This window comes from Aythya fuligula, chromosome 4 (genome assembly GCF_009819795.1).
Source record: "Aythya fuligula isolate bAytFul2 chromosome 4, bAytFul2.pri, whole genome shotgun sequence".
NCBI lineage: Eukaryota > Metazoa > Chordata > Aves > Anseriformes > Anatidae > Aythya > Aythya fuligula.
Window position 1 is genome coordinate 48,228,724 of NC_045562.1, and position 144,179 is coordinate 48,372,902.

At 37.7% G+C, this 144,179-nt stretch overlaps 3 protein-coding genes across 11 annotated transcripts; all 3 read right to left on the bottom strand.

The window, feature by feature from the left end:
* Positions 1 to 7,915: 7,915 nt before the first annotated feature.
* CEP135 (centrosomal protein 135) lies at positions 7,916 to 38,121 on the bottom strand. Of its 2 annotated transcripts, XM_032187532.1 has the most exons (26): positions 38,010 to 38,121; positions 36,656 to 36,820; positions 35,887 to 36,077; positions 35,228 to 35,395; positions 34,576 to 34,717; positions 32,938 to 33,022; positions 32,653 to 32,781; positions 30,623 to 30,838; positions 30,043 to 30,108; positions 28,903 to 29,053; positions 27,759 to 27,952; positions 27,128 to 27,271; positions 26,421 to 26,564; positions 25,686 to 25,763; positions 25,378 to 25,529; positions 23,605 to 23,720; positions 23,380 to 23,534; positions 22,860 to 22,915; positions 21,579 to 21,747; positions 17,670 to 17,780; positions 15,693 to 15,878; positions 14,608 to 14,817; positions 13,407 to 13,609; positions 10,675 to 10,779; positions 10,143 to 10,289; positions 7,916 to 8,483 (listed from the first exon to the last, which is right to left on the bottom strand). In XM_032187532.1, exons 2-26 carry the CDS (start codon positions 36,766 to 36,768, stop codon positions 8,462 to 8,464), a joined length of 3,453 nt encoding a protein of 1,150 aa, XP_032043423.1. In that variant the 5' UTR covers positions 36,769 to 36,820; positions 38,010 to 38,121; the 3' UTR covers positions 7,916 to 8,461. The 2 variants fall into 2 exon arrangements, with proteins under 2 accessions (XP_032043423.1, XP_032043424.1); XM_032187533.1 differs by lacking the exon at positions 30,623 to 30,838.
* A 1,367-nt stretch (positions 38,122 to 39,488) lies between these two features.
* On the bottom strand, positions 39,489 to 63,779 carry EXOC1 (exocyst complex component 1). Of its 8 annotated transcripts, none has more exons than XM_032187474.1 (21): positions 63,683 to 63,779; positions 60,840 to 60,973; positions 59,843 to 59,973; positions 58,947 to 59,106; positions 58,048 to 58,068; positions 57,116 to 57,303; positions 55,963 to 56,190; positions 55,586 to 55,718; positions 55,288 to 55,397; positions 54,714 to 54,767; positions 51,953 to 52,102; positions 50,478 to 50,583; positions 47,361 to 47,405; positions 45,993 to 46,156; positions 45,400 to 45,510; positions 44,841 to 44,917; positions 44,060 to 44,288; positions 42,700 to 42,883; positions 41,518 to 41,717; positions 41,005 to 41,199; positions 39,489 to 40,138 (listed from the first exon to the last, which is right to left on the bottom strand). In XM_032187474.1, exons 2-21 carry the CDS (start codon positions 60,961 to 60,963, stop codon positions 39,986 to 39,988), a joined length of 2,763 nt encoding a protein of 920 aa, XP_032043365.1. In that variant the 5' UTR covers positions 60,964 to 60,973; positions 63,683 to 63,779; the 3' UTR covers positions 39,489 to 39,985. The 8 variants fall into 8 exon arrangements, with proteins under 8 accessions (XP_032043365.1, XP_032043366.1, XP_032043367.1 ...); XM_032187475.1 differs by having other exon boundaries at positions 63,626 to 63,686; XM_032187476.1 differs by lacking the exon at positions 58,048 to 58,068.
* An 869-nt stretch (positions 63,780 to 64,648) lies between these two features.
* On the bottom strand, positions 64,649 to 74,297 carry EXOC1L (exocyst complex component 1 like). Its single transcript, XM_032187483.1, has 3 exons — positions 74,031 to 74,297; positions 70,565 to 70,695; positions 64,649 to 68,665 (listed from the first exon to the last, which is right to left on the bottom strand). The coding sequence occupies exons 1-3, from the start codon at positions 74,149 to 74,151 to the stop codon at positions 68,402 to 68,404; spliced, it is 516 nt and encodes a 171-aa protein (XP_032043374.1). The 5' UTR covers positions 74,152 to 74,297; the 3' UTR covers positions 64,649 to 68,401.
* Positions 74,298 to 144,179: the final 69,882 nt, after the last annotated feature.

Here is a 144,179-nt window from a genome sequence, read left to right on the forward strand (position 1 = left end):
ACTATATTGCCCTAGGCTGTTGATGCCAAAGAAATCAACTGTACTTTTCTAACATGCCAGAAGAAGGCTTGTCCATATTTGATGTAATTCTCTTTTTTGGGCCTTTACAGAACAAAGACCGTGCATTGATTTTTTTTTTTTGCAAGGAAAAAGAAAAATCCCTCCTAACCACCAGCATCAGCTATTTTCAAATATGAGTAATTCAGAATCTGAAAAAAATATTTTTCTTGTTCTGGCTTGTGAGGAAAAGAGTCACATTATGGACATTTAAGCACATGCTGTCTACATAAAAATTCTGTTTATGTTAGACATAAAACAACCAAATATATTAATGTTCATAAATTCATCATCACATTTCATTCTGCACTTGTATTTTTTATTATTGTATTCTTATTATGCCACCTATTTCTTATTTTAAAAGAGCTTACCTGACACATCTACAGGAGGAATATATTGAAATAAGGCTAAGGTCTACTACCCACACCAACGTATCAATTTTCAGTGACTGAGATAACTGGCAAAACAGTTTTCAGGATTACTAAGAGGTAAAGCAGAAAAAACCTCAAAGCTTCAGCATTCTTATTGATGTAATCAGAAAGGGAGAACTAAAAATGCAGCTTTTTACTATCTGCAATTAAAATGAAATGCTACTGCCAAAGTAACAGTCCCTCTTAAACGTAAACCTATTCTCTTGAAGTGTGCAGGAACTGGATACTAAAAACACGTCTATTTTACCTAATAGATTAACAATTCGCCCCTGCTAAAACCTGCATAACCTCATAAAACAAGCCAAATAACTTATAAGAAATAAACTTTAAAAAAAAAGTTAACATCTTAGCACAGAACACAGCAAGACATTCCCAATTTGCACCAAGTGTGTGTGCCACCACTGTGCTTTTATAAATCGCATTATACAGCATATAACAAAAAAAATATGTGTTGCTCATACATGTGACTCAGTTCTCCCTAAGATGCAGGATTGTCCAAATGGGTATTTGAAAAGAGCCCATATTTTTAGAAGAGGATGACCTGAGCTACATTTTCCTATTGGAGAAGAAAGAGCCAATAGCAATGAGCAGCTATTTCTTTGCTCAGTGCCATATTTATTAATAAAGATTTCTGGGTAATTCTCATAACGATCATCGAACTGGGGCATTAACATACACACAAAGCACTTTTGCATAAAGTTTTGATACACCTCACGGTGTTCAATTCCGTTGCAGGGAACTGGAATGAAATATTCAAAACCAAACACAACCTCCAAACTGGTAAAGTGATACCAACCAAGAAAGAGCTGGTTGTTGTTTGTTTGTTTGTTTTTAAATGATGAATTCCTGACCTGGATTCAAACCACATAAAGTAACCTATATGTAGAACTGCTCATTACCGCCCGTTTTAAAAGGTATCAATGGCTTTGCTGAAGAAACTCACAGTATCGTTTCTTCCCAGCGATTAATGCTCTGATATACATGTAGACCTAATTGTCTGTGCAAGGTGCAACTGGAATTATTTTGGTGATGGGAATTTCTTCCGCATGCATTACTAAATATCAAGTAAAAATCAGTCCTGACCCGAATTTATTGTCTTTAATCTGTTAAAATATAGGACCTGCTGCACGTTACTGCTATCGGGTAGCTTAAATAGCTCAGTTGCTAAGCCAAGAGCTCTTCTCATACGATTGCTAAACACTATCCAGAGAAGGTACACAGAATTTGTTCAGGAATACGGGGAATTTGAATAATCTATGGACTATTTATGCTTAGGGCTGCGGTTGTAAATTACTCTCCCCTTTCCCTGTGCACCATCCCCCAGCCACCCAGCAGCAGCTCACTTTCAGTGCCATTATTGTCAGGCACATTACATTTCCAGGCTGCACGGTTGTGCTCTCCAGGTCTCTATTCACCCCTTGAACCGGGTTTTAGGGGGTGGTTTTACACCGAAAAATGACAGAGCAGAGGCACAACGATGATTTTTTGGATAACTACAGATAGGCAGACACGCGATTCGCTGGCGTTAACACCAGCAGAATTAACTGGGGGGTTAAAAATGTGTTATTCACCGAAAAAGCTCTGTGTGAGATGGAGGAGAAGAGGCGAGTGCCTGGTATTTCTGCCTCCTGAGCGGAGCTGGGGGCTGTGCAGGGAGGCAGCTTCCCAGGCGGGCAGCGTGACCTCGGGCTTACCTGCGGGAAGCGGCGCTGCCCTTCAACTGTGGCAAGCAGCAGATCTCGATCCCGGAGCTCTCCAGGCGATCCCGGAGCCCTTCAGGGGATCCCCCAGCCCGCTGAAGGGCTCACGGCAGCTTGAACAAAGCGCTGCAGCCCCGGCGAAGCGCGGCGCGGCACGGAGTCATCCCTCCTGTCAGGCTCGGCGAAACGGGGAGGCGGCGGGACTCGCTGGGAAAACGCTAACAAAGGGAAAGAAAAAAAAAAAATAGAAAAAAAGGAAAAACCTCAAGGGCTCGAGAAGAGCCACAGCCCGTCCCCGGGCGGCGCTGAAGCGGCCCCTCCCGCAAGCCCACCGAAATCCCCCTCCCTGCCGTGGCACAAAGGCGGCTTCGCCTCGCCTCGCCTCGCCTCCCTTCCCTCCCCTCAGCCTCCCCGCCCCGGCCGCCGCCTCACGCCTCGCCTCGCCTCGCCGCCGCCCCCGGCCCCCGGGGAGCCCCGGGGGGCTGCCCAGCCCCGGCCCTCAGCAGGGGCAGCCCCTGGCCTGAGGCGGCCGTGAGGGGAGGCTGAGCCCCCCCAGCCCAAACCCACCCCCGTGAGGGAGGCGGCGGGCTCCTACCTCGCCCCTGCCAGGCTGAGCCCTGCCCTCGGCTGCTCTCAAGGGGGGATTTCGGCGCTGGCAGCCCCCTCCCGAAGGCTGCAGGCTGGGTGTGCAAGGGGTTGCTCGGCCCCCTCCTCGTTTACTGGGGAGGGGGAGGAACTGCGAGGAGCAGAGCGAAATCCGGCCGTGGAGCCGCCTGCCTCCTCCGCCCCATCCTCAAAGCCGCTGTGGGTGTCCCCAGTCTTCCACCGCGGCCACCTGCACCGAGGGCAGAGCAAAACCAGAGGCTGCAGTTAGCTCCGGTGCCACTTGCTGGACCATAATTGATCGTGTGAGCCATGCTCCTCTGCTTCTAAGGAAGAAAATGTGTTTTTTCAGTCAGCTCTCCGGCTTCAGGTGCTCCCTGTGGAAAATGCCATGCTGTTGAGGATCCAGCCTGCTCCTTAACTTTTTGGCCTAGCCACGAGTGCGCCTTCTGCACCTGTTAAAGGGAACAGGGTCTTACAGAAAAGCAACACCCACGCTGGGACACCCCAAAGGGCCACCTCACACATTTTTCCATCTCTGTGCCCAATACCGGGATAATAAAAAGGAAGAACATCGAGTTTCGGCATGCATTTACTGATACTCCCACTCCTTAATGATTTGCAGCTCAGTGAATTCCCGAGACAAAAGAAGTGTTTGTGCAAAAACAAAGTTATCTTTGACTCCGGGATAAATACAAAATCACTTTTTTATCCACAGTGTTCTAGGGTCAAACAAGCCCTGGGAGCTGCAGTCTGTTCCCTTTTCAGTTCCTTCACAACCAAAGTCACAGAATACATGGCATAAACTCCTTACCTGATTAACCAAAGATGAAACCTAGGTACCAGGTTATCTTTACATTAGCAATTCCATATATAGGTTTGTATCCAAAATACGTAGTTACAAACCACCTTGCTTATCAGAGGTGGACTTTACAGCACTCTTTTGAAGGATTCTTTTTTCTTTACTTTTTTTTTTTTCCCCTGTTATTGCAGCATTTACACTTTATTTCTGCAATTTTGCTCAGTTACATGAGATTGTTGTTGGCAAAGGTCAATGTTAGTGCTTGCATGGAGAAGCTGTAAGCTGGAGTGAGATTTATTTATTTTTTTCTTAAGAACCGACACTTTCTGGAAAGTGATGCAGCTGTAAACCTGTCTAAAAAAGTAATGGATGGCCTTCAGGAACGCAGGGCTTTATAAATAATCGCGTCACTTTGAATTTATTGGATGTATCTCGAATTTCCATGGAACAATCTGCCAAGCATGTGGCACAGTTGCAAGGAAAGGCAGAGGTCCACTAGATGGCACAAACACACCACTTATAAACAGGCTGTGGTGGGGGAGTCTACCTCCCATTCTGTGCCTTATTTATGGAAAGCAAATGGGTACAGACGGAAACTGCACATACAGCTATAGTCCAATAACCCACACATCTATTTTCAAAGAAAAGAATCAGATGTCAACATAATTAAAGGCTCAATGAAAAACTTCCCAAACAGCAGTACCTGCTCCTGCAGATCTTGGCTTACAAACAGCGAAATAACCACCTTGAATGCAACTCATTTCTGTGTCTGCATTCAGGAAAATACAGCTGTCCCTGCGCAGCAGTATTACAACCGGGTAGAAAAAGCCACTGGCATTCTCACTTTTCCCCCACACTCCACTACTTCCCATCATGCTGGTTTAGTTAATTTAAACAGATACCATCACCTTGAAATGACAAAGGACGCACCACTGACGAACCTGTGGTGGAGCAGCTCTGCTCAGATTATGCTGAGCTAGCCCTACACATGGATAGGGTAGGCAAATATAACATGATAAATACCAAAACCCATCATCTGCCTCAGATCAAATACAGATAAATCTAATACTGAGAGAAAGCAATTATTTTTAATATTTTTTTTCACCTACAGCAGGTTGTCCAGGACTGCATCCTGTCAGGTTTTGAATATCTCCATGGCTGGGGGAACTCCACAACCTCTCCAGGCAGCCTGCTTCAGCCTTTGAACACCCTCATAGGAAAGAAAGAAAGAAACAAACAACAACAACAAAAAACACCTTTGTCTTACATTTAAATGGAATTCTTTGTATTTCAATTTGTGCCCCTTGTCTTTTGCCCTTTCCCTGGATGCCACTGAGAACAGACTGTCTTTATCTTTTTACTCCCCTCCATCAGGTATTCAGACAGAATCACAGAATCATTAAGGTTGGAGAAGACCTCCAAAATCACCTGGTCCAACATCCCCCTACCACCAATAAAGGTCCCTCGTGAGCCTTCCCTTCTCCAGGCTGAACACCGCCAGCTTGCTCTACCTCTCCTCAGGTGACAGATACCCCAACGCCTTCACCATCCTTCTGATCCTTTGCTGGAATCACCAGGCACATCCACGTCCTTGTTGCACGGAGAGCCTTGCAGAAGACATCACACTGCAGGAGTTAGCAACCTTGGCCACGTCAAAGCTCCGCTGGGTCCTGATCTCAAGGCTTGAGCCACGGAGCCCAGGCTTGGGCCCAGCCCTCCGGCTGCAGCCTCACCAGCACCGAGCAGACCCATGCCATGAGCACCTTCATCTTCTCCCTTGGCACGATGGCACAACTCTGGCTTGTGATGAGCTTTACTCCAAGGTCAAGGGCCTCCAGGCTGTGCTGGTACCTGTGGTTATTCACCCCCCAGATGCAGGACTGGTTTCTTACAATAAACAGAATAAAAAGAATAAATAAAATATTCTGCCCCAGAGGACAGCTTTTTTTTTTTTTTCTTAAAAAAAAAAAAAAAAAAAAAAAAAAAAAAAAAAGGCCTGGGGTTATATGGCTTTATGTGCAAAATAAAAATGGCATTAGAATAGTTCAGCCTTCTCACACGTGCACCAATTATTTTGTATGATGTGTTTTACATCAGATGGAAGCCCTAAGCTTAACCCTTTCTATAATTAGCGTCACATGGGAATCACAGCGTTTCTCGGATTCGGGATGAAATTGCACTTTCCAAATGAACCCTAGAATTGCCTATTTAAGTTCATTTAAATTCAATTTTTGGGACACTGTGGAGGATGCAAAAAATTAATTCTAAGAAACTCTCAAAAGACATGCAAGTTTAATTGAGCAATCTCGGTTTTGATAAATTGGTAAATACCATCCTTCTATTCTCTCCTGATTTCTCTCCTTCTGACAGTACAGTTCCTGTTTCATAGAAAAAACACACCCAACAATTAGTGCCTCTTCTTTATTATTTTTGTAATGTTTTTCCTCCATTCCCAAGTTCAGATAACAACAGAAGGCAGACAAATATTTGGACTTTTCCCATGTTTTAACGTCTGCCCCACTCTGCTTTCAACTCACCCCCTACCTAGATAAGGATTGAAGCTGTACAGAAACTTTGAACAGTGTCCATCATTCTAATATCCTTGACTTACACTACACTTGTTTCATACATGACACCCCATTGATTTAGATTAGATCTTCCACAAATTTTGTCTTTTTTTGTATTTTTCCAAATAAAATATTTGATTTTAGTGCAAACTTACATAATTCTTACGTTCCTTTTGTTCTAGCTGCTTACAAAAATGTGTACAAAATAGTAACACGGAAAATGATAGATGTACTACAGTCTGAATATCAGTATTGTTTCAGTTTTAGAAAGCTGCACTGGCTTTAGTCGCTGAGATGATACTAGTTTTATTACAACAGCTGTGCTTGATGATCCACTAATTTTTCAGAGATGACATTCATGTAAGAAGTATTATTAATGTGTTATGGTTTTAATGGTAAAGGCAAAATATACATTTTATAAAGAAGAAATATTTTCAATAAAATGGAGCATTTGCTCTTTAATTTAGTTTCCAATTGAAAAGATTTTATATACAAAATATGATATTTAGAAGTCACTATTGAAAACATCAAGAGCAGAAGATGAGTTTGTTTCTCATTCTTACTGAATTGCTTCACCCTGTATAATTAAATATGAATTACTGTCAAGAAACTACTGACTTAATTACAAACAGTAATAAACAATACCTAAGAGACAACCATCTCCCCATTTGTGTAACTGGCAAATAAGAGACCTCAAATGAGATACACCCATTTCTAAATAAACAATTCCTTCCAATGGCTCAGAAGCCTAATGAGATACAAGTATTTTCAGATGCTTCTGAATGTGTGTTCTAAGTTGAAGTTGTTTTTAATTAATAACATTTAATACATACATAGACATTAAATAACAAAACTAGCAATATACAGTCTATGAAAAATAAAATATATCTATATAGCTTACAAGCAACATTATCTCCAAATATGAGACAATATTTCCAGTTAACAGAACATTCTTTGTAATTTACAACTGTAACAATCTTAGTGCAACGTAGACAAATTCTAAACACAAAATTCTTTCATGTCATTTAATATGCTGTTTACACCTTAGGGATTCATGCTGGTAATCACAGGGCTTTTCCTTATTCAACATTAGACAAGCATAACACTACCTGTTGGTCAATGGAAGGATGCAAAACAGTAAATTCTCCCACTTCTAGTCCTCTGCGTGATATCTCTGAATACACATCATACCAACCTGAATGGCATGTAATTATTCGAAATCATACATTCTGGAGTAGAACAATGATACAATTATTTGCACAGATGGACTTTAAGAGGTTATCATTAGATTCTGATTGCTAATTGCGTCTTACTTTTGTACAGTTTACTACACTGTACTTTACTACAGTTTAAATTTGCAGTGTTCCTCTGCTAAATACACCGAGTATCTTAATGGTTAGTTCTTACTGTTTCTATCTAATGTGTATCATAATATAAAGCCCTGCGTTACCTCTCTAACAGCTTGAGCTGAGCTATGTGAAGGATTCCAGACTTCATGCTCTTTTAAAAAGAAAATTTGAGAAATATCTCCAAATGATTCAGAAATCTTCTGAATTCAAACTTCTGAAATAGTTTTATAATATTTAATGTATTTCAATACATCTTTCAAAATATCAGTTTTCACTTTAAAAAAAAAATCCGTATATTTAAAAATGCAACTTTACACAAGCAATAAAGAAAAGGAGATGAGTAGTTACATGACAAAAACAATAAAGAATAACCAATGTATTTTTTATTGAGTAAAATGTTCAGTTAGCAAAATACATTCACAAAATATATAGACATTCTTCACAATATTTAAAAGCATTAAGAAAACACTTGTTAAAAATCCAAACACACAGAATATCATCAGTACAAAAGATATACTGGCTCAGCATCTTCAAGACAATCATGTATGTTATTCTCCTATCTTAGGAGTAAGATTGGAGAATCTCACAGTAAGATGAACAAACTTCCATAACCATATGAGATAAGCAAATAGAAATAAAATCATAAAAGAAAACAAGAGATTGTCTGTCATATCATATACTTGTTTCTTTCATACAATTATATTATGGTTACCAAATAAACACAAAACCTAGCCAGCCTTGATACAAACCCCATCAAAACAGCCCACAAAAATCTAGTCATCCCAGAGAGCTGGGAGAGTAGAATTTTGCAGAGTTGATTACTTCATAGGTTTTTAGAAATTTAAAAAGTAATCACTGATTTGAAAACAGAGGTAGAATGCAAGTCATCCTTCATAATTTTCAAAAACCAAGTCCTTATAACACATTAATGCTTTGATCGCTCACGTTCTGGTTATTCCTTGAAGCTCACATTTCTGGTGGAGAAAAGAAATTTCAAAATAATGGTATTATATTTTAATGAAAATGATGATAAAAAGTAATAATTACAGTTAGCCTCCTCATATTCTCTTCTGTTATTCCTAAATACCAACCATTAGCATATTGTCTAAAACTCTACATCCAGGTCATTGACTCGTTGCTCAAGTGCTTAACAAAGTAAATGTGAGCTGAGGAGGAAGAGAATTTCTTGAGAAGATTAAATCAGATCAGAGAAATAAGACAGTTACGGAACAATGTAATTACAGACTACACTTCACTGTGGTAAGCTCCCAGGAAGGAATAACTAAGTAGACTGAAAGATGATGATAGAAATACGGAGAATTTTCTAAGGTAATAATCCACCAATAAGGCAAGACAGTAAAAAGTTAGCCTCCATATCAATTCAGTTGATCAGATACTTTCTTTAAAAATGTGTACTTCATGAAACTGGGATATTTTCTGATAGAGTATGGTACAGAGCTGTTATTGGTAAAACCAAGTACTCAAATAGTAGGATAAAATAGTTCACTATAGAGTATTCTTCAAGTATAGCATCTGGACTATTTTTATTGCACTCACTATGAAGCAAGAAAAATTAAGGACAACAGTCTACTAATTATACTCATTCTGAGAAACATGTTATTTACCATTTTCTTAAGAATGAGACCAAAATGATCCAGAGATTACTGGGCAAAATCTTGATTTGCAACATAATAGGGTTTGCCTAACGGCTCACCAATAAAACAAAAAAAGTCACAAGCACTCTTTCCTCCTTCTTATTAATACTGGTAGTATCAAGACCTATTTTCTAAGTAAGCCTAAGAACAGGTCATATGTATTTACCAATATAAATAGTTTAAACTGTTATCAGTTTGGAATTCTGTCTTTTGGGTTGAGCAGTTAGATTCATAAGCTGTTATTTTTAAATATGCTCTTTTCCAAACAATCGCTCTCCCTAACCTTCCACTCTTCACTGCAAACTATTACACAGTATGGCAGAGACAGGATATAAAGTCAGCTAATCAGGCCCGTAACATATAAACATCACCTAAACCAATGACCTCTAAAAGAATAAAATTGTCAGTGAAAATGACTGAGAGACTGCTTATGACTTTAAATTTTTTTTTTATGGACTTGGGTGACCACGATCTTAGACATTCATAGCCTCCAAGAACTAGCAATGAAAAATACAGTGATAATTTTTAAGCACTTTTGGAGACTGTTTCATCTAATGTGTTGAGGACTTTCTCCTATGTGCTATCTTTCCATCGTTGTTGTACTTGAGAGAATCTCATGATGTTTCTCTTAATATGAATCATTCATTGTTTGGGGATAACTACTAAGCAATAAATTGGCAATCTATATTTGGACATAATTAATGACACTAATAAGAAGGCAATATATTTGGGAGCTGTCAAATGATGCAAGACCATTAACAAAAACAGGAATGGGAATCCATTACGGCATATGGTCTTTGGAGAGCACTTTGCATCTATTGTTTCCAATCAATATTTTATAGCAGGAGAGTCAACAAAAGAAGAATAAGCACCATCTGAGGTGTTGAAGAACTTTGTAAAATTAAAAAAGTATTAGTTAGAAACAGTTTAAATCTAATTCTTATATGGAAACAATCTGAAAAAAATCAAATCACTTACTTTTCAGTTGTCGCTTCTTCAACTGTCCTTACAGCTGCACGTTCTGGAGACTGCGAGGGAGACCTTAAAGTAGAACTGAGAGGAGGTGAAGCACGTAATGATGATGTAGAGAGACCGTGTCGACGCATTTCTTGAATTGCACGCTCCCTACCAAAAGATAGTAATTTCAGTTACAAAACACTTCAGTACTGCAGGATGTTAGAACAAAAAATATTTTTAACATATTTTTATTTGGTGATTTTCACAATAGTTTGCAAAGAGTTTTGTTTTCTTGTAAATAAATTTTTCTTCTTGATTTTTTAGGTTAATGGATTTATTTTTTTAATGCAATTCACAAAAATTCACAAAATTTAGGAGGGAATTCAGAAACAGCGTTTTTTTTTTTTTTTAATTAAGCAGTTTTCAGGTTGAGAATATTAGGTTTTACATGAAAGCAGGAACACAATTTTCCATAAAAGTGCCCCCATATTGAAAAAACAGTTTTAAAATGAGAGAGGAACCACCTTAATATGAAAAAAACCCAGCCTCTTACCGTTCAAATCGTTCAGTTGTTAGTTGTCTTTTTAAAACATCATAGTCAGTCTGCAGCTGTGCAACTTTACTTCGAAGTAAGGAAACCTCTCTATTATGACTGCTTCTAAAAAAAATCATGAGAAGCAACAAAGTTTGCTTTGTACACTGACAGGTGGGATCCTAGAGGAATTAGAACAAGTCAACAAAACAAAAACAGATTCTCAGCATGTTGTTTCACACAAACCAAATCAAAGAGAGAATTAAGGAGTGAGAGCCAAATGAATACAATGGCATGTTGCTGGAAGGAACCTAAGGTGAGAAATGTGTGAGAAGCTGGCAAGTCTCTCAATACATCCTTACTCCAATACATCATGTTCTTTTTCGGACACAGGTAAGCAGAGATATGCTTTATAGAAACAGACAAAATAATTACATGATTATTTCATTGATTTACTATCTTAATATCTGGTTATGTGTACAGTTAAAGAAGAACAAAATAGTAAATATTGTCTTGTCTGTGGACAAGAAACATATGGCTTCAGTAGAAAGTATATTAAGCAGGCTTGAAATACCTGTCTAGAAATGAAAACAGTTTTATAACATCTAAATAAAACCAGTATTAATGTAAACTCAGACCAGCAAAGCCCAGTTCCTGAAGGCCTGTTAAGTATGCCCTTGTGTTTGGGGCCAGCTGTTCCAATCACAAGAATCATAAAGAAAAGCAGCCTTGAAAAATCTTGAGTGACATAACGTTGCTCAGCAAATCATCAGCTTGGACAACTCAATGTTTGGTTGCAAAATGCCCTGAATTGCATTAGAAAGCAAGCAAAAAAAGTCGTTACTTGGGTGTAAAATAAGTCATCTAAACCAGAATCTAAACAGCTACATTATTATATAGAACCTGCAAAGTCAGTATGAAGTTGAGTGCTCAGAAGTCAGTTCTGGAGAAGGAAAGATGAACTAGTTTATTGCTTAAGCACTGAACTTGAATCCTGAAAAAAAGTTCTATTCCTAGCTCAGTCACAGACTTGTTGTCTGAGCACCTGCTGTTCTCTGACTCCAGGGAGATGTGAAATAATCCAGAGATCTGATCCCCCCAAAATGCAGAATAGTCACTATTCTTCCAGAACATCTTCCCTCTTCCTACTAGATCTTACTCTATTAACAATGCAAGTATTGACATTTGCAATGAACAGAAAAGGAACCCTACAATTTGGGTGGAAGAAATCTTGTGGAAAAAAAAACTGTTAAGTCATTTAAACAGAGTTTTAATATTTGTACAGAGCAAGCTAAATTTATGTTAAACAAAAAACTCATTCTTTCATTTTCTTGTAATGTTAGTGTTTTATTTCACTCAGAACATTCCATTAGTTTATGTTCTTTGTATGCTGTTAAAATTCTTTTAATAATAATAATAATAATTTTAAAAAATCCCACTTTTCTAGTACCTGCATTTGATATATAAAAAAAATATCCTCTCTACTCTTAACTTTATCCCTCCAAAAAGATCCATCTTTTCTCTGCAAGACTGTTAAAAAGTTGAGGTAGAATCTAGGCACATGCACAGCATGAGAAGTTGCAGCTATTCTACTGAGCTTATAAGCAAAGACAATCAAAATAGAAAGTGCTGTCCACATTTGTATACGTATCAGTTTCAGCTCCATTTACATTTAAAAGCAACAATACATCACAGAATCACAGGATAGTTGATGTTGGAAGGAGCCTCTGGAGGTCCTCTTGTCCAACACCCCTGCTCAAGCAGGGCCACCTACAGCAGGTTGTCCAGGACCATGTCCACAAACAAGTTTTGAGCATCTCCAAGGAGGGAGACTCCACAACCCCTCTGGACAACCCGTGCCAGTGTTTGTTCACTGGCAGTCAAAAAGTGCTTCCTGATATTCAGAGGGAGCCTCCTGTGTTCCAGTTTGTGCTCACTGTCCCTTGTCTTGTCACTGGGCACGACGGAACAGAGTTTGGCTCCATCTTCTTCACACCTTCCCTTCAGGTATTTACATACACCAGTATGATTCCCCTGAATGTTCTCTCCTCCAAGATAAACAGTCCCAAATCTTTCAGCCTTTTCTCATATGAGAGATGCTCCAGTCTCTTAATCATCTTCGTGGCCCTTCATTGGACTCCCCAGTAGGTCCATGTCCCTCTTGCACTGGGGAACCTAGAACTGGACACAGCACTCCAGGTGTGGCCTCACCAGTGCTGAGTAGAGGGGAAGGATCACCTCCCTTGATCTCGAAGGAAAGGATTTTAGTGATTGCACTGAAAAGATGGAAGAGTTATATCAGACAAGTGAACTTCAGGAAAGGTATAGCCTCCTGTACCTGACTTTGACGTGAGAAAATCTGATGTGAGAAGGAGTCGTGATCAGCAGAGAAAGTAAAGCAAACATTCTGAAATCAACACTGGGCACAGTGAAAAAAATTCAGTGCTTATTCTCAAGACTGAATAAAAACTAAACAGGGTGTACCTTTCCTTTTAGAGTAGGTCTCCTTTGGAATTCCTGTTTGAGTTCACTGCTAAACTGATGTCCACCACAGTGGCGATTAATCAAAGTGATATGAAAGATGCAAAGGGAAATTTTCAGTAAACAATGTCACTATAAGTCAAAAGCCTTTGCTGCAAAAATCCACTCAGCCGACCAAAACTAAGTATCAAGAATTTGACTTTGTGAGTAAGTGTTGCAACAAAGAAAAAGTTTCATTTTAACCCATATAACACATGTAACTTAGGACTTACAGTTTGCCCTCTGCAAGTGTTAGCTTGTCTTTCAGTAGCTGAATTTCTGAATTTTTCTCCTGGGATGTTAAATGGTTCTGAAACTCTTTATCTCTACTGGTAGCCAGCAACGTTTCAAGATTCTGAATTGTAAGTCTCTCACTGGATAACTGCTTTTTCAGCAACTCTGCTTCTGATTTCATATCTTCTAATTCACCTAGAACCTAGGGCACAAATTTTTATTATTTATTTATACACTGTGTTTACAAACAACACAATTCACTTTCCTAACAAGTCATAAAAACCAAACTGATCGGAAGTTTCTTAAAAGTGGAAAGAATACAGAGCTCAAAAAAAACAAAACACATTAAAAGCTAAAATTATTTAAAGCTATACTTAATTAAGAAATATTCAAATATCAGTCAAAGTCCTACCAGGAACTGGAGTGCTGAAAATGCTTGGGTAAATACTTGGAACACTAACTGACTTTTAATGGTGTAAGTTTTTGCACAGGTACAAAAAATCATATATACTGTACTTCATTCTATTTGACTAGGTCAGCTCAATTAGCTTCTCAACTTTTGCCAAAATTGTAGAAATGTTTGTTTTCCTCATCAATTTTATCAATATAAAGAAATTCTGCAGGGATGAAACCTCCTTTTCTCAAGGTCTTGAATAACGAGTAACGGAAGGCTCAATCAAATCACTAAGTAAGGACATGACTTCATTAATAACCACTTCAAAAGAAAAAAAGTTCAGATATTAGGAGCATTTAGAAGTGTTTAAACTATTTCAAAATATTTAACGCTTTTCAGCTGTATCTCAAATTTCAATTTAATTGAGAAAATCCATTAGGGAAAAGTCCTTAATATATAAATAAGTGCAGCATTCACCTTGTATAAAAGAAAATATGTAAACCAGAATAAATTACAGTACGGTACATGAAACCAATTGACTATAATTTGCCTTTGCAGTTAGCAAAAACTACTGCTGCCACACTTTTAATGGTAATGAATGAAACTCTTTCTGTACATAAAAATAGATATAGATCTGTATAGAGCAAAATTTCTAAGACAATTCACACAGACATAAATGCAAAACTACTGATGTAAATTAATTTACCTTGCTCTCCAAAGTAATTTATTCTTTTTTTTTTTTTTTCCAAAAAACATTAAAAGCAGATGTTTTATTATAACAAAGTAAATTTGTCTTTGCTGCTTACCCGTTCATAATCCATGCTTTTGGAAGCAAGTTGTCGAGATACAAGTTCTTTGCTAGCCTCAAGTTTAACACAGAGTTCTCTCACAGAAGCCAGGTCAGCCAACACAGAAGACTTATCCTGATTTTCCCGTTTAATGTCCTCTTCCAATTTGGACATATTTTTTGTAATGGAGGAGATCTGAGATTCGTATGCTTGTGCTGCCATAATATGCTAAACAAAGACAAATACGGATATCTCTTCATTGCTGAATGTTAACAGTTCTCTTTTAACAGATTTTTTTCCTTTATCCTTCAAAATTAACTTTCCCTATAAAATTACCATCAGAATACATTATTTTCTTCTTCTCTTTCTAAATCACAGCCAAGACGACCTGATAAAAGATCTCTGCAATTTTTAATTCACCATCTTAAAAGGGCAATACAGATATTATACAAGAGTGCAGCATCAGAAGAGAATTAAAGTTTTAAACCCCCCAAATATGATCTATTTCTTAAGTTAGCTTACATTGTTAAGTCTCTTACTCTTCTTTTTGTTAATTAAAAGCATGAGACAGAATGTGGTCAATCCAGAACTATTACACTCTAAATTTTCGTTTTAATGCTATTGGTTCAGCTTTCTGTACTATGTAATCCTAAATCTGGATTTGGACTACTACTACTACCACCACCAAATTTCTGCCTTTACTTCAGCCACCAATGCTTCAAATACTTCATTCAAAGCTTCAAAAGAAATTTAAGAACTAAACTTAGACAGTATTTAGACAATAAAGCTATACGCAAATATTTTGAAGCTGCTAAATAAAAGTTTCTTATAGAGGCAACAGCTTAATAACCATGATCACCCAACAAAAGAGTTCTTAAAATACACACGGATTCTAACTTTGGGATATTAGGGAAAGGAGGTTAGAGAAGGAAAACGCAAGTAATCAGAAGTAGTTACTGTTTCAAAAACTGTCCATATTTGAAACAGTCATGAATAGGAATTAACTACTGTTCAAGCATAAAAAAAAAGTATGTTGACTTTATTACAAACCACTTGAACATATCTCATTTTCCCTGACAGAACTACATTGTGCAAGTTATTACCTCCTGGATTTCTTTTTCCAGAAGTTCTACTCTCTCACGAAGATGTCTCCGATCTGTATCCACACAAAGGAGTTCAAGTCGTACTGAGCTGCTTTCCCCTTCTGCTTGGTGAGCCTTGATTTCCCACTCTTCAGCTTGCGTATGGACCATACGGAACTTCTCTAACAAATCTTGGTTTTCTTTTTCCTAGATGAAACAGCAAAACACTGCAATGATAAGCATAACTTGACATTTTTAATGCCTACTATTTATATATTTTTTTTTTTAGAAGAAAGTAGGAACTTTCTCCATTTTCTTAATCTTATTGTCTTCTCAGTTACTAAATTGCATCATCTCTTTTGCAAATCCAAATAAATACAGTGATGGCACTGAGTTTTACTAAATAGGAATATTTAGATTTAGCGGTCGTTAATAAGTTGCAAAGCTCCAAAGAGAGGGGTTCTTTTGGATCTCTGCGTTGTCAGTGGTCACATTAAGGAGACGTACTGATCCTTAGTGGTCTATCCAAGAAATTCCAGCAGTAGTCTACTTTTAGCCCTTTTACTTACTGCGCTCTTACTAATATTTACATTACAGCAGTGTCTGAAAGACTGATAACCCATTTGGGCATACACACTGAGCAGTCTATCATAAAAGTACAAAACTGCAGACTTTAGTGCTTGCAAGGTATGCACTAATAAAAAAAAAATCCTGCTTGTGAATTTTAGCTTTGCCAACTACAAATGTGTATTATAAGGTGGTGCTTAATTTCTCTTCTTTATTTAGCTCCATTCCTTTCTTCCCCTGTTCATTCAGTGCACTGCAGGATGAGCATATTGCTAATACAAATCAGATTTATCTAGTGAGGAAGGCTACTGCTTGTGAAATTCCTTCATGCAGAACAGAATGAGGGGCATTAGGAAGCAGAAACTCATGATTAAACAGCTGAAAACTGTGCAGAAAAGTAAATCCTTGTCTCCACAGAAAACATTCATATGTAATATTAGACAAATCCCTGAAACCAAACTTTCATAATTCGCCAGCTGCTTCTTGGTACCTGACTTGAATGACTGAATTCCCACTTACCAAAGATCTAGCTACATTTGTAGCTGAAGTGCTTTGGACATATGACATATAATTAAAATCACTCTTAACAACTAAGCTCCAAGTGTTTCAAACTGAAAGTTCAAGGCTAACATATACTACCAACCTTTATTTTTCTCTATGCTTTAGTTTCCACCTGTATGAAGTGTCTGAATTTGCAAAGATTCAGCTAGCACATGAAAGCTAAAGTCAGATAAAAGCTCATTCTTTCCTAACCAAAGTCACATAATAAATTTACTAGTTCATGTTGTCTTCAAATAATCATTTAAAATAAATAGAATCTATAAGATTTAGTTCACACATTTAACACTTTTGAATCCAAGCATCTGGATGAAATACATTTATCAAGAGTGCTGTTTTGTCGGTAAAACAAAAAGTCTGAAATCTTATTAATCATAGAGAAAATATTCTGATATGCTGTTTTTACAATGTCCTACAGCAGAAGAACAGCTAAAATTACTCTTTTTAAAAATTGTCAAATATTAAAAACTATAGTTTAAGCTTGTGTGTTGTCTATTAATCATTGTATAGTACCAGATATTTTACTGTTTGTGTTCTCAAAACTCAAACAGTAGAACAATATTCAAACATATGTCTGTCATTCTGCAGTGTTATGGACAACTGAAATTTTATCAACAGAACTGTGACGTGTCAGAATGTAATCAAAGCTTCAGATCTAGTAAGGCATTGTATAAATTGACTAGGAACTTGAAAATACTGCAGATAAAGTATATGAAAACTAAAAGAAAAAGAGGGATAGGAGGTGGGGAGAGAACAGGACACAAACCCCCATATTTTTTAATTTGTTTATAGTATCCTAACAGAAGCATGTTATACTCTAAACTCAATGACATTACCAAAACCACAATGAGTGCCTACACATTTTATCTTTACCTTTAAAGCCATCAGGCTCTCAAATCTAGAAACTTCAGTTATATAATTATGAACCCTAGTTTTCATTTCTTCTTTTTCACGTATTGCATCTTCAAGCTCAGTACTGACAGCCTAAAAAGATTACAAAAAGGCAAAACAGTGCATTAGAATAAATTAATCACCATATATTACTCTATCAGACAATCAAAGTAATTACATATGCCCTAGATTTTATTCTATTCTACTTTTAAGTAATTTAGTCAAATTCCCTTGGGTTTTGTAGGGTTCAAAAAATATTCCCTATTACCTTAGCGACACGAAAGAGTTCTCCAGGCAAGAATATCACAGAACAAATGTGAAACAATGAACATCATACCAGTTCACAAAATCCACAGATTCCCTGATGACACACCTGTCTGATCTTTGGAAAAGTCAATACATGCATATCTGGGGACTGGGAATTTTTTATTTATTTATTTATTTATTTATTTATGATTCACTATCCCTGATAAATTAAGTTTTGGTGTGCCAAATTACTACAAAAAAAACTCAAAAACTTTAAAATAAACATTCTGATGTTAGAAAGTTGAGTTGCAAGATAAGTTAATTAAAGGCATTTGTAAGACCATATTTAAACATAAAAAATGCTCCATGGAATTTGAGATGTTGGAACTGCTAAATCTGGCCCTCTCTCAGGTTCAGCAATTCCCTTCATCTGTGTCCTCAAGCCAGGAGAGCCAAAAAGGCAAGTATGTTCTATCCCCACTATCAAATGTGGAGGAAATGGAGGATATTTCTTTTCCTTTTTCTTTTCATGGTATGTTAATATTAATTAACAGCAGTCTTCCCACTCTGTGCCTTACTTAGCTTATACTGAATTCAGGTCTTCCAAAGCACACTGGGAAGCTTTAGTCATCATATTATGATAATATTTAACACTTCATCATATTAGATACCTGTGAATGACATTTCTAATCTCAATAATGCACCTGTATGTTTATGTAGTGTACCATATCTTTTACAAAAATGATTCAGAGTGCTACCTCGAGTACTGTGTTCAGTTTTGGGCCCCTCGCTACAAGAAGGACATGGAGGTGCTTGAGCGGGTGCAGAGAAGGGCGACAAAGCTGGTGAGGGGCCTGGAGAACAAGTCCTACGAGGAGCGGCTGAGGGAGCTGGGCTTGTTCAGCCTGGAGAAGAGGAGGCTCAGGGGCGACCTTATCGCTCTTTTTAGGTACCTCAAGGGAGGCTGTAGCGAGGTGGGGGTTGGCCTGTTCTCCCACGTGCCTGGTGACAGGATGAGGGGGAATGGGTTTAAGTTGAGCCAGGGGAGTTTTAGGTTAGATGTTAGGAAGAACTTCTTCACTGAAAGGGTTGTGAGGCACTGGAACAGGCTGCCCAGGGAAGTGGTGGAGTCACCATCCCTGGAAGTCTTCAAAAGACGTTTAGATGTAGAGCTTAGGGAAATGGTTTAGTGGGGACTGTTAGCGTTAGGTCAGAGGTTGGACTCGATGATCTTGAGGTCTCTTCCAACCTAGAAATTCTGTGATTCTGTGATCACTTATAGCGTCTTGAACATTTTAGCTTCAGACTCAGCTGAATTGATGGAATGGAAATACATGGATTAACAAACACGTCTCTCATTACTTCTAGGGTTGGCATTTACAATGAATTCAAACAAGCATTTGTGTCTCAGCATCAAAACTGTACAAAGCCTTTGAACCTCATGAAGCAATAGTTGTATTAGTTTGAATGGGCAGTATAGAGTTGCAACAAAACTCTGGGCTAGCTCTTTAAATCAGTCACATATACTCTAACTAGTTTTTCTGATGTTTAACCCAATAAAACTATCACACAAAGAATCACACATAATTTCTAGGTTGGAAGATACCTCAAGATCATCGAGTCCAACCTCTGACCTAACACTAACAGTCCCCACTAAACCATATCCCTAAGCTCTACATCTAAACGTCTTTTAAAGACAATGTTACTTACCCTACAAACACTGGGCATTTTTGCTATAGAACATCCACATGCACATTCTATTGCATCTACTGCATCCACTTCATGCACTTGGAACCGGGAGGCTTTTGGCCAGCAGTAACCAATCGGTCTACAAAACTCTCTCATTATTCCCCAACACTTTACGTGAGGGATGAACAAGACTGCATGCACTTCAGGTACTCCCAGTCATGGAGCCCAGCCCCAAAGAATTCCAAGTAAGAACAGATGGAGCAATGCTGATTGGAAGCATGCAGATGGACATGAACTATGTATGCTGCTTGTGCTCTTTGAAAGAATTAGCCTTGCACAACAGTGGTGGTTTCTTGTGAACCTTGGGGAACACTTCAGGATGAAGGTGCCACAACAGTAACAGTGATGGTGATAATCTCACAGTACAATTAACTGAATCTCTCAGCTACTTCTATGGTAGGGGTTTCTTTTAACCTACAAAAAGCACCAGCTTGAAACAGCCCATTTTTCTACAAAATATTCAACAATAACCTAATTAAGTAGACTAATCTTCAAGATGTTAAGGATGTTATTTCAACTTTGATTCTATAACCGACGTAAGTTTAACTCATGCATTTAGAGCATGCCCTTTCAAGGAAAAGTATTCAGCCAGCCACAACTGAAGGAGATGGTATGCCTCTCCACTGGTAAGGCTGACCACTAGTACACACAAACCAACACTCTGAGCCCACCAGGCAATCAGAAACCACTTCCCACCTATTTTTTGGCCTAAAGCTACTGACTGTCAAGCTGTTAGCAAGTACGTTATGACTCTGAACCAGTGAGAGCTAAGAACAGATGAAATCATGTAAAACTAATATAAATAAGTAAAATAAAACTCTGCAAGCAAAGTACCTGCACAGAATCACCACAGAAAAAAAAAAAAAAAAAAAAAAAGCTGCAATGCACAGCTGAACTGATACCATCTCAGCAGACACCTACCTTACCAATGCAAAGACAACCCAGTAAGAACATTTCTCTAGACACCTTTGAATTCACCATTTCTAAAAATCCCACACAACCTTGACATAATGGAAAGGGAACCCCTCCTATTCCCATCGACTTTGCATCCTTATCCATTCCTGAAATCAGGAAACAAATTCAGACTATTCAGGACTACCATAACTTAAAAATAAGTTTTCTTCACTCCCTCTAACCTGTAGCTTTTAAACTCTGCTGTATTTTCTCCCCCAAAACTGACTTTTCCCAATTTATCACTGGAAGCACAGTTCCTGCAGAACAACACACAGAAATGGAAACTGATCTTACCAGACCTGGAGAATAAACAGCTGACAACACTTTTTTACAGCCACCATTACCAAGGCTCACAGAAAATAAACATTAAAATCTACATTCCAAAACACGCTTATCACAAATGTGGCATAATTTACCCAATACATCCAATGCTTTGTGGAAACCAGATGGATAAAACTAAAGAATCACTATGTACCAAAAGGTATTTGGATGTACTAACAATCTTTTCTTTCCTCTCCCTATTTATGAACTAACTAATAACCTGACATTTGCTTCTACAATGTGTTACTCTCTCAATATCCTCCCTGTTCCACAGATAATAAATACAAATTTTATTTATTCTTTTTACCAATAACTATCAAGTGATATAACCAAGTTAAATTCATTATAGGATAAAACAGTTGTGCCATCAACTTATTTAAATTTATATTTTAATTTGGGGAGGAGTGACTAAACTGAAAACTCATTTATTTTTCCCCCACTGTACTGAATATAAAAATACCCAGAATAATTGCTTTTACATTTTCTTCCCTGTTAATAGTGTTCTCAGTGTTCAAGAAATGCCAATAATTAATCATATTCAATCAAAACTCATGATGTAGCAGTTTTGATGTGCAAGCAAGCAATAAATTAACTCTTCAACAGCATGTACTGCCTTCATACCTGGTTTTCTCTGGTCATTGTAGCGAGGTCATCTTGTAATCGTCTGTTTTCTTTCAGAGCCATTTCCTTTACTCTTCCTGTTTCTGCAAGCTCCATGTGGGATGCATCAAGCTGGCGATGTAAGCTAGATATCTCACGGTCTCTGCTGCTCAGCATGTCCTTTAGCTGACTGTCAAGAGAAGGATTTTGAAAAAACTTATTTAAGCTGTCCCTTCTCACACTATACTGCATACTGCTGAAAATTATCAAACGTGGACTTTATATATACATAAAAGGCTGTGTTTTTTTTTTTTGCTTGTTTTTTGTTGTTTGTTTTTTTATGAGGTACAATTCTTGCTCTCTGAAGGCTGACAAACACAAGCAGAAGCTAAACATAAACATAAGTTAAGGATGTAACATGTTAGTATGTACAAATAATATGGGCTTAGTCTTCACCTTTGAAGACACGATATGAAAAAAGTTACACATTTATTAAGCAAACAGCAATTACAGATACTTGTGTTTACCTGCGTCTGTTAGTGATTACAGTGTATTAGCAGTTGCATATTAATACCATAAAGGAAAAAGACAAACTTCCCTGGATAGCTTAGACTTAAAAGGCATCAAGCAAAACAGTAAGGAAGAGGTTACACAGAAAACTAGAAATATAAATATGAGAATTTCAGCAGACATTTGCACTATTTTTTTTGCTGCAGATAATTTACGTATCAATGTACCAAATACTCAGTTACACTGGCACTGAGATGTTGAAATATTGCTGTTTAAGTATTTTCTTTTTAAAAGCTATAGGTTTAAAAGTGATGCTTAAAAAGGAGGCAAGAAGGAAAGATCAGACAAAACCCAGCTAAAAACTAAAGATACTTTAATAAGGACTGTACTGATAGCAAAACCTAGAAGAATTAATTTGCCAATAATTAGAATTCAGCTCGAGTTATACCTGAGTAAATCTAATAATATCTAGTGGCATAATTAGAATACTAAAAAGCCACTTCTTAATTGAGAATTAAGAAATGTTAACAATTTGGGAAAATAAAAATAGACAAACAATCGTTAATTGCTGCGTTAACAGTACCCTAGCAGTCTGCAATTAATTGCATGGGAAGTCTCTTCAAAAGTTATATGCATCTTTCTCTACAACATGTACTCCTTTACTTGACTTAAACAGAATGAAGCCCTTTTCAACAAAGTACATAAAATTGCCATCTACTTTCATTTTAAGATCACTGAAGATATTTATCGGAGAAAAAAATCACTGAATAAACTGATCTAGCCTTTACTCACTCTGTTGATGACTCCAGCTCAGAGAGAGTTAGACGTAAATGAGTAATTGTTTTTTCCTATGAAAATAAAAGCAAAAATTGTACTAGGTATTATTATATTGCAACACTCCAAGATAGCTCAAGTTAAATAATTTTATTCAACTTTTCATCTGCAAGTAATTGCATCTTTGCACATTCAAATTTCCAAGCTTCTTTATTGAGACAGGATTGTCTTGTCAAAAATAGACGGAAGACTGCAAAGGATTCTGCCAACTCAAGCTGGAACCATGTATCTCAATATAAACCTCCAAGTGGAAAATAGGAAGAATACTTTTATATTTTCTTGGAGTGTATAGGGAACACACTAACAATCATAATTAAAGCTTTATTGAGTTGACAAATGACTTTGTATTGCCTAGGTCCAAACACAGAGTTCACGTGATGCCTAGAGCTCTGCCCAAGTTTTGTTATCAAGGCAAAATGTCTCCCTAAATCCTAAAGGCTTTACAAATCCCCAGATGGGAGTGTGAAGTAGCACATACCTTGTTAGCTATGTTGTCATCTAAGCATGCAATTCTTTCTGTTTTTTCATCTACAGTTTCTTGAAGACTGTCCTTTTCTTTGTCCAAAACAGTAATGGTACTTCTAAGCACATTGACTGCCTCATCGTGTGAAGTGCTCTTCTGATTTAACCTATCTATAAATAAAGCAATAAGTACTCTTGATTTTAAAAATAGGAAATAAAAGCAAAAATAACTAGTGATCACCTATTTCCTCCTCTAGCTTTATAATTTCTTCTTGAGCTGACTGCAGTTCATCCTTTTTGAGAGACAATCGGTGCTGTAAGTCCTCAACAGACCTCTGGAGTTGTTCATTTAAGAGCCTGGAAAACCAGTACACAGTTGAAAGAAGTTTGGGAACTAACTCAGGATCTTTAACTTGTGGCTCTTGAGCTGCTTGAAATGCTGGAACAGTTCCAGTGTAACCTCACGATCGGACTGTGTCATACTAACCAATCCTCTCCCTCTTAGACAGGGAGGGAGAAAACTATTATAGACTGCTGAGACCAATACCACCTGGTTGCTCTGGACTCCTGTGGCACATCCACCTTAACATCATTTCAAAATGATGCTATGGAATAACCATGATAATCCAAAATACTCATGTCCTCTGATTTTTGTTACTAGAAAAGCTTTTCCTTTTTTCAGTCCAGAATACCATGCATCGGCAGGTGAAGATCACTCTCACTTAATTTAGAATTAAACTTTAGAGGTAAAAAGGAGCCCTAAACACAGCAATAGCAAAATGCCACCATGCATGAAGTGAAACCAAATGCTAAATGGATTGCAGCCCTGTTCCTCATCTCCCACACTTTTAAGCACTGATGCTTCTGATGCTTTTTTCTAAAACTGAAAAGAATCTAACAAGATACTCCATGATGTCACAGTTTTACAAACAAATACACTAATGATTTTACCAACAAATAGCCTTTGGAGTGTTGGATGAACTGAGCCTTGCTTCTGAGCTTCAGCTCTTCAGTTATCTACCCCTGCCACTGTACTGTATAACAGTACAGAAATATAGTACAGAAGAATAGTACCATTTTGCAATAAATATGTATTTTTGGGGTGTGGAATGGGATGTGGGGTGGGACATGACATCTCGTTTACAGCTCTATCTGTTTTGTAGTGCATCTTGTACCCAAGGCTCTCATTTCTACCTATATCAAATTCCTGAATTTCCAAATCTCCACCCAGATTTATTCAGTTATCCATTTCCACATTTTCTAAGGCCTCTTTTTGTCCCACCACATTTACCTGATGGGAGCTCTAAAACAACTTTAAGGGTCAGCATTGAGTCTGCAAGTTTAAATAGGCCTTAAAAATACATGGGTATACTTAATCCTACACTTCAAGTGGGTCAAATCCCTGCAGACTGGGCCTACGGATCTTAAGATGCCAACTTGCAGAACTGTAGTATATTTGTAATAGTGCTAGCATATGACAGAGGCTGACGAAAGAAAACAGCTCAAACGAGATGTCATTACAGACTGGCTCTCCATGAACCACTCAACTGTCAAGTATCAATAATGCTTGGCATAAAATCTGCAGTATTATTGACACCTCTGTAAAACGAGCACAATTTGATCCCACTGCTGCAGTTTGAAGGCATCTGTCTTCATTTTAGCAAACAGTATTTGAAAGTCCTTTTAGAAATTTTCTGTTCTGCTACATTCATAAGCAGATATACGGTTGTTGGAGGAAACAGTTCAAGGAGAAATTTTTCATTCACTGCTAGCCACAAAAAGCAGCAATGTATCTGGTCATCAAATATGTCCAGAAGGAGTTCACTGTGAAAGCTACCACAGCACTTTCCTTACTCCAATTTACATTTCCTTAAGACAAAAACAGTACCAAGGTGTATATATATAAAAGTATTTTATAGTCTTTCCCAACAACTCATCTCTGCTATATGTTCATTGAAGAAACAAAATAATGTTACCATCTGTGAAAGAAAATTACATTTTGCATTAGACTTACTGAAGTGAGCAAAGCTCAGCTTTAAATTGAGAAGAATCATCAGACGTCTGGGCAAGTTTATTGGACTTCAATTTCAATTCATTTTCCAAAGAGTTTATTCTTTCTTTCAGGATAGAGATTGTACTCTTTAGTTCACACCTTTCCAATTCAAACTACAATTAAAAAAAGGCATGTTATTATTTAAGGAAACTATCACAACTTGGTTTTTAAATAAAACTAAATTGAACAGAGCTAGCAAAATTAATTGCTTGAAATGTCTATCCTATTCTAGAATAAAGGCTTGCTTGGTTAAAAAAAAATGTACTTACTTCATGAATATTATTTTCCAGTTCTGAAATATCATGCTGCATCTTTGATTTTTCAAGGTTAGCTGTTTCTTGCTGAATCTGAGGTAGAAACATGGGACTACATGTAATAAGATACATTATGTTTAAATGTAAAAATCTATAAGAAAACACTACTCTACTTCTGAGATGCATAACCTAATGCAAAGTTCTCTATAAAACCAGAGAGCAATAGCCGAAAATACACCGCTCCAGTTCAATATACATATAAACAATAATAATAATTAAAAAAAAAAAGAATCAGAGTTCTGTTAAAGGAAGCATATCTTTATATTTGGTACCAATTGAATTAATACTCGTGAGCTTCTGCAGAAAGATTACAGAGCTACAGGGCAACAGAAAGGGTCACAAGCACATGTAGGTTAGCACTCAAAGAACATCTTCAAAGTAGTACATACACATAAAAATATTCTGTGGTTGGGGCTTCATATCTACACTCTACGCATAAGGAGATGCCATGTTTGCTTGCAGACAGACACTTCAAGCACGTTCCTCTACCCCATCCCCACTTAGCAACTGAGTTTGCCATGATAACTCAGACAACTAACTCACCCAGCTCTCTCAAGTGATTTTGAAATTAGACAAGTTGAAAAGTTACTGAAAAGTGGAACTGACAGCCAGACACAAACACAGCAAAATTTCTAAGTCTTTCCCATATACCACCTTACTGCAAGCAATTTAGCTAAAAAAACAACTTACCTTTATTTTTTCTTTTAGGCTTTCCTTTTCTGCCATTAGTCTTCTAAAGTCAGTCATTGCAACGGCTCTTTCTTCTTCCACATGACTTTGAGAAACTAAATTATGTTTTGCTTCTCTTCTCAGCCTGTTTAATTCACTCTGAGACTTTAAAAAGTTATCGTTGTTAGCGTACATGGATTGCAATTAATACAGTGTAAATGCTGACAGAAAGTTTCAACACTGTTATTACAATAGAAGTACTATTATAGTCCCATTTTTCCCTAGATAACCAAAATCTATTTCGAGTCACACAGTGTCATGACAACTTATGCTGCCAACATACTTGGCATCCCTCTGTTGTTCCAAGTATAAACTAACTTCACTTGTTTTCTCATCATTTAAGCACTACTACTACTACTATTTTTTTCCAGCCTGTATGCTTTCTCATGCATTCTTTTGATTTTTTCTCATTTCTCATTTTTTTCCTCATTTCCAAATGCCAGTAGAAAGTTAGAATGGCTCTTAACTTAATAATGAACATTGGAACGCATGGTTTTATTAACAATTTTAAAAAGTAGGTACATATTTTATTGTTCTTTGTTATTTTCCAGTAGGTCTAGACTCCTCAAGTTCTATTATAGAGTGGATTTTTTTCTTTTTAAACGAGCAGTAGTAAGATAAGTGCTAATCAGTTATTTCAATGCCAGTGATAAAGAATCTCTTCTTACCTGTTCATAAAGAATACTTAATCTGTCCCTTTCTGCAGTCAATAATTTGACATTGGATTGAATTTCTATCATATGTTTTTCAAATCTGTCTAACATGGACTGTAGCTCATCTCTTTCTCTGGTGACCAATCTAAGATCTTCACTCTGCAAAGTGATTAGTAAAATTTAGGTTCAAATATACTAATTAAAATATCTGGATAATTAAGTAATGCAAATAAGAAAGAACTCATACAATTAATAATACACGAAAAGTATAAGTCTAATACATTTTAATTCCCAGCAATGCCAGACTTCTTGTATAACCTAACAATGAGAACTAACTGTTAAAAACAAAAAGCAAACCAGCTAACAATAAGATTTCAAAGTTTTTTTTATTTCTTTATCATCTATTTATTTCAAACAAACCGATCAATAATGAATCAATGTTACTGTAAAATGTGAATAGGGAAATAAAAACAAGTTCATTGAAGTTACTCTTGGTTAATTTTTTATGCTAAGAATGTATAATCAGTAAAAACCAAAAAAACGCTACACATTTACTGCTACTGAAAATACATTCAAAAGCTCCCTTAATAAATCTACAATGTATCTGTGTTATTTTTCCAGCCTGTGTTGACAATAAAAAGATTACCTTCTCTGGAGTCCTACGGCTTGGGCTAGGCCTTCGTTTTATCATTTTCTGAAGGTATTCTAATTCTCGCTTATAATAATCTCTGTCATCTTCTAAAGTTTTTACAAACGCATCCAGACGAGAAGGAGATTTGTCTCCCAAGGCTATCCCATATTCTAATCTCATTCTTTCTATTTCTAGGACAAGTTCGCGTTCTGCAGAAACAGAAATAAAAACAACTGTATAGGAACCATAAGAATTTCACCAGAAACATTTGCATTTGGAAGGGAGTAAACCCAGCAGCTGCCTAAGCACAAGATCTGCTGAAAAGTCCTGGCTCACTGCTGTCTACACACAGGTCAGTAGTTTGCTTTGCAACCAATTGAGATCTAATGGTACAGTGGGGCTGTGTCTGTAGATGCAGACTGAGGGATGTGATTATTCCCTTTTACTTAGGGTTCATTAGATCACATTTATGATATTGTATCCAGTTTTGTATCCCTAGTACAAGAAAGATGTTGAGTGAGTCCAAGCTAGTCCTAGGAGCAGAATACTTGCCCTGTTAAGGAATAGCTGAAGGAACTGGGCTTGTTCTAACTAGAAAAAAGAGACAGCTCATGGGGGACCTAAGAGCAGCATGAGAGGTGTTTATAGATAAGATGGAGCCATTTTCTTCACTGATGTGCATAGTGGGTAAATGAGAAACAATGGTGATAAATTGCTGCAGGAAATAGAAGGAAAACATTTTTACTCTGAGCATAATAAACATTGTAATGGGTTGCCTAGAGAGACTGAGATATCCACATCCTTGGAGGTTTTTAAATTAAAACTGGAAAAAGCTCTTGAACGCAGTCTGAAGTCATTCACTCAAAGAGTGAATAAAAACAGTTTGGGATGAAATAAATTATTTCGTAAGAAACTGCCATATTATTGTTATTAGGATGTCAAGTGGGATCACAATTCAGTTGTGTAAGTTCAACTTTTGGTTCTCAAAAACAGAATGAAAACACGCTTTTGTGACCAAATATTTCACTTAACTTACAATTCAAGAATTTCAGTCTTCTTTTCCGTTGATATATTAGTATTATTAGTCACTCAGTATTATTAACTGCAAGATTTTTTATTTCAAAATTTAAAGGAATATAATTTACATTTGACCATTTACCTTTTATTTCAAAGTTTTCAGTTTTTTCCATCAGTCTTTGTTTCTCTTGTTCAAGCTGATTTAACAGTACTTCCAGATTTTCTTTGTCATCTGTTTTTCCAAAGAGTTCTTCACTCAGCCTCTCGTTCTGTCTACGACACGAGCACAAGTCCTGCAGTAACAAGTATTATTAAAAATAAATAAATAGAAGTGCCAATTGATACATTTGGAAAAAGCTATTTAACATTTTGTTAAGCTTCTGGTATTCAACACTGTGTACTTCTATTTAGCTCACATGTTTTATGCTGTAATATTTGTTAATTTGGCAATCATTCTTTATACTACTGTATGTTAAATCAATGTGAGCCTTACTTCCTACAGTTTGCAAACAGGAATGAAACAAGGAAGATTCACTCTTGCTTAATTCAGCTCGTATTTCAAGAAATAAATTAGGAGCACAGTGAAATGTAAACATGGAAAAAAAGCAGCAACTACAGAAACAAAAACTTTTAAATGGCATTTAGAAACACTGCTGGTGTTAAAACAGATCACAACACTGTATCTCAGTCAGCTCAATCTTGCAGCTTAGCAAATGCTGCTTGGTATATATTTCCTACAATTTTGTGCTCAGAGAATATTTTCATATTTTCAAGTTCATTAGAAATACTAAAACAACACACGATATGCAACTAATACACAACCTGCTATATGCTGATAAGAGTTTGGTAATGCTGTTATTTTTCATCTGGGCTACTAAACTTTGTTTCTATGTATGCAAGTTGTGCATAATTATTCACATGCTGGTGAAGAGCCAAAGTAGTTCCTCCATCCTCTGGGATGTCATTGTTAGTTTGTGGTAAAAATGGTTATGTCAAGGAAGGTACAACTGTGGATATCAGAAATATTACTAGCAAAAGGTATAATAAGGTCACAGTGAAGCATAGTGTCTATAGAGCTTTCTTTAAGCTTATTTTTGAAACAATGTGATGTAGCTTCTTTAGCTCTTACATTTTTTACACTAGTTTAAGAGAATTTGAGGATACCATGAAAGTTTTCCTTAAACAAGGCATTGGTGAATTTTATAACATATGAGAGAAACATGGATTACAGAATGATAAAAACACTACAAAGAATGCTTGAATAGAAAATATTTTTACTTACTGATTTAAGCCTTGCTATTGTTTCTTCAAGATCCTGTATTTCACCATCTTTTCTTTCAATTTCTTTCTACAAACCAAAATTAATTTTTACGTTAAAAGTTGCATATCCAAAATAACAATTCCTTTGTTATAAAAATTAAGCAAATGGATCTTTTTAAGAAATAAAGTATTATTATCTCCTTGTAATCTGCCAAAATTTATGTTTACATATCCACTAAAGCTCCTATAAATGGAAATTACATAAAACTTGCAGCATACACACTCATTTTGAGCACAACTAATAAATGAATTGTTGCATGACTCTTCTTAGAAGAACAGAACACCCTCCAAACACAGGCATCACTCTTGCATATGTCTGTTACTTATCAATAGTTTAAGGTATCTCAGAATTTTGTTTCATACTGAACTAACAGAAGAAGGAAGACAGACTGCCTCTTAACTGAACTAATCTCACCCAATACAGTAACGAGAAAAAATTGCTGTGATTAATCTTCCTTTAGCCAATAGGTAACTCATTGCAATTAAAAAAAGGTAACCTGAGAGCTAAGCAGATCCTACTCTTGTAAAACATCATTGATTACCTTTGCTTCTCCTATTTCTTTATCTGCAGTCTCAAGTACAATTTCCTTGTGTCTTTCCAACTGCTGTGCCAAATGGTCTATTTCATTCAGTTCTTGACACAGTTCTTCATTTTTATTGCTTAAGTGCACAACCTCACTAGTCACATTTTGTTTAGTGTCCAAGAGGTCTTGGATTCGATTTTCAAGTTCTTTGTTTGTTTGCTGAAGATATTCAACCTAAAAGATATTTTTCATTAAAATGTTAATGTGTTGTTAAAAATAGACGGCAAAAGCTCCTCCCAGTCCTCTGAAATACAGTATTTCTATATCCACGGTATAAAAAGGATATCCTGTTAAAAATGACTAGATTTTCTATTCTTATAAATTAATAAATATCAACATGAAAAGAATATGATTTTACAGGTGTGCAAGGCGAAGGAATTCATTACTATACTGTTCTCTACATAGGTTCCAAACCCTGAATTTTATTCTAAAAACAAAGCACTAAAAAGCAGAGATCCGTATAGAAACCTGTCTTGTGCATCAGTCTGGTAGATACAGGGCACTTAATGTTTCCCTTAATTTCACAAGATGTGAAGACAGTTTCTGCTGTCCAGCTTTCCAGTATATTTGCTAGGCTTAAATTCGCTGTCACTCCTTCACAAAAATGAAGCTTTACAGATCAGATTCCCCAAATCTAGCTTGCCTCCAACACAGGTCTGCACCTTAAACACATTTCCAGAAATCCTGCTCTAGAGACATTGTTTCTCCCAGTATACCTTTCCCTGCAAGTACAGGGAAGAGAGGCAGAGGCATAGAGAAGGAAAAAAAAAAAAAAAAAAACAAACACATATAAACACTAAATTACACTATGTGGGGAAATGGGAGCCTGAAGTACCTTGAAAAACATAACAGAAGTGCTGCGCTTCCATCTCCACACAACTTTCCTCAAAACTCCAGAAAGTTTCTCCCGAAAGAAAGTGTTGCTGTAGGCCCAGAAGACAGCCTGAGCACTCCCATAGCCATAAATGCTACTATGCAGAGATATCCATCTGTTTGTACTCAGAGAATAAAAGTGGTCTGTTGGCACTGAGCCTGAACAAACAGCCTCAATGGCCCAAAATCAGCTCTGTGAAGCTCTGGAAACACTGCATATACACCTGGGCTCACTCTTGGTACAATCAATATGTCATCAGCACAACTCACTAATTCAGTATCACTTTCCTGCTTTGGCAGGGGGTTGGACCTAATGATCTCTTGAGGTCCCTTCCAACCCCTACAGTTCTGTGATTCTGTGAATACAGCAGTACTGCTTCCAAGTCATTGCTCTTACCATATTTTTGCAGCACTGCTAATAAGCTCTGCAGCCTGGCTCTGCGTGCCACTGTACATCACATACAAACAGTATACAAATGGTATACGGATGGTATAAATCCAGAGATGGACTATACTTGATCTATATTCCTGCCTGCCTTGTATTTGTTTTGGAAATTCTCATTTTGAGACCAATATCAAATGCATGCCAATACACACATTAAACACAAACATCTTTATTTTAAGCTTATCCTTTCCTTGCAAGTCTATGTTGGAGTAAAGGTGAGGACCATTTGAATTAAAGATGATTCCTTGCTACTCAATGAGATTATTTGCAGGAATACTCCTCTTCATAAGTAAGTATTACCAATCTTAGTTCCTAAAAACATAAATGGCACATGCAAAATATGTTTCTGAAAAAAATAAGAACTTTTAAACTTTGCCAAAACAGTGTAATAAACAAACGTCCTGAATACTCTCAGATTAACATTACTATATGCAGATGTGAGTTCATAGAATTATTTACAAAAAAACACAGGCTTTTAAAACAAGAAATGAAATTTATTTAGAGAAGGAAGACTACCACCTGAAAAGTAACACAAGCTAAATTGGTTGATTTTATACCTAAGAGTGATTTTTTAAAAAAATGACCTAAAAGTTGTTGGGCTTTGTTGTTTTCTTTTAGACTGCTTGTATTTTGTGAAGTTTTGACTAATCAACAGTAATTAATATATTACCTGCAAATTTAAATGGGCAATAAGCTTCTCATTACTTTTACTTCTCGATTCCAGAGATATAACCTCATGAGAACGACCACCATCCAATGCTAGCATTAGGCGTTCTATTTCTTTGTCTCTAAGCTCAACCTTCAAGGAAAAAAGAATAGCTCAATTTATGCAAGTTATAACAGTTGTATTTCACAACCCCTACAATGCTTTAACAATGAGGTTAAAATAAAATCAATGTCATTTAAAGGGCTACCACAGCCAAATAATTATTAAAAAACACAACTGTAAACATACCTGCTTACTGTAGTTTTTCATTCCACTTTCAGATATCTCCAGTTTTTCCTGTAGCTCTGTTACTTCTAACTGAAGTTCATGAATTCTGAAATGTAGCAATATACTGTTTGTGTGGATTCACGGAAGAATCATACACACACACAAATTCAATACTAGTATTTTCTCTTTGCTCCTGAATGGAAAAATTTCACTAAAAGAAAACAAAACAAAAAAATAGGAGGAAATTCTTCACTCAAAGGGTGGTGAGGCGCTAGAACAGGTTGCCCAGAGGCTGTGGATGCCCCATGCCTGGAGGTGTTCAAGGTGAGGTTGGATGAGGCCCTGGGCAACCTGGTCTGGTGGGTGGCATCCCTGCCCATGGCAGGGGCTTGGAACTGGATAGTCTTTAAGGTCCCTTCCAACCCGATCCATTCTATGGTTCTATGAAAACAGTTTTGTTGATTTAAAATGTTAATTCTGAAGCTGTTGTTTGAGACGCTGTGGCAGGTTGAACTTGCTTGGCTGTCAGACCCCCAACCAGTTCTTCTGTCACTCCCCCTCCTGAACAGGATAGGGGGAGAAAATAAGATGAAAATAAAAGGTCATGGGTTGAAATAAAGGCAGGCCCATTGCTCATCAATTATTGCAAAACAGACTCACCTTGGGGAAGATTAAATTAATTTACTATGAATCAAAATAGAGTAGGATGATGAAAAACAAAGACAAACCAAAAGCACTTCCTCCTACCACCACTTCTTCCTAGGCTCAATTTCACTCCTTCATTCCTGACTATTCTACTTCCTCCCATACTCAGGCAGTTTAAAAATGGGGGATGCGGTCAGTTCACAACACTTAGTCTCTGGAGCTCCTTCCTCATCACACTTTTCTGCTGCTCTGGCATGATGACCCTTCTATGGGATACCACTTTTCAAAACCTGCTCCAGCGTGGGTTCCTCTTCATGAACCACAAGTCCTGCCAGGAGTCTGCTCCTGTGTGGGCTCTCCCTCCACAGGCTGCAGCTTTCTTCAGGGCATATCCACCTGCTCTGGTGTTGTGTCCTCCATGGGCTAACACCATGAATATCTGCTCCAGTGGGCAACAGGAGGACAGCCTGCTCCACCGTGGTCTTCTCCATGGACTTTAGAGGAATCTCTGCTTTCCCCTCCTTATTCACTGACCTTGGTGTCAGGATAGTTTCTCACATTCTTCTCACTACTCTCTCTAACAGCCACTGTGATTTTTTTTAACCTGTTCTTGAATATATTCTCACAGAAACACCATTAAGTTGGCTGGTGGGCTCAGCTTTGGCCAGAAGTGGGTCCATTTTGCAGCCAGTTTGCTCCTATAAAAAACATTACATCTGGCTTTTTTCCAAGATCCCTCATTTAAAATTCAGTATAAGAGTAGAACTAGCATAGAAATTTAAGAGAAAGCCTTTATGGAAATAAGTAGTTTATTAAATATCCTTGCAAATTCACCACAGGCAGCACAGTCAATCACTAAGCACAAATCCTGGTCAAGAACTATAGTGTTACTAAAATATCTTGAAATACCATTTTTTTCCCCGGACAGAATTTTAAATGCAGAAAGGGATGCAGAAATCACAGCAGCACGTATTTCATGTTTATGCTTCAAGACTGAAAAATTCTTTAGCTCACCGATTATCTGCCACCTGAAGAAGGTCTGCGATGTAAGGATCCTCTGGCTGAGGAACTGGGTAGGCACTAACGCCCGATGGGGGGACGGGTTGGTCTATCTGCATGCGCTGACGCCTGAATGGAATGTTTCTTTTTCTGCCACCTTAAAAAGCCCAAACCCAGAAGCCTATTACTTGAAGTTCACAAGGGAGTCTTCTCCTTTTATACTAAATGAAATGTCATATATATTCCACTGCTTCTGAACTGGCACAATGCAAAACTGTAACCTTTATTGTAATAAGCTGATGAAATTTGTACATTGGAGACAACACAACTCTTGCAGGTTAGTATCAGTTTTGCCAAAATTCAGTTTTGAAATAAGGAAACATGCAAAGTCTGCTATAGGTAATCTTCCCCAGTGTGTAAGTCCCTGAATTCTCTACAGCTCAAACTTCTTGAATCTGTTGCTGATTTACCTTTCCTCCAGACTAGACAATAACTAAAAGCATTAAGGACCTTTTACAAGAATTATACAAAGAAAGACTTTGACTCTAAAAAAAAAAAAAAAAAGAAACAGCAACACAGAGAAAAGCAAGAAGACAGAGAACAGGAAAAGTAAGGAAAGAAAGACAGGAACAGGTTTATTGACAAAAGAGGGAATATTTACACTCACCAGGTGTTTGCACCACTGCTTGCAGATTCTTTTCCTGAAGCTGCTGAATTTTTTCAGTCTTGGACTTGTTCTCTTTTTCCAGACTTCTAATTTTATGCACATACTGGTTATTCAGAAATCTTAAGTCAGCTGCTTCGTGTTCAACCCTCCTTAAGTTGGCTTTCAAGTCTTTAAAGGAGGGAAAGAGCAATTTTATGTTTTTTGTTCATTATTATTTTTCCTAGTAGCACCAAAATAGGTATTAAAACTAAGCTTATATTCTTTTTCTATAACATGAAGTTTCCAAATACTCACTCACATGTTTATGTATATATATAAACACAAATATGTTTAAGCATACAAAACCCCTTTGTAGAATAAAAGCAAATTTAACAACAGTATTTATTTACTTTAAATTAAGAAGTAGCATTTCAAAGTAGGAAAGCATATATTCAAACGTTCTAACAGTTTCATGTTTGATTAAAACAATGATTTGCTGGACCCCAGAAGCTTTTTAATTACAAAAGAAATACCTGCATAAGAGCCTTAATTCATTAAAAGCACTAGAGTCAATGACCACTCACAAGCATAAGAACAGATATGTGAATCTGCAGATTTGTCCACAATTTTATTTTGACACTGATGGATTAGAAAAAGTATCTTTTTATTATTATTATTACCTTTAACGTGACGATCAGATTGCTCTTTCAGTTTTAGTATTTCCAAATGTAGTTCATTATTTTCCCTGGTAAGTTTAGCATTCTCTGTCTTATAAGGTTCTAAAATAGCATCATAATTGCTGAACTCTTTTTCGATTTTTCCAGCAGATAATTTTGCACTGCGCAGGCTCTCTGTTGTATGAACAAGATCACTAGAATCAAGGAGCATCGGACATGTTAGGAGTGTTTTCAGCCTTTAAACCGCAGATTCAAATATTCATTAGGAGCTTAGAAACAAAACCTGTTGCCCAAGACCACTGTAAAGCACTGGTCTTAGGCAACACGGTTCTTAAGTGTAGAACAAATGGGTTCCAAGAAAGGCAAAGAAAACATTCACGTAAGAAAAACTGGAAGATCATCCACTAGGAAAGAATAGGACAAATATAAAAAATAAAGCTATGGAGAAAGCATATCAGGAGTTTACATCTGATAATTCAATAAACTCTCTGTATATCGTAGCACTTCTACCACAGAAGAAAGCAATAGTCAAGAATAAAAATGATCAGAAGGTTACTAGTATTTTTATACTGTTGAGATAACTACAGAGATTATCAGTAAGTAGCTACAAAAATTTCTGTGAACATCAAATTCAGGGATTGAGTCTACACCTATCTGCTAGACACTAGAATGAGACAGTCTTTAGATAGAACATTTTCCCTCATGTCAAAAATTAAACAATGCCTCCTATATGATTATGACTTTTTTCTTTTTATAGTCTCCTTTTGAATACCTAAAAAGCTTTTCCACCAAAGGTAAGCTCTCCAGTCCCAGTGGCTGTCGATAGCCCAGCTGATCTAGACGTTTCCTGAGATTAACGAACTTCCTCTCTGCTGCTGTAGTCATTGTGAACACACCTCCAAAGTGGCTTTTCTAACACCCAGGAAAAACAGACCACCTGTAAAACATCGTCTGTTACAATATTTCTTCTTTAAAGCAGGAATAATGCAGAAAAAATAATGGAAAAGTAATTTATTGCATAGGAAATACAGCATATAAGCATGTTCTGAAAATTTAGGTAAACCAAAACAGAATCACTGGGCATCTAAAACACTATATTGATAACACTAATATTGATATCTTTCTTTTAAAATTAATATTTGCCATGGCAATTAGTTATCTCTTTTTGAGCATTTCCTAATATCTTAAGAGTCCAAACATGGACTTTCCTTTCCGGAACTGAACTCAGAAAAGATCTTTCCATGGGAAGACTAAGAAGTAGATTCTGATTTTTTGAATCATCATGGCATCTTTTACAATCCAAATTGACACATTACCCCCCCAAAAAAACATATACTACAATTCACAGATCAGAAAGTTGGTTGGTTTTGTTTTTTTGACTGATTAGTTTTTTGTTCATTTGTTTATTATTAATATGATCTAAGAGGGGTCTAGATCAACACTATGGAATCTGAATCCAGAGGAATTTTTTGCCATAGGCATTCGAAGAAGGAAGTAGTTTTACATCGTTAAATACATCTGAATTCAGAGACACTGTAAGAAATGGAAGACAAAAATTGATGCTTCTTAGATGCATGAAAACATCTCCTCAATAGTTAGAAATATTAACTATGTCCATGAAACATCTCCTCTTATGTTTCTTCAGAAGGTTCCTTATTAGCTTATTCTTCACACAGGTGAACACCTGAGCAGCCAAACTGCCAATCAGAGAAAGCATTATTTGCATTTCATATAAAGGGGAAAGAAAATTGACTTATTTAAAACATGCTGTTTCGCAATTCCCCATTTAAAAAAAATATATTAAACAGCTATAAGTGGGTATTTGAAAAGAAAAGTATTAATGAATAATAAAATGAGAAAACATGCAATTTACTCTCATGTGTGAGGCAAAAAAGCAAAATCTCATCATTTCGTAAGAGATTAAGTAGGTGTAGGAGTAGAACAAAATTTGCCAGGTATACTCAACGAGTGAGAGAAAAATCACCACTCTTAGGAGCATCTGTTCCAGGTGCTACTAAACCAAAGTGCTTCATTCAGGACCTTGAAATGTAAAGGAGGCAAGAGCAGGGAAAACACCACCTCACTACACATTGTACTGGGATGGTTAGAGGAGGCAGCACACTTACTTCCACTAAGTGGTAACTATCAGTGGGAAGTCATTCTTGTAAACACTCTTCGTTCTCCTTTGGCAGCCAAAGATTAAACTGAAAGTGATGATCCTGGTTTTCTGCAACAATGTTGAGCATTCTGTGTAGAATTCAGGAAAGCAGGGACTGTTAGTGTATCTAGATCTAGTCTCACAAATCCATCTTTCTTACTAAAGAAGCAAGCTGATAACTCCTGAGCACATCTTTTCCTTTAGAAGAACCTTATTGGTTGAAAAAATTAATCCAAGTGGTTGGGAAAAAGAAAGCGTTTTTCCATTAATCACATTAGGAGAGCTTTACAGAAGAAACACAGGAAAGATAAGGCTTGGTAGCAGAAGACATAATATGGTCATGGAGCCACACAGAAGACAGACAAGACTACACAGCTGGCAATGTGACACTAAGAAATTAGCATGGTAAGTTCATATGCTATGAAATTAAATTCTTTATTGGGTCAGCAACACTAACATCAAGAATTATGAACTGGAGTTTCCAGTCTCAGTTCTGGAAAATACCAAAACTCATGAAGACTCTAATGACGTTTCTGTTGTGAAAGATGTTCGTGAAGAAATTTGTTCATGTCACGTAACTATTGCTCACAGAGCTCATTCTGCTACAAAGAGCTAGTTATGGTCATACCCAAGTGAAAAAGGTGCCATGGGGACCAAGCATAGAATCATTAAAGCTGTAAAAGACCTCACCTGGTCCAACCATCCCCCTACCACCAACGTCACCACCAAACCATGTCCCCAAGCACCACGTCCAACCTTTCCTTGAACACCCCCAGGGACGGTGACTCCACCACCTCCCTGGGCAACCCGTCCCAATGCCTGACTGCCCTTTTTGAGCAGAAATGTCTCCTCGTTTCCAACCTGAACCTCCCGGGGCACAACTTGAGGCCATTCCCTCTGGTCCTGTCACTGGTTACCTGTGAGCAGAGGCCAACCCCCAGCTCCCCACACCTTCCTCTCAGGCAGCTGCAGAGAGCAGTGAGGCCTCCCCTGAGCCTCCTCTCCTCCAGCCCAACCACCCCCAGCTCCCCCAGCCTCTCCTCACAGGACTCGTGCTCCAGGCCCTCCACCAGCCCCGCAGCCCTTCTCTGGACACACTCCAGGGCCCGGATTCCCCGTTCAGGACCTCCCAGCCGCCCCCCCCCCCCCCCCGCCCCGTACCGTTAGGGCCGGGCCGTGCCGGGGCAGCTCCCGGTTTGAAAATGGCGCGCGGAGCACCCGCCGCTTCCGCCCCGTTACCATGGCAACGCGGCACGCGCCGCCGGCCCCGCCAACCGCCGCTCGCCCCGCCCCTTCTCGCGAGAGCAGCAGATCTCGGGCTGTGAGGGGACGGGGCTCCGCCCTCAGGGGCCGGCCCACCCTGCCCCTGCTATCTCAGCACCCGCAGCAGTAACAATAGGAATCGCTCCCCGTTTTGTTCCCGTTTCAAAACAACACACCACATAAATAAAGCGTATGATGTACACAGTTTAATCGAGAGTTATAGCCACGACCACGTTATATCTCAGAACACGAATACCTTCTGCAGTAAGGGAGGGAAAACGATGTGGTAGTCTTTAACGCCAACATAATTCCCAAGATGGAAAACATTAGTGAAGACAGTAGTACCCCTTTTGTGTACTACGAAGGTAGTGCTTGGTGCTTTCAGAAAAAAAAAAAAACAGCTTATAAATAACAATATCTCAACATTATGGGAGGGGAAAAACTATATCCGAAGTGTTTCACAGAATTAATGCTTTCAAACAGTACTTCAACATAATTGATGAGCAACAAATTACCAAAGGTTTCATTTTGCCCTGAAAGATAGTTCAAGCAGGAGAGAGACTTGACGTATATGACAATTAGCTATGCATACATATGGAAATCCACCTTTTAAAAACAAACAGCACTTAGTGTTTGATTCCCGTATAACAGAGGCACAAACTTTGCTAGCTTCTTTTTCACTTAATGAGACTGTGCAATACTGGAGCAGTAGTCTAAAATATCCTGTATAGTGAATTCCATAGTGATCCCTGATCCAGGGTAGCAGCGAGCTATCAGCCCTTCAAAGTGCTTGTACTGTCGTATAAACTCATCTTGCATCGAATGCCACACAACCTGCCCAAAAAAAAAGAAAAAAAAAAAAAAAGAAAACTTCAGGAAATGTCAACTGGCACAATAAGCTAAATGTGAACTACCAGACACAGGCTCATTAATTTATTCTCGGTTGAGGTGTCAAACTAAAGCTTGTCAAAAGCAAAGTTCTGTAAAGAGAGTTGCTGCATTAAAAAAATGGTTGAAGATTTTTACCCATTACGTTTCTTAAAAGTCTTTAATATTTACATCACTACTACCAAATCCACAGAGCAAAGCAGAAAATAAAGACGAGAAGGTGTGTTTATGCATTTAGAAGGAATACCTAAAATAGGTATTGTTTTTGTCTTTAAAGAGAACACTCCAAACTAGATTAGTGTTACTAATTCACATTCAGGCTTTAAAAAGCTCTTAGTGTATGCTTAACTCTTAAACCTCCTTATCTTATAGTCCAGTGAGAAAGTTTACAGAATGTACTAAAAGACCTCAGTAATATACCATCAGAAAAGGTCTAATTGAAAGCATATTCTGCTATAGTGTACCTAAGTTTCCTATCAGGTTAACAGTTGATTTAAATCTAGTTCTTTCTACTCCCAGTGTATTTTGCAGAATAGAGATCACTCACTAATGGTTCCTTTATGATCCCCTAGCTGTCCTTCTTCCAGAACTCTCTCCCTACCAATTATAGTTCAAATGAATTCATTACACCAAAAAGAATCGGAGCAGGATTATAAAAAAAAAAAAAAAAAAAAAAAAAAAAGTCTCAGCTCAAAATTCAAGGGTTTCCAGAATTTTGCCGAAACTAGGTATGTCTTACAGAATATATACATAAAAGACAATAAAAGCCTTTCTGTAAACAATAGATGCTTTTAAACTATGACTTAGTTTACCTGAAGTAAGTTTTCTTCTTCACAGAGATGTTTGTCTACCTTCTTGTAAAGATTATCCAATCCTTTCTTGACTTCCTTACCAGGATATTCCTTTATGACTTTACGAAGCTCTTGTTTATTAAAAGCCAGTTGATAGCTTACTTCTTCTTCTCGTATACCTTGGGCCACACGAGCTTCAACACCTTCAAAGAAATGCTAAAAAATAATAATAGTATTAATGATTACCATAGACCACAGCACATTTTTGGACGAAAATAACCAGATTTTTCATGGCAATGAAATTGTACTGACTATACTTCAGTTGTGTCTTAAACAAATGGTTTTGGGGAAGGAAAAAAAAGTGAGAAGAGAAGTAGGGTACTCTTGGCAGCCATGCTTGATTCTAAAATAGTAAATGGGGATTGTTACAGATGCACTGACAAAAATACCAGAGATTGCAAACTAAACATGTAAGAGGAAGTTATGCTACTCCATATAATTTTAAACTATATAGCTAAACTCAAATATACGTACATTTAATTTCTCAAGAGGCTGTCCGAGTGAGTAGATGACGTAAGACTGAAGATGATCGGTGTATTTCTGTTTGGCTTCTTTCTTCTCAGCCTCAAGACAAGAAATTTTCAGCCGAGAAAGTGTTGCAAAAATATGATGGAAGTTTTCCATCATGACCACATCTCTGGGTGTTTTCTGGCTTTCATTAGCTACTTTCTCAACTGAAAGGAAGCAAAATACTTAAAATACCAAAAGAGCAACCAAATTCAGAAAAACTGATAACCATAGCATTGCCAGAACAGGAATTTTGGATTTTATCACAAATATAACCATTTGTATGAATTACTACCATAGCAGCCACTAAATGAACAGATAGTTGAGTGCCTTCAAAAGTAGATATCAGATATGTACAGACCCTAAGGTTATATTATTAGTATGCAAAAAAAAAAAAAAAAATCACTTATCAACAGACATAAAATAGGGACTACATATGGTCATTTACATAACTGAAAAACTACCACCATGTTCTGTGGAGGCTTTCGTTAAGCATGCTTTCATTATCCTTTATAAATTTCATGTGACAGAACTATTTAAAAAAATTGCTAACTCCCCTCTTTGCTAAAGCAAAATTCTTCAATAACAACTCCAACACCTTTTTTTTCCCCCCTTCCTTTCTTTCTTCATCTACTTCTCACTTTATTTTTTTTGCTTATTAGTTTCATGGTCAGAATTACTGTTGCTTTCCAAACTTGTCTTGCATTTCTCTTACCCCCCACCCTGGCATTTATTTATTTTATTTTTTTTTAATAATAAAATAAAGATCCCACCCAGACTTATCTCCTTATTTAAGCTACACTGGGGCAGAAGAGAGAGGAAACCACTTGAGACTGGGCATGTAGAGTAGCTGGGTGTGTAGCATTGCTCCTCTCTCCTTCCAGAGCCCTTAACCACTTCCCCCATCACAACCAAGTTACTCCGCAAATAGGCACAAAGGGAAATACCTAGCTTGCTTTTAAAGCATACATTATGTCAAAAGGTTTACACTGTTCTACTGATAATAGAGATAACCAAAATGTCAGCACAATGTTGGTCACATAGTTTGCAATAAAGACTCTTAAAATAAATTATCGATTAATTGGAGCAATGTATATACATAAGAAAAAATAATCATTTTAGTAAGTATGACCACCTCAGAACACCTACCGCTGACAAAAACAGCCCTAATAAGTTTTATGTAGGCTTTATCTAGATCTCCTCGTCGTTCTGCATTTTTGAAAATTGATTCAGCAAGGCCTGCAAACTCTTCAAACTCAGCAACAAATGGAAGGATCCCAACTTTACTTTTCTTTGAGATTTTCACTTCATCCATCTGTTTCATTTGATTACTCTTAAATTTAAAACAAAGAAAAAAAAAAGATGTTAGTCTCTAGTGTACAATTCCAGACCCTGTAACAACTAGTAAAAGAAACTAGTGAAAAAAATTGCAGGCACTGAAAAAGTTAACATGTATTCAAACAGGGAAATCATTATCTTTTAATCTGAGTTTTCCTCCCTTCTTATCCTTATGAATTTGCTACAAGAAATAACTGAAGGAAAAAGGAAGATAGGCAAGTAAGGTCTTCCAGCTTTTATGTTCCTTTGCTTGCTTACTTAGTATTAAGAACAGATGACAACTTATCCACCAGAAGCAATTAGCAACTGATAGTTGGATTTTCATTCCACAATCTAAAACAAGGAACTTTGCTTTTCAGAATCAACTGAGCAAACAATTCATTCCGCCACTGAAAGCTTCACTGATCTTCTACTGAAATTTTATTTCTGAGTATAATCCAAGAGTCAGTTTCAAAATATTTTAAGCATTAAGCTGATCATGAATGACTAGTCTTGTTACGTTGGCCTTGAGTCAAATTACATTTATAACAATTAAAAAACATTAGTTATACTAACAAACGTTTTCACTAAACTTGCCAAATTTCATATAATGGTCATGTTGTATTAACAAAGGCAAATTTCCTTGGCAGTAGAAGCTGTCTCTCCTACTGCCAAAAAATTAGCCACTTTAACATTCTACAAAAAACTGGTTTAGGTAAGATAAAGATAGCTGAATACATGGAAGAGAAGTCTATTTGGCAAATGATGCAGGTTTTGCTTTTCCCTTGTGAGCCTAAGTCCATGAGTGTTTTTGTTTGTTTTTTAAAGTAAGAAAAAGTCAGAGAGCTGTATTTTACTTGACTGATTTCAATAAGACTATAAGTTGAAAACAACTAAAACAGTCATCTAGCTCACAGGCGTAAGATCTTAATGAGTGGTCATATTTCTTACAAACAGCTAATTATTCAAGAAAAGTGGAATGGAGAGGGGGGAAAAAAACACAACCACCGATTACTTTTCTTTTTTTTTTTTTTTTTTTTTTTAAGGCCAATATACTAGCAATGAATTTACTCATTTTCACTTCAAAATTATGGCAAAAAGTCTAACTATAAAAATGCAAAATCAAACATGATGGAAGTGGGCTTCCTATAATATTATAGTTATCTTAAATCAGAATAACTAAAGAACTTACAATGCACTTATCAAAGTTCCTTTTGACAGTCACCAAAACATTTCCAAGTGTTGTGCTGAGAAAGGAAGCTGGGTCCACATTTTGTGCTGTCCATACATGATGACTCATCTTAACTAACATATAAAGGGAATTAAAGCTATCAATCTTGTCCCCCAGTGCTATAAGATTATTCAGTTCAGGCTCAATACAACGAAATATTTTTGTCATCATTTGCCGGATCATGTCCTTCCTAGTAAAAATGCACAAGAGAAGTATTACTCTGACAGTTTACTGGACTATTTTACATGTTCTTAGATACATATTTTTAGGATAAATTTATTGGATCCAAGTCCAATTTTCACCCAACAAGTCTCATGATTTTCAGAATGCTGCTAAGTGACAAATAAAATGCCAATGCCTCATGGTCAAAAAAACAACAAACAAAACAACAGCAGTCACAGGTATGAGATATTCCAACAAAATATCCTGTGTAGAATCTGGCTCACACTTAAATTCAGAATTTTGCTAAGCATAATTTGCAAAGCCTGTTTTACATATTATAAACCCCAGTTTCACTTGAAAATCACACATCTTTATTCTACTGTAGACATAAATATTAATTCTATATGCAAAATTATTATTTTTAATATTTGCTGACACATTAAGTGTCTAGTTACAAATTCAGAGTTCACTATTCATTTTCACTAGAAGGGAAAAGTTTACTACAGAGAAAAAAGCTTTATATTACAAAGAAGTTCTTAAGCCTACATGTGAACTAAGAATAAATAACATCAGCACATACTCCGATGATATTGTTTGTGGAACACCAGAAGGGTATGAACGAGATAGATTTCCTCCATCCATTTCCTCAGCTTCATTCTGTAAGAACAAAAAGTGTAGGAAGCTGAAAGTTTATCTCAAATTCCAAATTTAACTGATAAGCATGTCTGACAAGAACAGTATAATCATCAGATTTTTTTATTATTTTTTATTTTTTTCCCCAAAGTAAATACAATGGTTTTCTGGGTTCTGGTAGAAGATCTCTGGTCATGTTTCTCAGTGCTATATACAATTACTTTCCATGGCCTTCCTACGTAATATCATGAAACAGCATGCTTAGTGTGAGCTTATGAGAAAAAAAATGCAATGCCAAAAGAAACAGTTTTGGTTCTTTCTTCTTTTTCAATAGATTTTGTATCAGTCAGCCATAAAACAAAGATTCTGCCAGCTGATAGAGAAAAACAAATGACTGATCAGCCATATCACACAATTGCCAGATAAATTCCAAAGTTATATTTTAAACAGGCCTCACAAGGCTTGTTCAGCATTTAAGTTCTGTCACTGAATTAAGAGAGTCATACCGTTGTTGATCCTGAGATGCCCTGATGTTGCTGTAGTTTGAAAAATTTACTAATGAAGTCCTGTTCGGCCAGACACAGGGGCTCCAGTTCACTTAGAACTTGCTCAAAAATCTAAAGACAAACAAATATTTTAATCAATACATTGAATATTCTGAACAGCAAGAAATACTCATTTTATTTGTTTATTTCCTAGGATTTCATTGTCCATCTTCAGTAAGGTTTAGAAGGCTGATTTCTATTTAATAGAAATGCAAACAGCTCAGTTTTTAATTTTCAGAAGTGTTACCTGCATCTTCAACAACATTTTCTTGTTTTCTCAACAACATTCATTTATTTGTTATACAGGCATATATTTCCTCCCAGAAAACAGACAAACAAAAAGACCAAGGATTTAGAGAGAGTAGAATAAAAATAATCGTTTCCATCAAAAGAATTAATGGAGAACATGAAAATTATTTTTTAATCTCTCAGAGGAAGAACCATTCCTTTCCCCCTTACTCCAAAAATACGTACTTTTTTATACTTGAGAAGGATATGCAAGACAGTTTTAATCCAAAAGTAGGTAGGATTCATAAGTAACATTTCTGTCTTACCTTATCAAATTTTGTTCTGTCAGCCACATCAAGATCAGAGGCAGACATGTTTCCCATATCCAACAGTGAGGATGACTGAGACCTACGATTTCCTGAACTCTGAACAGAGAGTTTATTTAGGCTAGAAGTAGACCCAGTCAATTTTCCAGAGCTTCCATGAAGACCTGTTAAATAAAGAAATAATGAAAGAGGGATGCAAAGGTAGAATAAAATACTCAAGAACAGGTTCATTACAGAACGCAGGGCCACTAGCAACTTTTGATCTTGTACATTAAAAAAAAATAAATCACTTTTCATCTAAGCTGAAAATGCTTCTGCTATAAACCGATCTTTTCCTCATTAAAAAGTAACTGAAGTACTTCAAGTTTCAAAGTTGAGTACAATGCAGATATCTAAGTATTGTAAAATTATGAAAACACATTGTAACAATTGTACATTGTACAATTTTACACATTGTAAAATTATGAAAAGGGTATAAAAGGCACAAAACTGTCAAACAAAGCAATACTAGGATAAATACTGTCCGTGAAAGCAAAGATCAGCTATGATCTTTGTGAATATATGCTTTGCGCAAAGGCCACCATAAGAAGTAGAATTAATCCGAAAGAGGGGAATAATAAGAAGTTTTATAGACACCATCCGTCTTGAACTTGGTCTTTCTACTGTTAATGTCCTTTTGGCTCCATAGCTATATTTTGCCTGATCTACAATCCCAGGTGAACTCTGCTGCTACCCCCATCCCTTTGATCATAACTAACATTCAGACATTTGTTTCTCATATTCTGTGGCCTTCACATAGGTGAGGTGCATTTTTATTTCTTTGTGATTGAAATTTTCAGATATGTTGAAACAGGATGGAGAAAGTCAGTAATCGAAAATAAAAAAAAAACATCAGAAGAAGTCATCTATAGTTGACCCACATGTAAACTTCTCACATCTCAACCATAAAGGCACTTGAAAGTAATCCTGCACATTTAATTTAATTGCTATATTGGTATCTTAACGTAACTGCCCAGGTCTAAGGGCACAAACAAGACAAAGTCTATTTATCTAATAAAAGCCGTTATCTCAACCTTCTGGAAGAGCTGGAAGACTAAGACAAGTAAGATCTCAGGCACAAACTTTTTTTAGATCAACTACTAGCATGGGAAAACAGATGTTGCCTTTACCTGCAAAACTTCAACTTCTATGTTGGGCAATTTTTGCTGTACTTCACTTTCCCTTGCAAAAACAATGATTCTGCTAATGCGTATTTCATTCTGAACAAAATGCTTTCATGTTAGGTCCATTTTCCATGATGCAGTGCTACAACTTCACATTGACACACATGCATTGACAATATCAACTAATGCAACTAGTTATACTCACTCTCAGTTTCCTGTTTGACAGCACTTTCTTTTCGAGGCAGTGTAGCTGGGATGGATTAGGTTGCAAGCATCAAAGACAAAGACAAGTTAAAATGCAGTTTGCACAAACCATGCACAAGATGCAAGTTAAGCTCTAACTGGAAAGAAACATGCAGAGAACTATAAGCAGCAAGTAACTACATTGCAAACACATTTAGTTGGAGAGGTACTATTCTAGAAATTGAGAATCTAAGCTACATGGAAAACAGAGTAAGTTCTTAGGTATTAAACTTCACTTTTTCCTATATGGTGTGTTTAAAAAACGTTTTTAGTAACACGTATTTAAGTCTCACAAATTGAGAAGTCCATTAAGTTAGGGGTTTATTTATAGGAGTTAATATTGCAAAGGACTCAGTTTCCAAGACCAATCATATCAATACTATTTATGAAGAAATTTAAATGCATTTATGTAGCTTTGTACTGAGTCAGAGATATATTCCACCTCTTAAATTTAAGAGAAAAAAAAAATGATAAAAAAAAATGCATCAAAAACTGATGACTGAGAATTTGGAGAGGATGAAAACAATGAATTTGTAGTAAAAAAAAAAAAAAACAAAACAAAAAAAAAAAAACACCAAAAATACAAGGCTCCTTTTTTTTTTTTTCTTCCTGGTTTGTGCAGAATAAACCAATTTCTACAAGTGGACTTCGATGTGAAATTTTGAATAAATGCGCATGGTAAAGTTTCCTTACATTTGTGGTACATAAAGAATACCTAACCAGTAAAAGGCATTCGCATACATACATTAAAAGCAGTATGTGGTATTAAGAAGATTTTGATGAGGATGGATGCTACAAGCCCCCCGGAATGGAGCAGGCAAGCAGAACCTACTGTAATAGAATGAGTAAATACTTCTAAATGCCACAAACATGTCTTAAATACCAGATGTTTTCAAGTAGCCACCACCACTGACAATTCTAATGTCAAAGTCCAATTTAATTCCAGCCTAGTTTTTTAAATCTTGGGTTTTGTGCAATTTTGGAATAAGGAGGTTTATGGCAGATATGTTAAGTATATGCACCTGCCATGCATTTGTCCCACTTCTTCATAGTCCTCAATTTCCAAATGCATGGGACTGCATTATAAAAGGCAGAGAACCTACAGGCAAAGATCAGACAATCAGAAGCATCAGAGTGGCCTTTGAGAAGCCACGTCGTATAGACATACGACAGCAGTAGCACTCTTTCCCACACTTGATTTTATGGTATTTAAGTATCAAAGTCTTGGCTTCAAAAGAAAAAAAAAAAAAAAAGACTACTGAAGACAAGTGTGAATGTGATTATTTTTTTGCCATAAAAATGCAGACAAAGAACCTTGCACTAGCATAGAATGCCAGAATTCTCCCAGCATCCCCGCTGCGTTTGAGGCATTCCTATAGCAGTGCTATTCCCAAAGCACAAAAAAAGGCAAGAACAAACACCAACACAGCTCGGAAACAGGTCATCCTCAGCGTCTGAGTACAACTGGAGCATTATGCACCTACACTGTTTCTTAAATAAGTTTACTATTAAGAAGTGATGTATTTTGAATTAGTGCAACCAGTCATTACAATCACTACCTTCAACATAGAAGCCTTTGAAATTACATATTGTTATAAACTGTTACAAAACACACACAACTTGATATTAAAATAAAGTGAAATCATATAACAGATTTTTAAACATACATAATTTACTTTCCCTGCTTCGTAAATGGTACTAACAAGAACATGATTAGGACTGAGGAGCGAAGCTTTCTTGATCTAATTCACTGTCAAATTTTCTTGCAGCCTCATGACATGGCCACTGATAACCATTACTTAATGGCCTAATTACCATTCATAATATTATGAACTCTGGGAGTAGCCTCACTTCTTCCAGTCTTGGCTATGTAATTGGTGCCTACCACTTTGCAGAAGACTGCACACCTGGGGTCAAGTTTTGTACGTAAACCAGTCACCAGCAAAACTCAAACATAGTATGACCGAGAACTACAACAAAAATCAAATGAACAGCAGTGGTCAGAAATTCTTTGCTACTTTCCTCCTAGACTATCCTGTGCAAACATGCTTGGAGCTCATACAAACACACAACAGAAGCCTTCTGGAAGTGCAGCAATTACACTGGTTAATTGGAGGAGTTCTTTCTCCAAAATGCAACGTCACAACACTTACAGATATCAGGAATATAATTGCTACAAAAAACTGTCTCATCGCAAACGCAGATCACAAATGAATTGCCAGGATATAATGTTTTGAAAGTCAGTTTATATTAGGATAAAATATTTTGTTCTTCCAGTAAGATAGCTTTTCGAGATTTAGGAATTTAACTGTTCTGACAATGACAGGTTACAATGACAGGTTACGGCACCACTTGCTCTCCAAGTCCAACAGCTTGAACAGACTAATCCTTCCTGCCTCCCCTTCCTTTAACGAAAGCCTCACCACTCTCCTGCTTCCTTACTCTCATTCCCTTTTTCTACTCTCCACCACGAACAGAACCCAAAACAGGTATGGCAGAACATACAAGTTCAAGCTGCACCTCACTTAGAATTTAGAATTTGGAATTTAAAACTTGGAAAAAAAAAACAAAAAAAAAACTGGTAAACCAGGACAGATATCCTAATACCCTAAACATTTTGAAACAGTGCACTTGAAAATATAGAATACCCAAAATATAAATATTTCTACATTACTGTTGCTTTCTAACTATTCAGGTTATTTATTTATTTAAAAGCTTTACTTCTGTACTCATACTAGACATTTTACTCCTATCAGGAATACCAACTCCCTTAAATGGGAAGGCCTACAAGTTAACCAAGCATATCTAGTCTCAGACTACAAAGCAAATCTCAAGTTTCCTCAAATAGAGCTGGCATTAAGAGTAGCTTCTTCAAAATCCAACTGAATTTCACTATATTTCAGTTGTGCTACTTTGGCCTTGGGGAAGCCAGAAATCTTGCCAATCATATTTTTACCCAATTTTCACCTTGCCAAAAACGAACATCTTTAGACCGTTAAAAAACTGATGTAGGTGTTATGAGTATTTTATAGACAAATAATAAAATTCAAAGAAAGACAGATGCCTCCTGGAAGCTTACCAAACTTTTTTCCTTCTTTGGTTGTGCCTGTCATCTTGATCTTGGCAACTTCAAAGAAATCTTTTATTTCCCTTTCATATAGTCGCGATAAATAATCCATGTAATTCTTAAATTAAAAATGTAAAGTTAGTTAACAGGTAAACACACTGACTTATTTTGATTACAGTTAAATAGATCTTAGAAACAGCATGTAAACAAGTAACGATGAACCGTTTCAGACTGTATTTGTATATACATGTATGTATGCAACATGCATAAAAATGTATTCATGACGTTTGAGTAGTTTTTATTCATTTTCTTAGTGGATCCATTGAGCACCAGACACCACTACTCCTCCTCCATAAGGAAACATTTACAATGTGATACATACAAATAGAATTACAGGTGAGAGCGTTACAGAATTTAATTCAAGATTAGAATGGAAGGAATTCAGCACTGTTATTCACAGTCTCACCTCTTCCTGAATATGGTGTCCTTAATTACACCTTCAGCAGGAAAACAGAATGCCTGAAAACTATGGGATGCAGAAGTGTACTTGTGTGCTTACTACAGGATTCAATGAATCCCAAATTAATGTCTGCAACACTGCCAAAAATAAGCTTGAATTTTAAGATGACAATTGGCAAAATGACTGAAAGAAGTCTGAAAGTTATCACTTCTTTAGATTCTTAGTACAAAGGTTATAATTTTTTATTCATGGGCAAAAATCACCCAACATTTTTCTTCCCTTGTTTACCTCAGAATTTTGTTACTTAGTACACACACTAAAAAAAAAATAAATAAATTATTGAAGACCACCTCCAAGGTGTCAGCCATTTAACATTTGCAAAAGAAGAAGTGTTTGAAAGCCATTTTAGGACTCTAATTTAAAATCTTCCATGGTTAAGATTTAGGAATGGTAGTACTTCAATAAAAGATTTGTTCTGTTACGGAGCAACTGTCCCAACTTCTATTCAAACACTTGCTTCCACTTCATGTCAGTTTTAAGCAAGATAGTTAATTACACATATACAAAGCCAAAATGTTTCTGTTTGATCTGCTTTACAAGAGACCTCTGAAGTTTGATAGTCAAGTGAAATGAAGAAAATGAGGTCTGAAATGAAGAGATTGAAGTCTGCTGAAATAAAAACGTCATAAAGGTAAACAAGCACACCAACATGAAAGTAACTTAATTTTTAATACTAGATTGTAAAATGGTAAACTTGTTTCAAGTAAAGGTTAATGTGACATTAATATATTAACCTTCACTTCACGTGATACTTCAGAACGGAGACACAGATAGCATCTTGGAAAAAAAAAAGACAGGACACAACAAAGATGTAAAGTGAAGTTTCCTATTCCAGAGAGATGATCGGTGAGTTAAATTTAATAAAGGAATATTAAAAGAATATGCACACAGATAGAAACAATTCTTTTGACTCTCAAAAATAGTCCATTATGTAGACTCTGTAGCATCATTTGAGCACTTCACGTACCTTTGTTAGCCCTTCATATTTTCCATAATCTGTGTTCTTAAGCCACTCCATGAGTTTTGCATATCGAAGTAAGTCTCTGTGAAATGGATGGTGATTGGGTAACGTCAATTCAACAGAGTGCTGGGCGAGAGTAGAACTCTGATCGTGGCCCTTGATAAGAAATAGTATGAAAATAAATCAGGAAACTCTATACAAACATAGAAGAAGTTTCCTCAAAAACTTGACCAAATAGACAAATTCAGACAAATAGCACAGCATCAAAATATCTTGCATAGAAAAAATGTCTACAGACCCAGACTGAAGAGATATTTAATATAACACAAACATTGAGTTTGGCAGACAATGCACCTTAGTAAGCTTGTTCATTGCAAGGCTCTTGCAGTTTACAGTATTGCCTTCAGGGTGAGTCAGCTTGGCATTTTTTTTTTTTTTTGCACAAGAATGCAAGGTGAAGATTTAATGACAAGTGTTCAACTGTTTTTAAAAAAAATCCAAGGTTATTGCGTGGTTTCTCTAAAAATTACAAAAAAAAAAACAAAAAACAAACATAGGTACTTCTTCTTAGGCTCTTATTCCCATATACTGTAAGACACTTCAAACTGATGAACAGGTGACCTGGGTGTTAATTACGAGCTTTATGCTCCTCTGAAAATCTGTAGAAGTCCAAACCATTTGAGCCATATCTTAAAAAGATGAGTTGGCACATTCTATCACTTGCTCTCCTGCACTCACACACATACTTTCAGTAACCATACACTAGAGTTAAGCAATTTAGGACATGCAGCATAAAACAATCCGTTTAACAGCAAGCTGCTAAGTTTACACTCCACCTTTTCTCTGGGCTACCTCCTGAAAAACATAATATCCTTTAAATGAGGATTACAGCATATTTCTTGAACAACATTAGTATCTGGCTTGTTTAAGCTTTCACTTGCTTGAACTCACAAGCTTCCTGGGCAATTCAAGAAGCAAGATGACACAGCAGTTCAGCCATATAGCAGAATGCTCACACATTAGCTCAGTGTTAGAGCAGAGGACAACGTCAAAATGGCTTTAACATTTTCTGAAAAACCTTTTTTTAAACCAGGCTTGTAAGGAATACAGCAACAGAACTTGATCTTAAGTATTAATCTATGCCCTAACAACACAAAAAGATTGCCTAATTAATCTCTGGTTACTGTAGTATAATAATATACACGTGTTTTAGAAAGGTCAGACAAATTATTCCTAATTTTTCAAATATATATTACAAGTTTATACTACATAAGTTTATAAAAAAGAACAATTTTATACTTCTAAACTAATATACATAGGCCCACATGTTGGTGAAACTTTTTTTTTTCATCTATTGAACTCTGAATCAAAGTATGTCTTACTTGTATTAGCAGCTGCCTGTACAACCTTAATTTGCCATTTTAATTTAGAAACGTGTCTTATTTAGATTTCTCCTTCAGTATTTATTTTTCAAATAAATATTCTAAACAATGCACACTTCAGATGTTCAAGTATTCCAGTTACCTTCCAAAAAAATGGGACTGAGAACTGGCTCAGCAGTTCAGAACAGTCTGTTCATCAGCCTAACAGAACCATATCATTTTACGTAAGATAACACAGAAATCTGTTATACCTGCAGCACTTGAATCCATGCCTCAAAATGTGGTACATACACTTTCTTTCCTTTTTTTTTTTTTTTTTTTAATCTCCACAGAAAGCTTAATGCAGAGGCTCATCTAACGAACTCTTCCTGCTTAATCTTGCAGTGATGCTGTATTTTTACCTGTTGACTAATCCCGGGCAGCTAACAGCAGGCCACAACTTTTCAGAGGACGAGTTTATACAAAAGCCAACATGAGGCCAGAGTTAGTACCAGAATTAATAATAAACTGCAAATTTGCAATGTTACTCATTTGCAACAGCACTGAGAAGTCTCTTTAAAGGTATTTTGTCTAATACACAAAATATTACGTAGTAATAATAATCTCTTACCATTTTTAATAATAAAATCCTCAGCGCAGAACATCAGAAAAGGCACTCTCTTAAACAGCCACTTCGACACGTGATTCTGATATTCAAACTTTGTGACTGTACTTAACATAGGCCATTTTTAACTTGCTCATTTAGAGGCCAGGAGAGATGGCCTGTGCTGTTTTTCAAAATACAAAATTTAATCGGAGAAGCATAGCTTCTTACGAAAAGAAACATAGCTTCTTTTTGTGTAAAGACAAAAATTTTAACATGCTGTAGAACTCAAATTCTCCCACAAAGCAAAGAAAACGTAGGAAATGCTTCTCTGCCATAAAAACAGGCTTGTGTCCTCAAATGCCATTATCCATCATAACTCTATTCCAATGTCGCATATAGACTAATACATAAAAAATTAGGACTTCTAAAACTTTTATTGTACTAATATGTATAAATAATGAGTTACCTTTATTTACAAATATTACAGTTTAACACAACTGTAGTATCTGTATAGTTGTACACACATTATAATTTTCTGAAAATATTTTTTTCCAGCATACATCTAAATCTGTGTCTCTTTGCAAACTCTGTAGATAAATTAGAGGAATTTCATCTTACAAGCAGATCAACAAAGCTTGAGAGGTGATGAAAAAACTGGAAGTGAGAAGGGATGTAAGTCTGATGTTCTGCAACCAATAAGGATTTCTTATTTGTAAAGCCAAAGATGCAGCTGCTAGTTCAGTAAGTCAAGCTCAAAAAAATTAGTTGGAAAAGCTTGTATCAAACCTGATGTACTCACTGGAACTGAAAGATAGTACGGCTTGTTATAGAGTTGAAGGAGGGTCTGAGTAAACTAATTGGAGATAAAAAATACAGCAATAAAAAGATCGATGCTAAAGAAAGACATCTAGTCTTTAGGAAACCAAACTCAGGACAGCGATCTCTGAATATTTCAAGTTAAGGCTCAAAAACGAAGGTTTAAACATCTTACTTGTATGCTTCTTCTACAGCCGTTGAAGTAGAGAGAGCAAGAACTCTTCTCAGTCCCTAAGATCCTTAAAACTCAATGCTTTTTTTCCCCCTCTTAATTACTCAAGCCTCACAACTAAAATATGTGTTCATATATTACATGGTTTGCTCAATTCGGACAGATTAGTACAGATAGTACAGATACCTGTAGTTTTTAATTTATTTATTTGAGAGATTCCTCTAGTCACTATAGTTTGGAATGCTTAGTAATTCCTCTGCTTGAAGTGCCTCTAGCAGTCCATTCAGTTACCACTTAGATCGCAGAACATGTCTAATTTTAGTTTGATTGCTTTTCTTTTTAGAAGTTTGGGACAGAGTATTTCATAAATAATAAGAAATAATACCTGCTGAACAAATACACTGTTCAAATGACTGGCAAGCCTCCGTGCAAATTGCTCACGCAAGTCACTAAACCGCTGCTGTTGCTGTTTGACTGCATGAAGCATATCATGTCCTAAAAACAAAAAGAACACAGTACAAAATATATAGTAACACATTGTATGTAGGCACCAGAAGGACCACTAGTCACAATTCCTTCAGTATATAGAAATGACATGTGAGTCTGATCAGAAAGGCACATAAAATGAAAGCACTACCATCACGAATTTGGTATTTTAGACTGCAGTCTAACAAAAACATTACCTGGACGAAGAGCTACATTCATACACTGCAGAAGGGCATCCGCTGCATTAGTGCAGGCCTCAATGCCTCGAGAAGATGTCAGATCTCCCTCCTGAAGGGCTTTTATATGACCTTTAGCCAAATCCATGTGATTCTACAAAATAATGGATAGTACCATCCATAAGCCAAAAGCAGGTTACAGCTTGCTACTCTGATGATCCAAGAATGATAAATACAAAGCCATTATTATAAAAACTTACTGAAGTTAGTGCAATAATAAAACTGAAAAATCAACTGTCATAAACAAACTTCATACGTGGTTACCATAGAGGGTAGCAACCTAGAAGAAATGTATACCCAATACGAACAGCGATACTATACACCATAAAAATGCTTACCACTAAGAACTCGATCTCTGACAGCAGCTTCACATTATTGGTGTTGCTGAGATGGATTAGGTGGTTACTTTCTGAAATTTGATCCATTTGCTCTTTTACACTCTGAAGCATTTCTTCATAACTGCTCAATTTTATCTCAATTTGGTCAACTTCCTTTAGAGCTTCATCCAGCAACTTCATCAAGATATTCACCTGTTTCTCCGAGGCCATAATTGACTGGATATTTGCCTGTACAGAAAATTAAACCATAAGATTTCAAGAGACATTTTTTGTATCTCAAAAGCATTCTGATAACCTCTTCTGTCTCCATTACTGTCACATGGACAGTTTTCAAAGTGCTTGATGAAAGAGACAAAGCAGTATAAGCTTACAGTACTTCTCCTTTAAAGTGTTATTTGAACACAGCAGTCTCATTCTATGAGACTTCGTTATTTCATAAAGGAAAGATACAAAACCAAAACTTTTGTCAAGTTCTTAGAATTAAATAAAATTAAATGCACAAAAATAAAAACCCAATAATAATCCCTACTATCTTAAAACATTTATTTGCAGAAAAAGAGCTTAGGTGATAAGCTTGCATTTTTTGTTTCAAGAACAACAATCTCTGTAACAATCATTTTCAAAGTGTAAGAAAAATATATATCTTTGCAATTTTAGGAGTTTGTAGGCTATTTTCTCAAGACTGTTTTATCCCCTGCATCTCCTTTTTTTTTTTTCTTCCTTAAGTGACATTTGGAGTGTTGGGCTGTTTTAAGAAGCAGAACAGCAAAGAATATGGTACTGTTACACAGAGATCTCAATACTGCAATGTTATCAGATTAAATGAAGTTCCTAATTACAATGAGGGTAGTATTTTAGGCACAAAAGTTCACATCTACTGACATAAATATGAATGACTCTTCTCTCTCTCTCCTTGTACCTCCACCTTCATAAACCATATATTCAGAATGCCTCCTTTTTTGAAAGCCTAAAATTCGCTCCAGAATAAGATCTTTAAAAGCTGATAACAGACAGGATGTAGTTCAGCTTAGGAGCAGATATATTTAAATATGAAGCAGAACATGTTAAATACGTTTTCAAAGAACACAGCATAGTCAGTATCAATGAAAACAGCTCCATATGCTAACACCATACATTAGAAAAAAATGTTTACCCCATCTAGCACTTGTAGCTCTCTAGACAACTTCTCTGCAAAGGCTTCAGCGTTAGAGATAGCATATTCACACCCTTCCATCATTATTTCTATATCCTGTTCCTCTCTTGCATTTAATTCTTGGTATTCATCCACAGCCTCTTCATCACCTCCTGCTACACTTTGATTCTCTCCACTTGGGACTGATTCTTGCGTAAAGAAAGGAAATAAAAGAACATTACCGAGAGCAGAAAAGTCAGTTTAAATACTCTTAAAACTCTTTTAAGTTCAACTACCTCTGAATAAATAAATCACTTCCATAAAGAGCATCTGCTACCTACACACACTTTTTTCAAGTCTTCCATGGGTTTCATTAAGATTTCCAGAACTGGTTACAGTGATGCTTTCCAAATCATGCAACATAAGAAAAATAGAAATTGTCAATTTCGTTTATTGCAAGTACAAAGGGACATACTGTCTCTGTTCATTGACCTCTCATGCTGGTAATCAGCATCTGAACGTACTGCAGTATTATTCTAGAATTGTTAGCAGAAGACTAGTAGAAGCTAAAGTCTCAGTAGACAGAGCATAAAGTAAACATACTAGAGAACTTAAGAAATACATCATTAAATAAAACTTGTCTTGATGCTCAAGACAAGTTTCAAAGTAGCAAAACCAGTACTGAGGTAAATGAGAATGACATAACAGTGTTTTTTCAGAATTGATTTCTCATTGCAGCATTTAATTGAAGAAACCGGTCAACGACTGAAAAGCAATTTACAGAACGTTAGTGTTGTCCAGGCAGAAACTATTTAGAACAATTGAGATATCTCTTATCTGTAGCAACTTTATAAGCTATTTAAAGTCCTATTTACAAAAAGAGAAACACAAAAAGCATATTATTTGAGACAAATTTCTTACAAAGCAGAATAAAGGAAAAAGGTGTTACGCACCTTCTGCAACTTTAGGTAGTTCTGAAGAATTAAAAGGTATGGAAAAGCAGAGGAAAGGAAGCAGAGAATATTAGCAGGCAAAGCATGAACAGTGTGTGCAATTTTAAGTGGCAGTAAGTATGAATGTTTTAACATTGCAAGAACTTGAAAAGTTAGAGGTCAGTTAAAAACAAGTTTCAGTCAACATCAACATACAGAAATGTTACCCTCTGTTTTTACACTTCTATTTCAAGTTCCTCTGCTCCAACTACTCTAGTATTTAACAACAATTTACAATTTAGCTACTTACAGAAGTAATGTAAGATACATCTACTCACTACACTTTACTAGGAAGTTTTAATTATTAAAATACAATGTGAATGTAAAAATATTTAATACAACACGAGCAAACAAGATGTTAAGACTTCTTAGCATCCAAATCAGTTAGCTGTAATAGGATCCAGCAGAATTTAACGCGATTCACTACACGTAAACTAGAAACCAGATGAAAAACCTCATCTAAAGGTTAGAATGCTATCGAAGTATCACGTTTTAAAGCATCTTTGTAATTCATGGCAATTGAGAACCAGAACAAAATCAGATTTGTTACTCATTTAGACCTACCAAATCTTGCAGGTAGATTTTATTTTGTTCAAAAAGAAAATACCTTAGGAATACAATACATGTATCAATATTCAGCATTTCATTACTGAAATACTTTGATCCAGTTAAGAGATTTCTGTTATCTAATTTTCTGATAGAAAATTTGTTATCTAGTCACCTTGTTTATCGGAAGACTTCAAAAATATAAAATTGAATAATAAAAAAGTCAGGGTTAGGATTTTGGTTCTTTTTAGTACATCTGCTTTACATCAATAATTACTAAACTTTACACTGAACATGCAGTTGCAGAAACTTACCTTCCAAAAGTTGTGAACTGACGTTAGTAAAGTCAATTTTTTTCCTAAGGTATCTCTGATTGAGTTTCCAGATACACGAAATGAAAGTGTTCTTTTCCACTGTGCTGCTTGCAACCCATTTGTACACTTTGTCAAAATGCAAATCAAACTCGGGATTTTCCTGCAGAAGACAGGATATATTACAAGCTTAACAGTTAAATGAATAAATAATCTCTGCAGCTCAGAAAATCATTTACTTACTGAGATGGTAGAATAAAATGAAATTACACAGATGACAACCTTTAGCTGATGCACTGATACTGGCACCCTGATGTGCCTTAATGAAAAGCTAAAACACTGGAAGTGAAAAAGCAAAATTTATGCTATGAATATAGCATTTTGTCAAGGCAAACAAGGCAACAAAAACATTGTACAGAGATCTATGAGAGTTTCAAATAACATTTGAGAGCGCTGTCTGTCCTGATACACCACCCCCAAAACGTCTAAGGCCTTGTGTTAGCTTCCTGGTGACAAAAATGGTAGCTGGAATTACTGACAACATATGCAACACATCCAAGGAGACTCAGGGAAACAGGCAAGGGAAGAAGATTATGAACACACACACACACACACACGCAGTATTATATCTTTATCAGATATAGATAGATATAGATATGAGATAGTATCTAATACCACAAAACAGGATAGAAAAAAATATTTGGTACTTAAATGGTTCTACATAAAAAGCTACTATAAGAAGTATTTCAACTAGATTTATTCCTTGATGAGACACAGCTTTGGTAACATTTGATTAAAATAAATGCTTTCCTTTCTACAGACACTTAAGAACTCTGTATGGTCTATAATTGATAAAAGGGTGTTATAATATTCTAGGCGTTCTACAAAATTGCACGTACTTTAACAGCATCTTTGGCATCGACAACAGCAAGATCTCGAAGTGCCCATGCAGTCTGCCTTTTGTAGAAATCACCCTTGTCAGATTTTTTCACTTTTACCACATTTACTTGCACTGGTCGTTCTGTTGTCACTGCAAAAGGAAGTAGAAGAGTAATTTCAAAATGCTCGAATTACTGTAACATCCGTTTCTGCTGTATTTCAACTTCTGAAGTGAGTTATTTGTAGGAGAGATTTGATAATTTTTATTACATGAAAAGATACTCCTTGAAACAGGTTTCATCCACAATATCTACAGCTCAGTTGAAATATCAGTCACCACATACGCAGCTCCTAAAATACTGAACCCAATTTACTGATGTTTGATACAGCAAGACTATGGCCACATCCCCAACAGCACCAAAGTCATTGGAGATTACATTCCAAATAAAAAAAAAAAAAAAAAAAAAAAAAAAGATTCCTCAGTTTAAATTAAAAAGCAAAAACAAACAAACAAAAACCTAGCAGGCTAATTAATTGATGGATTGGACCGAAGCACCAGCTATATATAATAAAATACACATACTCAAAGGAACATCACAACTCAGTTCCTCAGTCAGTTCCTATGTGTTTCTACAGTGCTCTGCCTTGAACTCTAACCAGCATTCCTTGTTGCACCTTATTTAGGTTGATCAACGTCGATGTCTACTAAATCCTCCTTTTGAGCAATAGATAAAGCCTACTTCAAAAGCACACCAGTCCCACAAAAATAAATTTGTATCTTTCATCCCAAATTATAGAGATCCAGATATAAATGTACAATACTTTTGTTCCTTTCTTAAAAGAAGCAATAACACATGTATAAGCTACAACTGATTTTCTCCATTAGAAATTGAAGCACTTGTTTTATAAGGGCAAGAAATAATATTATAATTTATTGTAAAGAAAACCTAAGAGAAATATAACTGAATAAAAAAAAACAACGATGAAATTAAAAAAATATGATGTGGTATTACATACCTGTTGCGCATAAAAAGCAGTTTCTCTTCTTTTTCCCTGCTTTGCATACATTCACAATGCTCAATAAGCGTTCATCATTGGGAGTGAAAATATCCCTCTGTAAAGCATGCTTGATTGCAGTCATTTTCCCTCAGCTGAAAGATTTTAAGAAGTCATAATACATTCAGGCACATTTAACACACAGATTGTTTAACACGCAAAAAGTCTATGGAAACAGATCTCTGCATATCTAGAATCAGGACTAAGTGTTTGTTTGTTTGTTTGATTTTTAAAATGTTTTGCAAAGACCTGTTTCATTGTTCTCCTCAGCTGGCACATGCTATTAAATGTAACAGCCTGTTCTTACTCCTCTTTATCCTCAGGAGGGTCAGTGACTTGTTACAGTAATGTACAAGAACAAAATGCATCTTTGTAGCTGGTAGAAACTTTGATTTGAAGACACAGTAAACCCGTTATGAGTAGGTTGCCACTATGTTTGACTTGTTTGCAACCTTTTATTTGGTACATGGACAGAGCTCAGAAATGGAAAACATTTCGGTCTGTATTTATGGAGTTTCTCATCTGGCAAGGGAGCAAAAGGGAGCATATTTCATTAAAAGAGAAAGAAAGTATGTATGCCTAGGAATAAATCAAGAGATTTCTTCCAGGAATCAGGCAGTGACCTTGAACCACCTATTCTACAAACAAATGCTAAAAAACAAGGACTTCTGATTGAAAGATATCAAACAGACATCATTTATTCACTCTCACAGCCTGCACAATGCACATGGAAGACTGCACAAGGAAGGACATCAGGGACGGCCCTTTACATCTTCTTGTACAGCGGCAGATGCAGCTTTAAAATCAATGATGTAGTCACATATAGAACCAGGCCATCAGGCTGCACATGTGAGGAGCATTGCCATTAACAGCACAAAAACTTTCCAAACACCTTACAGTTTGTTCTCTATTTTTTTTTCCCTCATTAAGAACATGGCTTTCAGGTAATTTGGGGAATGTGAAGGGGCAGACAAAGAGGTAGAAAGATTGGGGGGGGGGGGGGAGGACTGGGAGCACTTTGCAGGATTTGCAGAGGTAAAATAATACTAAATTAACTGTGTGGTAAACAAGAATAAAATCCTGAGACAGTCACAAATTTCTGAAAGAGACTTTCATCATAATCACCTGGTTCTCTAGCAAAGCATGGTCTAAACCCCAAAAGATTCTAAAAAAAAAAAAAGATAATGGGGTGACAGGGATAATAAGCTAAAAAGAAAGAAACTTCCTAAAATGAAGGGATTAATAGTATTTACCAGATTCAGAACAGATCCTCACACTACAGAAATTGCTCTAGTTCGAGTAAGAAGAGCATCGCACAGACATCATGGTTCAATGTTTTTATTTCAATAGAGGAGCTCCAACATTACTCTCAACTTGTGCCTTAAAATTCTATGGTGCGTTACGAACACGATCGATATACATCCCATGCTATGCTGCCTGATGCTGAAACAATACGTGGAGCTGAATTTTAGACTGCGTTTTCCTGTTGGAGATACTTGGGCTGCTTCCTGTAACAAACTTACAGTGAACAAAGCATTCCCTTGGCATAGGAAACAGAAAAGGCACCGATTTTGCTTTTAGTCTTATGTCCCACTATTCCTCAGCTCTGCTTCCCACCATGTGTCAGCTGAAGGAGTTCGGTAGTTTAATGATCACTGACCTAACAGCTTTGGGAAAACAAAGGTCATCTACCAAGCTGCAATCAGTTCTGCCCAGCGTACAGAGCTCACAGCACTCAAAGCAATGCTGTTTATGTGACACCCCTAAGTAACAATCCGCTGTTAGCAGCTATCCAACAGCCTTCCTCACCCTTCATCCAATGCTGGGCCCAGCTTCTGTTTCCAAATTGCAGCAGGACGTGCTTCTGTTACTCTGTGGCAGATGCCTAAGACAAGCAAAGCACTGACAACCCAACTCATTTTACCAACACCACCTTTCCTTTCCAATTTAGGTTTTATCTTCTAGTCTAAACCACATTCAGACTGCTGCAACCTGCTAACTCTCCATTTCAGTGCCCACACAAGCTGTCGGGGCTGTGCAGAATACACCTCTCCCATAAAACAGAACACATTAAACCTGAGCTCCAAGACTTACTCTGACGTGTAGTCCAACCTGCACTGTAAATTCAACTCTCAGTCAAAACCCTCACGATGGGTCAGAAGCAAGCACATCACTATGTTCTTCATACACGAATCAGGGCACGGTTTGGGTTGGAAAGGGGTTGTTTTAAGGATTATCTGGTTCCAATCCCCTGCCATGGGCAGGGACACCTCCCACCAGACTAGGCTGCCCAAAGCCCCATCCAGCCTGGCCCTGAGCACCTCCAGGGATGAGGCATCTCCAAGGCGAGGAGCTGGAGATAAAGCTGCTTCCTCAGAAAAAAAAAAAAAAAAAATGCTTTAAGATAACTGTATGGCAGCCTAATAAATCCCTTCCAACACTACTGCATTTTTCTCCAGTCACGTTACAAACAGATCTTCTCTTACAAAAAACCTATCCAAGACACCACCACCCCACCGAGGGAGCCAGCCCAGGAAATACACGGGGAAGACTCCATAGGAGTCAAAGAGCAGCCATTTCACACCAAAACCCTTAACGGGGGGGTTGCGTAAATACTACTGATCGGCCACTGAACACCAAAACCCTTATGGGGGGGTTGTGTAGACGCCAAGGGGTCGCTCACGGTAGCGGCAGCCCACCCGCCCCCGGCGCCAGGAGGGGCGCCCCGCTCCCGCCGCGGCTCCTACCCGAGCCCGAGGCCCCGGGCGGAGCGGAGGGGAAGGAAGGGGCCGATGGTGCCTCACCAGGGCTGGAGAAGAAGGGGAACGGGAAGGCGGCGGCACCTCCGCCGCTTCCTCTCATGTGATCCTGGCGGCGGCGGAACGGGCAGGGCGGAGAAGGGAGCGGGGAGCGGGCCGGGGCTGCACCGCCTCCCTCGGGGCGGTGCTGGGGGGAGAGGGCGGTGCTGGAGCTGTGTGGTGTGGGTGGGAGCTGGGAAAGGGGCTGGGAAACCTCTGCCGAGATAAGGAAGGGCAGGGAGCCCGCTTCTGAGCTGCTAGGGGAGGTTAGCTGTTCTGTCAGAACTTGGCTGTGTAATTACAGGTCGTGAGGGGCAAGAAAATAAGGCCAGTGTGATCTCTCCACAGTGACCCGTGTGGGTGTGATGAGGGAGCTCTCCTCCTGAAAGACCCGGCGAGCCCATCAGCGGGCTCCTGGTGTCCCTGTGTCCTCAGCAGACCTCCTGGCAGGGTGGTGAAGAAGTTGTGCAGCTTGTAGGAGACGAGAGCATTTGCTGAAGAAGTGCAGGTACACCCGGTGTTAACAGATAAAGACAATACATTACAATGTAGTGTAAAATCTTAGGATTTCAAGTGAGAAAGCATTCTATCTGAGCACAGCTGCAAGGGAACTGTCATAACTAAGTTAGGCCACAGCACCAGATTAATATATATTCTGTGAAAAACATTACAAGTTTGGCTTTATCCCTTAAGTAAATGAGAGTCTTTGGTGCCCACCACACCAAACTTCTCTAAGGAAGAAGTCACTCTGACTGCTAGTTGTGACATCCAGGATGTGGGACCTCACCCAGAGAAATGCCATCTGCATTTGGCCTTGGCCGCTGTTGAATTTGGTGAATTCCACTTCAAACTTCGCCACGATGGAGGTTCTCCACATAATCAATACACTTCATTTTAGCATTATTCATGTAAATTAATACAGTATTTTTTTTTAAGGCTTACATGCTCAGTTAAGGCTGAAATCGTTACAGATTACTTGAACTGTATGATTTATTCACAGTAATACATCAGTATGCCTTGAAGGTAGGGTTGATAAAATGTATTAGCCAGGTCATTACCAATTAGGAAAAACAGGAAACATCTTTTTCAAGTTAATGATATAAATTGCCAAAATGTGGCCTTTTAGCATGCAAAATTGTGATCTCATTTTTCCTCTATTACATTTCTACTTGATGGAAAATATTTAACCATTACTGACTAACGCTGTCTTGCTGAACGTACTTCTATTTTCTGACTGATAAAACAGCATGCTGTGTAATTCTGTAATATATCATTCATGAGGGCCAAGGTTAAAAGAGAAGTTTCAGTTGGGTAATTTCTCAGTTTCACCACAAAATGTAACTGTCTCTCTCTAGATCTATAAAGACTGGACAAGGCTGCCATAAAAAATTGGATAGGGTTTCATAAACCTTTTGTTGTTATTAGTCAAAGCCCTTCTAGTTGTCTGTCTTTATCTCTTAATTCTGCTTCAGGGCAGAAAAAGAAACAAAGCATTGTTTGTTAATGCTACATGTGTTTACACATGTTAAAACAGACATGAGATCATCTTACAGGATGCACGGTGCCATTCTCTCCCCTTCTATTCCAGCTTCCACAGATGCTTTGAGAATCGGCTTTTCACTTCCAAACCTAACTTTAACTCAAGAGAAAATATTCTGAAGTTGCATTTTACTAATTACGTAATACGATCCCCCATTTTTCCCCCTCTGGAACAGATATGGCTGGTAACAATTCCTGTGTTCTGAATGTGAAGTCCACTTTATATCCACAATCTCAAGTATTAATTCACTTCACAGTTTGGTTGAAACTTTTTATAAGAATGCTACAAATGCATTTGTGATAAACATTTACTCCTGTAAGTTTCTTCCTAATCAATTTTGGAAAAGTCTTCCAGGAGAAGCAGATGAATCCCCAGATATTATATTTCAAACTGCATTCTGTATATCCAATGTCAGGAAATGTGATGTAGGAAACAATTTTGCCTTAATTGAAAGATGGACTATTTAGCCTGTCAGGTCTTTTCCATCTATAATTTAGCATAGTCTTTATCTCCTGTGGTGCAGCTGTGCTGTGCTAACCACAAAGTGACAGTCTCCTGCACTTGAGGACAAAGACTTTCCGTAGCGTGACTAGGTCAGTCTAGCACTTGCACAGTGCCTTGATATTTGTCATTTTATGCATTTTGTGGAAATGCAAAAAGGCCCTAGATTAGGTCCACAACGATCTCTATCAATATTTTTTCCTTTTGATGCTACCTAAAATCATTTATATAGACATTATATATTTTTATCTGTTCTGATCACTTAGCAAAGAATATCTGAAATAAGATGTTATCGGACAGAAGAAGTGCCAAAAAGATTTGAGTTGTACATTATTCCAAAAAAAATGCAGGCTTATTTGTCTCCTGATATTATCAGTTTAATGTTTATACAGTAACAAGAGTAGAAAGATATGAACTACTTACACAAGTCTATTAAATATGTTTGAACATTATAGTCATTTTTAGCTAATCAGTTTCTAACATAATACAGGACTGTTATTGGTCAGGAAGTCACCGCCTGTACTTTATTTCAAAAAAAAGGTGAGGTGTTTTTTATTAGAGGTTCTATATATTTTATTACAAGACAAACGATGGCAGCTTTTCCAGCCAGAAAAGAATTCCTTGCACTTGTTAAGCAAAGAAATTGTAAACATTACAGAAAATATTGTGATCTTTACAATAATACACAGCCCAAACAAGACAACGTGTCATGTATAACAGTATTCTGAATTATACTTGCTCTTAAAAAGGTTTTTGTGGAGCCTGTTGTTGGGCAAATACTTGTTGTAGCGATGCATCAAATGTTAAAACACTTAGTTGGACTGGATTATACCAAAGACATTCTGAAAAGAACAACTACATTTCATAAATAATGACTATAAATACAGCCCTTCTCTCTTAACAATATGTAGGTGACAAATAAAAGATTTAAATCCTTTGAAACTGCAGATTTGTGTTAACCCATAGAAACTGCCTTCATGAAGGTCAAGATATACATAAGTATTTTCTGTGAGAACGTGTGCAATTTACATTGTACGCCTAGAATAAATATATAACCTCTTAAGATTAGGTAGTCAAATATATAGCCTTTCTATATACAAGCACTAGGTTAACACTTAAAAAGTAGAAAGCTGTACATTTTATACAGTTTTTCAAATATATTCTCACTTGCTCAATTTTATTTAAATTTTGAATCTGAAGTACATTTACACGAACGTTTTTAAAGGTGGGAGTCCACATGAAAGGCAACAGTGAAGTCCAAGTTGTGGTATCCTTGTACAACCATCCCACTTTACAAAGGCAGGTCGTCAGAGAGGACAGTAACCAACTTGTGATTTTCTGGGAGGTATTTACATTTATCAAATTTAGATACTTAGCTGGTTTAGTCCAGAGCTAGTTTCTCTGTACTCCCTAGGCTGCTGAAAGAGAAAAATTATCTCCTGCTGGAAGTTCTGACCAAAAGTTTCTCTGAATCACCTTTTGAGTGGGCATTTCTTTCTCTGTTGACTATGAGAGAAGCAGCCAGCTAGCTTAGCTGACTGACACGGAGCAATATCATCATGCTACTTTTCAGCAGTGTTGTTCCTCTGCAGCTCTTGGTCAATACAGCTTTAATTCATCTTCTGTTTCTACTGTAACATAATACTGTCAGCTGTTGTTGTTTTTTTGTTGTTGTTGTTATGGGTGAGATCTTCCCAACCAGTCAGTAGAATCCACCCCACATTAAATGCAGCTGTAAGTACTAATAAACATTTAAGTAGTGCACTGAATATGCTAACGCATAGCTAGAAACTGCTGAAAATTACTCTCATAATTCTATGAATTTTGAAAAGTCTATCACTTGCCCATAAAGTAACTGTAACTAATTGCTAACATCTACTTTTACATAGGACATCCAATAGTATTTTGTTAACTCTTGGTCCTGAGGCAGAGAAGAGGCATAAACATTCAGTTTCTGTTCCATAACCACGTCTGTTCATGCACATAAAACAACAAATTGCAAGAAGACATTAATGATATAAAAGAAAAAAAAACCTGAAAGGTCTGGCAAAAAAAACAGTTCTGCTTAAGAACATCCATTTTATGTTTCGATGACAATATCACAAAAAAAGAAAAGGAAAGGCCAAAGGGAATATTAGATGTTCGGGGGGGGGGGGGGGAGGGGGGGGGATGGGGGGAATAATTACAACTGCATAGGTGAAAAGCTGGTCCCTGGTACCTGAATGCAATTCATCAGGATGAGTATTTGATTTGTGTATCTGTGTAGGTGTGATCTCTTGAACAGAGTTCTGTATTTCAACACATTTGAAATGTGCATCGTTCTTGTACAGAACTAATTTGTTTGTTCTATTTTCCTACTTCCAGGAGGTATACGAACTGTTAATGTTATTAAAGTATTTTAAAAATATTTCTAGCAATTCATGAAGAATCATTTATATCTCCATAAACAATGAGCAGCTCCTTTGCTGATAGTTGCATATATTTGTACTTGCCAGTAACACTCTGCTAACACAAGCAATTGACCATTCATTTATATATCTAAAAAGCATATTCCATTTTGGACTTATACACATAAATTAAGAAGCAGATGCTGCACATCACTTGCTGTCTTTTTCAACAGATGATTTACAAAATGCTGGTCAGTGAAAGTCAACCAGTCGCCTTTAACATTACAAAATGCATCTTCAGGACAAAGGACAAAGGGAGAGACATAAAAGGTTGGAAGCATAGAAGCATATCCTCATAAGTACTAAGCAATCCCTATTGTTGGATGACCAGATTGAATCATCATTTAGGTAGGTGTCATCAAAATTCACAATCTTCAAGTCCTTTTTGAGATACATTTTGTTCAGTTTGTTTAGTGTTCGAGCAAAGGTATATTTAGATGCACAACTATATGCCTCCAAACTGTAGACTTTGTGGAAGTGCATATCAAAATATGGATTATCCTAAAAAATGGAGAGAGAATGAAATTATTACATGCATTACAGACATTAGAATGGCAAATGTTCTCTGCTCAGATGCCTTCAGGCCTTTTTCTCAGTTTGATGGATACTAAAAAGTATTAGCTATGCACTTCGCATATTTCTGCCATTCATACTAAAGGGTCTTTTAAAACTTTACAAAGTAGCAGTTTATAATTAGCTGCTATTCCTTGCCATTAGGAATTTTGGCTGAGTGAAACTTTCAGAGTTTGGCCAAATGATACCCTGCACTTTATTGGGATTACACAAGGTTGTTTTGAAATGAACTGATTTGTCATGTTGCCTAAAACACTATATGAAAAGCACTTGCCTTGGACTATAACTATATATGCCTGTCAGAAGAAGAATATTGATTCCCCTTCCTGCCTAAATTGTTATTCTGTGTGCTTTCAGGCTCCTTGGCACAATTAATACTAGCAGCAGCTAAGTTCTATTAAATTCTATAGATATGAATAGCAATATTATGAGTATTTATAGCAGTGTCAATCACCCTGTAATCAGGAGTTTAAGGTTCATTTAGGCTTTTCTATAACCAAAAATAAGATTTTGATCATCCAAGTTCTGGATGGCTGAATCATCTTTGAAGGGTATTTTAGTAAAAAACGCTTCAAAAAAAGGCCAAAATAAATTCATGTGTACAAGTGAAAAGGAAATCTGCTGTCTGCCTTGGCTGGGGAAGGGACAGGAACATTTCCAGATGCAAGATAATTTGGAGAGAGGACATAAAAGATTATTAGTTTTAGCTACTTTGAACCTGAGCTCACCTCCACCATCTCCCAGATTCCTAGTTTCAAACTTGAGGGCAATGTGCAGAGGACCGCAGACTGCTGCAGAGCTCATCTGGTTCCCCATGTAGGAGCTGTGGGAGCGTTTTTTGAAGGGGAACAGTCATCAGGATAGAATGAGTACAACTAGAGTCTCTAATTTTCCTTAGATCAAGACTGTGAAACCTTTATTGTGGGCTCTTGATATCAGAATAATCCGAATTCCATTTTATGTTCATTTGAACGCTCTTATGGGGTAAAAAAAGCAATTTTTCCCTGTACTACATTTTTATTCATGGGTGACTGTTAAAATGTCTTACCTACAGTAAGATATTCTCCTCAGCAAATTCTTCTAGCTTCTGTAAAATAAGATTTGATTCTACTTTTGGTGTTGGTTAGTAGTTGCCTACTACTGCAGCCTCAAACCCTTCTGTAATTGTATCTGAGAGATTATTATTTTTTTTTTTTTACCAGTAAGATCACGCAAATCTAGCTGAAGTTTTTAGCAGTATGATCACATAAATCTAGCCAAACACAAATATTTAATTGATCTAAGTAATGGGAGTGAGATCTCAGTTAACTGAGAGAGGCACAATTTCCTAAGCTGGTACACCAAATGATGCACTTACACGATGTTTTACATATTGACACAAATCCTCTTTGCCACACAAAGAACACGTTCATAAATTCAAATGGCAGCAGCACAGCCTCCATAAAAATATTTAACTAAATATTATTTTCTAATACACATTACATTGGATTAATCCAAATTTATACTGGGAGCTGCAGTGGAGAACTTTTATTCCAAGTTATGATGAGCAAATTAGAAAACATCCAGCTCGTCCTTCAAATCTCAACAGGAGAGATGAAGATTACAACACACACAAAAAAATCTCTCCTGCCCCTGCCCCAAAAGTGCAAATCTGTACCCTCTCCCACACAACAGACTCAAAATTCCTTGGATTTTTTTGTTTTGTTTTTTAAACAGAATTTTTTTTCCAGATTATGCACTCCAATTGCATTTCAATACTTGTATTCCAAATTGCAACACAAGAAAAGCATATTCTAATACATGTATTTAATAATAGATAACACTTACAGTATCAGCTTCTTTTCCATCAATCATCTCCAGATCTTTCAGAAACCACTTTTCAACTACTTCATATTTCTCTTCTCGATCCACTCGAAAGTGGTTTACCATACATATTTCTACTTCTTCACTTTTAGTCACTGCAAGACAAAAATAATTTAGATACGCAAGCACACACTTCCCAAGAGTTCTGATAATAAAAGACTTACGCTACATTTTAAATAATAATTTAAATGATGATGTGCAGGTCTGTATAGTGCTATGCTGGACTTAATAGTTTTATTTTGCAATTAGTAGAAATAGCTCTGTGTTCTCAGACTATGAAACCTCTCAGCATTTAGTAGATTGAGGATTTACCTTCCCCCTCCTGTGAAAAGACAGTCTTGGCTGTGCTAAAGCCTTTCATTTGAATTCGCTAGCAGTGCAATGAAGAACAATCCTGGCACTGGATCTATGTGGATAACCTACTTATCCTACTTACTTTGAGGGGGAATCTTTCTGTGATGCTGGAGTCAAAAAATTGCAGAATCACTACCAAGGTTCTGTATTTACATGAATCGTGCTACACCTTCTGTTCTGGGGTTGTCTTATATATCCATCACTTTTTAAACAAAACTCTTTTCCTTATAAAACAAAACTCTCAATTTCCTTATAAAATACATAAGTATGTCACTTAACAGAAGCAACACTGAAAATATTTCTTAAATCTTCAAGTTGCCCAGTGGTAGCTTTGTAGAAATTACTATTTTCCAATTAAGGCAGGAAATTAGAATGAAAAGAGCATGAGGACATTATTTATAATAACTACCATTATTAATTGATTACATTGAGTGCTTTGTAAGAGATCAGACTTCTGTAACACAATAATTAGGGTGAAAAGCACTGGAGCCTGAAACATCTGCACATCCAACATAACAACTTCAGGGCAGACCAACTTCCTCAGGCCATCTTGTAGCCTGAGGTAAGTAAATACGAGATGTCACCTACATTTGGCAGCAACATTTTGACATCATAACGTGATACTACAGGCAAAGGACCAAAATTCTTTTATTTCTAAATGCTGCCTGAATTTCTGAAAAATCCATTCTGAAACTAGACTGTTTTATTCCTGTTATGATGTCCTTGACTTCTCACTTGTTTATAAGAAGGCTACAAAATAAAGATGAAGGATTATGTTGGAGATGTAGCTTCTTTCCACTGCAGAGAAAAATAAAGGAAAATATATAAATTGATCATAATTCTCTCAGCCTATAGCTTCCCAAACAGCCTGCTGGGAAAAAACAACCACTTGCTTTTATATCTTTCTGGTCCTACCAGTCATGATTACTCAATGATTTTTAATCAGAGGACCTCTGGTGTATTATCTCTATGGAGAAGTTACAGTGGCTTTCATTTGCAAGCACATCTATTAGGCTACTCTTAGAAAGTTCTCTTCTTACTTCCAGTTTTACCCCATTTTGTTTGCTGTCCCGTGAAGGAGTATGTGGTCTCCCTCAGTGTTGAGTGAAAACAAATCCAACCCCAAAAGCTCAGTGTCCTTTCAGAAATACAAGTGGACACCCTAGGCACCTCCAGGACCCACAGACTGCCACTTCTCCACCCCTGGTGTAGGAACAGAGATTGTATGAAATGAGGATAGAGAACAGATGTGTTAAGAAACTGCTCCACTAAGCACAATGAGGCCAGGAGCATGTTCTGCCCAGTGGTGAAACTCAGCTGGACAATTTTCACCTACAACATTGTTCTTTTCCTGCATTTTTGATATATTGCTCGTTCTTGCACTCAGTTGACATAGTTAAAGAAAAAATTATTTTTGATATGCGGCATGATCTCAGATCTACCATTTCACTCATTAAATTCTCACAGCTTTTCCTGTGGAGGGCATTGATATGACAATGCCTTCATAGAGCACAAATAATTCCTTAACATCTTCCATGGACCGAGCTTGTTTTTAGAGTCTCTCTATGCAACTGGATGACATGATGTTAGCCCTGCCGCCCTCCTCAGGCATACCAATACAGAGCTGTGAAAATTCCTGAACACAGCTGTATTTCAGCTTTACATTCTTCCATGGTTTATAAAGCATTTAGCAAAAGGAAATGTTTTCTTCATACAAGAACTGAGAGTTGCTACTGTGAAAAAAGAAGGGAAATAAGGTTGGGCATATGGCACACACATAAGATTGTTCAGTTATCCACACTGAGATTTTATTTTAATATAGATTTCAAAAGGTATAGACTTCTAAAGTTTTGCCTCTATATAGTCTGACCGATTTTTCTTTGTTATGGTAAATTGAAATTCACAAGATTATACTCAGGATGTATTGTGGATAAGAGTTTAGACAGCATGGTTTGCTCCAGAGAATCACAGTGGATTACAGTAGCTGCTGGCAGATGGATGGAGCCCATCTTTCAGCATCAGGTGTCCACTCTGCTCACCGCTTACTTGACTATGCCTCAATATGTTATGAGAGTTTAATATTGGATACTGGAGAGATCCCACTCTTAACACTCTACATAAATTTTCCTTTATGTCTTCAGTGACATCCAATCAGTTAATCTGATTAGAGGCTTTCTTGTTCTTCTCTACCTTAAAAAGAAATGTTGAGTAAAGGTTTTGAAGGTGGAGCACGTTATTCCTCCTCTTTGGAAGTTTCACAGCAGCAAACTGTTAGTTCTGCCACTCACATCTAAACAGCCTTCTACTGAATTGTTTTATAAACTATGAATCAGGTTGCTATTCTTGTACATTGAGAAGCTCTACAATGCTCGGGAATCCATTCCTTAAACTATTTTTACAGTTTCAAAGTGCAAAGTCTCTTCTACTAAAATTACGTGGGTGCAGGGAACCAAGCTGGCTCAATATTTCCAATAATCTGTACAATTAAATTATTCTAAAGGCTTCAGATGTTTACAGACATAAGGACCACAGAATATAGTTGGCATCACCCCATATCACCAAGAGAAGTCTCAAATACATACATTATTTCTACCTTCTATGTGCATTTTGAACATCAAGAGGAAACAGACTGCAAAAAGCATTCACTTCAACCTAACTACTTAGGGATGAGAGTACTCCTCTTTTACAGTGTTGCAAAAATAATAATAAAAAGGCTTCAGGTTTCACTGAGACCACGTTCTGAAAGCCTTCAGAAACAGATGCACTTGAAATCAGATTTAGCAAAGAGCCGGCTAATTAATTTTATCCCAACACTCTTGTTTTAATCACAGTTCTCGCTGTTCCCGATCCAGCCGTGCATCCGGTTAAACCACAGCTACTTGGGCGACTGGGACAGCGTGAGGACTTCGCAACCCAACGAGGGATCGTGCAAAAGCTCCCCAAATCCCACTGTAACCGCTAAGGTACCCGTTATGCTTTCTTGTAACACTCCGACTCAGCACTCAGCGGTTCCCCTGACCCTAAGGAGATCCCCCAGCCCCATGGGGATCCCCCGGCCCCATGCACCCCCGGGTACCTGCAGCGCACAGGTAGCAGCGCCCCGCTCCCGAGCCCTCCACCTCGATGAACTCCTGCAGCCGCAGCCTCCGGGGCCCGAAGAGCCTCTTGGTCAAGTCCTCCTTCACCAGCGAGGACATGGTCCCCGACCAGCTTCAGCTTCAGCCTCAGCCTCCTCCTCCTCCTCCACCTCCGCCGTCTCCCGGCCGCGCCGGCCTGCGCAGCCCCGGGGCTCGGGGCAGACATCGCTGAGAGCCGCGGCCCCGGCCCCACAGCCGCCCGTTTGGGCGCCGGGACCCGGCTGCGGATCGCCCATCCCCGCCCCGTGGATCTCCCACCCCACGGATCCCCGTCCCCGCCCCGCGGATCTCCATCCCCGCCCCGCGGATCTCCATCCCCGCCCCGCAGCGCCTGGAGTGTCAGACAGCCTGGGCCAGCCTTTTCCTGCTGGAATAACTTGTGGCTGCACGGAGAAGTTGGGCATTACAAAACAAACAAACAAACAAACAAACAAAAAAGGTCTTGCAAATATTAGGAGAAGGGATTGGTGCCATAAACTTACACGGCGCTTTACTGGCATGGAGTGAAATGAAATCGGATAGAATCGTGTGGATTTAACGTTAGGGAGAATTGCCCCCTGCTATAGATAGTAAGCATATTGTCGAGGTGAATGGGAAAAAGATAGAAAAGAAGCTAGAAGATCTATTTATTTATTTATTTATTTATTGTCCCATGAATTTGGAAAGACGTGTAATTCTTAAAGCTCTTAAAGAATTTTCATCCCAACTGTGGGAAAGCAAAGTTCCTCTAAGGGATGCATTTTATCAGTAAAAGGCACAAGGACACGTTTCATCACTTCTCTTTAAAGAGTATATATGCACAACAGCTTATCTTGGGAAAAGCATGACACCCTCTTCCAAACTTTATTTTTCACAGTTTGATCCAACTGTAAGTCATTTTGCCTCAGTTTTCATAGAAGTGTTTTGAGCAGGGGCTCCTGCTGCTCAGGGATGGGCTGGGCATCAGTCAGAGGGTGGTTAGCATTGTGCATCACTTATTTTGGGTATCCCTTTATCATTATCATCATTATTTTCCTTTTCTGTCTATCAAACAGTCTTTACCACAACCCACAAGTTTTACCTTTTTTCCGATTCTCTCCGCCATCCCATGGAAGGAGTGAGTGAACGGCTGCGTGGTGCTGAGCTGCTGGCCGGGTTAAACCACAGCAAGCATGTACTCTTAAAGCACAGTCATTTTTATAGAAGATAAACTACAGTTTTCATATTTGGAAATCTTTTGTAAAAGAAGCAAAAGATTTTGATAACTTACATGGTAGTGTAATCATTTCTACCTGTTAAAACTGAGCAAAAAAAAAAATAGAAAGCAGATGTGTAGGCTCTGATAAGAGATTCCCCTGGATTTGTTTCTGAGCTGTGGTATATGCACATAGCACTTGGAAGATCCTGTCCTGTGATGTAACTATTTTCTTTGTAGCTCCTCCTAAACCAAATTACATTGCAAAAAAAATATTATAGATATTAAATTACTTGTGCAATATCCTTTAATGCATTCTCAAATGCTACATTAAGCAACCACTCTGAGTATATGCATAAAAGGTATAATGGCAAATTTAATGTTGAATGTTTTAATAAGAAACGGAAAAAATGTAGTTCACTATTGTTCTTGAATTGTTTCGTTCTTGGTTCGTCCGTCCTCTCTTAGAGCATAGCAGGACAGTGTTCACAGAATCATAGCACAGAATTAATCATAGCACAGTGTTGGTGTGTTCGTGCAGCTGGTAATGGAATTACCTGCAGCAGTCTTTTTTTTTTTTTTTCGTATTTACCATAGACTTCACAGTCTTTTCTCTATCGTTAGATTACACTGGGGAGAAATGGCCATCCTGTTTTGGAGGTGACTTGCAAAATAATTTTTTTTCCTCCAACTTCTCTTCTACTGTACTGACTTGGGTGGAAATGAAATAAGACTTAGTAGGCTTTAGAATCTTCCTCTACAGGAATGCAGAAAGCCAATTTTTATGTCTCCATGCTTGGTTGTATATTGGTATATTAAATATTTTGAAGGATGATTCTCACAGTAGGTAAAGAGCATCTACAGCTTCTTGCCTACTTAGAAGTTCTTCTTTCGTCTGTTTCTTTGTTCTGTTTCTCACTGTTATTTTTCTTCTGGTATTATTTCTATTCTCTCTCTCTCTTTTTTTTTTTTTTCCCCTTTCATCTTCTGAAACATACTTTTTAAGGATTAAGTGGCTCTTTTTGGATGACTCATGCAAAAAATAACACATATTTCATACAAAAAGCTAAAGTTTAGCTGAGAGCAGGTAAGTACCACTATACATGTGTAAGCATGTATGCAGAAGCATACACGAAACAGTACTATCACAGGAAATCCCTCTGTTCTGCAATTTGAAACTCTCCAATTGACTCAGATTTAATCCTACTCAGAACCTGCCATTAAGAGCTTCTGCATTAATATTCCTTCTTGCTGGTATTAGTATTACTGAATAGAAATGGCTACGCTGCAACAGTTTCCTAGAGGCTAAGCAGATGATTTGAGCAATGAGATTTCAGTTCCACCTTAGCTACAACACCGTAAGCCAGAATCCTGACAGTTCGTGACTCAGAGCCAACAGCTAGGCAGTAATTTGCCCGGCCAGCAAGGACACACTAATGATGGTCCAGGACCGACTTCCCATTCTGGCATCAAGCATCCCGTCAGCCTTCCCTACCTCAGCTAATCCCACTCATGAATGTGTGCCATACACACATAAACCAGAACAAACCAATCTTGTTACCAGAGCCACAAACAAATTTAAATCAAAACTTGGATTTCTCTGTATCAGTCAAGGTAGATTAATTACAGATATTTCTGAAAGCTGTGCGCCCCTACCCCAAGCACACAGTGGTCAACAAAGGAACTCTTTACAAGTGAAGTGTTCACCAGGGAAGTGTCTTAGACCTATCTGCCAAATACTAATTACTTCTGTTCCTTTCTGTGCCCTATCTGTCCTGCAAACTTTCGTATGAAAATACAGTTTTCCTTACTGTATCCAGATGTAGTAGCACTTTCAAATAGGATAAATCTCCCTACTTCTAATCTTTATTGTTTCTCAGACACACTGTTCTCAGAAAAAGCAATTCAACAGTTTTGGAAACGATATTTATGATGAGTCCTTATACTCCTTTGGATCTACCGATGTGCATTAGTATATACATCAGACTGATTATGTTGGGGCTTGATCCAAAACCCATTTAGTCAGTTACAAGATTTCATTTGATTTTGGTGGGCTTCTGAGTAGTCATTATTGCAACAGCAGGACAGTCACCAGGTTTAGCTATCTTTTTATCCTTAGAAATGAAGAGATTACCAATGGTGTCTGTAACTATTTTTAATGAATTTAAACATTTAAATGAATAAGCATTTAAAACACAGTCTTATAAATCAAATAATTGCTGGGCTAAGTCAGTGTATAAGAGACAAATTTGTTGCCTTCTGCTAAGGAAGGAAAAAATCCTACTGCCAGCAGCAGCAGTGGGGTGGCTGCCCTAGGAAGGGTGACCCAGGAGCTGCAGGTGACCCTGGCATGGGCATTGCCCTCTCTGGCACGGCACTGGGACAGTAGAGCAGGACTGTGAAAATAGCAGGTTCCATCAGCAGCCCCATTGTCACCAGGCAAATACAAGGTGAAAAAGCAGGTCCAAGAGAAGAATAACAGGGACAGAAAAGGGCAAAGGGCTCAGGCAGGGGCTGGGACCAGTTCACCTGGGGCACTAGCAGTTGTGGGTGGTGGGAGTCGTGGATGGGGCTGGACAGGGCAAGTAAACCTACCGGTGGCCTGAAGGGCCCGCCACCTACATTCAGTTATTAAACCAAGCAACTGGGATAAGGCATGGAGAAGAGATCACTTGCTCTGCTCAAGACAGATGGGAATTCAGTATTCTGCATGCTGAAGTACTCTGGATGCTTACCTTTATTCTCACATCTCAAATTCCTAGCAGGAACCACACCCTTATAAAGCACTGTTCACCGGAGCATCTTTCCCCTTGTTCCTTACTTGGCAATGTTATAAAACAAAAAGGAGGAAGGAAAATAAAACATGCAGAATAATCTCTCAGATCTGCAGAGGATCCCTATAGGTTGAAAAACATAATTTACCATTTTAGTGAAATGAGGATTTACATTGCTATGGCTGTTTCTGTTTGAGGTTTCGGCCAGGCATAGTTTTCTCACTTAATGTTTAGTTAATTGTCTGTAAGTATTCTTCACAGCTTTAGGGCTCTGGTCTGCTTTTTTTTTTTTGACATCTGAGATGAGGTCTTAAAGTATAAAATGGAAATCTTGAAAAAACATTCTTCAGCGATCTGGCTGTATAGAAAGGTTTCTGAGCTGACTTCAAAAAAATAATTCCAAACAGTCATTACTTTTCATGGTATTAATGATTTACTTTTCTCAGGCGTGCTTTCCTGCTGACATTTATAGATGATCTGACTCCTCGTTATGGCAACTTATTCACATTTTGATAGCTATGCCAATAAAATTCACTGTGCAGTGAAGCATAAAAGTAGTTAAGTTGTACTGAAAACTGTAAGAGGCAATAGAGATAACACTGTTTCATGCAGAAGGGCTATTCGGTGATGTATGGCTTGAGTTGTTTACTCAGTTTTCAAACAGAAGCATAGAAATACATGCTGGAGAGACATCAGTTGGTTAAAATGTTTTTGCAGATCTACTTTTCTCCTGAATTCCTTTTGGGATCCCATTAAAAAAGTACTGTACCAACTTCAGGGTATATGGATGCTCAGACAGAGGATGACTTAAGATCTCATCGGTTCTGGTAAAGAATACTAAAACTCAAACATCATTGGTTTCTCTAGTGGTATAATGTAATCACTCTATTTAGAAAAAGTAGTACTATTCTTTTCTTAGAAGGAAGGAGTTTGAGATTTTATTTGACTAGAGCTCAAATTTGCCAAGTTTATACAGAGCGTTGTGTTTTATCATCCTCAAAATGTAGTCATGACCATCATTTGGATAAATGTTAGCACAGCATGCCACCATTCCAGCCAAAGCTTTCCTTTAAACAGAAACTGCATACCTGTTTATCATAAAACAGTAACCAGATGCTGGTTTATGGATGAAATTTAAAAGCATGTTTTGAAATATAAAACATATGCAGGAAGCAATTCTACGAAGAATTTACAAATGTTAATTTTTATATATGTATGAGCTAAAAAGTAGGACCTCAGGTAAATTAACTTACATAATAAGAGTTTAGGTTTGTGTTCAGCAAAGCACATAATAATGTATTAATGAATTGAAGCCATATTTAATTAACAGCGTGATGGATTCCACACTTTGTTATTCAGATGTAACCCATTCAGTGTCATAGAGTTTTCTTTGTGGAGGTAAAATCCTAAAGATGGTAGTAAAGTACAAAAAAAAAAAAAAAGTAGTAAAAAAAGTAAAAAAAATCTTTTTCAAGTCTAGGCATACAAACAATTGTTAATCTTCAGAGAGCTGGAAACTTTTGAAGGCTAAGCTCAGGATTTTGGCACTTGTGTTAAAACCAGCAACTCTTGGAAGGATGTCTTATAAAAGTTCAGGGTAGAAAGCACGGTAGAGAGAAATGTTGACCAAGAAGTCGGTAAGGATCTTGATAAATACATTCAAAGCAAATTAGGTTGTGAAGCCAACCCAGTTGGCCTTTTTATGTTCTCTCGTGCTTGAATTTTTTTTTAATAAACACAGCTTTCTTGAGGAGTTACCTAGAGCAACTGCAATAGATATTCTTTCAAAAGCCTCTTCATACTTTTTAATAGTGATTTCTATCTCTACCTTTGTAGTCTCTAGTAATAAATTTCATTTGTCTTGGCACAAGAACCATTCTCTTCCCTCATGAAAATTGAACATTATTATTAATGTAGATAGTCAATTACTTCAGATTAATGTGGATTTATATTTAAAATCAATACACCAACGTGATGCAAAGCACTCTTAAAACACTATAAGCTTCTGCTGGATATCTAATCCATTTTTTAAAAATTCATAAAGAGTCGGGAATCTATACAGATACATAATTTGTGTGGATGGTGTATCTAGGGGATGAGCACATCTGACAGTTGTGTGGCTTAAAATAAATTTTATTCTATATAGATATTTATAATTCTTATTCTGTCAGTTACTCAAAAAGGTTCGTGTCAAATACATTTAGAGTAGAAATAAAATACAAAAATGTTGAGAGTGAATTTAATTCATCATGTAAAAATGCTGGTAAAGGAACGATGGACACATCTCCAAATACTTTCAAAGGGGACTAGCATTGTCGAAGAGTAACTTTGGTCAATTACAAAATGTAGGTTTTCAGTGTAGGGATAGTTAACTGAAATGTAATGACCCAGAATTTGCAGATTACATAATCTGTTCGTAAACTAGTTTCCAGCTTCTTGTTTGTGGAGCCAAAATAATTTGTTAGAATGAAGGCAAGTGGCAGTTCTGCATCATCCTGTTTAGTTGGAGTCCTGGGCATGGAAGAAACTACTCAGATCCCAAAGAAACCTCAGGAGGGTAGTAGGTCATTTGCCTTTCTCAAGGCAGGATCAACCCAATGTAGGCCATTTCTCTGGTCTGCTCCTAGTCATAGTCACAACTTGCTAGAGTGGGCATAATGTCTCATACGTTGCATACCAAATTACAGCACATAAAGAACTCAGTCCCCCACTGTTTGCCTTCCCCAGCTGACCTCTTCAGGGCTCTCTGGGTGCATGAAATGAGCATGATTTCATGCAGGGCATCCAGAAAAATAATAGGTAGGTGTCATGGCCAAAATTCTGCATTTTTGATTTAGGAGCATTTGTTGATGAAAGCTTGGATTCATTATATTTTTTTTCTTGGTCTTTAGTTCTTATGTTTCACCTCATAATTAAAAATCTGTATGTTAATCTGTAAGTTCAATAAAATAAAACTACAGGGTGTTTCATCTCTTTTCTTGTCAGAATTTTCATGTAGAACTGGAGATTACGGTGCAAAAATTGGAAAAGTGTGGGCCAATCCCTTTCTGTCTCTGCCATGCCTCAGTTCACAACCGGGGTTATACTTGCACCACCTAAACCATTTCCCTTCTATCAGCAGGGAGAGGTCTTGACTGCCTGAGCAATCCTTTTCAATCAGCTAATGCCACTTATATCTATAGCTAGCATTTTCATATTTTTATGTTTCATAGTCTCCCTTTCTCTCATTCTGTAAACAGCCATCACAATACCGTTAATTATTTTCCTTTCCGTTAGCATCTTGGTAAAGATCTGGATGAAGACTTTGAAGACATAGCTAGATCCTAGCCCCACAGAAGTGCAGACCAGGCCCCTGTCCATGATTTGTCATGGTTCATCTCTGCTGGTAAGTGGACACTGCTGATGGCATTGAACCAAATCAGTTAGCGATGCACTGATTGCCTGGTGCTGTGTCATCAGAAAATCACAAGTCCTGTCCATTGGAAGGTCTGTTGCACCTGCAGCATTTGCTGTGTGAAAATAGAGATATCTGTGAAATCACTCTTCAGGAGGAAATTCTCTGAACATATTTTATACTGCTATTGGAAAAGTTGCTGTGAAAGTTGAGCAACTTTTCCTACAGAGTAGTCTGTACAACTCTGGGTTCTCTAGCAAAGACCTTTAAAACTTCATTTGTTTTTGCTAAGAGATGTCTTTAAAAGCCCAGCTAGTTTCACATAGCATCTTCATGGAAGCTGTTAATTATGCTGTAATTACTTTGTTTCCATCAGAGCAAGTACATCAGTAAGAATTAAAACTAGAAAAGTACTCACAAACAAGGCCCTCTTTTCTGTAAGAAGCCTGAACTTCCAATTTAGTAGTTAAACAGTTATCTCAGTTCTATAATCTTTATTTCAAATATATTAAAGTCAATATCATTATTATAAATGGGAACAGATTTGTTGGCCACATTAGCTTGAACAACATCAGGCATTCTAGCTTTTTTCCTTAGTGTGTACAAGTTGCATTTGATGTCATATGTTAACTTATTCAAATTCAGATAGTATTGTTGCTAATGTCCTTCTGGTTTGCTGTATAAAGCCAGTCATACAGAATAACACTGGTAAAATCCTTTTTGTAGTGCAGACATTTTATATTTGGTGAACTCAAGTGTTCCCCTTTCTGCTACCAGAAAATAAGGGCTTGAAAGGGTTCTATGCTTTTCCACTCACTGATATACACCAAATCCTGGCATAAACATAGGCTTATTTTGATAACATTGGCAGTGGGAAATCCAGGTGCTGTACAGTTAAGGGGCAATGACACCTCTATTTCTACCACAAACAGTATAGGCTGAAAGTCAGGTACCTGGATTTATGGTAACGTCTTTACTAAACGCTAGTTTATGTGGACTTTTTGAATTAGTTATTATCTAAACGAAGTTTTAGAAACAACTTGAATGGGTCTTTCAAGTTGAAGATATGAATGCAAAGTGACACAGCAAAATATTATATGAAAATTGCAAATAAATGGCTAATGTTTAATTGTGTAAAAAACACTGATTGAATCATGAGGCAATAGCACAAAATCCAAACGCTGTGACTGTATGAGTAATTGGTACAGAAGTCTAGTAAAACTTGTATCCACAGTGCATTAGGGTTATAAATACAATTGTTCTGTTATTCTGCCTCTTGAGAATCAAAACTGTTCAAGTCTGTCACCTTTAAAAATGTTTTCACCAAAAGATAAGCAGGTAGAAGGGGCAGACAGCATCACTTACTTTTGTCATGAGGTATAAAATATCCATAAATTTGTCATTTTGATTAGAAGATCTATTCAATTTCACTGTTTAGTCAATCCAAGCTCGAGACTGCCAACTTTTTTTTTTTTTTTTTTTTTTTAATTTCATTTTATTACATTTGGTGCATTTTTCCAATGGTCTGGAAACAACAGTGAACAAAAATAACAAATGAATTCCTTACCTACCCTCCCACAATTTAAACACATTGTAGTAGGATAGTGAAATTTCACAGTGTCCGCCAAATATAAAAACATTTCAGAATCAAGTCATTCCATTGAACTAATTAAATAATTAATTCAATCTGGAACTAATTAAACTTGGTTTCCAAAGAGCTCCTGCCTGGTATCTGCTTGATTTTGTAACAGAGCTGCACAACATCTGTGTGGGAGCTATTCCCTGCTTAGATATCAGACCAAGCTCATGAGAGCTGCTGTGAATTTCCTAACCACAGGAAAAGTTTTGATCATAATTAATGTCTTATTGGACACCAGAGAATCCACACCTCAGTTTTATTTGGAGCAGTGCTCTACTAGAGCTTGAACTGAAGCTTTTACTGGTATGGGTGCATTCTCTCTTGCGTAGATTTTCAAATGTCTAAAATATTTGCCTGCATATTTCCTCCGGGGGACCATTTATGTCTTTAGCTGCCTGTTTTCATAAATTTTGACTTACTCAATGCCCCTTTGGGACAGCTGCTTTGCATTGTTTTTCAGTAATATTAACCAAGAGATGGAAAAATTAGATGTGCGGGAATAGTGATTGCTTGCACTTGCGCATTTTGTACAAATGCAGATGGCATGTTTTCTAGGCTAGAATGTTGCAGATTATTATGATGGTTTAAATTATAAATGTACGTTTTAAATAATGTACACACAGCAACACATGTGCTACTGTTTCCTTGGTGTATATTAGTTTTTCATTGCTTTGCTTGGGTCCCCTCCAGCTTCTTACCCATGAATCTTATTCATAATCTCATTGGATTAACTGTTCTTGTACATAAAATGAAGCACATACATAAATGTTCAAGCCCTTTATTTTATTTGAGTATTGACTTTTTGCACACCTTTTGTTTTCTGGATACATTGGCAGGAGTCCAACAGTGCGATGGGCAATGTTCAACCTAGACTGTTTCATGCTGGAAGAGATCTATTATTCAATACCAGTGATTATTTTACAGATAACCTGGCTGATAATTTAATGTGTATGTATTCTCCATAGCAAGAATACATAGCACATAGTATCAGTAGCTCTAATACCAGGAAGATAAAATAGCCACAGTAGATCAAAATTGAGATTTCCCCTGATTTTCAGTATCCTGCCTTGACTGCGACACAGAATATTATTACAAAAAAAAAAAAAAAAAAAAAAGTTGGGCCTGTGTAGAGTGGTCTTTTATAAACTCAACTAAACTCTTGGCAATCAATGTCTTAGAGGCTTTCTAAGCCTGAGGCTGTGTTCAGTCCATTATGTTTAGTAGCCATCAGAACTATCTTCTGTGAAATCATCTAATTTCATTTTTAAATGATTTATAGTTTTGGCCTCCCTAGCATCCTGTGGACAGTGAGTTCTGTAATTCAGTTAGTATGTTGGATAAAAGAAGTATTCCCTTTTGTTCATTTTAAACCTGCTATCTGATAACATCTTTGGACATCCCCTAGTTTTTGTATTATAAGTAATAGGGAATATTTACTTTCTAATTCCAATCTGGTTTTGATTTTATAGGCTTTTATCAGATTTTGCCTCTTAATTATTTAATTTACAAACTGGAAGACCATAATCTGCTTAACTCCCTTTTGTATCTGTGATCGGTTTTGCCACATTTCTCTCTCTTTTTTTTTTTTTTTCCTTGTTCTACCAGCAGTCCATCAAAATTCCACCTGTTTGTCACTCACTGTCAGCTCTAGATTCGGCCAACCTGAAAAATAATAGTATTGTCAGTAAATTTTGTTACCTCATTATTTACTCAGTTTTTTTTTCCAGTTCATTTGTCCATATTTTTGACAGTCTAGGTCCCTACGAAGATCCCTGAGGAACCTGAAGTTGCTTTTTCATTGTGAAAACAGACCACTTGTTTCTGCTTTTTGCTCTCTGATTTTTCTCTAGTCATCAGTTCATGAGAGGAACTTCTTTTTTATCTTTTGTCAAGCCTTAGACATGTCCATTTCTCTATTTCTAGTCTCCTTTGAGACTTTATCCATTGAAATAATTGAGACTTTGGTGAGGACTTCTATAAGTCTCTTGGAAATCTGTGTACTCTCCATCATCTGGGCAATGTGTCAATATAATTATCGACTCTTTCAGGACACTTCAATACAGGTATGACTTTGACGTATCTCTGCACAGTATATGATTTCTTCCCTAATAGACTGTTTCACCTCTGTAACTTCTTATCCTGTTAGATATTATAATTCCTACCAATTTTTGTGGTATGCAATGTCAGACACAAAATTTTGTCAGCATGTTGTCTACTCATTGTCTTCTCTATTTTACCCATTAATTCCTCGACTTTGCTGCAGTCTGCCTACATGTGTCGACCCTGTGTATAGCCTTCACTTACAGGAGATCTGGTCAGATGTAATGATCTGCCTGGATAGATCATTTCACATTCTTTCTACTTTTTCCTGTATTCAGGAAAGAAAAGGAATAAAAAAAATTATCATACATGTACATGTGCAAGAAAATAAATTATTATTATTTTTTATTGAACTCCTGGTGAGAACTTACAGTACTGTAAAATGCCTATCTTTGTCTTAGTTAAAATTGTTTGTAGTTGTACAATCCTGTGGCTGTAAGGCAATAACAGTCTGTGGAAAACAATTTTCAGTTAGGGTAATTGAAAATGCAATTACTCAGTTACTGTAAGACAGGAGCCTAACTACCTCCACTATAGGGAAAGAAAAAAAGTATGGTTTCAACTAGTTATTTCTCCTAATCTTTGACTGTGACCAGAAAGCTCAACAACTTTCAGACTCCACAGTGGACCAAGCAAGTAAGGAATTAACTTCTGTACAGAGCAGAAACTTACAATGGAAGTTTGTACCTGTTGTCTCATTTTTACTTGTAGAAGTATGTCACAATCTGTACATTATAGTAATTTATAAGGAATTTGTTCTATAAATTAAGGTGTATTTCAGTACTTTTTCTGAAGCAAAGTAAGTTCATATCTCATATCTTTCCTCATGATTCCTGTAAAAGTCTTTAGTACCCATGAGGAAAGGTGAGATACAATCCATAAAATCATGTAGGGCAGTATTTGCATGTTCTGTTTGTTTCAAAATGAAAATTTTGAAAAACTTAAGTACTTGCCGAATAGTTGCTCTGAGCAAAGAAGCCAGGAAGACTGCAAGCAGGTAAGTAAAATAGATTTATGCTGATGAATAATTTATCCACTAATACTGGGGCCCCATATACATAACCATGGCATTTATGCAAATATCATTTAGGAGAAGAAAGAGCATTTGTTTGCAGTGTGCAACATTAATAATGGCTCTGACATTTCAGACTATTTCTCTTGAAGCTGTCGTTCCTGCCTTGAGTATGAGTGCTAATCTAGCTGATATCAGTTTCCTGATCTTGAGGGACCTGCACTTGGCAGTCTTTACTGTGGTATGAAAGGAGAGCAGATGACAGTATTGAACACTGGCAATATGTATACTCTGGGGAAACTTGGCCCTTCAATATATGTTATTAAGCATTAATACTACAGTACTAAAATATACAAAGTCATACAAAAATTAAGGTTGGAAAAGACCTTCATGATCATCTGGTTTAACCATCACCCTACTACCAATGTCACCCACTAAATCATGTCCCTAAGCACCAGGTCCAACCTTTCCTTGAACACCCCCAGGGACAGTGACACTTTGATGGGCAACCTGTTCCAATGCCTGACCACATTTTTTGAGAAGAAATGTCTCCTAATTCTTTTAATTGTTGAAGAGTAGTGCTCTTTGTTCAATTCTTTAATTGTTGTAGAGGAGGGGCATAACATTTCCATTTTTCCACTCACCAGGGACATTTCCCGAACGCCAGGACTTTTCAATTAGAATGGAGAGAGGCTTGGCAACTACATCAGACAGTTCCCTGGGATTTATGTCATCAGGTCCCATAGAGCTGTACCTGTTGTTTAGATTCATCAGGTGGTCTTGAACCTGCTCTTCACTTACAGTGGGTGGGACTTTGTTCCCCCAGCCTCCATCTATGGGTTCAGGGAAATGAAAGTACATTCGGAAGCCCTGTGGCATAATAGGAATGTATCTACAGAGTGAAAAAGTTCATGCAGATGATCCATTGTTCACAGTACTTGCATTCTGGAGGACTTTCCTTCAGACAAGGTCAAGTCCCGCAGATCCCATGCCCACTAGTGGCTGGAGAAAAACTGATGTAATCTTAAAACGCATCTTTCAGTTTAGATTCGTCTTGTCTGAGATGTGAGAGGTACTGTTTTATTATAAATCATGTATCACACGAAATCAAATCTATCAGCTCTAAATATCTCAAACTCATTGTCTTTAATTAGTACTTGGTTGCTGAACATCAAAATAAATGAATAGCAGAAGGATTTTCTTTTAACATACAGACATTCGATAAAGAGAGTGGGTGTAGTTTTTTAATTATTTTATTATTTTATTTTTTATTTTTTAAATTTATTAAAAAAGAATAGGTCTTTTTTTTTTTTTTTTTTTTTTTTTTTTTTTGAGTTATAAATGGGTTTGAAGTACAATTCAGTCACATATTGGTGGGATTGTAGTTTGACCTACAGAAAAAATGATGCCATGGGGAAATAACTTTCTATGAGCTTAGCTATTGAGATGGAATTATTTCACTTTCTTGTCATACTTTCCTAAGCATCTTCATCACTGAGAAATGAAGATAACCAGATGGCTTGATTGCCCTTTGCTGCCTTCTTCAGCTTTCCATCAAAGTCAGGCTTTGGAAAAAAAAAAAAAATTATCAGAGAACATGTGCAAGAAAATATTTCTGTAGAAAAGCAGAACATTTCAGTATTTATCTAGTAAAACACAACTCCAGCTTTGCCAAGCTGTAATTTATCAAAAGTTCGAGAATGTTGTACAGTTCTTCAAACAGTATTTTCAAATAAAACCAAAACAAAAGGTGCTATATAGAAGGATATTCTTCAAAATGTTAGAGTCAATTATTTAAATTTAAAATTCTTCAAAATGTTCAAGAAATTTACCAGCCTCAAGTAGGTTTTCCATCTCTCACTTATCTCCAAAACCTCTTTCTTTTGTATTTTGGGATAATATAACTTAACCGAGAATAGATTAACCCAAAGTAATTTGAAATGGGTTGTTCACACATGAAATGAAGAATTGCAGCTCCACTTCACATTCATTTCCCAATTCTGCCTGAATTAGCTTCATTGTAGAGATGAGCTATTTAGAGATGAAATGCAGTCTTTTTGCAGTAGAAATTATCTGCCAAAATTGGGAATAGACTCCCTGACTGTTCTAGGGGTTTTTAAGCAACTGTGATAAATTTTAATGGAGTAGATGATTGAATTGCTTAATTCCACTAAGTCATTTTTGAATTTGTCTTTGAATCATAGTGTTGGGTTCTGTCCTTCTTCTTTAGTTTCCCATAATCAAATACAGTGAAAGCTTTCCATTGTGGAACACATTTATGTCTACGCTGTGGTGAGGGTACATCAGGGCTTTTAGGGGCTGGCAGTATGAGACTTAGTCTTACCCTACCTTCACACCTAGTTAGCTATTTAACACTGGACATTTTGGGTAGCATTCAAGATCCAAGGCATTGTAGGAAAACAGGTGGGGAGCACTCTACCAGCTGTTAACAAATAGCTGTTATTAGTATTTCTTGTATCATAAGCTCATTTACCAGTGTAATTATTGGCAGTGAATCAGCCTGTATCTACTGTTTCAGGAGTCCTTATGAAAATAAATATATTGGTATACATCTTTAAAGGGTGCATGTACATGTCTACTGATGGGGTCCAAGGGTGCCGAGTGGTTCAACCGCTTTGGAAAACTGCAATACCTCCATGTTTCTGAGGACCTAGTAGAAAGAAATTAGAAAGATCTTCTCCTAGACCTAGGAGAAGATTTTCTCCTTTGTAAACATTTCCTTAGGGGTGGTGGCTTGAATATGCCAGCATAACTGGATTTTGCAATTACTTTGCAATTTGCTTTTTCAGGTCTTTGAAAGATCTTGTAGATCAATACCTTAGTTCAACAAAACTCAGTCTTTTAGAATGCTGTCTGTCTGCAATGTTTTTGTGTGAAAATTGTGTGTACCTAATATGTAAGTGTGATTGAGGAGCTGAAGAACTGCTGAAGTAAATATTCATGCAAATTACTAATCAGGTGTTTTGGTGTTGATTTGCTATTAATTATACAAGAGAGTTGTACATGTCAGTGACTTTGTGGGTTCTGACCCTAGTATGGTACTAATATGGCCTTGTTAGCCATATAATACTTTAGAATCATAGAATCATAGAATATCCTGAGTTGGAAGGGACCCTTAAGGATCATCAAGTCCAACTCTTGACACCGCACAGGTCTACCCAAAAGTTCAGACCATGTGCCTAAGTTCACAGTCCAATCTCTTCTTAAATTCAGACAGGCTCGGTGCAGTGACCACTTCCCTGGGGAGCCTGTTCCAGTGTGCAACCACCCTCTCTGTGAAGAACCCCCTCCTGATTAGAAAGTGCTAATTAGTTAGGGAATCATATAATTAGTTTCGTTTAAAAAAAAAAAAAAAAAAGTTGTAATGTTTACATTTTTCTGCCACCTTTTTATAATTATTGATAATTTATATTGATAATTTATAATTATTGACATTGCATCATGTTTAGATTCTTGTTAGTGTATCAATGATGAATGATGATGAGTGGTGTTTGATGATTTTGGTGCGAATTGCTGCTGTTTCCGAACTGTATTCCTGTTCTAATGAAAGCAGTAGTTTTTATATCATGATGTGCCAGGTTCTGGAGTTAATTGATTATATTCTCTGTAGGGAACTTCGAAGTAAGAAACCTGAATCATCTCTGTTGAGAATGGAGAACTGGCGAACTTACTGACCCTATTAGAACATGGCAGAATATCTGTAGTATACTTTGTGGTATTCAGTGATAGCCCAGAAGTGCTTTTGGTTCTTGGTGTGTTTAATAACATGCACAGGAAGGCAAGGAGAGACTTCATAGAATTATTTAATGGAATCAAATAATGGTTCTAGATGGGTATTAAAAAGTAAGTATTTTTAATCAGACTCTTTTGTCAATGCTAAGCAAATAAAAGTCAATATTTAATATTTGCAAAAATAAATCAAGCTCCATATAATGGCTAAAACACGCTACAATAATGTGACTCAATTTGAAAACATCAAAAGAAACTTTCTGCATGTTTTAGAAACGTGTTTGTTCATGATTTTCATGCTTTTGTGGATTTTTAAATTGTTTTAAAGATAACTTAGCCAAAAAATAGAAACCTAGTTTCTTGTTCTTGCAAAAAACTGTGAAAGTAGCAAATGTGATATCATAATCTTTTGTGCTGCAGAATACTCAATGAATGAAAATATGCCTGAGGTGTTGTTCTATATTTAAGTATTGTAGACAGGAATTGAGAATAAGATACAAAATTAACTCACTGACTTTTCTTCACTAAGAAGGATAATCAGCCACCAGTGAAGATAATGAATGAAATGGTGCTGATGTGTGTTATGTGTGAGATTTCCTAGACAGTGTTATTACTTGGCCTTATCAAAAGATTTGCACTCAGTTTTAACAGGCATTTATAAGCACAAAGAGTTAGTATTGCATACATAGATTTCATGTTTCTTACACTGGGAGACTTCATGGTATTCCTAGCAAGTAGTGGTTCATGTAGCTAGCTGCTCAATGTATGAGTGTTTCTTCTCACTTTTCACCTATTCAGCAGTGGAGTTCCCATTTTTTCAGTGTTGTTAGTTTGTCTGTGTGTGTGAATATGTACGGGAAGGAAAGAAATTAGCAGATACAGAAACAGAAAAATAAGCTGCATCCAGGGAGTGGAAAAGCTTGAGGAAAATACAGAAAGATCATGGAAAATTTTGTAAGGACCTTGAGGCACAAATCAAGTAAATTGTCTTTTTCCTTCCCTCATCCCCACACTTTAAAAAAAAAAAAAAAAAAAAAAAAAAAAGTGAATTTTCACTTTGAAGAGTCTCATGGTTACTAAACCAGATGAAATTGTTCAGTGCTTTGTTCTAAGATTCAAAGTTTTTGGATTAATTTCTGATTTAAAAGGGCTGTTTGAGACAGAGCTGCTCAAAGGAGCAGAGGGTGAAGAATCATCCCAGGTAAACATGTAATAAGAATAAGCATGAGAGAGCATCCTGTCTCCTGAGACACAGGATCATATTGTTATCGATTGACTCCCTTAGTATTAGATGTTTTAAAGGTGGATTGCATTTCTGATTCTACGGCCTGGAGGCCAAAGTCTTTGTGTGATCATCCATGGAAAGAAATATCCCATACCTTGGAAAACTGGGTAGTGACTGAGAAAATAATCCAGAAGACAATGATATTCACACAGCTTTCCTTCGCAGGTGAAGAGGGTAGGCAAACATCTGATCTCGTGTCATGCACCACTGTTAACACTGAAAGTGCCTAGGGGCTCACTGCCTCCACGATCTTTCACCTTCCTTACAATATTGTAGCTCCCAGGAGGAAGCTGCCTTGAGTAGTTTAAGAGCCACATGGTAGCTGAAAAACCAAGATATTGGCCCATGTAGAACTGGAAATCAGTTTCCACTAAGGGAAAAGTCTGTCTTTACATTTGGAAGGTAAATATGATTTCATGTCTGTGGATGTCTGTTTCACGCTAAGTATATCTAGAAGTACCTCCTCAACATCTCCATCTTCTGCCAACCACATATTTATTTCATTCTGGCTTTAAAAGGCATCTTTATTCTGAGTGGCCCCATCTGGAACAGTGACCATCCTGCAGAACCTTTAAGCCATCTATCCTTGCAGCTCACATGATGATGACAGATAACATTACATGGCCTCGAGAAAAATATCACATTTTTGCAATACCAATTTTGTTACATTTGCAAGATGCTTAATATGTCCATAGTTAGACAGTGGTAGCTTAGCCATTTTAAAGGATGCTCCTCCTGCTTTCCTTGCTCCTTAGGAATTTCATTATACATGTTTTGACTGAATTTCATTATACATATTTTGACTGTGAAAATGCCCTCCAAAACAGACAATGATGTCTCCCTCTCACATTGCTCCTTGTCATGTCCCTGGGCACCACTGATAAAAGCCTGGCTCTTTGCACCCTCTCTCCAGGGATTCTATAGATTGACAAGATCCCCCAGAGTCTTCTCTTCTCCAGACCAAACAGTCCTGGCTCTCAGCCTTTCCTCATAGGAGAAATGCTCCAGTCCCTTCATCCTCTTTGTAGCTCTTTGCTGGTCTCTCTTCAGTGGCTCCGTATCCCTCTTGTACTGGCAAGCCCAGAACTGGACAATGCACTCCAGGTGAGGCCTCACCAGTGCTGAGTAGGGGTGAAATATCACCTCTCTCAACTTGCTGGCACTTCTTTGCCTAATACAGCCCAGGATACCATTAGCTTTCTTTGCAGTAAGGGCACGTTGCTGCCTCACATTCAGCTTGGTGTCCACCAGGACCCCTGGGCCTTTTTTGTAGAGCTGCTTCCCAGCTGGGTGGCCCCAGCCTGTCCTGGTGTGGGGTGTTGTTCCTCCCCAGCTGTAAGACTTTGCACTTCTCCCTGTTGAACTTGATGACGCTCCTGTTAGTCCATTTCTCCTGCCACTCAAGGTCCCTATGGAAGACAGCACAACCCTCCAGTATATCAGCCATTCCTCCCAGTTTTGTCTTCTGCAGACTTGCTGAGGGAGTGCTTTGTCTCATCCAGGCACTGCAGATAGTACCTTAAATTCTAAACTTATTATTATTACAGTTCATGTTGGCAAAGCTATAGACACATATATCATCTCATTATGCCGCTGCTTTTTTCACATACCATAGTAGTTTCTTCTGTGTGTTGCACTTCTCACTAACAACGCTGACCAAAACTCTCTGCTTGAGAAAACAGCATGTGCAGCAGACACACCGTTACAGTGGAGGAAACGATGCTATATAGACACATATGGTTCAGAAATAAATGTGTAGCAAAGGATGGGGGACTGGTTTCTTCACGTGTGTGGTCTTAATTCTGCTTTATTGTAATTTTTCTTCACAAATTTCTCCATAGTGTGATGAGAGCCTTATGTCAATGTCTCTAAATTTACTGTATTATGAGAAATTACTAGGATATTATTATTATTATGCAATTATAATATAGTGATTATTATAGCTAAAGGTCCTGAACCATCAGTGGAATAGATCAGATTTTTGATTCACTTTAATGGAAGTTGGATCTAGCCCAAAGTATCTATGAGAAGTATATTCAATGCAGTTAAAGAATTGCCTGATAAATTGCAGTTGAAAGCTGCAAAAATCAAAGTAGCATAGATATTACACCTTCCTTTTTTGCTATGCAGCATTTGTACTTTGGAGGGTGTTTTTTTTCAAAAGTCCCTAAAGCCTAGAGACTTTTAGGCACCTGTAGAGAAATCTTCATCCCTATCCCTGTGTCTGTGAGCCATAGGCTGTCTGCAAGGAGAAAGCTTAGTGCCTAAGAATGGGATTAAGAGAGTTACTGAGATGTGTAAAATACTCAGCAAGAGGTGACTAAGGAGGGAATAGGTATTATGTCACTTTAATTTGGGTTTTAGGGAGGATAAACACTTCAAGAATATCCTTTCCTCAACTGTGATACACAAATCATGAAGGCTTTCCTGGAGATAACAAGTACCTAGAGCACACCATGTAGTTTGGGGTCCACATTGTAAGAATAAGAAGGAGGAATAAGGAAGGTCAGCAATTCCATCGTTAGAGATTTAGAAATTCAGATGTTGGGGAGAAAATTTGCTTCACCCTTTTGTAGTTCTTCAGCAGACTGAACAAAACTGTTACCATATAAAAGCTTTCTATGTAGACAAAGATGATTAAATTGTTCTTCATGTTGTAGCTACAATGGACAAAATAAAATGTATAGCAAAAAGATTTTCATTAAATCTTAGAAACTCATTACTGAAAATCATTAGAGAGATAATGAAGCACAAGAACTCAATCCTAGTAAAGATTTTGGATCCACTTTCACTGGAATTTTTACTCATAGGTAAGACAATATGATCAGGGTGGGCCAGCACCCTAACTTGCTGTCAGAGCTGTGGTACTCACCAAATCGTGATAGTGTGACTTTTTTTTCTAGCCCTTTGGGCTGATGCCCAGAATTTCTGGATTATTTATGATTCTAGGTGCCAAAGTACTGACCCGGATACACCTTCAGTGTGATCTGCCTCCTACCCCCAAAGGCAACCCTTTTACTCCTGGTCAAAGCACTCTGCAGCATATGGGACAATCCTCTAAAGGGATTTCAAACCAGCATCTCTTTTTTTCTTGTGAAAGTGCTGTGAAATACCTGGGGTGAGTTAGTGGGATGGGATCCTCAAGGTGTCTCATGCTGTTGCCGTTACACTTTATGTAAGACTTTTTAAAAAAAAAAAAAAAATTATTTTTTTGCACCAGGAAAGATGTTAAAAGTAGTTGTTGCTCTTTACCCAGGTGTTTATGTTGGAGAGGAGGTAATCCTAGCTCCAGCCAGCACTGTGCTCACCATAACTTGTCAGGTGCTGGAAGCCCGGTCACCCTGCCCTGCTCCAGTGTGTTCTGGTCACGAGGCTGGGGAGTCATGCCCACTTTGGCAATCAGGATGTGGTTGTTCTATGTCTGCTGTTTCCACTCGGGGCTCTGTGGGTATTTCTAGGTCTGTGAAATGCAATTAGATAAAAAGAGACTACTGGAAGTCAGCTGAAATTTTACGTCCAGCTGGGCTGTATGTGAACTAGAAAAAATATGGAAGTGCAGAATCGCAAAGGTGGAAAGTCATTTCTATGCACAAAGATGAAGATCTTTGATAGCAAAATACAAAATTATTTTCTGCTCTTTGAAATTGGATGCGTTTGGTGGTGCCTAAGACGGTTTTTCAAAGGGATGTGGAGAAGTGAATTGCTTAAGGCAGAGCTGCTCACAGAGAGAAGTGGGTGAGTAAAGCAGTACCGCCATTTCCTCCTACAACTGTTCTGTGAAGGAGGGACTGAGTTGTTCCCTTTTCATTGTCAGGGGGAGAGGAGGGTCTTTGGAGGTTGCTCCCAAAGAAGCAGCCATGGGTGGGAAGGAAGCACCTAACTTCTGAGCAGAAGAGTTTTTCAGATGCACAGTCACCTGAGCATTTCCCTTTGGCTGGTTTGGGTGTATCCTTGCAGAGATACCAATATTTCTTCATCCTAAAGAAATTATGTGCCTAACCTGGATTCTGCTTTAAGGCACATAAAGATCAGGCAGCATCTGTCTTTAGTGCTAAGTGTCAATCCCCTGTAGTTGTAATTGGCTCATTGTTCTTATTGCTTCTAAATGCAGTAAGACGAGCTCTATAATCAGGTTGCATTAGCAGTTAGTTGCTGCAGTGAGTCTTATACCAGCTTATTAATCACCTTTGCAGATTGCTGATGTACATAGATGTCTTATGTCTTATGTCAATAGATGTCTTTCACAGATGTCTTATGATTCGTTAAAATAAAACTCTACCATTCTGACTTAAAATCTAGTTATGTTTTAAAGACATATTGCAAATATGAAATCTGTCATTTTCATGTTTCTAATCTCAGTTATAAAGGAATTTCTGGACCAGACTCTGTCACCTTTATATACAGCGAGTGTTACTTATCTACTGACATGTCTTACTAAGTAATTAGATAACTGACTAGATAAATAACTCTCCTTCCAGTTTTGGTGCTGATAAAAAATATCAGTATTTAGCTTAGTTTCTGAATCAAAAAATATATATATTTTTTTTCTGTCACTCTTGAAAGTTCTCATAGAAATCTGCACACAAAATACCTTTGTTGTTGTTGGTATAACTTGTCCCAATTAAGTTATATTGGACTTAACTTTGATGAATATCTATCCATGTGTCTTACAGACATACACGCCTCATGGTAGAAAAATGTGTGTTTGGAATTTATTTTAAAAAATGAACAGGTTTACCCCAAAAATAATCTTTTCTATTCTTCTGGCACTGGGTTCATTCTATGGTACTAAAAGGAGTCAAACTTGTAGCCTTTTTATCTATACTGATAAGATAAAAAAAAATGTGATGTAGCAGTTTATATCGGTATATAAGATTGGTGTTGTGGTAAATGAAGGTGTCGTCCTTACACAGCCACTCTTCTGACCATAACCACACTTGAAGCAGTTCACCACTTGCTGGAAATGTTGCGGTAATGTGCTTTCATCAAGTGGCTTTGAGCTAGACAGCACATTACTATATTTGCCTTTGTTAAAATTAACTCTGATGCAATTCTTGCTCTTGTTACCAGAAGTGAAATGTTAAATCATTATAGGAACCCCCTTGGTTCTATTCTCAGCCGCCTGTTCTGCGGAAAAGGAATTCCCCCTGCACTTCTTTCTGGGCCTGACTCTGCGAGGGAGGAATGTGCTTGGTACTTTTCAACCATCATTAATTTCAGTGGGAATTGATAGTTCAATGCTTTACAGAGCTGGTGAGCTTTTCTCAAAGTATCACAAGATTCAGCTTTGCAATGTTTTTGCAGAGAAGGATTTAAATGGGATTTAAGATTCCAACCCATTGTATGCACACTTGGAAAAATATCCATTGATGGATGGAATAAGGGATAACAAAATATCGTGTAGCATGTAACAGGTAGGATAATGGCTAGTGAGAAGTCTGCACTTGAGATGCATGAGATGTGGTGATCCTTAAAACCAACAAGAGCAGTGTGTGAGATGAAGAAGTGGATCCTTTTGAAACATGGTAGCAGTATTTAAAGATGGTGGTGAGTTTCAAAAGCAAGAATTTTATTATATACCTTTTAATTCAAAGTATTCATTTCTTTTAATGCCCAGATTTCTATTTTTTTTTTTTTAGCTTGGATTGAATAATATAATAGAGCTGTGACTACTTCAATTGCTTTTTTACCCAGATGCTAAATATTCTGGTGTAGTTTGTTGTTGTTGTTGTTTTGTGGTTGATGTTTAAAGGTTACCTATCTGAGGAAGCATAACACTCATTTCCAGTTTAAAATTCAGTGCCTAGGAGGAGGGAGTGCATCTGATTCCCTGGTTCTCAGCGGAAGAAGCCAGTTAGCTTGCAATTTCTGTATGCGGTTACAGAGCCAGAAACAGCAAGGTGTAAGCTCTCTTTCTCTGAAACATCTGCCTCTTTTTTCATTTCCAAAATACTACTGACTCCCCATGTTCTGGAAGGTACAGTCCAAATGCAGAGGGAAGCAGAAAGTTATTTGTGATAATCTGAGATTCTTCTCTTCATAAACTGCAGACAAACTCTGCTGGGGTGTGAGGGAACACCAAAAATAATCCAGCAATAGGGAATTTTGCAAGAAATCAAATCTAAGTAATGCATAAAAATTTATACCCCAAAATCACTGGACAAAAGGAGTTTTCACTCTAAAAGATGGGTAATGCCCAAATCTCCATAAAGTGTTTTGTTTGTTTGTTTGTTTGCTTTTGTTCCTGCTCTTGGTTCAGTGTTGAAGATACTTGAGTGCCAGCACTCTGACTAAAAGACATCCTGTGGAACTCTTTCTCACAGCTTTGCCTTGGTAACACTTATAGACAAAAAATAGGAGTCTCTTCCTTAGTCCTTACGCTGCTTTTGCTTAATTCTGCCAAGTCTAAAAGTGAATTTAGCAAATTATATATCTAGCTCAAAGTACTTAACTTTAGACTTATAATCTTTGCTCTGAAATCTAACATTTTGTGATGAGTTTAGAGACAGGATGCCAGAGAGCATTTTCTCTCTTACAAAGTAGGAACCTTCAATAATACATTTTAAAGAGAGTAATTTGTTTAATCCTGAGAGACGGTTGCAATAATCTAAGGTCATTTAAGTGAAAAGGAGCTGCAGAGAAAGTCAGCGCAGTGCCACCTGGGTCAGGACAAACATTTAAAGAAGTAGCGTGTTAATACTTAAAGAATTTATTCATGCATTTTTTATAACTTCTAGCTTTTGTAGTTGAACGTAATGAATGGATCTCCAAGAGCTTGAGTCATCATGCCCGGAGCTGATGCCAGTTTCCAGGCATTAACTTTAATTATTGATGCTTTCCCTAATAGGCCTGATGGCACATTTTTAAAGTAAAGGTTCTGTCTTACTAAAGGCATGCCCTGCTGCTGGGCACAGTGGCTGTCACTGGCAGAGGTAAATAAGGACTTTCCACTTGGTCTTTAAATTAAGGCTTTGTTTCTCAGGTTTTGTTACTTAATTACTCTGTGCAGTGCTTTCACCTCTAGGCTAGGCTTTCTTTGAATCAGTTTATAACTGGAAAAGCAAACTAAGCATGAAGGGTTTGAGGGGTCTTCCAAAACCTGTGAAATTGCTCCAGGACTTCAGAAGGCAGCATGATCCTTTGGTTATTTTTTTAATTGGATTATTGGATAGCAGTTTCCAGACTGATACATGTGCTCTAGGTACTATGCATCTAGGTACTGATACATTGTCATTAGGTACTAGTGACAATGTTTTGTGCTTCATAGTACCTCACATTTTCAGTCTCAGAACCTGCACAAAACCTATTTAGGCAGGTGTTTGTGTATTCCTTTCATTAGATGGAACAAAGGGGCAATGAAAGATGCAATGACTTAGGTATCAGAGGTAAATTCTGAGTCAAAGAACTCCTGACACAAGTTGAAACCAAAATTATGCATTAATTTATAATTTTACTCAAATCAGTGCAAACTCATCTGTAAGTCCTCATTTCTGCACCAGTGGGGGAAGTAAGGAGGTGAGAGAGAGATGGTGCAGGTTTCTTTATGGCTCTAAATAAGAAAATGGCCTGACAACAAACGGCTTAATGAAATAGCTGTTTAATAATATATGGCAAAAAGAAGAATGTGGAGAGTGAGTAAACCACCTTCAGATGTTGGGCACTCCCTATTTGTGCAGAAAAATGATTGAACAAAAAAATTGTAGAGGTGGACCCCAAATTCATTTTTTCACAGCATGCTTTCTGGTCATTCAAGCTATTATATAATTTTCCTTAAAAAACAAACAAACAAACAACAAAAAAAAAAAACTCTCTTTGAAGAGTATGCTCACTTGAGGACTTCTTTCTGGACTTTTAGATGAAGGCAAGGCCATGAAGATGATGCAATTGCTGGCACCAAGAGGGAACAGTGTGAAGGCTTCTCTGCTGCAATGAGCTGCCTGGGGTTTCATGCAGCCGAGGGATATGTGCAGGTGCAGCAGGTGACCTTCCTAACCAGGTTATCAGTTATGTGGATTGCTAACACTCTATGTACAGCAGTACCCTGGTGAGGATCAATGCCCCCTCCTGTCTGGAATAGGTCCTCTTTCAATTCCAGAGCCAAATGACCACACACAAACTTTTGTCATCTTCGACAAGCCTTAAGTACCATGTGTCCGTTTCCTTTTAGTACCATGCGTCTGTTTCATCTTCTGTAAAATGAATTAGGGTTCTTCCTTGTGAAAACTGATGATTTCTTACAAACCCTTCCTAAATCTAGTCTGGGTGGTGGCTACCCAGTGCTTGGTCTCCATGATATCATTTAGCCCAAAACTCATAAGACACACTGAAAAAAACTGCCCTATTTATCCCTGATGGCTCATCTAGAGAAGTTTGAACAGAAGGAGCTGGGTTTATAGTGTGGACTGGTGCACAGCAGATTCTCAGCCTTTCTCACTCTTCTCATTCCAGCTGCGATACTTGCACAATTTGAGTCGCTTTCATGTAACAACGGTATGCTTCTTATGTCTTGAAAAACATTTGAGTGTTTCTGGATGTTTTTTAATCCACTATAAGTTAAAGATAGAAAACTAGCTTAAAGAAGATATGTGGTGATTTCTCACACAATATCGTTATTTGCATTTACTACCTGTTAAACACTGGCTGTTGTATAGGAGACAAATACTGACCTGATGTCATTATATATGATAAAATGAATAAAACATCACAGAAGTCCCTATGTACATGTAGAATATGTAGAAATCCTACGTACTATTTTTTAAAGAAACTGTAAGGGTAATGGATAGATTTCATGGATAAATATGACATAGTGGAGATGTATTGATGTGATTTTTGTAAAGGTAAGTCCTGCCCCACAGAAGTCGTGGAGTTCTCTGGAGGAGTCAGTAGGCACACAGATAGACATGATCTAGCTGAGGTAACCTCAGCTTTACAAAGGCTTTTGACACACAAGCTTAGGAGTAGCATTTGCAAAGGTACTTGGGGGTTAAATGTACATTTTGAAAATTCTGCTAACTACCCAGTTACCTTTCCAGATTCCTAAATACTGTCAAGAACTGGCTTTATGATTTTACAGTATCATCAACTTTGAACAACCAACATTTAAACTAATTAAGACATCCCAGAAAGCTGCCACCAGGTTTTCTATCATCTGATAGATTTATTTTTCTCTTGATGTTTCTCACTCTGTACTTTATTTTTCCAGGCTATAGCTTTATTATTTTCTTGCAGAATTTCAGTCATATTCTTGCAGATTTGCGATATGACAAATAGTGCACAATATGCAACTTTCTGAGATAAAGTTTTCTTTAAATATCTGATTTAAATCATACAAACAGTCCTTGCTATGATACAGCTGTGTATTGATAAGATGATCTGTCTTTGTTCAGTTTCTTTGGATTTTTTTAGCTTATTTTTTGTGTTCGTTAGTGAAAATTAGGACCAATTCAGTAGGTCCTGCTGATATTAACTGGAGATATTTAGTTGACTTCTGGGTTCTGCATCAGGCCATAATGAACAGCCAGCTGCAGGGTGCTGATAAATGCTCTTGTACAGTGAGCCAGATTCATCTCTAATTTAACTGTGTCCTTTCCATAGAGAGGCAGCAAATAAATTAATTTGTGGCATTAACAACAGGATTGTTTTAATGGCAGATATGTTTGATTTGGAAAATGGAGGTAAAAGGCAGTATAGTGAAACCTGCACCAATTAAATGATAAATATCATAACAGATGCACAAAAGACAAGTATATCAGGGAAAACAATAAAGATTTGTTCCAAATACCTTACTGTTCTGTTATGCTTATCTATCATACCCAATCACTTTGCACAAGTCATTATACACAATCACTTTTTTATTTTTCTACTTTTTTTTTGTTTGTTTGTTTTCAGTGCAAGATACAGGGGCCATCTCCATTAGTAGTTGAAATTGCAGAGCTAGCTGGATGCAAACAAATTAAAATAGATGTATTAGGCCCAATTTACGAATAGTAATCACATGGAATTGTAATTTGGTTTAATGGCACTTGATTAAACCAGTACTTTGCTTGCTTTTAAAATGTATTTATGCTCCTAAAGTTACCAGAAGAAGAGAAGGCAGTTTTAAAGTGAAGAGTCTCTAAAGGTCTCTAAAGGGATGTGAACTCCAGTAATCAAACTGAGGGGAAGGTTTTTCCTGAGCAAGTTCCATGCCCCAGCTGCTCCCTCCAGCCTTCAGCCCATGCAGGCAGTTGCTGCTTTTTGTCTCCCAGGCACCCAAGGAGCTGCACCAGCAGGCTCTCAGCATGCTTTCATGTCCTAGTCTAGGGTCTCCTTGCTTATTGTATAAACACAAAAGACTTGTGGGATTTCTAAACATGCAAGACACTTCCGTACTTTGCTCAAGAACCATTTCTTGACAATTTTTCTTTTCCTGGATCTGCCTTCTCCTTTTGATTTGACTGGCCTTCTTTCAGCCTTCTTGAAGTTCACGATACGTTTTGGGGATTCTATTGGCAACCTCAGACAGAAACGTGGCTGCTGAGGGGCATAAATCCTGTCCATCCATAATGCTTAATGTGCCATTACCACATTTGCTGTTTATTTTTGCTTTTAGGTTTAAGCCCATTATTAATGTATACTTCTAGTTAGAGTCCCAGCGTGACGTGGACTCACTTTTTAAAGAAACTCTATCGGCCTTGGCTGAGGGAAAAGGATATGTTCTGGGCACTATTTTCAGAAATGTGCTATATTGAAACCTATTTTTAGAATTTTTCTTTTTTTTTTTTTTCTTCAACTAGTTACATTTTTCTTAATAAGACTGAGTTTTCCTCAGGCATAAGAGTGAAGACACTGAGAAATACTGTAACATTTTGCTTTCTCTCAAAATGTAGAAGCATGATCTCAGCAAGGACTTGGTGAGCAGTCATTTAATGTTTGGTGATAATTAGGTTTCTCCAGAACAGATTACAGGATTTAGCAGTCCGGGGTTGTGGCATTTCATCACTGGAGAGCAGATACCTCAGAAAATGTGGTTCACAGATGCTGAGGTGAGTGCTGTTTGGCTCTGCTGGGTAATGCCAATGATATATGCTGGTCGAATGCCTGAGAAACATCAGGCACAGAGTCCTTCACACATCCATCTTCTGTCAAACTCACATACTCTTATACATATTTAGATGTATTTGGCTCTATGTTAGGGGCCAGCCTATGAATGGGATGATCATGAGGTCTGTGTTTAATGACATTTATGTGAGGGATGAGCCCAATAAGCAAAACAATAAAACATTACATGTAGAGACATGGTTAGGGAAACCCTTTAGCTCAGCCTGACCTGGTGTCACTGTTGGGCAGAAGCAGTTGTTTGTCCCTTCATCCTTGGTCACTCCAGTACCAAGGACTGCCTTGTGCTAGCACACAAATTTGTGTGGCTGGGTGAGAAATGGAACTGGGGACTTAGTCCTACTTGAAACTGATCCAACAGAAGCAAATAGAGATGAGCTCACTGGCCCCATTTGGCCTCATAATTGCTTTTGCCAACAAAAGGAGAAGTTGAGGTAGGTTTAGGAGCAAGAAGCAGCAGGACAAGGTAGAGCAACTGGCTTATTTGATCTTAAAATAGAGCTCTGGTGTACAATCAAGCCCACAGAAATGAGGTCTTCGAGGCAAAATCTTCCTTGTCAATTTGTATAATACTCCAACACAAGAATCCTGATGCTTTTAATTGCTTCTCATTATACAAATAAGTAATACATTCTGACAGTTTACTTTTTCTATCTACTTTCCCAATGTTGCTAAGTCTTCTGTCCTGCTCCCTTATAGAATACTTTAGGTTTAGTCTCCTTAATATTGCAGAAAGCAAAGCAAAACAATATTTAGCAGGGCTCAGCATCTTTACAGTGCCTAAACACATTGTGGAGTCCCCAACAGTTCAATGGTTTCTTTCCACAAAGTTGTAATTTTTAGTTAGGCAGCTGATGACATCTGGTGCCAAGATTACAAAAGTGTTTTCAATGGTAGATGAAAACTGGTATCTATGCCATTAGATGATGGAAAAAGGTTCAGGACTAGAATTATGCTTGCACTTTAGAGAACATATGCATACCCTGATGACTTTGAGATGCAGTGTCTTGTAAATTGTAAGAGGAAACATTCCCCCCCCACCCCCTTTTTTTTTTTTTCTTTTTTCTTTTTTTCACTTTGCATTAATAATATTAGTCATTTAACCATCACTTTGCACGGTTGTACCTCTTTGCAGAAAGTGGAGTAAATTCTATTACTTTAAGTCAGCCTAAGTATTTTGAAATAACACTGGGAAACTGAAGAAAAAAATGCTTTTACTTCATTCATCTAAAACATGTAGACAGAGACAAAGAAGTTAAGTAACTATCCAAGAGATATGTTGTGAACTAGTATCAGCCAAGATTAGAGTTCATGAGACTCCTCACACAGACCTCAGCAAATTCTGCTCTGCCTTCACCTGCTTGTCAAGTTACTTCAGAAAAGAATCCGGTATCATCGGCAGAAAAGTGCCCACCAGATGGTGCTGCATGATATCTAATGGAACCATGCCCCAGCAAGGAAGAAGAATAAAACCACCTGGTTTGGCTGTTAAGGTCCTCTTAAAAGGACTGCTGATAAGAAAGTTGTCAAGTAATTGGAGCAGCACCCGGAATAATTGCTGAAGTGAACTATTTTTCTTAGAACTAGGGTAGTATTGTGCAAGCAAATAGCTTTCTTCATTTTTCTATTGGTTTTGCTTATAGTCATAAGTCTGCTGAAAGATGTAAACAAAAATGACAATTCTATTGAATAATGTATTTTACAGATATTTACACATATATAAACACACAAAAATCTATATTCAACACTACATTTCATATCTAACAACTGCAGTCAGGTACCAGTATTTTAGTAGGAGACAGTTTCCTTAAAAAATGCGGCTCATACATGTTGATAAAAATTCCTCACATGATTTACCATTAACCATTTCAGTATGATAACTTGGACTTGTAAAATCCTGATGATTTTGTATTTAAATACGGATGTTTGTAATAATAACAGAAATCACTGCTGTTGCTGTAGGAAGTCTGGTGTAGTAAATGACCTTGGCATGAACTTTATAATGGTCTACTTTGCACTCTTGATGAAAGATGCTGGCTAATGTGGCATATGCTAAGATAATCTTATAAGGATGTGAACAAAAAAAGAAAAGCTTGTGGCTCCATAGCTTGTTGAAAAATGAAAGAAAGGTGTCCAGACTATTATAGAGAAGTAACTACCCAATGATAAGTCAACAGCTGTAAATGGAACCTGTCTCCAGAGTTTTAAATGGAAGTAACTTTAAGTGCACATTAGGATACATTTCTGATCTGATCTTTTGTTTGTGCTTCCTAGTCTGCCAAAATTCCTTATTCTGGACAAATTTTATTGTAGATTTTGAAATATTTTCAGTTGAAACACTCTTACTGTTTGAGACCTCAAGTGGTAGCTGCCACTTAGGCTTCCTTGACTGTGATGTTGGAGGGGAAAAAAGTTGCACCCGGGAGAGAACCATCTCTGGAGAACCAAATTTCCTGCTTTACAATAAGCCTTGGACAGTCTCTGGTTAAAAACATGGGCATTTTTCTTGAGGAAGGTGGCGGTAATGTCAGCTGAGGGGATTTGCTATTCATTTGTCCCTTTCAAATTTTTACTCACATGCACTTATTCATGTCCTTGTGCTTCAAATACATGGTTATTTTATGCTTTTATAAAGCTTCACTTTGAAAAGTCAGGTGTAGATAGCATTATACATCTCACTAAAAGCCAGCTTCTTGAGCTGTACCTCACCTCATTCTTTGTATGTAAAGGTCTCTTGGAGGAATAGGAAGACCTTGAAAGTTTTGTGATCTCTTGGCAGTAAATGAACTTGAAATCTCTAGGCTCATGGATCTTTTTGTTGTTGTTGTTGCTGTTGTTCCAAAGAAGAGGGGATAAACCTCATCAATCTTAGACTTCAACGTTTTAAAAACTGAATGTATAAAATTTCCTCCTTTTTCCAGTGGAGATTCACCACATCGTGGTGGATTCCTTCTTTTTTTCTTGCTGAAAGGCATATTTGTATGTCTTTTTAACACTGATTTTCTAAGACATGCTTATTGCTGTCTCTTCTCTGTAGAGAAAATATTTTCATTTCACTATAATATTCTGACCTTTTCTCAACTCCCATTGCTAAATAGACAGACTTTCTCTGTATCCACGTCTACTTTCACCAACATTTTTCTGCCAGTAGAGATTTTCTCGTGGTTCTCAACAAACACAAAAGAGGAAAGGTTTTGATTGTAAGAGGATATCTGTATCTCACAAATTACTGACAGTTGGTGTTATGCTGTGTGCTCCTTTTTTGTAAAGCTTTTGCCTTGATGAATATGCCAATCATCTCCTTTCCAACCCATGAAATGAAAAGGCTGCAAAGTTTGTCCTTCATCTAGTATATCTATTTGAGTGTAAGTAAACTTAAATGTCCAAAACTCGATCTTCACTAAATAATAAATCTGGGGAAAGACTGTCATAATTTAAGCATTTGTTTCATTTATATCCTAAGATGTATCACCGTATTTTCCACTCCAACTCTGAATTTTTGTGAGATTGTTCATTTTCCCTATATTTTAAAGTAAAAACGAGGAAATCTCACAAAACTGAACTGATTTTGAAAGTTAATCTGTTGGTTTTAGCTAAGTTGAAATCAAAGATTCATTTTAATTTGTTTGTTTCTCTCAAATGTCCTACTTGGTCAGTCACCATGGAAATGTGATTATTCACACTCTCACCAGTATCTTTTTGCTTTTAGCACTCTTACGTTCCCTTCAATTTTTTCTTAACAATGCATCTTTGGTTTCCTCTTCATCATCCTGTGACTATTTCATTCTCTACCACTAGGCATCAGCATTGCTCTCACTATTTTTAGAATATTTCCTAGCTAAGAAATTCTACTGTTTAACTTTAGCCTCAGCAAGGAAATGGTTCACTGGTGGAGTCTAAGACTTCAGTCTGCTTTTCTGCAACAAGTGCTCTTGAACAGGCTGAGACAAATGTTTTAAAGAAAATAATTACCTGATGGCTAGATATGTGTATGGCCTATGTGATGAACATACAAAAGAACAGTAGTACTTGGTGGTTTACAAGGAACAGTTTGCAAAAGCTTAGAACCCAAGTGTAAAAGGATTGAGAGGATTGGAATAAAATGAGAAAATTTGGAACTAAGTATATTTTATAAGATGCCAAATCCACAATTCTGTGGATTTGGCATCTTGTAAATGGCATCTTGTTTTGCAAACCAAAAAAAAAAATACAAAGGGAACAAGTCTGAAAAACTAGTTATCTGAATTATCTTACAATGGTTCTGGACCACTTTAGGTGCAGTTGGTTGAATGCTTAATAGCAATCTAGAAAAGATGCAATTTCTTATTACATATTTCTGTTCTCTTTCACAGAAAATTTAAATTGATGGAGGCCATTTCTTCTGTGATAATGCACAAATACTTTTAATTCTTGGAGTAATTAGGAGGAATTTTAAAAGAACATGGCCTTATAGCCTCACAGTAGATGTCTTTGGACAGCTAGTGTTGACTGAGCAAATGCTAGCTCAAAGGGAGTCTCTAGATTAATAAACAGAAGCATCACATACGATGCAACCACAGCCCATAGGTATTTATATAAGAAACAGAGAATTTGAAACTTAGATGACAAGAATAGTTAGCCTGCTGGAAGTGACTGGAGACCACGATCCCCAGAGATAAGGAAAAATGAAATGAGCCCTTGAAGCATCTGAGCCTGAGCCTACTGTTTGTCTCAGGCTGGCTTCCCGCAAAGCCACTTTTGGTGGCTCTGCATCTGCAGCACAGGTGACCTGCACCTGGGCAACCTGGTGTTGAGCACAGGCGTGAGCCACCTGTAAGAAGTGTTTTCCAGGAGTTAGATTTTTTTTACTTCCTTTTTTTTTTTTTTTTTTTTTTTTTCCCCCTGAAAAAAAGCTGCTAATTGAGGCAGGAATTAATTCAGGGGAATCAGTGACCTGTGTTGTGCAGAAAGGCAGAGCAGATGATCAAAACATCTTCATCTGACTTTGCAGGTTACGAATCTTTCCCAATAGTTTCTTTGGGCAGGTGTTTTCCTATTGTAATTTTTGTTCATTTTGAAAAGCAATGAAAGCACTTTAGGTGATTATCTGAACATTTGAAATACTTGCCCTGTAATTAATTTCTATATGAAAAAAAGGCTTTGTTTTCAAAAATTAGTCTCATTTTTCTTTTACTGGTTATAAGTACTGAATGCAAAAAGTAATTATGTTCTCAAGCATGATATTTGTTTATCATTAAATTTATTCTGCTATTCTTTTTTAACTTTTCTATCTTATGTAAAATATATTTATGATAAGATTTTAATACCCATTCCACACTATTATTTCATATATATTACAGGGTAAAGTTGCATGTAATAGCATATTTAAGAACTTCAGAAACTATTCCACTAAGAAACCAATATCTCATATGGTTGTTATGCTCTGTTATGTCATTTTTTTAGTAATTTGTACAAGATGATTCATGTTTTAAAATGATGGAATAACTTTAAGTGTAGAAATGCTTAATGTCCTTAACTGTATACAGAAAACTACCTACACATAAAAGCTGTCCAAGGACAAACACCATTCCCTGGTAAATATACAGCCCACTGAATACATTTTATTTGGAAATAACCATAATGCTTGAATGGTCTGTGGATCGCTTTGAAGTGTTCATGATAACCATAATTGTGAAAATGTTAGGAAGTGTGGAACATCTAGCCTTAGGGAATAATGAGCTTGTCTGTAGGAACTGATACAGGAACTTGTGCTTTCAACCCAACGCACCCTCCACGGTGCTCTGAAATGTCCTGCCTCTGTAGGATGGTAGCTGTCTGTGTTAGCAGAGCCCTGGGCTTGAGTGAATGTCTCCCTTGCAGGCACAGCCAGTGCTAATGTAGTTACGTGGCTTCTGGACTGCTCTTTGCACGCAGCTGCCTTGAAGCACGGGCAGAGTAAACACAATTGCACCCATCTGGATAGATTTGCCTTGTGATACTGGAAAGAGAGGTACCAAAACAGCCTTACAATAGCAGCCAAGTCTGTCCGTCCACCCTTCGGTGTCCTCCCTCCTCCCCCCAGCTTCTGACTTTGCTCTGATTCATATGAAACTTGTAAAGCTGATGATTGAAATTATACAATATTGCTTCCTGATACAGCAGGAGACTGGTCTTGATGACGGAAAACATCCCTTTTGTCCTACAGGATTTGTTGCTATGACTTAGCCAATGTCAATGTGCTCAAATGCAGTTAAAAGAAAGCCTTGGTATTTTTGTTGGCACACACATGTGTCACAGACCCCCTGCCACATGAGCAAACACAGCATTGAGTGTGCTGCTGCCTTGCTGGAAGTTAGGAAGGTCTTTCAGGGTAACCTCACAGCAGGTTATTGAGGACATGCATACCTCCAAATAGTTGCAGTTACCCACCTAATTGAATAAAATGTGTGTTGTTTGATCTGTGTGCTACAGAAGTAACGGCGGGTAACTGTGTGAGTGCATCTGTGTGTAAGAAAGAAAATGAATTTTGCCGCAAATGTATGCTTTGAGCTGTTCTTTCACAGCAGGGACTTCAAATTCACCTGGTCCACTTACTACTGAACCGGCCATGAAAGTCAAAAAACAAAATTACTTAGATTTAGAAGTCTTGCAGATACAATGGCCTCCTCCAGGGTTTGCTTTGTATCCTGCCATACGAAGGGTGCCTAGGATCACCTTCTGTCTTCATGCTACTTGGAAATCTGATTGACTGGAAGGGAGGGGAGCTTTTCTTGCCTGACATTCCTGAGCTTCTGATGGCAGCACCTTAAAAAAAGTCACAGGTTCACCTGCACCTCCAGAGGTTCCTTCTTTATCCTTTTTATAGGAGAGGGATTGCCATGCTATCAAGCTTTGATGATTCCCTTTTGCTTTAAGGGCCCATACCTTGAGAAAGTCGATTGTCAGGATTGACACCAGGAAAAATTATCAGATTGAGTTGTCATCGCTTTGCAATGCAATTCAGTTTTGTTTAGTTGAGCAGCAGATGTATCATGAAATTAGACTTCATAAAGCATTTATCAGGTCATTTCTAACGTTTTTCCATAGCTGTCTGATCTTTATAGGGAGATTTTCTTCCTCTCCCTGGGTCCAATTTAATTAAACACAAAAATAGTCTGGATTTTGTAGGACAGAAGCCCTAAAAATTTAATTTTTTAGGGCTTCTGGACATTAAAAAAAATTGAATCAGGCACCTCATGAGTACATTGGTCCTTCCTCTGCAGATCGCCTTAAATTCGTCAGATGTCAGCGTAATTTCCAGTTACTGCTGCTTTGTTGGAAATGGGTAGGTCACACAGAAAATTGATATAGGTACAATTACTATAATACAGAATATCACTGTGACACAATTATGAACTTTTAATTACAGCAAAACAGATAGGTTTAGCAAATGCACACCAGTGGAATGTAGCATATTACGCACACAAACCTTCTGGTGTCTTCCCCTTTTTCTGATGCTCTACTCATCTTTCCACTGCCACTTTTTGTCCTCACATGAGTGATTTCAGTACCAGGCGTGGCTACATAAAGTCATCAGATCCTGGGTCCTGCATGGATAGGGGTGTGGTGATGATGGTTTCTTCTTTCTCACTTCAGGACCTTCTTGGCTTCATTTCTTAATGTTTGTTAATATGCTGTGCACTGTGTTCTTTCCTCATTGGTTCACAAGCCCAATTTGTATCTAAATTTGATGTACATGTATATGAGGAGTTCTATGTGTTGGATGCTTGTTGTGTGCTCACATTGTTAACCCTAAAACAGGTTTTGCTGAACTCCCAAGGTTGCATTTGTCTGACTCCAGTAACTGGGGGGAGCTGATTATAGCCCTGGGATCTCCTGTGACACCTTTCCCTGCCTCCACTGCTTCAGTGTGGTCTCTGCTTCCGTGGGTCTTGTGCTTGTACCTTGTAAAGGCTTTTCACATCTTTGAGCAAAGATCTAATGGTGTATGTGGCAAGAGACCTGATACTGGGTCTACTTTCATTTTGTCACAGCTGTGTTAAGCTCAGTTTTCGTTGTTACTTTCTTTGTGCATTGCTGAAAGACCTAAAGATATCAATTAAAAAGTGTAATACACTTCTATTTCAGTAAAAATATAATTACATCTGAATGTGTTGTGTTAAAGGGTAAAGAAGGGTGGCTGGGCCTAGGTTCTGAGTGAGGCCCAACTCGGCACTGCAAATCTGATTGCATTCGATCTATTGAATAAGCATGGTCATGGATGCACAAATAGCTCGAAGTACCTTCACTCAAGTGTATTAATGGACTGTTTCTATACTATTTTGTTACTTTTTGGTGGAGCTTGAGTGACTCTCGTCGTACATACCCTCGTTATGATTTGTATGAAATGTTCTCGTCTTTGCCTTAAAGGTGTGTGCAATTCAGAGTGAGGGGTGGTCGCACATTGGGGGCAGGTAGCCCTTGGGATGGAGGTGTGTTGTGGCATTATAATGAGATTTACATGAGCAAAGTTCACCCAGAGGACATGATTTTGTTATCAGTTTGGCTCAGGGCTGGCTGTGCAGTTTATCAACTCCGTAGTACATCAAGATCCTCATTCCTGTGGTGGTATCACCAGGCCAGGCCATGGTGTCTCCACCCGCTCCCTCTCTGTGCTTTTTTCTCTCAGAGTCAGCACACCAAGCTCCCCTGGTGCTGCCAAAACCTCTGGCTGCAGGTGATGTTGCCAAGGGCACTATCACAGAGCAGATTCCTTGCCTATCTGCTGCATCTCACCCTGGAAGTTTCCTCAGCACTGACCCTTCTCTTAGGATGTGGCCATAGCTTCAGTCTCAATAAGCCACCTCCAGCAATTATTCCACAGAATATTTCAGAGCAGAGAAGGAAGTTTGTTAACAAGCATAATGCCCCTTTTTGTTCAACAGAAGATTCACTGTGCCCTTTTCACAGCCAGCAGACAAAACCAAAATCTCTCATTCACTGCTCCCTGTGGAGATACACAGACACTTGCCAGTAAAATGTAACATAACCAAATATTAAAAAAGAATACATTTGCTTGAAAAAGTAGGGAGAATTTGTTAATAACTAGGTGCAAATATAGCCAGCTCTAATAGCTCAGAAAATCATTGCTTTGCAGGATTATTTCTCTGCATTTTTATGCTGCCATAATATTGCTAGCATCCTCCTGATCTACACTGGGACAGGTGTGAGCAGATCCTGGCTGCCTGAGTTCAGTGGAGCTGCTGGTTTACTTTGCTCCAGAGAATGGGGAATGGACTCTTAATGCTCCTGCTATAACTAAAACATTAAACACAGCTTCTTAAACACAGCTTCTAACCCTGCTACACAAATAAGAATGGTATGTTTCTATTCATGAGGCTTTAAATTCTTCCACTGACTATGTTAAAAAAATAGTTTTCAAGTCAAGTTTGGGCTGTTACATAGCACTCTTGTATGTCATGAAATTTTCCTAAGAGATTCTGGATGTTGCTGTCACTGAGGGCTTTGCTTCCAAGTTTGGTGAGATGAATTTGTATTTTTTCTACCTTCTTTAGGACAGGAACAACAATTATCCCAGAAAGCACCAATGGTTACTGTACTATCAGTAAGTATATCAAAAATACCTGCTTTCCAGAAGGTGTATCTGAGCCACTATATGGTGTAGTATTGAGGATTGCTGAAAGGATACTAATGAAAAGTCTGACAGCCATGAAACCAAAGAACATACTATCTGAATACATCAAGCAGTGAAATAGTTGCATATTTCAAATGACACAACAGTCATTGAAAGAGAGCTTTTCTTCAGTTTGGAAACGATAAAATGCTGTATGCTTGCTCTGGAGTTTGGGCTCTGAGCAGGGAATGTGAGTTGGAGCATTCACAAAATTTATGGATGGTTTTTGTGGGAAGAAAAATGACAAAGAAAACTTTCTAATCCTTCTACACCAGTAGTAATAATCTCTATCAATTTCTATGGTCAAGGCACAATAGCAATGCAAGTTGCTTTAGAGTTTTTTTCATGCTTCAGAGAAAGGTGGAATTTCTACAATAATTTCTATAATAATTTTTAAATGGTGTCGTCACTAGAAGAAAAGAAAGATTTTAGTCAGCAAATGAGAAATGTTTTGCAGACTTTCTCAGCTCTGAGCTTCCTCTTTTTTCACGTAATTTATGCTCTGAATTTGGGGGGAGGGAAGGTGGATTTTCAGAGGATCCTATTGTCTTGGTGCTAGAGTACCCATTTACTTAGTTTTTGGGTTCTGTCTGCCAAGTGCAGCCCCAGGGTAGGGTCCTGAACCCCTCCATAAAACGTCCTGTGAATTAAATACCTAAAAGTGACTAGGCTGAGAACAAGGCAATAGGGAATGACGAGAGTTGTGGTGAATTTGCTACTCCTTTCAGGCATTGTAATGAATTAGTTTAAGGAGCCAGAGAGCTGGCAAAGCCTATGCATCTGTGTTCTGTTCCTGAGCACATATGGACTCTGCTCTGTGTGGACTTTTAAAGTTGTGGCTTTTGTTTTACAGTAGAGCTAAACTTCTTCAGCTGCTAGAAATATTCTCTGGTCCATGGTGAGTGTATGCAGGGTGAGTGGTTATGCCCTTTCCCTCTGTCTCTCCCTCCTCCCCTGCACAATTAACCATTGCATCATTGCTTTCTATTGTGGGGCTCTGAAATCTAGGTGAGCCCACCAGTCATGTAGTATAGACCACCCTCCAAAATGTGATTTGGGTGCTTCACTAGACAGCAGGAGATACAGGTTTAAAGTTCCCTAGGCTAAAAAGCTCTCCCCCTTTTAATACACTAGTGCTTGCATATAAAGTAGCCTCTGCATAGCTCTGTGCAGTCAGGATGCATGTTTTTGCTCATCTATACAAACATAAAACCACAGGTATATAGGAGAAGTGCCAGCAAGTGGCTACATAGTGCTACCTAGACTTGAAGCACTCACAGAAAATTGGAAGTAATTTTAACATCTCAATAATCAATCATCAGAGGTTTGTTAACTGAGAAGACTCTTTTGAGGCAGGAAAGATGATTGATGTTACCTCAAGAGCCATCTGGGAAGCACTGTGGATTTCTAGAGTCAAGACTTATGGCTGAGATTTCATATTTTGATTAAAGGCTGATTAAAGAATCCAGAGGATGTGAAAGGGAGAGCTGCTTCTAGAAACTTTTAAGTTATGGCTAATGAGAGCAAGCTCAAAATATGTCACTGGTATTTACGTGCTAATACTGTAGCTTGAGTTAACTTTATTTTCTTCTTGATTTAATTTGTTGAAAAAAAAATCTATATTCTGTAAAGCAGAACTGTATGGATGCCTGCAGTTATCAGGATTCCTACACTTCACAGAGCAGAGCATTTCCTTGGCTAGTTCAGCATTTATCTTAATAAAATGAAAGAAAGATAACCTCTCCAAATTTCATTATGGTGTTCTTTTAATTTTATTCTGAGGTTCATATAATATAATGCATCATATCAGCCTCAGTACTACAATCACTACTGCTTCAGGGCCTGCTAAATTTCTGGAGACTTCTTACTTAGCTTCTCAGGAAATAAAACTTCCCATGGGACTGAGGCCTCAGGTAGGGTGCCCAGCTCTTGATTTAGAACTTACTTTTTTTTTAGAACTGCTTGGGAAGAGAGATGATTGATGTGAAGCCATAGCAAGGCATGTAACGTCAGTTGGTTGCTTTTCTCCTGCTCCCTCCTCTGTCCTGTCTCAGGGCAGCCAGAGGTGCTCCTGAGCCTCTGGTGGTCACCTCAAAATGAGGCATGTACACCAAAAAACAGGTTTACATGTACTTAAATGACATGTGGGACATAAGTGAAAAACAAAACAAACACACACAAAACAAAAACAAAACAAAACAAAACAAAAACCACAAATATTTAATAGCCTTGTGATGTTTTCTGTTTGGGAACTCAACCATAAATCAGGAAGTTATTTGTTTTAAAAATTACTAATAGAGAGTTAGGATGGCTTTCTTGCATGTTGCTGCATAAATACTGATAAAGCACATAATTATAATAAACGTTTTACTAAGCTCTAACCTTGTGCTAATGCTAGCAGCTTGATTGGTTTGATCAGGAAGCTGGTCTAGTCTGGTATTGCTGAAAAAATGGCCCATTATGATGATGATTGCTTTTTATTTGTTTGTTTATTTATTCATTTAGAGCTGACGTTGCACACATGGCTGGATGGTGAAAATGTCTACGAAATGAAATTAATCAATTGATACTTGCATGTTTTGGGTTGGTATGGAAGAACTGTAACTGCACTTTCAATTAAAGTCACTTACACTTAAAGTTACTCATAAATCTTTTTAGGCGAAACTGAACAAAAGCAAATTTTTTTAAAAGAAAAATGTGACTTGAGAAGTCATAGCATCATTTGGAATTAATCGCACTGATGTTTTTGCTTGAATGTACTCACCCTATCCTGGTGTTCAAGATGCAGAATTGCACAGAGTGAAACAAGGACATCATACCTAATTGGAAAACTCATGCCAGAATATATCTTATTAGAAGTGAATTAAAAATGTCAGAGAAAATGAATCATTTCCTAAATTAATTATTGTATCACTTGCTAACTGTCATTAAAATCTTGTTTACTTGATCTAGCAACAAAGCTAATGAAGAAGAAATATGTGCTTCTAAAACTAATGAATATTTTAAGCACTTTGTTCCTTTAACATCTTCCTCAATTGGTTTAGCAGACAACTGCAGCATCATGCCATTCCCGGAGAGAGAAGCCTTTGGTGACCCAGCACAGAGCAGAAAGGCAGTCACAGCTCTGTCAGAAAGCTGGAGGGCGAGGGCAGGTTTTCCTCATTGCTGATACATGGCTAAAGCCAGAGATTAGTAGGAAATTGGAACAATCAGCTACTAAATGAAATCCAAGTCTAATGCTATGGAAATAGCAAAATTCCTATCTCCATGCTTACCTATTTAAAATGTTCTTATTCCATGATCTGCAATGTTGATGCCAACACTTTCAACAGGTGTGTTTTCACTGGGGAAAAATAGTTATTTTTTGTCCTATTTTTCCACTCTGTGTAGTATAAAGAAGGTGTCCTGAAAAAAAACCACCTCACAGAGGGGAGGTGGGCAGAAGAGATTTAAATGCCAGCCGTTGCCTCTTTTTTTTATAATCAGGCTCCTTTCCTGTGCCCATACTTATCCTCTGATTGCCTTGTAAAATATTTCTTTTACCAGTCAGACCATACTGTCTCCTTCAGGATGTTTTGTCAGTATTTTGGGTGAAGATTTTAGTCTGATTATTTATCTCTATATCTCTATGTGATTATTTTCATGAGATTTTAAACTTTTTTTCTTTCTTTTTTTTTTTTTTTTTTTTTTTTAAATAAACACAAAAATAGGTGTGGCAAGAAAGATCTCCTTACATACAGTTCTGCAGTGTATCCAAGTCTAAATAATGCAACTCTTAAAGCAAACTGCCTTACCCTTTATTACATTTGCAGAATCATTTAAAAGCACATTCAGTTACTATTCCTTCTTCTTCTTTTCTCACCCCCTCCCCCCAAAAAAAGTCATGCAAGCACTCTATCCTCAGCCTTACAGGTCCTACTTATTGCTTTATGAATCATTTTTAAAATATTGGTTGTTATTTTGAGCCTGATGGTCAAATTATAGGTGTTCTTCACAGTAATTTTTGTAAGAGTATTTTATTTTTTTAATCTATTATTTCTGTACCACACTACTTTCATCTTTGGAGTATCTTTAGTGTTTAGTGCAAATGTCTTCATCAACACTGGCTCTGATGCTTTTCATTTGGTGAAGATCACTGTAAATTTTGTATGTTTGTGGATGTACGGTGAAGTTGAATTTGAAGAGAACAACGTAATGTGAAGCAAGAATATTGTAGGCTGTTCATTATCAAGATAATAATTGCAAACCAGTATAGGTGTTGCACACTGAGAAACAGAAACTGTGGTTATAAACCTTATAGTACAACAGGAAGGAGATCCTCATGATGTAAGTACAATGCAGTAACTAATGGGATCTGAAGCACCTGCATTGTCTGTGCCATAGGGCTGGGGTATGGAAATGTCTGGCAAATTAAAGAATCTTTACCCTTTTTAATGTGTCTCAGCAGATAATCCTAGAAGTTATACTCAGAGATGTAGCTGCTCTCAGAATCAAGAAATAAGAGAACAGCTCACAGAGCCAAGAGCAGCACCCAATCAGGCTTTCATCTGATGGCAATCACAGCCTGCCCTCTCCTGAGAGCCTCGCAGTGCTGTGCTTGCATGTGAGGACAGAGACAGCTAATGAGCACTGTGGCAGAAGTAGGGCTTGAACTGTAGGAGCATTCACGGTTTGAACTACAAAGCGTATCACAGGCTATTTCGGCATTTAGTCACTGGTTTCAGAGAACAGTGGTTTTTATTCCATTCGCTTTCTATATTCCACCGTGCAGCATTTTTATAAGTCTCTAGGATGTTACCAAGATTGCTGTAACCCAGAACTTGGGGGATTTTCAGGCTGAAAGCAATTTTTGTTTTATTGAATAAGTAAGAATAACAGAATGCTTTTCCCTGTGAAGCTTGTCAACATGCATTTACTCAAATTAGTTTGGAAACTTCTTTGCTCATTAATGGAATGGAAAAATTGTTTTAAAGTGCTCAGCTTTTCATTAATCTGGGGAACGTACTGTTTTGTTTTGTTTGTGTGTCATCATCTTGACCGCTTTCAGTAAAACAAATGCAGAACTGAAGGGCAGATTTTTAGAGATGTCTATGTACTGTCCCCAGAGGCTTTAAATGGAGCTCTGGCTGCCTGATGTAGCTGACAATGGCCACTTAATCCTGCTTCAGAGACTGATACTTCTGCGTGAAATTTGAAAAAAAAAAAAAAAAAAGAAGAGACTGGGGGGTCTTAATATTTACTAGTAAAAAACAGTCTCTTAATAGCATTTGTACATGCACACAAGCACACACACAAATATGCTCAGTTCACCATGACCAAAACGAAAGCTAGTAACATAGTTCTTATTTTAATAAGTATAAAATAGCAGAGAACAATCACTTTAATGAGAGATAAAAATTGCAAACAAAAGTAATATTCATTAAACGATTAACACTGTGTGTATGTAAGTGGAGAAAGCAGCTTGGTGCCCAGCAGTTGTGTGTTTACTGTGTCAACCAGTATTATTCCTTATCTCCCTTCTTCTCCCTGAATCTCTTTTGGACTGGTTTCTGCAAAGTATCACTTTCAAAGTGGAAGCCTTTCACTTCCAGCAAACCTGTACCAAAGGTGCTTTCCAACCAAAAAGAAATATTCCATCCACAGGAAAGTGGTGTCCTTTTTGATGGGAAACATTTCAGACATGGCCCTTGCTTGTTTGATGTTTGTACTGTGTCTTGGTAAAAAGGCTTGATTCCTCATCAACAAAAATTGCTGCAGGACTGAAAGTAATCACAGTGCATTGAGAGACTCCCAGGTCCTCCTGCGTGGGCTGTGGAGTGACTTTCTGAGCTATTCACCATGGTTTTTGCTACCAGTTGTATCAGCACAGGACACTTATTGTTGTACTGTTAAAAATATGAGTTAGTATCCACAGTCTCTGTTAGACACTGCAGACAGATTGCATGGGGCCACACAACAGTTCAGAAACTTGTGCATTTTTGTCTCACTTAAAGAGGAGACTTCCCCACACATCTACCCTACAAAGCCATGTTCCTGAAATCGGAAATGTGAGGATATGCCACAAGGTAGCTGGAGGTGCAGCCTGCACTTTCCACATGTGCTGCATTCATTCCTCCCAGGTGCAGTGTTTCTTAAAATGTCACGGAGATATTTGAAAAATACCGTGCTACTGCATATATCTCATCAGATACTGCTTTGGGAAGACTGATAGTTCTCTGTAATTAACTGCAATTGAAGCTACAGCAACTTCTCTTCAAACCCTGCGTAAGTTTGTCTAGCAAAATTGAAGTGGCCTGAAATCTGACGGCTTGGGAGAATATATTTAATTTCCCTATCATTTCTACGCAAAGCAATTGCCCTAATCACATCAGCAAAATGTCTGTGCAGAATATGGATGATAATCTCATTTGATTTTACTTTAACGCATCTCTAAATGCGTACTTGTACCTTGCAGATTTCGTTGAGATCACAATGAACCCATTATTTTCCAGAGAGAAGGAAAATGTTATTCTGAATGGCAGTGTACTTCACCTTTCCATCTGCTGTCTATAGTCATGTCATGGAAACCTTAGTTCTTGCACATTGTAAATTCTCTCATTGGATTTGACCAGGATTTGGGATCTGATATTTGTGGTAAATACAGATTACATGGGAGAAAATGCACACTCATATTTTAGCACTATTTGGAATCAACAATGCCTTGAGACATCTTGGAAAAGATTCTTGTATTGCTTAGAAGCTGCTGTTGTTACTTTCCCTTGTAAGCCTTCCACAGATTAGTCAGACAGCTGAGTGCACTTTTATTCCCCCAAAAATATCCTGGAAAAGCACTATCAAATCCGGATGAGTGGCACTTGATGTGGTAAACAGCCACCCAACGGAGAGCACAATTAGTGAAGAGTATACTAGCCGAAAGTTCAGAGCATGCTAAAGACCAAACCCATCAGAGAACAGCTGGGGAGATGCACAAGGCCCTTTTCACCTCAATTTTCTTTCTGGAAGAATTGAAAGGCAATTATTGAGTGCTTGAATAGATTTTTTTTTTTTTTTTTTTTTTAGTGAATGAAATGTTGATGATACTCTGGTGCACACTCATAGGAAGCCGTCTACTTGTAGACATACAGGGCCATGGAGACATACAACGTGCACATGAATACAGATGGTTCTGCAGATTATGGTCGCTCTCCACCAAATGCTACGGGGAAGGTATGGGCAGCTGATCTTCAAACAACACGGCCTGCTTCTGGCTGGACAGCCTGCACAGGCACCATCTCACATGCCTCTTGTAGAAGACGACTAGATCCTTTCGCCAGGGAAGATGAGTTTGGTTTGATGTAAACAACGTCATACCTGCTCCAAAATTGAAACATCTTTCTTTACACAGTCCTGAATTGTTAGAAGAAAAGTGTAGTGCTTGTCAAATGCCCAACAGTCTGTATAAGAGTATTAAAAGGAAGTGTAAGATGGAATTAGTATGAAAACATCACCTCTATAATGACATTAAGGCTAGACAGTATAGGACAGGGCAAATGTAGTGGGAAGCCCTTTTTAGTGGGAGGAAAAGTCCTCTGAGTTTCTGTTAACTTAGGATCAGCAACAGAACAGGGAAGTCAGAGCCCACTGCAGTGGAAGACTGCAAATGTCTCATTTACTCTCTGCTCATTACATCCACTACTGAATGTTGAAAGTCTCCACTGAGAGCCGGCAGTTAATTTCTTGGAAAAGCCCAAACTGCCCCTTTCTATTTATAAATCCCTAGCAGACCGCAGGAGAGAGAGGAGGCGAGCCTGAGCTCTCATTTTTTATAGATCCTCTATTACAATTTGTGCCAGATGAGGCTCTGTGTCCCCTTGGGACAGCAGCCCGACTTTCTACTTTTGGTTGCATACTGCAAAATTTCCTTGGTTTTCTATCAAAGGAAGCTGCTTGCTTAAATGAGGGCTATTTAGGACCAAAGACAGGACCACCACTGAAGGTGTTGCAGTACCAAGAAAAGGATGTCACCCTGTATGAAATACCATGGCTCTCATGACACAGTGCTCTGCTCTTTGGCTGTAACACTCTGGAAAGCATATTCTTCCAGAGAAAAAGAAAGATTTAAGTGCATCTGAAAAGCAGAACTGCTGAGGAGGCAGTGGGCAAAAAGCATCCTCCAGAAAAGAGGAGCTGCAGGGACATACCCGAGCTCCTGCCTCTCTGCAGCTGGGACACCCGATAGGAAGTCAGGAGCACCAAAGCCCTGGAATGGGTAAAGAGCCAACTAAAGGGAGCAATAGTAAATGAACCAGCAGCAACCAGTGCCACAGCTAGGGAATGATGTGGTTCAAACTGGTGTCTGGCACCACAGTCTGCCCAGTTTCACTGGTTTAGGTTCATCTGAAATGCACATGGAGAAAGGCTATAGTGGAAGGCCCTTGACTTTTAGACAGTTTCTTCTGAAAAGTCCAACAAATATGAATCAATGCCTCCTATACAGCTCATATCTAACATTTACAAGTCTGCCACAAAACGTGTTTATCATATTAAACTACAACTTTTTGAGAAGGGAGATTTTTTAATTAATTAATTAATTTATTTATTTTTACTTAAGTCTTAACTATTAACTCTTTAAGTAAGAATAAAATTTAAGCATCAGTTAGTGAGATAATTAATTATGAAGATGGTTTGGTACCATGTAAAAGCATTGCTGGAAGGCATTACACATAATTCTACCCAAAAAGCAATTTAAAAAAAAAAAAAAAAAAAAAAAAGGCACTAATGCAAGCACCACAGAACTGTTTGCTTCTAATATAAGAAAAGACTTACATGTAGGTGTGATACCAAGCCCTGCTACTGGGAAGACTCAAGAGATGGTGTTTTGGGGTCTTTGCAGTATTAATTAGGAAACGTCTATTCATGAATACGGTAAGTTATAAACCTGTGGAAGCAAAATGATATTACTTGTGGGCTTTTGTTGCCTACCGGTATAGAATTTCACAGTTTTTCCAGTAGTATTTACCAGTATCTGCCAATAGCCCATGTCACCCTTTATTCTACTCGTATTTCCAATAACAAAATCAGAGCAAATTCTTCTGCCCTGTTGGTCTCTTTCAGTGTCTCTCCTTCAAAGACAGCCTTCATGGCTTGATGTGTCCGAGTTCCCTGGGACTTAGTGCACGTGAGGAGGGAGCAGGCAAGCCTGGCAGGTGGCCAGAGACCTCACGGGGTGGAAGGAAGTCTTTCCTGGAGGCCCCAGGGAGCTCTCTACAGAAATCTTGGCAGCTGCTGAGCTCAACTGAAAGTCGACTTGAGAGAAAGGATATCTATGCTCAAGGGGGAGAGGTTTGCAAGCCCACTTTATTTCTTGTTATTTTGTGTTTTCTCTGTTCCAAAACATTGATTTGTCATTTCAGGTTTTGTTTATACCCTAGCAAAACCTGGTTTTGGAGTTCAAAATTTGTTTTGACTTTTTTTTTTAAAGCACATACGGTAACAAGAAGATCCGGCTTGACCCAAAACTCCACCTCGGATCTCTGGCTGGCTTAAAGGTCATACTTCCCATCACAAACAAGATGAGCTCATTCAAGGAAAAGAGGCGAAGCTGAGAAAGAGAAGTGGGCTGTCACGTTCTGCCCACGGAAGCCCTGGGTTCCTGACAGCTCACCACTAGCTTATTCAAGTAAGATTAAATAAAGCTCAATTAGTGCTTGTTATTTTTGATAGATTTAGTGCTGAAATCTCATCAACTATTATATTGGAACTTGCATTATTCATATATATTTTTTAAATCAAATACTTGTTATTGATAAAATCAAACCTCTTCCATCTCAGCAGAGCAACAGCAAAATGAAGCATGGTGCACAGAAATACCACTTGGAGAAGTGTTTCTAGCTGTTCATGTATCTTTAAAACTAATTTCTCTCCTTTATAGACTTTATAGAGAAGTATTGACTGTGCTGTACTTTTGTTATCCTGATTCTTACTGACCACATATATCACTGACATCAAACTTGCATTGCTACATGCCATTATGACAACATGGGCTAAATTGCCTAAAATAAGTTTTGTACACAATCTAAATGTTCTAATCTAACAACAACAACAACAACAAAAAATGTGTCTTTTATTTTTGTTTCTGTTTAACAAACATGACCAGTATAACTTCCTGGGAAATTAGATTTCAGTATTTTCAACTTTCCCACAGTTCAGAACAAGACAAGCATTAGCAAATTAGCACAGGACAATTTCAATATACAAATTTAATAAAGTTTAAATGCAGATTTTATCTTGTTAAAATTAACATTATCCTGTTAAATTAACAACAAATTACAGATATGTGAAATCAATAATGAATTGTTTTATGTTAATATTTTAAAGGCAGTAAAACAAAGGATACAGATGATTGACTGTACATATGCTTCCTACAGGTGACAGCTGCTAGCTGTGCACACATATCACAAGACCAGAACAGGCCACTTGAGACATGTGTCAGATCCTGCATTTCTCTGAGCTTGTAGCATGCCAGAAGTATGCAGTAGGGCTTCAAAAAAGGTCTTTTTCTGGAAAAGCCACTTCAAAAAATATTTTTTTTTCCCAGTATAATGATTCTATTTATTTGCCTCAGCAGTTCCTGTAGGTTGGAAGGTTATCCAGCTGGCTTGTGTGTCCAAGCCCTGATGGTCGTCCCCTGCATGGGAGTTGTAAGATGTTAGACATATATTGGGTGGTGCTGACAGCTGCATGGTGAGTATATGGAATATAAATACACAATGTAGTGTCAGATGCTCTGGGTTGCTCGATGGCTGGCCTGGCCCCTTGCTCTCAGCTCATACCTGTCAAAGCGAGTCTCTCTGGAGGCTTGCACTGCAAGCTGAAAACTGAGCGTGAAGCATGACTTCTGGATTCCTGTTGTACCTGTCTACACATCCTTATGTACCTTCAAGGCTGCTTTTTCCTCCTCTGCGTAACTGACAGCTCATCCAATTAGCATGGGAAGGGAAATTAGGAACCATCCAACTTCAAAACAACTCTTTGTTTCCACTTCATCCAGCATTAACCTAGCCTAACTCTGTAGGGAGCCATAATGCTTTCCTAACCACAACACTTACTTAGAGTAGCTTGCAGTGCTGGTTTAACATCTCAGATGTTCCATGTGTACTTTGAGACTTCTGTGAAACTATGTACAGGATTTCTGAGTCATTTGCTACTTGTCAGGTAAAAATTATTTTCCAGTTGTTTGCTATTTTATATTACAAGACATAAAATATTTTTGCAGGTCCCTTCCAACTGAACTACTCCAATTTCTAATGATTTCTAATTTCTAATTCCTAATTTTAAGTGTGTTATAGCGTTCTGTCTTCACTGGCTCTGGCTTCCTCAGACTGTATTCTTGCGTTCAGACTCTTCACGTTATCATTTATTTTAAAGCAGCACTGTAGGAATCTGTTTCAGGGAGTCACTGGACCATCCTGCCAGAGCAAATTGTCACCACAACGGGGGGTGAATCTGACTTGCTGAAGCCAGCACTGTTTGAAGTGGATTGGGCTTTGATTAGAAACAGTTTGCTGAAGTTTCTGTAAATGAACCCGTGGAAGCATAGAAATTGTAAACTGTGATGTGTACATATGAACTATGGGAAAAATTGTGCATTTTCTCCCAGAATACCCATGCTATGTTAAAATACTCATAAAATACTAGTAACTGGGAATAGAAAATTTCTTCCAATGTAGAAAGTGAGATATTTCTGAAAAATAACTTACTTTGTTTTCTGGGAGAACACAAAGAAAACTGAAGAAGAGTTAGATGTTAATACTAGCAGTTGCAGTATTAATACAATGAAAATGGAAATTGTAAAAAACTGCTGTGGAGAGACTGTGTAGGATTTGTTAAGACCTTGTGATAAATGTCTCCCAGACTCAGTGGAGAGGTGCATGTTTTGCCATCTCCTTCTTCCTAGAGTAGAGACACCAGCTTTACTTGGTTTAGGTAGAAAAGTGATTCATTGTCCTTGAGTTGCATCTTGGCTGTATTAAGCACCAGAAACTTCACATTGAAAAGTATGAGAGCTAACCAGGGAGTTTACCTACCACTCTGCAGAGATGTGACTCTTCTGCCCTTTTCCTCCTCATACTGAGCCCACAGTCAGCCCATTTCAGCTCTGCACTGCATTGATACAGCAGGCTTTTCCAATTATCAGGAGTGAAGAAAAAAGGATTTCACAAACTTAGTAAAAGGATTTTTGAAATCTTTAGGACAAGGACAGGAATCCTCATTCCTCACTGTTCTGGCAGTCCTTTAACTGGTGGGAATATTGACTTGTCTCCTGTGTAAGCAATGATTTTAGGAATGGAAAGCCTGTGAAGTCGGTCTGGATTCTTGCAGGCTGCTTTCCCTTGAGCTGCTCCACAGGACTGATCACAGCAGAGACAACTGACACATAATTCAAGGAGTTCAAAGCTGAGCTAAGAAAAAGCAAGGCACTGAGAGTTCCCACATGCCATGTAATTGTCGCGTATCCCAAGAGCTGGGCAGTTTAATTGGTCTGAAGAGTGACAGAACAAGACACCGAACAACCAGCTTCTGACGGCTACAGCACCACACTCCTGGCTTACTGCCCAGACACCTGGCAGAGCCCACAGTTCCTTCTCGTTAACCCTGGAAATGCAGTCTAATGTTGGGTCATTTGAGAGCAAAGCTTATTGTTCTGCTCCTGCTTCTAGATTCAGATGTGTCTTTCCATCCTTTGGTGGCTTCTGCTATTCCTTGGGCTTGTTGTTTGACAGTAGGCTGTAGGTTAAGGTTGTGCTTGGAAGCTTGTCTTTAAATAAGAATGTTGTATCTTCCATCCCAGGGTGGGAAAGGTTCCTGCTCCATCATAGTGAACGTGAGCACCTGCCTTAGACCAACTATGGAGGGGGGCTGAATCCTTCACTGACATAGTCCAAACTGCTCCAGGCCATTCCAGGTTGAGGAATTAAATAGCAAGGACAGCCCTCACAATAGTTATTTGTCTTCTAAAGGAGTCTTGGGAAAACTATCTATCTATTTAATTTGCTGCAAAATATTTTTTATATCTCTTGAAGCGCAATACTGAAGGTTCAAAAAGTTAAGGTAACAGAAAAAAATAAATTGTTTGTCTTCCTGGTCATGTACTGTTGGTCACAGTTTGAATTAAGACTTAATTCTGAAGGAAATTTCTGTCCTTACAGCTCCATTTCCACTAAGGCCAGACGTGTAAATTCTTAAACACCCTGTATCTTGGAAGCATATATTGAAACAGATCAAGCTTGCAGGAGGAGAAAAGAGCAAAAGTCAAATATATGCTCTAGTTGTATATTGGAAAAACTTGACAGAGCACTGTTTAGTATCAGGTAGAGATTTCCAGAATATTATTACTACCTTAATTATGCTTCAGAGCAGAGCCATGTATACTGCTTTTTAAGGCCATAGGGAAGGTAAAAACACAATGAATCAATCGTCTCTCATCTTTTTCTTGACCAACACTTCCTAAAGAGGAAATCAGAACTTTGTATAAAAATCTGCTGTCATACAGATGAAGTAAGTACTTTAATTAGATTTTGTTGTATAATGCAGATACACTAGAATTTTTGCATACTTCTATTGTATTTTCTATTTATGCTATTTTCATGAATATTATATTTGTGTTGTTTTTTGTTTGCTTTACTGTTTTGTTTTTGTTTTTCAGTGAATCATCTGCAACTTTTATTCCTACTACTAGCAGCTTGAATTGGACTATAAAGACTCCCATTCTTGGCAGTTCTCTCTCTCTATATATAGAATATATATTTATATATGTTTTCAGTGCAAGATTTAGGTTATGTTTATAGTAAGGTGAAAATTCACCCTTATAAATTATCAGCAAAGAAGCTGTGTGGGATTCTTTTAATTATTATTATTTTTTTGCATAAGCTATCATTTCAAATAACTTGCATGTATGAGCTGAATCCATTCCCTAAATACCTTACCTCTTTTAAAATAATCTTATTTTAATAATCTTATTTTTTCTGCTTAGGTGCCCTGAGACTGGGGCAGAGATGCACAGGTTTTCAGCTCTTTGGTCTTCATTTCAAGTACTGTAAGTCTGCATAGCGAAGACAATTTTTTCTCTATTCTTTGATTTTATGGAAGTTGGGTAAATATGATCTCAGATTTCCTTTTATAAAAGCATTTCTCATAAATTGCCTGGATACAAATAAATGCTGGAGAACACGAAGAGTTTTTCTTTGAAAAGAAAAGGCAATAGATTTTTTTGTCAGTTATGAATTTTAAGCCAACATTGTGATTCAGGAGCATGTGCTGAAACAATGTTAATAGGTTGCCTGCACAATGGCACCTGAAAAAAACATACTCAAGTGGCATCTCTTGTGTCTCAAAGGTGTACATGCACATACATAGAGATCCTTCCTGGGCCAAGAACGTACATACAGCTTTAATTTTTCTAATATCCTCTGAAAGAATGAAATAAGCTGCTACCCTGGTGATCGGACTCATGTGAAACCACATTTATTTATTTATTTTTATTTTTGATAAATCAGGACAGCAGGACAGAGAAGAGAAAAATTCAGTTTTCTTCACTGTGAATCCATCTCTAAAGGCTATTAGCACCCGAGGAAGGTGAGTGAAACTCTTTACAATGTGCTGCCATTAACAGCTACTTTATTGCCATATCTATGTAATGCAAGAAGCACTACTGAGGCTAGAAATGCAGATTCTTTTCCCTTGTGATTCCCAGTCAGTAAAAGAAAGCCCAAAACTGCAGCTCAGTTTTGGCTTCCTACTATGAGAGATAGGGCAAAAAAAAAATTCCAGTCAAGATATTTTAATGTGCCCTCAAAGATGCCAGTATCACTGAAAAAGAGAGAACTAAATAAGGCCAAATTACTTTTTTTTTTTTTTTTTTTTTCTTCCAATGAGGCCTTTTAAGAGACACTTGAAGAAATGGACTTAAGGAGTCTAATTCTTTGACAATGCGCCTCTAGAAGTGGAAGGTGCCTCTTGAAACTTGTCAAATTTTAAAAATTAGTCTTATCATTAAAAATATCCCAGAAGATCATGCCTAGAATAACAATCAGAAGAGACTGATTGATTAGTGCTATAGCTACTATAGTGTAGTAGGAAAAGCTGCAAGGATTTTGTTCAGGACAACTTTCATACCCTGATAGAAACCAACCTCCTGCTTCATCTTTCTGATTTTTAGTATTCAGTGGTTGTGGGCCATATTCTGCTCTTAGCTGTTAGCTGTTGCAGAAAAAAAAAAAAAAAAAAAAAAAAAAAAAAAAAAAAAAAAAAGTCACCAAACCAAGCACAGAATGAACTGAAGAAAGACGATTTGCTCTGGATCCTCTGTGTGTGAAGCTGACTCTTCGTATACTGTATTTCAAGGCATTTTTGCTAGGTATTTTTTTGGAGAGAGGTCATTTCTGGCATGTTATGCGTGCATGTGTACATGTGCAAAACACAGCTGCATTTACAGACAGCATCATTAAAACAGCAAATCAAACATTTTGTAATTGGGCCACTCCAGGTTTATTCTCCAAGCTGCGTGCCTGGAAAGGCCTCGATATCACAAATTTCTATACTAATTGTACTAGGGGCTTTGCTAAATTCTCCAAATCCAGTCACTGTTATAGTGAGCCTGGCCCTTTGGGGCCTAAGCATCAAAAGATCATTATAATCCAGCAGCCCCACAGATGTCCGTAGCAGTGGACCTTGAAATATGTCCCCAGTTAACAGCTCCCACCTTGAGAATCCCAGGAGCTCCTCTCCTCCTTCCCGCAATAGGCTTTGTATGCTTTTATTAATTTATGCTCTCTGGAAATATACTGGGGCAAGATCTTTAGCTTGTGGGCCCCTAGCTCCATCACTGTGTGTTTACAAGGCGAGAACACTTGTCTGCGGCCTATTTTTGAGCCATCAATCATGTCAGCATGGGGATATCATGGTTTTAGGCTGTGTCCGTGCAGAGTTGTGGCACTGCTTGGGCAGGCACAAAGGCTCTTTCTTCTTTGTGCAGCTGTGCTGTTTTACAGCTGTCCCCAGCCCTGGCAACCAAACCTCCAGGAGGGAGGAAGCTCCATGCCCAGGCATCAGCCTCTGTTCAAAAGTTTCAAAGCAAATGCTTCGTGACTCTTCAAACCAACACCTCTGCAGTGTTAGAATTACTGTCTCAATCTGATTATGACCTGGTGCCAATGCCTCAAATTTTAGTGGGAATTACTATATAGGGCAGACTACCATTAACAAAGTATTAAGTAGAGAATTGAAGAGGCCTCATAAAGCACCTCAGGATGTTCAATGGAGAGTTTGCCTCCAAACACCCTCTCACAGAGTATATCAAATCTTCTCTCGGTCTGTGGGGGAATGACACTTTATTATACTTTACTCTCCATGTAAAATTGTGCTCATTTCATCATCTACAATTTAGGAGATTCTTGCAACCATTAGAACAGTGTCTGAATATGGTGGAAGTTATTTACAGGTTTTGGTGTGGGATTATATCTTTAGGATCAAAAGTTCTTTATGTGCCTCTCTTAATTTAAGCAGGGCCAAATTTCTAGTCCTTTTTAACTGCTTGTCATCTGCAAGGCTACCCCAAAGGTGGTCCAAATTAAAACCAACCAAACCAACCAAGCCAAACAAAAAACAACCATCAAACTTTTCTTGTAAGAATCTGGGGGATACTTAAGGTATTAGGCAACACTTGCAGTGTCACCATTTTGTATATACATGTATCATAGGTAGGTGGCTTGAAGTCATTTACTGGTAAACTCCAGCACTTGCACCTAAACAGGTTCAGAAAGATAATAAAAAAGCACATATACTAGTGTAACAACTGCAATAGGAAATATGTAGTGAGTTAGGTTTACAACCACTCTGAATACCTGAACCCAGACACCTGACATGGCATTTTATAGTGAATTGGAGCTTGGCACATTGCAGAGACAGTCATTTTAGGAGGGGCAAAGTTCAAGTATTGGCTGATATTAAAAACCTGTGTCTAAGGTGCTTGTGGGACAACTACAGGAAATGGTTTGTAACGGTCTGACTACCTTTGAAGTGGAATTGTACTTAACTAGCTGGAAAAAAATAAGAAAGGAAAAGAAAAAAAGAAAAGAAAACCCAAAGAAAATTTAGAAAATAACAATAATTAAGGCAGCCTGACATCTGTTGTCATTCATGTGGGAAAACTGTCTGATTGAAACTTGGTCTTTGGAGACTTACGGAAACCTGCTATTGAAGTTACTGTGCAGATTAAATTTTTATCTATTGTCCTTATTAATGATACACAACTGCCACTGCCACACTGTATAATGAAAAAAAAAAGTCTTAGCCAAGTGAAAAGAAATTAAATTGACCCATTCTATACTTTTGGTCATTCTATCATTAAATATTTAGCAGTTTGGTTCAGTGTCATATTAGTCTGTGGAGTCATAATGATAGTTCTGAGATGTTCTTTAGTGTCTTACAGTTCCAAGCCTTAATGACTTAAGTAGTTTAGAATGTAAATGAGCTATTGTTAAAATTTGAATGTGTTGTTGATATTATGAAGGAAAGGAATTCAAAACAGTCCAAAACTGGTTATTACTTCTATTTAGATCCATTGTTAGTACTAGTAAATCCTACAAATAGCTAAACAGCTAAACAGCCTCTTAGAGGTTTGTTCTTCTTTACCTAATTTGTAAATCTTCTCCTAATTAAGCAAGGTAATGCACGCATACCTTTCCTTTCCTTGAACGTTAACCAAAAACCAGCACAAAGCCTTGTAATAGATAATTCTGGTTTGCAACATATCATTTTGTGACATTTGGTTAGAAAAGAGAAGGAAAGCAAGGTTTGCTAGAGAACAAGGAAGGCTCTTCTAACAGCATGGAGTTATTTGCCTTTTAAAAGTGTCTTTTGTCAGCACATTGTAGCTCTTTTAGGCTGATGTTCTTCAGAGTCCACCATTTACATGCAGGTTAACATGAAGTAACTACTGCAGTATCGAGATACCAGCAAAACAGCATGGTAGACTTGTGTCCCCTGCGTAGTCAGAGCTGATGCATGTTGGTCATCTACTGGTGACCAGTACAAGCATCTCAAACTATGTCTACTTTCTATTGCTAGCATAAAACCACGATTGTGTGTACCTAGGCTATTCAAAACCCATGATTGTGTGTACCTGGGCTATTCAGTTCTAGTCTGTTCTATTTGACCTTCTGTAGGCCAGAGCATTGGCCCCTGTTGATCAAGGCATTGCACCACCTATAGTCTTTGGAAATGATCTGGGTTGAAAATGGGAGGTTATAGGGCAATATTATTAAAACAGATTTGGCTTTGACAATGAACTGCATTTGGGTCTGCTATAAAGGTATAAGATCAAATACTGGGGTATCCGCACTTAGACCATTCATAAATTTAGACCACCAGTTCAAGATTTTTCTTAGCAATGCTAATGCTGCCTCCTTGAAGCTGAAGACTTTCACAGCCTGCTGTTATCAATATTGTTACCTAAAACCCAGTCCGACTCAAAGCCACAGTTTTCTTTATGTCTTAAAACACATATCAGTTATTTCAACATATGGAATTCAGTAAAGATGGAGTAAAGCATTGAGATTTTCAACAGCCACCTGATTTTGGAGGCAGCAGCAGAGAAAGCTGTATAATCAATTCAAATTCACACACTTTTGCAAAAAAACAACTATGTTTTTCCTCATTTTCTTCCTCCCCAAAGGTGATTCATATTTCTTAAAATCCATTTTCTTTTTAGATAAAAAAAAGGGTTGTGTTCAAGGTATTAGCAATAAAAATCTCATCAGGCACAATATTTTGAAGGCTCACTGAACAGTTTACTTAGGACTATACTGAGAATTTGAAAGAAAATAGCTTCATGTTTGTAATAGGTGTGTGGGGTGTTCTCTAGACTGAAATAAAGAGACCACACTTCTCTAACAATGTATCAATGCATATCATCATAACCTTTAGCACTATCTTTTTCTCCCCACAGGTTATCACTTATGCACCTGAAAAATATAACTGGAGTTGAAAACCTCAATTTAGAGCCCTACTGCACATCACTGGCCTATGGACCTTGCATTTAAATGGTTTGAACACAGCTTTTTGTTCCAGTTCCTTATTTCAAAGACTGTTTTTGTTTGGTTGGTTGGTTGTTTTTTTGCTTATATCTATATCTATCAATCTATCTATATACATATATATATATATATAAAAGGCTTGTTTTCAGATAGTGAAAATGTTTGTCATACCTATTCTAGGATATGTTATGATTAAGGATGAATCAAGACCAGTAAACCAAAATGGATACAGAAGCTGCACAAATCTCTTAAAGCTATTACCTACTACAGATGGGACAAGTTTGCAGCTATAGAAGACTGGCTTTATGCTAGTTAATTGATTGCATGTGATAAGGCACCAGGGCAATATTAATGCATCTGCTTAAGTAGAAAGGTGTAAATCCAGGAGTGCTCATGAGGCTAAGACATTTGTGACTTTCTATCTACTCCACATTTATGAGGTCAGAACAGGCATAGGAATATCTTGCAGCCAGCAGTATTTTAATTAAGGTTCATGATCAGTAAATGTATAATATCAAGAAATAATAGTAAGATTTCTATCAAATATGAAATTAAGTATATGTGGAAAAGAAGCTGATCAGTTCCTATCAAAATATGAAGGAAAAACAGGTGGGCATATTCACAGCCACTAACTGTCTTTGGGATGCTGCTCTCCAGTCTTGAAATGACACTTAAGGGCAATTCAGCCATCTAAATTAGACACCCAACTTTGAGCCACTGGTGAGAGAAGTTCATGAATGAAGCTTTAACATTTATTTAGATTTTGTGAATATTCTGCACCTTAGACATCTTCAAGAGGTCTGTAAATTCAGGTATCCCATGTCCATATAAGACAGTGATTTTTCTGAAATCATGTTTTCTGGAATTAGGTTTCCCTAGCCTTTAAAGTGCATTCAGACCTAACTGAGGGAGAACATACAATGAGTCCATTTTACAACAAACCAGGTTCCCAGTACAGTTTGAGTACACTGGTGTTAGGAAGGCAGGAGTCACGTAAAGAGAGCTACTAAAGGAAAAATATTTTTTAAAAAATCAAAAAGAACATTTTAATAAAATGAACATTAATGACTAATATGGAAAAGACTGATCTTAGATGGTTTGATTTACAATTTTGAACAGATGGAGGTCTCTTCTTCAGCTCTCTGGTAATATCTTTTCATATGGATTAGCAGAGCAATTTGTTTAGCTATGCTGTGAGTTTGCAAAAAAGGCCTTTGAGCTGCAATCTTGGCTTCATTAATATCAATGGATTGTGTGACAACCACAGTTTTTCTTATGTAGCTGTGGACATCCTAAAAGGAATCCCAAAGAGAAGGCTCATTTGTTTGGGACTGCAGAAATGGATGCTGTCAAAGTAAGGGAAAACGTGGAAATAAAAAAAGAAAATAAGTAAGGAACCTGATGGTTATTCTTAATTTTCAAAGAATAAATGTATCATAAAACAACATTCCTCGTTTTAGGTACTGCACCTATTGCACAAATGTAACACAAATATTGCAGTTGCTTTATGGCAGTCATCAATACATACATAAAAAAAAAAAAAAAAAAAAAAAAAGAAAGAGAGAAAGAAAAAAGAAAAAAAAAAAGAGTTTGAGTTGTCCACAGTATATGGAATTAAGCCCATTTCAGCATTAAGAATTCATAAATGTCCTTCAGCTAGGGAAGGTAGTAAGTCTGTCTAAAGTATAAAAGCACTTACAGTTTTTCAGAACTTTAATCTGGAAATGTGCAATGTGATATAAATCAATTCAAAATGACTGGAGTGTGTCAATTTTTGTGGAAGATAATATTCCAACTGACGCTTCTGAATCAAACTTAAGAGATACATATAAAAAGCAGCACTTCAGTCCTGAAACAGACCAAAAGATTCAGACTGACAGTCATGAAATTAAGCCCTCTGAAAGGGGAAAATTGCAAATGGCAGTGATCAGTCATTCTACATAAGCAGCCAGGGCATATTCATCACTTGATATTACCAAGAGTTTCTCATAAGTGCTGCCTCCCCTTCAAATCAGGTCGGAAGCAATAAAGAGAGGGGTCTGCTCTTCTTCTTCCATCTAGGAGTCTTGTGACAGTGCACAGAGACTTGTAACAATGGAAGGAAGGAGCTTTACATCCCTTGTCTCATTTTTGTCTGCCTGTTGGTTATAGCCATGTCTTGGTGTGATTTATTGCCTTTCTGTCCTCAGGTAGCTGCGAGGGGTTTGCTGGTGGCTGGTGGATGTGCATTTGTCTTCTCCCTGTAGCCAATGGGGAAGGGTTAGATGCCTCCATGTATTGAAATAGGAGCCAGGGAAGTCAAACCTGAGATGGTTATTTTGGGACCCTTGCCAAATACTTTCTATACGTATATTCTATTCTATATGGTCTCCACATCTATAAAAAGTATATAATACATACCCTGTTCACCTTCCTTCTTGGGAGATGTTGGGAATAAGGAACCCACGGCTGTAAAAGTACTATCCTGTACAAAATATGTTTGTCCACGGGGCTGAAACACACACACAAAATGTCAGAGAAACATTTGAGAAAAGTAAGCAGGGCATGGCAGTGTGTTTTTGTTCTTTCTTTACGTGTGTTTGGATTGAAACCAAACTCCTATTTAGGTAATACAATGTTAAAAAAGCTTATAAAACTGTCAAATATGTACCATAATTCCTTTATAAAGAGCTGTTCTTAGTCTTTCCTCAAATCATTGTATTTACCTGAAACCTGTTTCCCATGCTTGGTTGCTCTTCGTAGGCTGATCCCAACTCCTGTTATTGTTTTTATCCTACCTGTACTTGTAATCTTTTAATTAAAAGATTAGATTTGCCAATGAGTAAGAATTCATGACAACAGATATTTTCCCAGGTAATTCAACCAGGGACTATTTCCTTCCAGCTTCCTTTTATTTTTTGTAGGTGAAAAATAACATTTTTAATTTCACAAGTGGTCAGAGTTTAAAAGAGGAGCAGGGTGGGCACCTGAGAATGGAAACCACCATAATAACCCTGCCCAGTCGTTAGGGTAAAAGAGAATTCAGCCCAAAGTTTTCTGGGGCTATTTGGGAAGAAGATGAAATAAAACTCTATACGAAGCACAAAATATCACATAGAAAATATTCTATGTGCAAATTTTCAGCCTTGAGCAACTAGGCAATAAGATTGTCCAAAGAAAAACTTCAGCAGGCGAACATTTGGATAACTTTACTGATAACTCCTCTTCTCATCATAACTCTGTGGTTCTTTCCTCATTTAAACCTTTAAAAGTCAGAAGCTGTCTCTGAATTCGGAACTTTTATCACAAAGGACTAACGACAGAAATGTCAGGTCATGTATGTCTAGTGAAGTGTTAGCTCTCCAACCCCGACATACACTGAAGTGGTGGCTTTAAAATAAAAATTTCCAAAACAGACACTAAATATATTGACAACTGATTGGGCTTCATCAACTGTTATATCAGTTTAAAGCTGGTACAGCTCTGTTGTATCACCTCTGTCAAACCAGGGTAGCAGAGCAGGAGTCCTTTCACCAGGGACTGACCAACAGATGAACCGGTGAGTATATTTTATATCTACCTTAGAAATGTAGCTATTCAGGTGGCAATTGTATTCCCATTAAAAAGTCCATTGCTATACGATTCTGAAATAAATACATTTTCACTAATTGCAACCCTCAATCTCTTTCTTTTATTTCTATCCTCTTTTCCTTAGTGACATTTTTTCTTGTCAGGGAAAGGTCGCGACATTTCAAGGTGTTCACTTCCCGAAGCATGACTCCTTGGAGTAATGAGATTCAGCTGATCTGTCAGTAAAAATCTGCCACCAGGGAAGACAAGCGCAGCAAAAGCAGAGCTCAGAAGCATCCACCCGTGGTCACTGTGATGGCCGATGATGTTGGTGATGATGTTGATGGCCGCCCATGATCTCGGTGTTGTTACTGGGTTGTCCGGAAAGGACACGAGATACATGATTCTGTGTCACTGAGATTTGTTATTATCTTAACCTCTGTTTTCAAGCATCCTGCTAATTTACATACTGATTCAAACTCAGACTAACTTTGTGTTGTTTTAACCTTAAACAAGGTTGTGTCAAAATTCACCGTAGAGATTTTTGGTTCCTTGGAGAGTATAATTAGACTTCAGACCATGAGAGTCAGCTTGATCTTTCCTGACTGAAATTTGTAGGCCTTTTTATAGGTGGAGCAAGATGTGAGCTCTCACCTTCTTAACCCCCACAGAGCCTGCCAGCCAGCAACATCAGCCGAACAATCCTTGTCAGAATTTTCTTTGGCTCTTGGAGGGAGAAAAGATGCAATTTGACCACATACATACTGTATTCGTCTGGCCTACTATATAGTATTACGAAGTATTATATAGCCAGCTTCTCTTTTAGCTGCTGTTGTGCTTTAGGCTGATGGTTTTTCTTTTGAAAAGTTCCCTTCATTTTATAGCCCATTTAAAAATAACCAATATATATTAAGTATATAAATTAATATAAAAATTGATTAAGTATTATATGGCGTGATTATTAAATTAGACTCTTAATATATGCTAATAATATATCAATGTGATTATATGTTAAATAATTAATGTTTATTAATGCATATTACATACAATACATAGTTTAAGCATGCAGTTTGAATTAATTTGTTAATTTGTGACAGAACTCTCAGCTTCATAGTTTGCTTGGTCTTTCTGACACGCTTGCTTTCTGAGTCTTCATTTCTAATATTTAGCAGAAGACACAAATGATAACTTTTTACTTATGTCACCAATAAAACTGTTGTGTTTTTTTTTTGTTTTATTTACATATATTATATGTGTGCTTGAGGAGCTCTTTCAGTGGAGAAGGCAGCAATATAAAATCCGAAGTTAAAGAATTTAGGAAGGAAAATCTCATTACTGTAAGATGAATTGATCTTTCCCTGGAGGATATGACACCTTATGCTCTTCCCAACAGCTAAAGCTTTTTTGTCCTAAGCTTCCAAGAACATTTAAAAGAAAAAGAGAAAACATGCTTTTCTCCTGGTTGTGATTTTTGCACTTTTTACCTACTAGGATATGATCACCCACTTTATTCTGCTTTGTTCTCAGGCTTTGGCAGCCAGCAGGTCTGTTACGTGGGCTCCTCAGCCCCCAGCCCACCAGGATGCTGGGCTGTAAGGCACAGGGTGTCCCTCACATCAGTGAGCAACACGAAAGCTTGTGAGGGAATGAAGCTGACAAAAATGCTGGTGTAATGGCAAATGTCCTGACAGCAGTTTCCAGTATCTCTTCCACTTTGCAACAGTGATTTCCCAGTGACAGAATAGTGCTCTGCATAACCCAAGCAGAAAGAGGGGCAGCTAAAGCACAGGATGCTGTTGGGTGCACACCCCAGCAGCCAGATGTGCTTGGTGGGAGCTGGTCATGCCCCTGAGAAGTGATGCTGGAGTCTGACCTTGGCAAGTGTCCTGGTTTCAGTTAGAACAGAATTAATTTTCTTCCTAGTAGCTGGTGGAATGCTGTGTTTTGGCTTAGGATGAGAAGAGTGCTGATAACACCCCGATGTTTTAATTGTTGCAGAGCAGTGCTTATACCAAGCCAAGGACACCTCAGACTTTTGCTCTGTCCTGCCAACAGGCAGGCTGGGGGTACAGTAAGAGCTGGGAGGGGACAGACCCAGGACAGGTGACCCGAACTAGCCAAAGGGGTATTCCATACCATCTGACGTCATGCTAAACAATATATAGGGGTGGCTAGCCGGGGGGAGGGGGCCGGACTGCTCGGGGTTAAGCTGGGCATCGGTCAGCGGGTGGTGAGCAATTGCATTGTGCATCACTTGTTTGTACATATTATTAGTAGTAGTACTATTATCATCATTGTATTATTATTATTATTATTATTATTATTATTTTCCTGTCTTATTAAACTGTCTTTATCTCAACTCACGAGCTTCACTTTCCATTTCTCTCCCCCGTCCCAGAGAGGGAGGGGGGAGGGTGAGCGAACGGCTGCGTGGTGTTTAGCTGCCAGCCGGGTTAAACCATGACAGTCTTTTTGGCGCCCAACGTGGGGCTCGAAAGGTTGAGATAACGGCAGATCTGACCAGAGTGTGTTAAACTAAAATTGGTATAAGTATTAGACCTGCTTAATAGTCACTTGTCATAATGCTGATTGCTTTAATCTCAACTGTGCTGCGCCTGTTTTCCAAATTGAGTATTATAGCACGTTATTTTCCGTATGTGCTCTCTGTCATGTTGTTTATCCTCTCCGGGCCCTGGTTTCAGACCATTATGGTACTGTGTGTTGTATCAGTGGCTTATGAGATGATGAAATATCTGGCCATGACTCTAACCTGGTATTTGTACTCAGTAACATCTTCGATTCTATACTTTGGAAACTGTATTTTGGAAACTATTAGCAATTGTATCTGTTGCCTTTTTTCATTAGGGAGTCAATCTGTGGAGGGGAAAGGGGAAGATAAGGGGAAGATAATTTTTCTTACTTGATCACTCTCCCTTCCTCCTTCACCACCCTCTTATCCTCCGAGTTTATTACAATAGCTCTCCAAGATATTGAATATCCTTGGGATACTCAGACCAGCATAGTCCTGTTGTTCTGCCTCCTGAATGCACTTCAGGTTCTGCTTAAAGTTAAACAACTACTTAGGAAGCTCATCCGGAGATCTGCCCGGAGGCAGTATAGTTGTGGGTGACAGGGAGTATGGGAGGATATGGGCAGGCATCTAGACCAGTTGGCACCCCCAGTGTTTTGGAAATTTAGCTGCCAGCCAGGTTAAACCACGACAGCAAGTCAGTCTCAGCCTGGCAAACTGACGGAGCTGACTGAGTGAGCAGGAGCCTGATGCACTTTACCACTCATGTCTGCCCAAATGGAAGCTGTCTGGTGCTACTTGTTTCCCTGTGACGCAGGGAAACAGCAACCTGGAGGTCTAAAAGAAAGGATGGTGCGCTCCTGACACACAGCATGACTCCTGCAGGCACGTGGGAGTTCTCTACCAGAAATTAAATTCACTTTATTTCATCTGATGTAAAGGACAAGAAAAGAAATAAATATAAACGTTTCCTACTGTTTTTACAAAATTTATTTCAACTGGCTAGGCTTCTGTTAAACTTATTGAGTTGACAAAAAATAGTGGAAGGTATGAGAGTGCTGAAGGATTTCTTTTCGTGTGCCTATGTATCACATAGCCATATATACAGGTATATTACGTTCACATGAAGGAAAGTAGTAAGCCTGTTTTTTCCACTTCCACTCTCAGTTGTTCATCCAAAATGTCTCTAGAAGTCTGAAAATAAAATTTCCCTCCTAATGATTTTGTTTTTTCCATCTGCCTACTACTGATTTTGCTTCATTTTGTTTTGGCCAGGTATGAGGTTAACAGTACCTGCTTTTCCTTGATTTCCTTAGTACTGTGTCAAAGAATATTTGTTTCTGTACCAGAAAAATCAGTTTTGCCATGGCTTTAGTAACAGCAATATTAATCATTATTCCACATCCAGGCAACAGTGTTCAGTGTAAATATGTTCCACTAAAACTTCACTTATTAAAAAGTAATGATCTCAATAGGAAAATACTTTCTTAAAAAGAAAGCTAGTTATCTAACTATATGTTCCTGTAAAAATATACTTCCATGCTCCTAAATCAACTTGTGCTGTGAAATCTTCTAGGCAAGAACTGATTTTTCAAAACTTTTAAAAACTGTATGAAAACCTCTGCATTTGTATTCTTTTCATAGCCCTTACCTCCATACTAAGAGTAACAAATAACGATCCTGACAACTGCAGGGCTGCCACTCAAGATGCAGAGTGCACCAGCAGTGCAGAGGGTTTAGGTTTATTTGCTGTTGCAGGGAGAACTACCACTCGTAGTCGTAGTTGGAAAAGTCTTTATTTTTCTGTATTTGTAAACACTTCTGCATGCTAAGTAGCATTTTTCATAAGAAAGTCGCCTCCTGTTTTTCCAGGAGGCCCCTGTGTGACCCACCAGATGCTATGAGTAGATGAGCTCTTAAGGAGGAAAACAGGCTGTGGTTGCTGTAGCTTACGTTGGGACAGTTTGCTCGGAGGATTCATTCCTACTACTCATATGCTGTAAGTAGTTACGTATATAGCTGTGTGAATATTCATGCAGGTGCCAAATGTCAGGTAATTACACAGGGAAAATGTCGCTTTTGTCATCCAAGACATAAGAACTTCCATACAGAGTCAGTCCAGCAGCTCTGCTAGTTCAGCATTCATAGTTTTTGGATGCTTTTGAGTAGAGCCAGAAATAAGGCTACAGCTTTGCAGTGTCAAAGAGCTTGCGACATCTTGAGTTGGTTGGGTTCTTCATTTTCCTCGGATGAAAAGAGGAATGAATTGATTTAAAGTTGTTTCTTACTGCATCTTCCCAATCTGTGCCATGTACAATATAGAACCTAAAGAAATTAGGTGTGGTACAGCAAAGAAAGTAATAACTAAGCATGAGGTCGCTGCTGCACTGTACTTGATACATAGATATAATGACAGCATGATGCCTGACCCAAGAACTTGGCCATAAATTAAAGCAGTTTTGATCTCAGTTGTCTCAGATATCAAGTCCAAGGCATACTGTTTGCTAACATCAGTTCAGAGGGCTGCCTCAGCCTCTTATAAATTGGTCTTGCTCTCTTCCATGCAGCTCTTATTTCTTCTCAATGACTCCTGGTAAATGGTGGGGCATTTATAATGTCCCTTGTAAATTCTGGGCTCCCCAGCACAGGTTCTGGATAGTGCTGGTGATGGAGCACAAAGCTCCCATGGCAATTGGCATGGGGTGAGGATCCCAAGGCTTGAGGCTTTACAGACAAGCGCATGTTCCTGGTGGGTAGACACCAGAGGCGTGTAGGGCTGGGAGGAGCCATGGGGATCAGTACATTCAGTATATAAGCAATCACTGATGTGCAGCATTTTGCAGGATTTAAGTTGATGTGAAGTGAAGCTGGTGACAGCCTGAAGCTCAAAATCTAATCTGGCAAAGAGCGAGCAAGGGACAGTGAGCTGACCATCAGTGACATATTTGAGCAGTCTCTTCAGAACTCCACTCAACTTTCAAGATAATCAAAAACGTGATGTGTATAAAGGTTTTAGTCATTTCTGAGTTGCAGGTTATCACTAGAAAGCCATTGAAAAGTTCATGTGGCAGATCATGCTGTCTGGGATTAGATAGGTAAGACACATTACAAAACTTTCCTATGATACTTAATTTTTCAAGACATTGCCTCCTAGGCTAATGACTGCAGCTCAGTTGATCTCAAGAGAAGTGAAAAGAAGAGGTTGTCTCCCAAAATACAGCTTTGCACAGAAAAATGTTTTATCTGTTAAACTTCAGAGATAGCATGAGACTCACAGACTCCAAAAATCTAAAACCAAGCAAAGAGAAATTTATTTAACTTTGAGAATTGTAGGGCAGGGTTGAAGGGCTGAAGACTCTGTGGATGATGGTGTTTTTTTGTTTTTATTTTTATTTTTATTTTTTTTTGTACTCTTCAGCATTTCATGGTTGGTTTAATAATAATCTTAAAAAAAAAGAAAAAGTTGTAGGCAGTGTATCCAGAAATAATATCCTGCCAGGTAAGCTGCCTCACAGGATAACCCACAGCAAGAGCAGCTTTGTAGTGCTGCTAAATTGGATTGCTAGAATTGATTTTGTTTACCATTATTTTGACATAACAAAATCTATAAATTATTCATCTGTTGCCCGATCTATTAACAAATAAGATTTCTAAGTAAAATTGACATCTCCTGAATGCTCTGTTCTTAGGAGGAGAATGAACAAATTAACTGGGGAAACAGCAGCCTGCAGGGATCCCCCTCGCCCAACACTTTAGGCAGAGAATCACTGAATGATTCAGGCTGGAAGAGACTTGCAGGAGGGTTGTTCATTTTTTCTGCTCACAGCAGTCAATGCTGAATTAAAACTGTGTTGCTTGGGCCTTTGTCCAGCTGGGTCTTGAGGATGGAGATGTCACCTCTCCAACCAACCTGTTCAAGTCCCTTCAGATGACTGAGCTAATACTGACGTGGTTTCTGTGCAAAGATGTCCTCCAGTAGGTATTAGTTATACCTCACAAGCAAGCTGTGAGGAAACATGGTGATTTTGAGAATGTTCTCAGGTAAGATTAAAAAAAATAAAGGGAAATGTTCAAAAGTGTTTACATCCCTTCATCCTCCTTCCTTCCTTCCTTCCTTCCTTCCTTCCTTCCTTCCTTCCTTCCTTCCTTCCTTCCTTCCTTCCTTCCTTCCTTCCTTCCTTCCTTCCTTCCTTCCTTCCTTCCTTCCTTCTTTCTTTCTTTCTTTCTTTCTTTCTTTCTTTCTTTCTTTCTTTCTTTCTTTCTTTCTTTCTTTCTTTCTTTCTTTCTTTCTTTCTTTCTTTCTTTCTTTCTTTCTTTCCTTCTTTCCTTCTTTCCTTCTTTCCTTCTTTCCTTCTTTCCTTCTTTCCTTCTTTCCTTCTTTCCTTCTTTCTTTCTCTCTCTCTCTCTCTCTCTCTCTCCCTGCCTGCCTGCCTGCCTGTTGCTGCATAGTTACAATGCGGGAAGCATAGGTACAATTTTTGAAAGATTACAATATTTTTGCTGAATTTAGACACCGTAACTTTCCTTTAGTCATTAAAGAGCTCAACAATATATCTTTTATGGAAGAGCAGTTTATACCAAACAGGCTGGGTCTTCTGAAGACAGCCCTGAACATTTGCTGCAAGCATTCCTATCACTCTTTCCTAATGTAGTCCTCTCCTAGCCCAGGGGCTGGGGTCTCTCTCTTCATCTCCAGCAATCCAGACAAGTTATCCTCAATAGTTCATTATAGACTCCTAAGGCCATTGAAATGTTACTTACTCATAAGGGAAGAGCTGAGAAATTATCTTGGCTAAAATAAGAAAAGAATATTCTGAGAAAATACAGGCCCTCGTACACTTTATATGGCTTGGTGGTGGTTGTTTGTCTCCTATTTGTAGGGAGATAGCTCTAAATACTTCTATGAAGTGAAAGTCTTTTGGGGTTAATTCAATACAGCCATGAAAGCCTATTCAGGGAGGCTGATTCTTGAACTGAGTCCCTAGAGACTTTACTTCATGGGTCTTTTTTCCAGGACAAGCTTCCTGTGCAATATTAGTAAATAATGAAGAGAATGCCTTGAAGAAGTGCAATACCTAAGCAGGCATTAATTGATGATTGAGACTTGCCTCCACAAAGTTTAATTCTCTGGAGCTTAAACAAGAAGGAAAGCCAAGTATGCACCTTTTTCATTGTAGAGAAGAAGGAAGATATTAATGGGCCTACCTGGACTTGTGAGAGACATCAGTACATGTCAGCACACACTGACCTGCTTCAAGCAGTCTCCAGAAAGTTTTGAATATTTTGTTGAAAAAAGTGCAGTACAAACCAAAACTCTCTTGGTGCTTAAGTTCAGGTGCAAATGGAATGATTTTTCTTTATTTTTTAAGAAATTAAAGTCACAGAAAAAACAGCATGCACTGACCTCTTCTCAGGCTTTGTGCATGTGCCCAGCAAGGGAGTGGATTCAGTGACGTGCCTCCTGACCTTGATTTCTCTGAAGACGGAGAAGATGGTGGTTTCACATGCTCAGCTGTTTGATTTCCTTTCCACTAGCCATAATTAACATTTATTCAAGCACCATTAGGAAGAAAATAAATATTTCAAAGCAGCTAATTACAGCATCCAAAACATCCTCCAAGCTATTCTTTTAATGAGGATGTGCTTTGTTCCTGCAATAGTGTAATATTAATTTCATCAAGCAATTAAACAAACCAAAAACAGATACAATGCAGAAAGGCGTATTTTTTTCTCCTGTTTACAAGAATGCTCACTTGCATTTCAATGAGTTACTTGTGTAAAGTCAATCATCATAAGCTGTGTAAACCTCACATAAATTGAGATCCAAGCTTGGAGAACTTGCTTTGATCAAATTTGTAAAGATTTCAGTAGAAATTTTGTCTGGATATAAACTTGGGCTTAATGCAAATGTGCTCTTTTGTTGAAGTGCATTAATCTGTACTTTTAACAAATGATTAGTTATGTTTACTTTACCCATACACGAGGAAATGCAAAAAGTAAAAGTAAAAAGGCATAATCTAAAATGAAAAGCAGTTCAGACTGGGTTGAAAGTACTGGAAGAAGCCAGCCTGCTGGAGTTCAGCTAATGTAACTCAGGGCACAAAGAGGATGACATGTTTAATGGTTGCTGCTTTTGCTCAACAGCAGCAATCAGTTGAAAATAAAATTCATGTTGCAGGTGAAAGATGATGGAACAATACAAATCAAAGCACAGAGAGAAGTATTAGACGGTTATTTTCTGGTAAATGGTTAACCAGAATTCATCTACCTGGAAGTTTTTCTCATTATCTTCAAAATCTGTTTTAATGTGTTCAAGCAAGTGGATTCAGCAAAATATTTCAGTCTGCAATATTGAAATAGATATCATATAAATTCAATTTCTGTGCTAATCTGAACTCCTTCAGCTGAAAATAATGTTTAATTCAAGAGGTATCATTTTTTTCACTATACAGGAAACATTCTGTGCACCACTCAACAGGGGAAGAATTTTTACAGGTATTTAACTTTCAAATTTATAAAATACTGTAATTTATTTTGCCACACAACCTATTAAATATTTAACAACAAGGTATTAATTAACAAAATTTACAACATATTAAATCCTTCTATAGGCCAAGGCTTGGGACACTGATTTGTATTTGAATCAAGATAGATTAGGGAGATATTTTTCAGCACTGGCGTCTTCCAATTTATGATAATGTCTTCTAAATAAATATATTCTGTTTTTATTAACAGACAACAGAACCAAATGCAGCTCCTTGTTTTGGATTGTTTTAAAACAACTCATTTAATTAGGTAGATACAAATACAGTAATAAATACAAAATATGTACATCTTTAATGTTTGTACTGTTCTATCTGGTGACTGGCTTTCCACTGGCACAAGGATTAACTCTGTACCCAGCCATATTAAGGAAAGCTTTGCTATTAAATCTGATAGAGAAGATCCTTCTATTACTGAGAGAATTTCATAGCATCCTTGCGTGCTGGCTGGCAAAGCTTGTGAACTTTTGATGGCATGTCAAAGCGTGCCTGGTGGCAGAGCAAAATTTGTAGCACA

Coding starts and splice junctions, on each gene's coding strand:
- EXOC1L (XM_032187483.1), bottom strand. CDS start 74,151: ATGTCCTCGCTGGTGAAGGAGGACTTGACCAAGAGGCTCTTCGGGCCC. Junction 70,696..74,030: donor CTGCTACCTGTGCGCTGCAG/GTACCCGGGGGT, acceptor TTTGTCTTGCAG/TGACTAAAAGTGAAGAAGTA. Junction 68,666..70,564: donor ATGGAAAAGAAGCTGATACT/GTAAGTGTTATC, acceptor TCCATTTTTTAG/GATAATCCATATTTTGATAT.
- CEP135 (XM_032187532.1), bottom strand. CDS start 36,768: ATGACTACAGCAGCAGAGAGGAAGTTCGTTAATCTCAGGAAACGTCTA. Junction 33,023..34,575: donor CTTCAGGTGGCAGATAATCG/GTGAGCTAAAGA, acceptor GCTACATTTCAG/AATTCATGAACTTCAGTTAG. Junction 30,109..30,622: donor AAGAAATAGGAGAAGCAAAG/GTAATCAATGAT, acceptor TTTGGTTTGTAG/AAAGAAATTGAAAGAAAAGA.
- EXOC1 (XM_032187474.1), bottom strand. CDS start 60,963: ATGACTGCAATCAAGCATGCTTTACAGAGGGATATTTTCACTCCCAAT. Junction 45,511..45,992: donor ACAGAACAAAATTTGATAAG/GTAAGACAGAAA, acceptor GTTTGTCTTTAG/ATTTTTGAGCAAGTTCTAAG. Junction 41,718..42,699: donor TAGGGCTGTTTTTGTCAGCG/GTAGGTGTTCTG, acceptor GCTTCCTTTCAG/TTGAGAAAGTAGCTAATGAA.